At 45.3% G+C, this 143,747-nt stretch overlaps 6 protein-coding genes across 9 annotated transcripts in view; 3 read left to right on the top strand and 3 right to left on the bottom strand.

The window, feature by feature from the left end:
- Positions 1 to 25,820, top strand: part of dhx34 (DEAH (Asp-Glu-Ala-His) box polypeptide 34) — a 28,316-nt gene extending 2,496 nt beyond the window's left edge. Inside the window, exons 3-16 of one of the 2 annotated variants that reach the window (XM_036962184.1) lie at positions 1,936 to 2,130; positions 4,145 to 4,399; positions 7,089 to 7,191; positions 7,585 to 7,802; positions 9,390 to 9,564; positions 9,999 to 10,192; positions 10,367 to 10,468; positions 13,595 to 13,870; positions 14,070 to 14,243; positions 14,676 to 14,885; positions 16,043 to 16,345; positions 17,631 to 17,816; positions 22,014 to 22,161; positions 25,011 to 25,820. In XM_036962184.1, the coding sequence (XP_036818079.1) occupies positions 1,936 to 2,130; positions 4,145 to 4,399; positions 7,089 to 7,191; positions 7,585 to 7,802; positions 9,390 to 9,564; positions 9,999 to 10,192; positions 10,367 to 10,468; positions 13,595 to 13,870; positions 14,070 to 14,243; positions 14,676 to 14,885; positions 16,043 to 16,345; positions 17,631 to 17,816; positions 22,014 to 22,161; positions 25,011 to 25,159 (2,688 nt within the window). In that variant the 3' untranslated portion in view covers positions 25,160 to 25,820. The other variant, XM_036962183.1, reaches the window with a different exon arrangement.
- Positions 25,821 to 34,833: 9,013 nt separating this feature from the next.
- spred3 (sprouty related EVH1 domain containing 3) lies at positions 34,834 to 63,710 on the bottom strand. Its single transcript, XM_036962033.1, has 5 exons — positions 63,458 to 63,710; positions 54,628 to 54,793; positions 54,058 to 54,288; positions 44,868 to 45,032; positions 34,834 to 35,895 (listed from the first exon to the last, which is right to left on the bottom strand). Exons 1-5 carry the CDS (start codon positions 63,466 to 63,468, stop codon positions 34,867 to 34,869), a joined length of 1,602 nt encoding a protein of 533 aa, XP_036817928.1. The 5' UTR covers positions 63,469 to 63,710; the 3' UTR covers positions 34,834 to 34,866.
- Positions 63,711 to 83,737: 20,027 nt separating this feature from the next.
- Positions 83,738 to 85,527, top strand: LOC118944041 (proline-rich protein 2-like). Its single transcript, XM_036961566.1, has 2 exons — positions 83,738 to 84,985; positions 85,087 to 85,527. Exons 1-2 carry the CDS (start codon positions 83,738 to 83,740, stop codon positions 85,525 to 85,527), a joined length of 1,689 nt encoding a protein of 562 aa, XP_036817461.1.
- Positions 85,528 to 85,558: 31 nt separating this feature from the next.
- Positions 85,559 to 94,838, top strand: LOC110503438 (serine/arginine repetitive matrix protein 1-like). The gene is made up of 3 exons (XM_036961565.1): positions 85,559 to 85,791; positions 91,888 to 93,786; positions 94,036 to 94,838. Exons 1-3 carry the CDS (start codon positions 85,559 to 85,561, stop codon positions 94,187 to 94,189), a joined length of 2,286 nt encoding a protein of 761 aa, XP_036817460.1. The 3' UTR covers positions 94,190 to 94,838.
- psmd8 (proteasome 26S subunit, non-ATPase 8) lies at positions 94,241 to 100,903 on the bottom strand. 2 transcript variants are annotated; one of them, NM_001165187.1, is given in 7 exon segments: positions 94,241 to 95,147; positions 97,647 to 97,758; positions 97,863 to 97,963; positions 98,202 to 98,367; positions 98,498 to 98,600; positions 100,510 to 100,582; positions 100,741 to 100,860. In NM_001165187.1, coding segments are annotated over 7 exon segments (804 nt in total). In that variant the 5' UTR covers positions 100,852 to 100,860; the 3' UTR covers positions 94,241 to 95,009.
- A 5,862-nt stretch (positions 100,904 to 106,765) lies between these two features.
- On the bottom strand, positions 106,766 to 141,086 carry ehd2b (EH-domain containing 2b). Of its 2 annotated transcripts, XM_036961454.1 has the most exons (8): positions 140,262 to 141,086; positions 124,094 to 124,615; positions 120,199 to 120,375; positions 113,558 to 113,655; positions 110,507 to 110,730; positions 109,549 to 109,737; positions 108,220 to 108,381; positions 106,766 to 108,095 (listed from the first exon to the last, which is right to left on the bottom strand). In XM_036961454.1, the coding sequence occupies exons 2-8, from the start codon at positions 124,312 to 124,314 to the stop codon at positions 107,535 to 107,537; spliced, it is 1,632 nt and encodes a 543-aa protein (XP_036817349.1). In that variant the 5' UTR covers positions 124,315 to 124,615; positions 140,262 to 141,086; the 3' UTR covers positions 106,766 to 107,534. The 2 variants fall into 2 exon arrangements, with proteins under 2 accessions (XP_036817349.1, XP_036817350.1); XM_036961455.1 differs by lacking the exons at positions 124,094 to 124,615; positions 140,262 to 141,086 and adding an exon at positions 123,924 to 123,981.
- Positions 141,087 to 143,747: the final 2,661 nt, after the last annotated feature.

Genomic DNA, 143,747 nt, shown 5'->3' with positions numbered 1-143,747 from the left:
TCAGGCTGGGCCACTCGACATTCAGAGACTTGTCCCGAAGCCACTCCTGCGTTGTCTTGGCTGTGTGCTTAGGAAGGTGAACCTTCGCCCCCAGTCTGAGGTCCTGAGCGCTCTGGAGCAGGTTTTCATCAAGGATCTGTCTGTACTTTGCCCCGTTCATCTTTCCCTCGATCCTGACTAGTCTCCCAGTCCCTGCCACTGAAAAACATCCCCACAGTATGATGCTGCCATCACACTTCACCGTAGGGATGGTGCCAGGTTTCCTCCAGACGTGATGTTAGGCATTCAAGCCAAAGAATTCAATCTTGGTTTCATCAGACCAGAGAATCTTTTTTTCTCATGGTCTGAGACTCTTTAGGTGCCTTTTTACTGAGGAGTGGCTTCCGTCTGGCCACTCTACCATAAAGGCCTGATTGGTGGAGTGCTGGAGAGATGGTTGTCCTTCTGGAAGGTTCTCCCATCTCCACAGAGGAACTTTAGAGCTCTGTCAGTTACCATCGGGTTCTTGGCCCCCCACCCCCTGACCAAGGCCCTTCTCCCCAATTGCTCAGTTTGGCCTGGTGGCCAGCTCTAGGAAGAGTCTTGGTGGTTCCAAACTTCTTCCATTTAATAATGTTGGAGGCCACTGTGTTCTTGGGGACCTTCAACGCTGCAGGTGGACTCCAATCAAGTTGTAGAAACATCTCAAGGATGATCAATGGAATCAGGATACACCTGAGCTCAATTTAGAGTCTCATAGCAAAGAGTCTGAATACTTATGAAAATAAGGTATTCTTGTTTTTTTTGTTTTTTAACACATTTTCAAAAAATTCTAAAAACCTGGTTTGTCATTATGGGGTATTGTGATGTCATTATGGGGTATTGTGATGTCATTATGGGGTATTGTGATGTCATTATGAGGTATTGTGATGTCATTATGGGGTATTGTGATGTCATTATGGGGTATTGTGATGTCATTATGGGGTATTGTGATGTCATTATGGGGTATTGTGATGTCATTATGGGGTATTGTGATGTCATTATGGGGTATTGTGATGTCATTATGGGGTATTGTGATGTCATTATGGGGTATTGTGATGTCATTATGGGGTAGTGTGTGTAAATTGCTGAGGATTTGTATTTATTTAATCAATTTTAGAATAAAAAAACCCGATTTCATCCATTTTAGAATAAGGCTGTAACGTTAAAAAAAAAGTTTTTCAAGTCAAGGGGTCTGAATACTCTCTGAAGGAACTGTATATACCAGGTGGGTTACAGAACAGACAGATAACTTTACTCTCACTGTATCTAGGGGTTTTATGCCTTTCTAGGGCTGTGTCCCAATTGTTCCCATAGGGCTCTGGTCAAAAGTAGTGCACTATATAGGGAATAGGGCCCTGGTCTAAAGCAGTGCACTATATAGGGAATAGGGCTCTGGTCTAAAGTAGTGCACTATATAGGGAATAGGGTTCTGGTCTAAAGTAGTGTGCTATATAGGGCTCTGGTCTAAAGTAGTGCACTATATAGGGAATAGGACTCTGGTCTAAAGTAGTGCACTATATAGGGAATAGGGCTCTGGTCTAAAGTAGTGCACTATATAGGGAATAGGGCTCTGGACTAAAGTAGTGTGCTATATAGGGAATAGGGCTCTGGTCTAAAGTAGTGCACTATATAGAGAATAGGGCTCTGGTCTAAAGTAGTGCACTATATAGGGAATAGGGCTCTGGTCTAAAGTAGTGTACTATATAGGGAATAGGGCTCTGGTCTAAAGTAGTGCACTATATAGGGAATAGGGCTCTGGTCTAAAGTAGTGTACTATATAGGGAATAGGGTCCTGTTCTAAAGTAGTGCACTATATAGGGAATAGGGCTCTGGTCTAAAGTAGTGCACTATATAGGGAATAGGGTTCCATTTGGGATGCAATGTGGATCTTACCTACCTCCCTATTCCACCCAGGTGTTGATTGTTGACGAGGTGCATGAGCGACACCTCCACTGTGACTTCCTCCTGGGGGTCCTGCGCTCCCTCCTGGCCACCCGCCCCGACCTCCGCTTGGTCCTCATGTCCGCCACCATCAACATAAAACTCTTCTCCAGCTACTTTAATAATGCACCTGTACTGCAGGTACCGGGCAGGCTCTTCCCTATACAGGTGAGTGGACACACGGTTCCTCTGGGACCCACAGACGTTTCATATTTTGGTTGTTGCCCTGCACTAACTCACCTGTTTCTCCTGGTCAAGGTGATTTAGTTGACAAGTGGAATCAGGTGTGCTCTGGAAAAGTTGAAATAAAAAGAACGGCTGTGGGAGAGGTCTGAAAACCTCTGGACCATGCTATGTCATAAGTGTAGGAATCGACAGCACTCAGAGATATTGTATACAGTTGAAGTCAGAAGTTTACATACACTTAGGTTGGAGTCATTAAAACTTGTTTTTTCACCCACTCCACAAATGTAATTTTGGGAAGTCGTTTAGGACATCTACTTTGTGCATGACACAAGTCCAACAGTTGTTTACAGACAGATTATTTCACTTTTAATTCACTGTATCACAATTCCAGTGGGTCAGAAGTTTACATACACTAAATTGACTGCCTTTAAACAACTTGGAAAATTCCAGAAAATGATGTCATGGCTTTAGAAGCTTCTAATAGGCTAATTGACATAATTTGAGTCAATTGGAGGTGTACCTGTGAATGTATTTCAAGGCCTACCTTCAAACTCAGTGCCTCTTTGCTTGACATCATGGGAAAATCAAAAGAAATCAGCCAAGACCTCAGAAAAAAAGTTGTAGACCTCCACAAGTCTGGTTCATCCTTGGGAGCAATTTCCAAACGTCTGAAGGTACCATGGGACCACGCAGCCGTCATACCGCTCAGGAAGGAGATGCGTTCTGTCTGCTAGAGATGGACGTACTTTGGTGCGAAAAGTGCAAATTAATCCCAGAACAACAGCAAAGGACCTTGTGAAGATGCTGGAGGAAACCGGTAGAAAAGTATCTATATCCACAGAACACCATCCCAACCATGAAGCACGGGGGTGGCAGCATCATGTTGTGGGGGTGCTTTGCTGCAGGAGGGACTGGTGCACTTCACAAAATAGATGGCATCATGAGGTAGGAAAGTTATGTGGATATATTGAAGCAACATCTCAAGACATCAGTCAGGAAGTTAAAGCTTGGTCGCAAATGAGTCTTCCAAATGGACAATGACCCCAAGCATACTTCCAAAGTTGTGGCAAAATGGCTTAAGGACAACAAAGTCGAGGTATTGGAGTGGCCATCACAAAGCCCTGACCTCAATCCCATAGAAAATTTGTTGGCAGAACTGGAAAAGCATGTGGGAGCAAGGAGGCCTACAGACCTGACTCAGTTACACCAGCTCTGTCAGGAGGAATGGGCCAAGTTCTGGCTACCAGAAAAGTTTGTCCCAAGTTAAACAATTTAAAGGCAATGCTACCAAATACTAATTGAGTGTATATAAACTTCTGACCCACTGGGAATGTGATGAAAGAAATAAAAGCTGAAATAAATCATTCTCTCTACTATTATTCTGACATTTCACATTCTTAAAATAAAATGGTGATCATAACTGACCTAAGACGGGGCATTTTTACTAGAATTAAATGTCAGGAATTGTGAAAAACTTGAGTTTAAATGTATTAGGTTTATGTAAACTTCCGACGTCAACTCTAAGTCTAGCAAACTGGAGATCCTATCTGTGGTTTCAATGCCATAGCTTTAGTGACAGTCAAGCAAAGCCTGCATCCTTGTATAGCTCCGTCTGTGGTTAGGCCTAAAATGTCCTGTTTTTCATTCTGTCAAACAGTGGCAGGGTCAGGCTGTTGAAATTAATGATTGGGCCGTTCAGTGACTGCTGTTATTTAATATATAGTAATGATTGGGCCGTTCAGTGACTGCTGTTAGTTCATTTCTAGATAATGCCTCTTCCTGTCTCTCCCTGTGACTTCCAGGAACTCACTTTTCTTCTATGTCTGAGTCCCACCCTATTCCTTATATAGTGCACGACTATTGACCTGAAGGATGATGGTGTTATTCAGGATGAAGACTCTCTCTCTGTCTGTCTGTCTGTCTGTCTGTCTGTCTGTCTGTCTGTCTGTCTGTCTGTCTGTCTGTCTGTCTGTCTGTCTGTCTGTCTGTCTGGTAGGTGATCTACCAGCCCATCCCACAAGAGGAGCAGCCGTCCCGCTCGGAGAAGCTGGACCCCCGCCCATACCTCCGTGTGCTGCAGGGCATCGACCAACGCTACCCGCCCGAGGAGAGGGGCGACCTGCTTCTGTTCCTCAGCGGCGTGGCAGAGATATCTACCATCTTAGAGGCATGCCAGGCCTACGCCACACACACCAAGCGCTGGATCGTTCTGCCCCTCCACAGCACCCTGTCCCTGGTACAGCAGGATAAGGTACAGTACAGCAGGATGAGGTACAGTACAGCAGGATGAGGTACAGTACAGCAGGATGAGGTACAGTACAGTAGGATGAGGTACAGTACAGTAGGATGAGGTACAGTACAGCAGGATGAGGTACAGTACAGCAGGATGAGGTACTGTACAGCAGGATGAGGTATAGTATAGCAGGATGAGGTACAGTACAGCAGGATGAGGTACAGTACAGCAGGATGAGGTACAGTACAGTAGGATAAGGTACAGCAGGATGAGGTATAGTACAGCAGGATGAGGTACGGTAGCAGTACAGCAGGATGAGGTACGGTAGCAGTACAGTAGGATGAGGTACAGTACAGTAGGATGAGGTACAGTACAGTATGATGAGGTACATTAGGATGAGGTACGGTACAGTAGGATGAGGTACAGTACAGTAGGATGAGGTACAGTACAGTAGGATGTGGTACAGTACAGTAGGATGAGGTACAGTACAGTAGGATGAGGTACAGTACAGCAGGATGAGGTACAGTACAGTAGGATGAGGTACAGCAGGATGATGTACAGCAGGATGAGGTACAGCAGGATGAGGTACAGCAGGATGGGGTACAGTAGCAGTACAGCAGGATGAGGTACAGTACAGTAGGATGAGGTACAGTAGGATGAGGTACAGTAGCAGTACAGCAGGATGAGGTACAGTAGCAGTACAGCAGGATGAGGTACAGTACAGAAGGATGAGGTACAGTAGCAGTACAGCAGGATGAGGTACAGTACAGCAGGATGAGGTACAGTACAGCAGGATGAGGTACAGTACAGCAGGATGAGGTACAGTAGCAGTACAGTAGGATGAGGTACAGTACAGTAGGATGAGGTACAGTACAGTAGGATGAGGTACAGTACAGCAGGATGAGGTACAGTAGGATGAGGTACAGTACAGTAGGATGAGGTACAGTAGGATGAGGTACAGTAGCAGTACAGTAGGATGAGGTACAGTACAGCAGGATGAGGTACAGTACAGCAGGATGAGGTACAGTAGTAGTACAGCAGGATGAGGTACAGTACAGCAGGATGAGGTACAGTAGGATGAGGCACAGTAGGATGAGGTACAGTAGCAGTACAGTAGGATGAGGTACAGTACAGCAGGATGAGGTACAGTACAGCAGGATGAGGTACAGTACAGCAGGATGAGGTACAGTAGCAGTAGGATGAGGTACAGTACAGTAGGATGAGGTACAGTAGCAGTAGGATGAGGTACAGTACAGAATGATGAGGTACAGTAGGATGAGGTACAGTACAGTAGGATGAGGTACAGTAGCAGTACAGCAGGATGAGGTACAGTACAGTAGAATGAGGTACAGTACAGTAGGATGAGGTACAGTACAGTAGGATGAGGTACAGTAGCAGTACAGCAGGATGAGGTACAGCAGGATGATGTATGAATCTGAGACAGTCTATTGGCAGGTCTATGGGCAGGTCTAGGAGCAGGTCTAGGGGCAGGTCTAGGGGCAGGTCTAGGAGCAGGTCTAGGAGCAGGTCTATGGGCAGGTCTATGGGCAGGTCTAGGAGCAGGTCTACGGGCAGGTGTAGGGGCAGGTCTATGGGCAGGTCTAGGGGCAGATCTATGGAGCAGGTCTAGGGGCAGATCTATGGGGCAGGTCTATGGAGCTGGTCTAGGAGCAGGTCTAAGGGCAGGTCTATGGAGCTGGTCTAGGGGCAGGTCTATGGAGCAGGTCTAGGAGCAGGTCTAAGGGGCAGGTCTATGGGGCAGGTCTAGGGGCAGATCTATGGAGCAGGTCTATGGATCACGTTTAGGGGCAGATCTATGGAGCAGGTTTAGGGGCAGGTCTAGGAGCAGGTCTAGGGGCAGATCTATGGATCACGTTTAGGGGCAGATCTATGGAGCAGGTTTAGGGGCAGATCTATGGAGCAGGTCTATGGATCACGTTTAGGGGCAGATCTATGGAGCAGGTTTAGGGGCAGGTCTAGGAGCAGGTCTAGGAGCAGGTCTAGGAGCAGGTCTAGGGGCAGATCTATGGAGCAGGTCTATGGATCACGTTTAGGGGCAGATCTATGGAGCAGGTTTAGGGGCAGGTCTAGGAGCAGATCTAGGAGCAGGTCTAGGAGCAGGTCTAGGGGCAGATCTATGGAGCAGGTCTATGGATCACGTTTAGGGGCAGATCTATGGAGCAGGTTTAGGGGCAGGTCTAGGAGCAGGTCTAGGAGCAGGTCTAGGAGCAGGTCTAGGGGCAGATCTATGGAGCAGGTCTATGGATCACGTTTAGGGGCAGATCTATGGGGCAGGTCTAGGGTCAGGTCTAGGAGCAGGTCTAGGAGCAGGTCTAGGGGCAGGCCTAGGAGCAGGTCTAGGGGCAGATCTATGGAGCAGGTCTAGGAGCAGGTCTAGGGGCAGGCCTAGGAGCAGGTCTAGGAGCAGGTCTAGGAGCAGGTCTAGGAGCAGATCTATGGAACAGGTCTAGGAGCAGGTCTAGGAGCAGGTCTAGGAGCAGGTCTAGGAGCAGGTCTAGGGGCAGGTCTAGGAGCGTGTATAGTGAACTGTGTATCTCACCTGTGCAGCTTTAAAGTATTAATTAGGTCTGATGATTATAAAAGTGCTTATTTCACCCAAGTCCAAGCTGGATGGCTTACAACAAGACGTTTATCATGTTCCCATGGCATTGGGGCTAAAACATGGAACTGTGTATGTTGTCTGTAGGTGTTTGACATCTCTCCTCCGGGAGTGAGGAAATGTATCATCTCTACCAACGTGGCAGAGACATCCGTCACCATCGACGGGGTGCGCTTCGTCGTCGACTCGGGTAAGACAACCCGAAGCAGGACCCGGAACTCCCGAGTGTGCGGCAGCGCTCTAAGAAACTGCATCTCAGTGAAAGAGGCGTCACTACAGTGCCTGGTTCGAATCCAGGCTGTATTACATACGGCCCGTGATAGGGAGTCCAATAGGGCGGCGCCAGGGGGGGGGGTAGGACCGTCGTTGTGAATAAGTTATTCTTAACGGACTAGTTTAAATAAAGGTTCAATAACAAAATAACCGCTGCTCAGTGGGACAGAGAGGAGCCTGGGTAATGTCATTGTTGTGTCCGTCTGGAGGGGGGAAACAGACAAAAGCTTCTTTAAAGATCTCAAGCGTGTTGCTGTGTGCCACTTTCAGAAATAGAACACAATGTATTACCTCTGAATGTGTCCTCAAGGCAAGGTGAAGGAGATGAGTTTTGACCCGAAGGCTAAGATGCAGCGTCTGCAGGAGTTCTGGATCAGTCGAGCCAGTTCTGAGCAGAGGAAAGGCCGGGCCGGGAGGACAGGACCTGGGGTGTGTTATCGGCTCTATTCTGAGTCCGACTACGAGGCCTTCGCACCTTACCCTGTCCCAGAGATACACAGGGTGGCCCTCGACTCACTAGTACTACAGGTATCCTGACCCCTAACCTTTCACACCTTACCCTGTCCCAGAGATACACAGGGTGGCCCTCGACTCACTAGTACTACAGGTATCCTGACCCCTAACCTTTCACACCTTACCCTGTCCCAGAGATACACAGGGTGGCCCTCGACTCACTAGTACTACAGGTATCCTGACCCCTAACCTTTCACACCTTACCCTGTCCCAGAGATACACAGGGTGGCCCTCGACTCACTAGTACTACAGGTATCCTGACCCCTAACCTTTCACACCTTACCCCGTCCCAGAGATACACAGGGTGGCCCTCGACTCACTAGTACTACAGGTATCCTGACCCCTAACCTTTCACACCTTACCCCGTCCCAGAGATACACAGGGTGGCCCTCGACTCACTAGTACTACAGGTATCCTGACCCCTAACCTTTCACACCTTACCCCGTCCCAGAGATACACAGGGTGGCCCTCGACTCACTAGTACTACAGGTATCCTGACCCCTAACCTTTCACACCTTACCCTGTCCCAGAGATACACAGGGTGGCCCTCGACTCACTAGTACTACAGGTATCCTGACCCCTAACCTTTCACACCTTACCCTGTCCCAGAGATACACAGGGTGGCCCTCGACTCACTAGTACTACAGGTATCCTGACCCCTAACCTTTCACACCTTACCCTGTCCCAGAGATACACAGGGTGGCCCTCGACTCACTAGTACTACAGGTATCCTGACCCCTAACCTTTCACACCTTACCCCGTCCCAGAGATACACAGGGTGGCCCTCGACTCACTAGTACTACAGGTATCCTGACCCCTAACCTTTCACACCTTACCCCGTCCCAGAGATACACAGGGTGGCCCTCGACTCACTAGTACTACAGGTATCCTGACCCCTAACCTTTCACACCTTACCCCGTCCCAGAGATACACAGGGTGGCCCTCGACTCACTAGTACTACAGGTATCCTGACCCCTAACCTTTCACACCTTACCCTGTCCCAGAGATACACAGGGTGGCCCTCGACTCACTCGTACTACAGGTATCCTGACCCCTAACCTTTCGCACCTTACCCTGTCCCAGAGATACACAGGGTGGCCCTCGACTCACTAGTACTACAGGTATCCTGACCCCTAACCTTTCACACCTTACCCTGTCCCAGAGATACACAGGGTGGCCCTCGACTCACTCGTACTACAGGTATCCTGACCCCTAACCTTTCGCACCTTACCCTGTCCCAGAGATACACAGGGTGGCCCTCAACTCACTAGTACTACAGGTATCCTGACCCAACCTTTCACACCTTACCCTGTCCCAGAGATACACAGGGTGGCCCTCGACTCACTCGTACTACAGGTATCCTGACCCCTAACCTTTCACACCTTACCCTGTCCCAGAGATACACAGGGTGGCCCTCGACTCACTAGTACTACAGGTATCCTGACCCCTAACCTTTCACACCTTACCCTGTCCCAGAGATACACAGGGTGGTACTCATTCGTACTACAGGTACTGAACGACTGAAATCCCTCTTCGCTGTTCTGGTTTTCTGTTCCCTATAGTTACTTCTGCATGCCAAAAGATTGTTTCCTGTTCTTACAGATGAAGAGTATGAGTCTGGGAGACCCACGATCCTTTTTGTTCATCGACCCTCCTCCCGCGGCCAGTATCCAGACTGCAGTAACCTACCTCAGGGAACAGGGGGCGCTAGACGCTAGAGGAGATCTCACCTCTATCGGAAGCCTGCTGGCACAACTTCCTGTTGACGTGGTCATAGGTACGTCCCTCTGAAATAAAGAAGTATCCCTGTTGTGACTTCTGCCATCCTGTACTGTGCCCCCCTGAAAAGGGCCCTGAGGATTTCCTGATCACACGACCTGGGCAGACAAACCTCCAGGCCCTAGTTATATTATAATTATTAACCACGAGCCCTAACCCCTAAATCTGTGTTCAAATACATTTATTTAAATACTTACAGTGGGGCAAAAAAAGTATTTAGTCAGCCACCAATTGTGCAAGTTCTCCCACTTAAAAAGATGAGAGAGGCCTGTAATTTTCATCATAGGTACACTTCAACTATGACAGACAAAATTAAGGGAAAAAATCCAGAAAATCACATTGTAGGATTTTTAATGAATTTATTTGCAAATTATGGTGGAAAACTTGGTGGAGCTGGTCCTGACCCTTAACCCCTGACCTCTGTGTGTCTAGGTAAGATGCTGGTGCTGGGGTCAGTGTTTAACTTGGTGGAGCCGGTCCTGACGGTGGCTGCTGCCCTCAGTGTTCAGTCCCCATTTCTCCGCTCGGCCCAACACAACCCCGACTGTGCCACAGCACGCCAGCCCCTGCACTCCAACCAGGGAGACCCCTTCACCCTGCTCAACACCTTCAACGCCTGGGTGCAGGTCAGCCAATCAGGGCACAGAAAACATCTTTAGTCACCCTCTGTGCGAAGCCACTTACCTTACTTACGTCTTGTAATGGAGAATTTAAGATCACTAAATATTCAATTTAGAGTGATTGACATAATGTGTAGCATATTAGTGTAGACACTCCAGTCATCATACCTTCTCCTCCAGGTGAAGGGGGAGAGAGGAGGTGCCAGCAGGAAGTGGTGCAGGAGGAGAGGGCTGGAGGAACAGAGGCTTTATGAGATGGTCAACCTACGAAGACAGTTCAAGGTAGGACAGCCACGCCTGACATCAGTATGTAATAAATCTGTTCCTGTTTCTGTCTTCTCTATGGTGTAACCCCCCCACCCCATCTTCTCTATGGTGTAACCCCCCCATCTTCTCTATGGTGTAAACCCTCCCCCATCTTCTCTATGGTGTAAACCCCCCCCCCCCCATCTTCTCTATGGTGTAAACCCCCCCCATCTTCTCTATGGTGTAAACCCTCCCCCATCTTCTCTATGGTGTAAACCCCCCCCCCCCCCATCTTCTCTATGGTGTAAACCCCCCCCCCCCCCCATCTTCTCTATGGTGTAAACCCCCCCCCCCCATCTTCTCTATGGTGTAAACCCCCCCCCATCTTCTCTATGGTGTAAACCCCCCCCCCCCCATCTTCTCTATGGTGTAAACCCCCCCCCATCTTCTCTATGGTGTAAACCCCCCCATCTTCTCTATGGTGTAAACCCTCCCCCATCTTCTCTATGGTGTAAACCCTCCCCCATCTTCTCTATGGTGTAAACCCTCCCCCCCATCTTCTCTATGGTGTAAACCCCTCCCCCCATCTTCTCTATGGTGTAAACCCCTCCCCCATCTTCTCTATGGTGTAAACCCTCCCCCATCTTCTCTATGGTGTAAACCCTCCCCCATCTTCTCTATGGTGTAACCCCCCCCCATCTTCTCTATGGTGTAAACCCCCCCATCTTCTCTATGGTGTAAACCCCCCCCTCCCCCCATCTTCTCTATGGTGTAAACCCTCCCCCATCTTCTCTATGGTGTAAACCCCCCCCATCTTCTCTATGGTGTAAACCCCCCCCCCCCATCTTCTCTATGGTGTAAACCCCTCCCCCCATCTTCTCTATGGTGTAAACCCTCCCCCATCTTCTCTATGGTGTAAACCCCCCCCACATCTTCTCTATGGTGTAAACCCCCCCCCAACTTCTTCTCTATGGTGTAGCCCCCCCCATCTTCTCTATGGTGTAAACCCCCCCATCTTCTCTATGGTGTAAACCCCCCCATCTTCTCTATGGTGTAAATCCTCCCCCATCTTCTCTATGGTGTAAATCCTCCCCCATCTTCTCTATGGTGTAAACCCCCCCCCCCCCCCATATTCTCTATGGTGTAACCCCCCCCATCTTCTCTATGGTGTAACCCCCCCCCCATCTTCTCTATGGTGTAACCTCCCCCCCATCTTCTCTATGGTGTAGCCCCCCCCATCTTCTCTATGGTGTAACCCCCCCCCCCCATCTTCTCTATGGTGTAAACCCCCCCATCTTCTCCATGTTGTAAACCCTCCCCCCATCTTCTCTATGGTGTAACCCCCCCTATCTTCTCTATGGTGTAGCCCCCCCCATCTTCTCTATGGTGTACATCCAACCCCATCTTCTCTATGGTGTAACCCCCCCCCCCCCCCCCCCCATATTCTCTATAGTGTAACCCCCCCCATCTTCTCTATGGTGTAACCCCCCCCCCCCATCTTCTCTATGGTGTAAACCCTCCCCCATCTTCTCTATGGTGTAAACCCCCCCCACATCTTCTCTATGGTGTAAACCCCCCCCCAACTTCTTCTCTATGGTGTAGCCCCCCCCATCTTCTCTATGGTGTAAACCCCCCCATCTTCTCTATGGTGTAAACCCCCCCATCTTCTCTATGGTGTAAATCCTCCCCCATCTTCTCTATGGTGTAAATCCTCCCCCATCTTCTCTATGGTGTAAACCCCCCCCCCCCCCCCATATTCTCTATGGTGTAACCCCCCCCATCTTCTCTATGGTGTAACCCCCCCCCCATCTTCTCTATGGTGTAACCTCCCCCCCATCTTCTCTATGGTGTAGCCCCCCCCATCTTCTCTATGGTGTAACCCCCCCCCCCCATCTTCTCTATGGTGTAAACCCCCCCATCTTCTCCATGTTGTAAACCCTCCCCCCATCTTCTCTATGGTGTAACCCCCCCTATCTTCTCTATGGTGTAGCCCCCCCCATCTTCTCTATGGTGTACATCCTCCCCCATCTTCTCTATGGTGTAAACCCCCCCCCCCCCCCCCCATATTCTCTATGGTGTAACCCCCCCCATCTTCTCTATGGTGTAACCCCCCCCCCCATCTTCTCTATGGTGTAACCCCCCCCCCATCTTCTCTATGGTGTAACCTCCCCCCCACCTTCTCTATGGTGTAGCCCCCCCCATCTTCTCTATGGTGTAACCCCCCCCCCCCATCTTCTCTATGGTGTAAACCCCCCCATCTTCTCCATGGTGTAAACCCTCCCCCCATCTTCTCTATGGTGTAACCCCCCCTATCTTCTCTATGGTGTAGCCCCCCCCATCTTCTCAATGGTGTAACCCCCCCCCCCCCATCTTCTCTATGGTGTAAACCCCCCCATCTTCTCTATGGTGTAAACCCCCCCATCTTCTCTATGGTGTAAACCCCCCCATCTTCTCTATGGTGTAAACCCCCCCCATCTTCTCTATGGTGTAAACCCCCCCATCTTCTCCATGGTGTAACCCCCCCTATCTTCTCTATGGTGTAACCCCCCCCTCTCTTCTCTATGGTGTAACCCCCCCTATCTTCTCTATGTCAGCGAAACAGACAGCAATATTATATAAAAATCCGCTGTTAAAAACTAAATGTTATCCTAAAAGAAATGTGAGAAAATGTCTAGATGCTTTTTTGAATTTTTATAGTGGAGATCAAGTTTATAAATTGCTGGGTTAGGGAGAGGGTAAATACGAATTAGTTTTTAACTGACTTGCCTAGTTAAATAAAAGTTTTTTTTTTTTTTTAAGTAAATAAATAAATGCTTGCCTGTGATTGCTCAGATAAATAGGCGTCATAGATTTAGCCAGTCGTAACTTGTGGAAATAACACCGGCTGGAATGCGCTTTTAATAACCGAAGTATGAATTTTCTTATGAAAATGTAAACATCAACGAAACATAAGTATTTCTACCGGTACATGTGTGCTTTCAAATTGTTTTCTTTGACAACTACGGTATAAACGTGATTAGGGCGTCCATTCTGTACATTACCTTGGAAAAAATTAACTCCGCGACTCGGCTCCGGCTCGTTTCCGCTTCGTCGTTTATTATTTCTAAGGTTCACAACACCGGCATTTATCCCTGACCCGTTCCCCGCCTGGTGTGGCAACAGGAGCTGTTGCGTAGTCATGGTCTGTTGGAGGTGCTGGAGGAGAGGGCTCCCTCTGGTGGAGAGCGAGGACAGCGCAGGGAGAGGTTGACCGAGAGGAGGAAGCTACATCAGCTGAAGAGAGAACATGACCTGGCAGAGGGCGGCAGGAGGAAGGTCCTGAGACTGGAGGAGGGACAGGATGGGGAGGGGGATTCGGGGTCGGACACAGAGCAGGGCGCCACGGGACGGGACGGGAAGGACAAGGCGCAGACCGGTGGACACAACCTGGACATACAGGTGAGGATGATGTCACTGTGGACGGGAGCCATGGCAACAGACCAGTCGGTTACAACTGTCACGTGACCGTAATTAATAAGATAAAAAGGCTTAAATTATATTGTCTGTAGATTTATATGAATTGTAATCCTTACAAATTCTAATACCCCCTTTTTTTTTAGATTTTAAAACATATATGTCTTGAACCCTCCCCTTACAGGAAGTGAAGTTCAAGCTTCGCCACAACGTGTCAGAGCTCCAGGAAGCGGCGTCGGCCAGCCAGGACCTGTCGTCAAGGCAACAAGCCCTCCTGAAGCTGCTGCTTTGTCGAGGCCTTTACCCCCAGCTGGCGTTGCCAGACGAACACAATGCCAACCGCAAGGACTCAGAACAGGTGTGTGTGTGTGTGAACAGGAGTGTAGGTGTGAGCGTGTGTGAACAGGAGTGTGTGTGTGTGTGTGTAGGTGTGAGTGTGTGTGTGTGTGTGTGTGTGTGAACAGGAGTGTGTGTGTAGGTGTGAGCGTGTGTGAACAGGAGTGTGTGTGTAGGTGTGAGCGTGTGTGAACAGGAGTGTGTGTGTAGGTGTGAGCGTGTGTGAATAGGTGTGTGTGTAGGTGTGAGCGTGTGTGAACAGGAGTGTGTGTGTAGGTGTGAGCGTGTGTGAACAGGAGTGTGTGTAGGTGTGAGCGTGTGTGAACAGGAGTGTGTGTGTGTGTGTGTGTGTGTAGGTGTGAGCGTGTGTGAACAGGAGTGTGTGTAGGTGTGAGCGTGTGTGAACAGGAGTGTGTGTGTGTGTGTACGGTGATAATGTCCCTGTCTCCTATAGGTGTTCCACACCCGTAACAAGCAAGGGGTAGTGATCCACCCCACCAGTGTGTTTGCCAGCGACCCAGAGGTGCTGCACGTTCCTGAGGAGGGGAACAGAGAAGGGCCTGACAAAGGGGAGAGCAGCAAACACCAGCTCCTAGCCTTCGTTACTCTACTTGAGACAAACAAGCCTTATGTATCCAACTGTGTCAGAGTCCCAGCCTTACAGGTCAGTACCGGGTCAGAGTACCAGCCTTAACAGGTCAGTACCGGGTCAGAGTCCCAGCCCTAACAGGTCAGTACCGGGTCAGAGTCCCAGCCCTAACAGGTCAGTACCGGGTCAGAGTCCCAGCCCTAACAGGTCAGTTCCGAGTCAGAGTCCCAGCATTACAGGTCAGTACCGGGTCAGAGTCCCAGCCTTACGGGTCAGTACCGGGTCAGTCCCAGCCTTACAGGTCAGTACCGGGTCAGAGTCCCAGCCCTAACAGGTCAGTACCGGGTCAGAGTCCCAGCCCTAACAGGTCAGTACCGGGTCAGAGTCCCAGCCTTACGGGTCAGTACCGGGTCAGAGTCCCAGCCTTACGGGTCAGTACCGGGTCAGAGTCCCAGCCTTACGGGTCAGTACCGGGTCAGAGTCCCATCCTTACGGGTCAGTACCGGGTCAGAGTCCCAGCCCTTACAGGTCAGTACCGGGTCAGAGTCCCAGCCCTAACAGGTCAGTACCGGGTCAGAGTCCCAGCCTTACGGGTCAGTACCGGGTCAGAGTCCCAGCCTTACGGGTCAGTACCGGGTTAGAGTCCCAGCCTTACGGGTCAGTACCGGGTCAGAGTCCCAGCCCTAACAGGTCAGTACCGGGTCAGAGTCCCAGCCCTTACAGGTCAGTACCGGGTCAGAGTCCCAGCCTTACAGGTCAGTACCGGGTCAGAGTCCCAGCCCTTACAGGTCAGTACCGGGTCAGAGTCCCAGCCTTACAGGTCAGTACTGGGTCAGTACCGGGCCAGAGTCCCAGCCCTAACAGGTCAGTACCGGGTCAGAGTCCCAGCCTTACAGGTCAGTACCGGGTCAGAGTCCCAGCCTTACAGGTCAGTACCGGGTCAAAGTCCCAGCCTTACAGGTCAGTACCGGGTCAGTACCGGGTCAGTCCCAGCCCTAACAGGTCAGTACCGGGTCAGAGTCCCAGCCCTAAAAAGTCAGTACAGGGTCAGTACCGTGTCAGAGTCCCAGCCCTGCCGGGTCAGTACCGTGTCAGAGTCTCAGCTCGATGCCTGTCAAAGATCCACCTCAGACTGAAATGTTATCAGTGTCAGAGCTGGTTTCGGAACACAGCTTTTATGGTTCCTGTCTGCAGTGTTTCTCTCCTGACTGTTTGTTCGTGTCCCCTTCCAGGCCCTGTTGCTGGTAGCTAACTCCTTGGACAGTAACGCTGACTGTACCAGGCTGGTGGTGGATGGCTGGTTGGAGGTAGGACTGACAGGAGAGGGGGCTCTGAAGGTTCTGTCCACCTCCCTCACTCTCAGGGCTGACTGGGAGCGCCTCCTGCTAGCCCAGCTGGGACAGGGCACTCTGGGGGCCGGAGCGGGGAGCAGGGCCAAGGCTGGGAGGGGAGAGGGGCTGGGGGTACCTGGGCTCTCCCGTAAAGACCTGGAGAAACTCAGTGAAGGACTGGTCCGCTTCCTGCTATACACTGAGGTACAGGAACACCTAAACTTTAACGTTGAGACTACTTTATAATATGGTATATTTGTATTTTAACGGGGATCTTGGAACTACCCATCCCGGATCCGGGATAATTGTCATAAACTACGCTAAATGGCATAGCGCAACGGTCAAATAATCTTACTAGAAAATATTCATGAAATCACAAGTGAAATATAGAGAAACACAGCTTAGCCTTTTGTTAATCACCCTGTCGTCTCAGATTTTGAAATTATGCTTTGCGGCGAAAACAATACAAGCGTTTGTGTAAGTTTATCTATATATTCCAGCAAAACATTATGTACACCTAGCGGCAGGTAACTTGGTCACGAAAATCAGAAAAGCAATCAAATTAAATCGTTTACCTTTGATGATCTTCGGATGTTTTCACTCACGAGACTCCCAGTTAGACAGCAAATGTTCCTTTTGTTCCATAAAGATATTTTTTATATCCAAATACCTCCGTTAGTTTGGTGCGTTATGCCTAGGAATCCACCGGAAATAGTGGTCACGACAACGCAGACAAAAATTCCAAATTATATCCATAATATCGACAGAAACATGGCAAGCGTTTTTTATAATCAATCCTCAAGGTGTTTTTCAAATATCTATTCGATAATATATCAACCGGGACAGGTGGCTTTTCACTAGGACTGGGAGGAAAAATAGCTACCTCTCTGTTTAGCGCAAAAATCACACTGAGAGTCAACAACTGACCACTTACGCAATGTGGGAGTTTACGCTCATTCTTCAAAATAAAGGCCTGAAACTACGTCTAAAGGCTGTAGACACCTTAGGGAATCCACAGAAAAAAAGGAATCTGGTTGATATCCCTTTCAATGGGCAATAGGGATGCATAGAAAGACAGGGGTTTCAAAATAAGAGTCACTTCCTGATTGGATTTTTCTCAGGATTTCGCCTGCAATATCAGTTCTGTTATACTCACAGACAATATTTTTCTATCCTATGCTGTCAATTATATGCATATTCTAGCATCTGGTCCTGAGAAATAGGCAGTTTACTTTGGGAAGGTTATTTTTCCAAAAATAAAAAATAGTGCCCCCTAGCTTCAGGAGGTTCTTTTAACTGTGGGTTCTAGTTATAACATAGAAACTAGGACTTTGTTTTTCCTACCATGTGATCTGACCAGGAAAAGCTCTCATGTCTAATCATCACGCCCCTCGTTTATTGTCTAGATAACATCATGAGAACACCCCTAACTGAGGTGTCTGTCTGCCTGTCTGTCTGTCCTCTCCGCCTGTCTGTCCGTCCTCTCCAGGTGAGCTACAGTCTACGTCGTTTGACAGGCCTGCAGGTACAGAACCTCTACGTAGGTCCCCAGGCCCAGTCCGAGTTCTCTGAGCCCCATGCCCCAAACCCCCTTTTCCCTGGGGTGGAGGCGCAACCTGACACCATCAAGGGAGGCCTCCAAGTCACCAAATACTTCACCTACAACTGCCTCACTGTGAGTAGAGGTTATCATATTACCAACTACAGCTGGATAACTGACTCCACACTCCACAAGCAACCATAGACCAGTTCTAGCTTTTGATTTAACCAATCAGATGAGTCAACAACACGAGCTGACGCAGACCAAAACATGTCAGAACAGTTCTGAATATCGGAGAGTAAACTTTAGGAAAAGACAGTTAGTCAACACTATTTATGCTCCCAACTATTTACTGGGTCAACCTGGGGTCAACCTGGGGTCAACAGTGGGTCAACCTGGTAGTTCCTGCCAAGGCAGCAGCTACTCTTTCTGGGGTTTATTATGGATCCCCATTAGTTCCCGACAAGGCAGCAGCTACTCTTTCTGGGGTTTATTATGGATCCCCATTAGATCCTGTCAAGACAGCAGCTACTCTTCTTGGGGTTTATTATGGATCCCCATTAGTTCCTGCCAAGGCAGCAGCTACTCTTCCTGGAGTTTATTATGGATCCCCATTAGTTCCTGCCAAGGCAGCAGCTACTCTTCCTGGGGTTTATTATGGATCCCCGTTAGTTCCCGACAAGACAGCAGCTACTCTTCCTGGGGTTTATTATGGATCCCCATTAGTTCCTGCCAAGGCAGCAGCTGCTCTTCCTGGGGTTTATTATGGATCCCCATTAGTTCCTGCCAAGGCAGCAGCTACACTTCCTGGGGTTTATTATGGATCCCCATTAGTTCCCGACAAGACAGCAGCTACTCTTCCTGGGATTTATTATGGATCCCCATTAGTTCCTGCCAAGGCAGCAGCTACTCTTCCTGGGGTTTATTATGGATCCCCATTAGTTCCTGCCAAGGCAGCAGCTACTCTTCCTGGGGTTTATTATGGATCCCCATTAGTTCCTGCCAAGGCAGCAGCTACTCTTCCTGGGGTTTATTATGGATCCCCATTAGTTCCTGCCAAGGCAGCAGCTACTCTTCCTGGGGTTTATTAGGGATCCCCATTAGTTCCTGCCAAGGCAGCAGCTACTCTTCCTGGGCTTTATTATGGATCCCCATTAGATCCTGTCAAGGCAGCAGCTACTCTTCCAAGGGTTTATTAGGGATCCCCATTAGTTCCTGCCAAGGCAGCAGCTACTCTTCCTGGGGTTTATTATGGATCCCCATTAGTTCCTGTCAAGGCAGCAGCTACTCTTCTTGGGGTTTATCATGGATCCCCATTAGTTCCTGCCAAGGCAGCAGCTACTCTTCCTGGGGTTTATTATGGATCTCCATTAGTTCCTGTCAAGACAGCAGCTACTCTTCCTGGGGTTTATTATGGATCCCCATTAGTTCCTGCCAAGGCAGCAGCTACTCTTCCTGGGGTTTATTATGGATCCCCAGTAGTTCCTGCCAAGGCAGCAGCTACTCTTCCTGGGGTTTATTATGGATCCCTATTAGTTCCTGCCAAGGCAGCAGCTACTCTTTCTGGGGTTTATTATGGATCCCCATTAGTTCCCGACAAGGCAGCAGCTACTCTTTCTGGGGTTTATTATGGATCCCCATTAGATCCTGTCAAGACAGCAGCTACTCTTCTTGGGGTTTATTATGGATCCCCATTAGTTCCTGCCAAGGCAGCAGCTACTCTTTCTGGGGTTTATTATGGATCCCCATTAGTTCCCGACAAGGCAGCAGCTACTCTTCCTGGAGTTTATTATGGATCCCCATTAGTTCCTGCCAAGGCAGCAGCTACTCTTCCTGGGGTTTATTATGGATCCCCGTTAGTTCCCGACAAGACAGCAGCTACTCTTCCTGGGGTTTATTATGGATCCCCATTAGTTCCTGCCAAGGCAGCAGCTGCTCTTCCTGGGGTTTATTATGGATCCCCATTAGTTCCTGCCAAGGCAGCAGCTACACTTCCTGGGGTTTATTATGGATCCCCATTAGTTCCCGACAAGACAGCAGCTACTCTTCCTGGGATTTATTATGGATCCCCATTAGTTCCTGCCAAGGCAGCAGCTACTCTTCCTGGGGTTTATTATGGATCCCCATTAGTTCCTGCCAAGGCAGCAGCTACTCTTCCTGGGGTTTATTATGGATCCCCATTAGTTCCTGCCAAGGCAGCAGCTACTCTTCCTGGGGTTTATTAGGGATCCCCATTAGTTCCTGCCAAGGCAGCAGCTACTCTTCCTGGGGTTTATTATGGATCCCCATTAGTTCCTGCCAAGGCAGCAGCTACTCTTCCTGGGGTTTATTATGGATCCCCATTAGTTCCTGCCAAGGCAGCAGCTACTCTTCCTGGGGTTTATTAGGGATCCCCATTAGTTCCTGCCAAGGCAGCAGCTACTCTTCCTGGGGTTTATTATGGATCCCCATTAGTTCCTGCCAAGGCAGCAGCTACTCTTCCTGGGGTTTATTATGGATCCCCATTAGTTCCTGCCAAGGCAGCAGCTACTCTTCCTGGGGTTTATTAGGGATCCCCATTAGTTCCTGCCAAGGCAGCAGCTACTCTTCCTGGGGTTTATTATGGATCCCCATTAGTTCCTGTCAAGGCAGCAGCTACTCTTCTTGGGGTTTATCATGGATCCCCATTAGTTCCTGCCAAGGCAGCAGCTACTCTTCCTGGGGTTTATTATGGATCTCCATTAGTTCCTGTCAAGACAGCAGCTACTCTTCCTGGGGTTTATTATGGATCCCCATTAGTTCCTGCCAAGGCAGCAGCTACTCTTCCTGGGGTTTATTATGGATCCCCAGTAGTTCCTGCCAAGGCAGCAGCTACTCTTCCTGGGGTTTATTATGGATCCCCGTTAGTTCCTGCCAAGGCAGCAGCTACTCTTCCTGGGGTTTATTATGGATCCCCGTTAGTTCCTGCCAAGGCAGCAGCTACTCTTCCTGGGGTTTATTATGGATCCCCATTAGATCCTGCCAAGGCAGCAGCTACTCTTCTTGGGGTTTATCACAAAACATGAAACATAATACAGAACATCAATAGACAAGAACAGCTCAAGGACAGAACTACGTAGATTTATTAAAAAGGCACACACAGCCTTCATGTGTCTGTAATGTGTCTGTATTATAGTGTCTGTATTATAATGTGTCTGTATTGTGTCTGTATTATAATGTGTCTGTATTATGTGTCTGTATTATAATGTGTCTGTTCTGTAATGTGTCTGTTCTGTAATGTGTCTGTTCTGTAATGTGTCTGTATTATAATGTGTCTGCAACGTGTCTGTATTATAATGTGTCTGTATTATGTGTCTGTATTATAATGTGTCTGTTCTGTAATGTGTCTGTACTGTAATGTGTCTGTATTATAATGTGTCTGTATTATAATGTGTCTGTAATGTGTCTGTATTGTAATGTGTCTGTATTATGTGTCTGTATTATAATGTGTCTGTATTATGTGTCTGTATTATAATGTGTCTGTAATGTGTCTGTATTATGTGTCTGTATTATAATGTGTCTGTAATGTGTCTGTATTGTAATGTGTCTGTATTATGTGTCTGTATTATGTGTCTGTACTGCAACGTGTCTGTACTGTAATGTGTCTGTTCCCCAGGACTCTAAGGACCTCTACAGTGAGTGTCTGTACTGTAATGTGTCTGTTCCCCAGGACTCTAAGGACCTCTACAGTGAGTGTCTGTACTGTAATGTGTCTGTTCCCCAGGACTCTAAGGACCTCTACAGTGAGTGTCTGTACTGTAATGTGTCTGTTCCCCAGGACTCTAAAGACCTCTACAGTGAGTGTCTGTACTGTAATGTGTCTGTTCCCCAGGACTCTAAGGACCTCTACAGTGAGTGTCTGTACTGTAATGTGTCTGTTCCCCAGGACTCTAAGGACCTCTACAGTGAGTGTCTGTACTGTAATGTGTCTGTTCCCCAGGACTCTAAGGACCTCTACAGTGAGTGTCTGTACTGTAATGTGTCTGTTCCCCAGGACTCTAAGGACCTCTACAGTGAGTGTCTGTACTGTAATGTGTCTGTTCCCCAGGACTCTAAGGACCTCTACAGTGAGTGTCTGTACTGTAATGTGTCTGTTCCCCAGGACTCTAAGAACCTCTACAGTGAGTGTCTGTACTGTAATGTCTGTTCTCCAGGACTCTAAGGACCTCTACAGTGAGTGTCTGTACTGTAATGTGTCTGTTCCCCAGGACTCTAAGGACCTCTACAGTGAGTGTCTGTACTGTAATGTCTGTTCTCCAGGACTCTAAGGACCTCTACAGTGAGTGTCTGTACTGTAATGTGTCTGTTCCCCAGGACTCTAAGGACCTCTACAGTGAGTGTCTGCGTACGTTCTGGTCCTGTCCCCACTGTGACCTGTACAGTCCTGTCACACCGCTGGAGAGGATGAGCCACGAGGCCACCTGCAGGCCGCCTGGGGAACAGCAGGACAACCAGGACAAAGGTGAGAACCCTATTCCCTATATAGTGCACTACTTTAAACCAGAGCCCTATGGAACCCTATTCCCTATATAGTGCACTGCTTTTGACCAGAGCCCTATGGAACCCTATTCCCTATAGAGTGCACTGCTTTTGACCAGAGCCCTATGGAACCCTATTCCCTATAGAGTGCACTGCTTTTGACCAGAGCCCTATGGAACCCTATTCCCTATATAGTGCACTGCTTTTGACCAGAGCCCTATGGAACCCTATTCCCTATAGAGTGCACTGCTTTTGACCAGAGCCCTATGGAACCCTATTCCCTATAGAGTGCACTACTTTAAACCAGAGCCCTATGGAACCCTATTCCCTATATAGTGCACTACTTTAAACCAGAGCCCTATGGAACCCTATTCCCTATATAGTGCACTGCTTTTGACCAGAGCCCTATGGAACCCTATTCCCTATAGAGTGCACTGCTTTTGACCAGAGCCCTATAGCACCCTATTCCCTATATAGTGCACTACTTTAGACCAGAGCCCTATTCCCTATATAGTGCACTACTTTACACCAGAGCCCTATAGAACCCTATTCCCTATAGAGTGCACTGCTTTTGACCAGAGCCCTATAGCACCCTATTCCCTATATAGTGCACTACTTTAGACCAGAGCCCTATTCCCTATATAGTGCACTACTTTACACCAGAGCCCTATAGAACCCTATTCCCTATAGAGTGCACTGCTTTTGACCAGAGCCCTATAGCACCCTATTCCCTATATAGTGCACTACTTTAGACCAGAGCCCTATTCCCTATATAGTGCACTACTTTAGACCAGAGCCCTATTCCCTATATATTGCACTACTTTAGACCAGAACCCTATTCCCTATATAGTGCACTACTTTAGACCAGAGCCCTATTCCCTATATAGTGCACTACTTTAGACCAGAACCCTATTCCCTATATAGTGCACTACTTTACACCAGAGCCCTATAGAACCCTATTCCCTATATAGTGTACTACTTTAGACCAGAGCCCCTATGGAACCCTATTCCCTATATAGTGCACTACTTTAGACCAGAGCCCTATGGCAGAGGGTTAATTGTAGTGTACTATATAGAGGAAAGGGTACTATTTGGGATGCAGAATACAGTGCATTCAGAAAGGATTCAGACCCCTTCCCTTTTCCCACATGTTGTTACGTTACAGCCTTATTCTAAAATAGATTCAATCATTGTTTTCCCTCATCAATCTACACACAATCACCCATAATGACATCACAAGACCCCATAATGACATCACAATCACCCATAATGACATCACAATACCCCATAATGACATCACAATCACCCATAATGACATCACCATACCCCATAATGACATCACAATCACCCATAATGACAAAGCGTAAACAGTTTTAGAATTTTTTGAAAATGTATTTAAATAAGTATTCAGACCGTTTGCTATGAGACTTCCTTGATGTTTCTACATCTTGATTGGAGTCCACCTGTGGTAAATTCAATTGATTAAACATGATTTGGAAAGGCACTCACCTGTCTATATAAGGTCCCACAGTTGACAGTGCATGTCAGAGCAAAAACCAAGCCTTGAGGTTGAAGGAATTGTCCATAGAGCTCCGAGACAGGATTGAGACGAGGTACAGATCTGGGGAAGGGTACCAAAAAATGTCTGCAGCATTGAACAACACAGTGGCCTCCATCATTCTGAAATGGAAGAAGTTTGGAACCACCAAGACTCTTCCTAGAGCTGGCCACCTGGCCAGCAATCGGGGGAGAAGGGCCTTGGTCAGGGAGGTGACCAAGAACCCGATGGTCACTCTGACAGAGCTCCAGAGTTCCTCTGTGGAGATGGGAGAACCTTCCAGAAGGACAACCATCTCTGCAGCACTCCACCAATCAGGCCTTTATGGTAGAGTGGCCTGACAGAAGCCACTCCTCAGCAAAAGGCACATGACAGCCTGCTTGGAGTTTACCAGATTCTCTGGTCTGATGAAACCATGATTGAATTCTTTGGCTTGAATGCCAAGCATCACGTCTGGAGGAAACCTGGCACCATCCCTACGGTGAAGCATGGTGGTGGCAGCATCATGATGTGGGGATGTTTTTCAGTGGTAGGGACTGTGAGACTAGTCAGGATCGAGGGAAAGATGAACGGAGCAAAGTACAGAGAGATCCTTGATGAAAACCTGCTCCAGAGCGCTCAGGACCTCAGACTGGGGCGAAGGTTCACCTTCCATCAGGACAACGACCCTAAGCATACAGCCAAGACAACGCAGGAGTGGCTTGGGGACAAGTCTCAGAATGGACTTGAACCCAATCAAACATCGCTGGAAAGACCTGAAAATAGCTGTGCAGCGACACTCCCCATCCAACCTGACAGAGCTTGAGAGGATCTGCAGAGAAGAATGGGAGAAACTCCCCAAATACAGGTGTGCCAAGTTTGTAGCGTCAAACCCAAGAAGACTCCAGGCTGTAATCACTGCCAAAGGTGCTTCAACAAAGTACTGAGTAAAGGGTTTGAATATATATGTACATCTCAGTTTATTTGTAATACATTTGCAAAACTTTCTAAAATAGAGTTTTTGCTTTGTCATTATGGGGTATTGTGATGTCATTATGAGGTATTGTGATGTCATTATGGGGTATTGTGATGTCATTATGGGGTATTGTGATGTCATTATGGGGTATTGTGTGTAGATTGATGAGGGGGAAAAAACAACCTAATCCATTTTAGAATAAGGCTGTAACGTAACACAATGTGGATAAAGGGGTCTGAATACTTTCTGAATGCCCTGTATATATGTAATATGATCTCTAGGAATGAAACTAACTGACAGATGCTGTTGTCTGTTTCAGAGGGTGATGATGTGAAGGCAGCCCCCTCTTCCTTCTCTGTTTCCAGTCTGGCCAGAGTCTACCACTGTGATGTCTGTGACAATGACCTGACGCTCACTTCTACAGAGATCCTCAAACACAAGAGACAGCACATGCACTCTGGACGTTGAAACAGAGATCCTCAAACACAAGAGACAGCACATGCACTCTGGACATTGAAACAGAGATCCTTAAACACCAAGAAGACAGCACGTGCACTCTGGACGTTGAAACAGAGATCCTTAAACACCAAGAAGACAGCACGTGCACTCTGGACGTTGAAACAGAGATCCTTAAACACCAAGAAGACAGCACGTGCACTCTGGACGTTGAAACAGAGATCCTTAAACACCAAGAAGACAGCACGTGCACTCTGGACGTTGAAACAGAGATCCTTAAACACCAAGAAGACAGCACATGCACGTTGAGAGACACTAAAGTTTCCTGCCTAGATCACCTGATCAGGACAAAGTAATGGCCTTCAATTAACTGCTATGGAGAAATCAACAACCTGAAGGGTTTTTTAGTGAATACTGGGTTTATAATAAAATCAAGAGTCACGCCTCTTTTCTTCTTCCGGTCATGTTGATTTTTTTGTTTAATTTCATCTCGACTTCTTTATTGGTTGAAGCTCTGTCACGTCCCCTCAACTCCACGGTAACAGACTGAATGACATCACAGAGGGAGGAAGCGTTTTGTTTAAAATATAGAGGAGTGTTTAATGGACGATACAAACCCACGATATGGAACACCTCAAAGCAGCACATTGGCACAAAGTCAGACAGCACGGAAGATAAAAAAAAACCTGTCTCCATAAACATAAATGAACCAATCAGAATAAATACCTCATTAAATAAATAAACAGCTCATATTTCAGTAATTACTTTAAAACAAAATAAATACGTATTAAAATGCACATCTGCAGAAATAAATTAATTACAAAAAAATAAAATAAAAATAGTACTTAAATACAGAGTTACTACGAAATCAGGTTATTGATTAATCAAATCAAAAGGCACATTTATTAAGATGTAAGAATGGGGCCTTGGGTTGGGATAACATGTAGCCTGTCTCTCTCAGTAGTGGGTTGGGATACCATGTAGCCTGTCTCTCTCTCAGTAGTGGGTTGGGATACCATGTAGCCTGTCTCTCTCTCAGTAGTGGGTTGGGATACCATGTAGCCTGTCTCTCTCTCAGTAGTGGGTTGGGATACCATGTAGCCTGTCTCTCTCTCAGTAGTGGGTTGGGATACCATGTAGCCTGTCTCTCTCTCAGTAGTGGGTTGGGATACCATGTAGCCTGTCTCTCTCTCAGTAGTGGGTTGGGATACCATGTAGCCTGTCTCTCTCTCAGTAGTGGGTTGGGATACCATGTAGCCTGTCTCTCTCTCAGTAGTGGGTTGGGATACCATGTAGCCTGTCTCTCTCTCAGTAGTGGGTTGGGATACCATGTAGCCTGTCTCTCTCTCAGTAGTGTGTTGGGATACCATGTAGCCTGTCTCTCTCTCAGTAGTGTGTTGGGATACCATGTAGCCTGTCTCTCAGTAGTGGGTTGGGATACCATGTAGCCTGTCTCTCTCTCAGTAGTGTGTTGGGATACCATGTAGCCTGTCTCTCTCTCAGTAGTGTGTTGGGATACCATGTAGCCTGTCTCTCTCTCTCAGTAGTGTGTTGGGATACCATGTAGCCTGTCTCTCTCTCAGTAGTGTGTTGGGATACCATGTAGCCTGTCTCTCTCTCAGTAGTGTGTTGGGATACCATGTAGCCTGTCTCTCTCTCAGTAGTGTGTTGGGATACCATGTAGCCTGTCTCTCTCTCTCAGTAGTGTGTTGGGATACCGTGTAGCCTGTCTCTCTCTCTCTCAGTACTGTGTTGAGATACCATGTAGCCTGTCTCTCTCTCTCAGTACAGGGTTGGGATACCATGTAGCCTGTCTCTCTCTCTCTCAGTACTGGGTTGGGATACCATGTAGCCTGTCTCTCTCTCAGTAGTGTGTTGGGATACCGTGTAGCCTGTCTCTCTCTCTCTCAGTACTGTGTTGAGATACCATGTAGCCTGTCTCTCTCTCTCAGTACAGGGTTGGGATACCATGTAGCCTGTCTCTCTCTCTCTCAGTACTGGGTTGGGATACCATGTAGCCTGTCTCTCTCTCTCTCAGGCTACATGGTATCCCAACCCAGTACTGTCTCTCTCTCTCTCAGTACTGGGTTGGGATACCATGTAGCCTGTCTCTCTCTCTCTCAGTACTGGGTTGGGATACCATGTAGCCTGTCTCTCTCTCTCAGTACAGGGTTGGGATACCATGTAGCCTGTCTCTCTCAGTACTGGGTTGGGATACCATGTAGCCTGGCTCTCTCAGTACCGGGTTGGGATACCATGTAGCCTGGCTCTCCCTCTCAGTACTGGGTTGGGATACCATGTAGCCTGGCTCTTTCTCTCAGTTCAGGGTTGGGATACCATGTAGCCTGTCTCTCTCTCTCAGTACTGTGTTGAGATACCGTGTAGTCTGTCTCTCTCTCTCAGTACTGTGTTGAGATACCGTGTAGCCTGTCTCTCTCTCTCAGTACTGTGTTGAGATACCATGTAGTCTGTCTCTATCTCTCAGTACTGTGTTGAGATACCATGTAGCCTGTCTCTCTCTCTCTCTCAGGACTGGGTTGGGATACCATGTAGCCTGTCTCTCTCTCAGTACTGGGTTGGGATACCATGTAGCCTGTCTCTCTCTCTCAGTACTGTGTTGAGATACCGTGTAGCCTGTCTCTCTCTCTCAGTACTGTGTTGAGATACCATGTAGTCTGTCTCTCTCTCTCAGTACTGTGTTGAGATACCATGTAGCCTGTCTCTCTCTCTCTCTCCAGTACAGGGTTGGGATACCATGTAGCCTGTCTCTCTCTCAGTACTGTGTTGAGATACCATGTAGCCTGTCTCTCTCTCTCTCTCTCTCTCAGTACTGTGTTGAGATACCATGTAGTCTGTCTCTCTCCAGTACTGTGTTGAGATACCATGTAGTCTGTCTCTCTCTCAGTACTGTGTTGAGATACCATGTAGCCTCTCTCTCTCTCCCCAGTACAGGGTTGGGATACCATGTAGCCTGTCTCTCTCTCAGTACTATGTTGAGATACCATGTAGCCTGTCTCTCTCAGTAGTGTGTTGAGATACCATGTAGCCTGTCTCTCTCAGTAGTGTGTTGAGATACCATGTAGCCTGTCTCTCTCTCAGTACTGTGTTGAGATACCATGTAGCCTGTCTCTCTCTCTCCAGTACTGTGTTGAGATACCATATAGCCTCTCTCTCTCTCTCAATACTGTGTTGAGATACCATGTAGCCTGTCTCTCTCTCTCAGTACTGTGTTGAGATACCATGTAGCCTGTCTCTCTCTCTCTCAATACTGTGTTGAGATACCATGTAGCCTGTCTCTCTCTCTCAGTACTGTGTTGAGATACCATGTAGCCTGTCTCTCTCTCTCGCTCTCTCTCAGTACTGTGTTGAGATACCATGTAGCCTGTCTCTCTCTCCAGTACTGTGTTGAGATACCATGTAGCCTGTCTCTCGATACCATGTAGCCTGTCTCTCTCTCAGTACTGTGTTGAGATACCATGTAGCCTGTCTCTCTCTCTCAGTACTGTGTTGAGATACCATGTAGCCTGGCTCTCTCTCAGTACTGTGTTGAGATACCATGTAGCCTGGCTCCCCCTGTGTGTGTGGATCAAACATATCGGTGGTATAAATATACTGTTGTGTGTCTGTCTGAGTGTGTGTCAGACTAGTTTGTCAGATCAACAGCTAACCTGAATATTGTGTGTGTGTACAGATCAGTTGATGTGTCAGTGATTTGAAGGGAATGATAGTCATTTAAACAACACTTTGGTTGGAGTTGTACTTCTGCCATCTGGGGGCTCTGTGACTGGTCTGGGGAGGACAGGGGTCTGAGCACTACCTGGGCATAGTAACCTGTGTTACACTGATAGACGTCCCCCTCCCATACTGTAGGTACTGGTGTTACAATGATAGACGTCCCCCTCCCATGCTGTAGGTACTGGTGTTACACTGATAGACGTCTCCCTCCCATTCTGTAGGTACTGGTGTTACACTGATAGACGTCCCCCTCCCATACTGTAGGTACTGGTGTTACAATGATAGACGTCCCCCTCCCATGCTGTAGGTACTGGTGTTACACTGATAGACGTCCCCCTCCCATACTGTAGGTACTGGTGTTACACTGATAGACGTCCCCCTCCCATGCTGTAGGTACTGGTGTTACACTGATAGACGTCCCCCTCCCATATTGTAGGTACTGGTGTTACACTGATAGACGTCCCCCTCCTATACTGTAGGTACTGGTGTTACACTGATAGACGTCCCCCTCCTATACTGTAGGTACTGGTGTTACACTGATAGACGTCCCCCTCCCATACTGTAGGTACTGGTGTTACACTGATAGACGTCCCCCTCCTATACTGTACTCAAGTTTCCACTGATTTAGAGGGGTGTCATCAAGAGAAGGTAGGTTCCTCTTCAATCCTCTGTTTCCTGGTAGATTTAAACACTCCATACTCTCAAGCAGACATGTCAGCCTATACACAATCTCTCATGGACAGATGCACATAACATCCGACACGATGTTTTAGGTCTGGGATTTCCGTGTTTAGCCCAATACATGATGTCTGAACCGAGAGCTGTCTCCTGTGTTCCACCAACTCAATTTAGTTTCTCTCATTCTAATCTAAATCTACCGCATCACCAGCAGAGATGGATTTTGAGCACTAGAGTGATGGCCTAGTGGAACAGACGGGGCTAGTGGAACAGAGTGGAACAGACGGGGCTAGTGGAACAGACGGGGCTTGTGGAACAGAGTGGAACAGACGGGTCTAGTGGAACAGACGGAGCTAGTGGAACAGAAGGAGCTAGTGGAACAGACGGGTCTAGTGGAACAGACTGGGCTAGTGGAACAGACGGGGCTAGTGGAACAGACGGGGCTAGTGGAACAGACGGGGCTAGTGGAACAGACGGGGCTAGTGGAACAGAAGGGGCTAGTGGAACAGAGTGGAACAGACGGGGCTAGTGGAACAGAAGGGGCTAGTGGAACAGAGTGGAACAGACGGGGCTAGTGGAACAGAAGGGGCTAGTGGAACAGACGGGGCTAGAGGAACAGACGGGGCTAGAGGAACAGACGGGGCTAGAGGAACAGACGGGGCTAGTGGAACAGAGTGGAACAGACGGAGCTAGTGGAACAGACGGAGCTAGTGGAACAGACGGGGCTAGTGGAACAGACGGGTCTAGTGGAAAAGACGGGGCTAGTGGAACAGACGGGGCTAGTGGAACAGACGGGGCTAGTGGAACAGACGGGGCTAGTGGAACAGAAGGGGCTAGTGGAACAGACGGGGCTAGTGGAACAGACGGGGCTGTTACATGGCTGGGTGGGTGGGGGGGCCTACAGATTGGCCTTTTACATGGCTGGGTGGGTTGGGCCTACAGATTGGACTTTTACATGGCTGGGTGGGGGGGGGGCCCTACAGATTGGACTTTTACATGGCTGGGTGGGGGGGGGCCCTACAGATTGGTATTTTACATGGCTGGGTGGGGGGGGGCCCTACAGATTGGACTTTTACATGGCTGGGTGGGGGGGGGGGGGTCTACAGATGGTATTTTACATGGCTGGGTGGGGGGGGGCCCTACAGATGGTATTTTACATGGTTGGGTGGGGGGGGGGCCCTACAGATTGGACTTTTACATGGCTGGGTGGGGGGGGGCCCTACAGATTGGACTTTTACATGGCTGGGTGGGGGGGGCCTACAGATTGGACTTTTACACGGCTGGGTGGGGGGGGGGGGCCTACAGATTGGACTTTTACATGGCTGGGTGGGGGGGGGGGCCCTACAGATTGGACTTTTACATGGCTGGGTGGGGGGGGCCTACAGATTGGACTTTTACACGGCTGGGTGGGGGGGGGGGCCCTACAGATTGGACTTTTACATGACTGGGTGAGGGGGTTGGGCCTACAGATTGGACTTTTACATGAATGGGTGGGGGGGGGGCCCTACAGATTGGACTTTTACATGGCTGGGTGGGGGGGGGGCCCTACAGATTGGACTTTTACATGGCTGGGTGCGGGGGGGCCCTACAGATTGGACTTTTACATGGCTGGGTGGGGGGGGGGGCCCTACAGATTGGACTTTTACATGGCTGGGTGGGGGGGGGCCCTACAGATGGTATTTTACATGGCTGGGTGGGGGGGGGGGGGTTACGTAGACAGCCTTATTCTGAAGTTGATTTAATATTTTTCCCCCTCAATCTACATAAAATACTTCTTAATGACAAAGCAAAAACAGGATTGTATAAATTTGAGCAAATTCAGACCCTTTGCCATGAGACTCAATTAAGCTTAGGTGCATTCTGTTTCCATTGATTATCCTTGATGTTCCACAACTTGATTGGAGTCAACCTGTGGTAAATTCAATTGATTGGACATGATTTGGAAAGGAACACACCTGTCTATATAAGGTCCCACCATGTCAGAGCAAAAACCAAGCCATGAGGTCGAAGAAATTGTCCATAGAGCTCAGAGACAGGATTGAGACGAGGTACAGATCTGGGGAATGGTACTAAAAAATGTCTGCAGCATTGAAGGTCCCCAAGAACACAAACACAGTTTGGAACCACCAAGACTCTTCCCAGAGCTGGCCGCCTGGCCAAACTGAACAATCGGGGGAGGTGACCAGAGCTATAGAGTTCCTCTGTGGAGATGGTTGCCTTTCTGGAAGGTTCTCCCATCACTCCAGCAATCAGGCCTTTATGGTAGAGTGGCCAGACGGAAGTCACTCCTCAGTGAAAGGGACATAACAGCCCGCTTATAGTTTTCCAAAATGCACCTAAAGACTCTGACCACGAGAAACAAGATTCTCTGGTCTGATGAAACCAAGATTGAACTCTTTGGCCTGAATGTCAAGCGTCACGTCTGGAGGAAACCTGGCACCATCCCTACGGTGAAGCATGGTGGTGGCAGCATCATGTTGTGGGGATGTTTTTCAGCGGCAGGGACTGGGAGACTAGCCAGGATCGAGGGGTAAGATGAAAGGAAGATCCTTGATGAAAACCTGCTCCAGAGCGCTCAGGACCAGGATCACCTTCCAACAGGACAACAACCCTAAGCACACAGCCAAGACAACACAAGAGTGGCTTCGGGACAAGTCTCAGAATGTCCAGCTAGAGCCTGGACTTGAACCCAATCAAACATCCCTGGGGAGACATGAAAATAGCTGTGCAGCGACGCTCCCCATCCAACCTGACAGAGCTTGAGAGGATCTGCAGAGAAGAATGGGAGAAACTCCCCAAATACAGGTGTGCCAAGCTTGTAGTGTCATACCCAATAAGAGTCAAGGCTGTAATCGCTGACAAAGGTGCTTCGACAAAGTACTGAGTAAAGGGTCTGAATACTTATGTTTTTGCTTTGTCATTGTGGAGTGTTGTGTGTAGATTGAAGGGAAAACAATTTAATCAATTTTAGAATAAGGCTGTAACGTAACAATGTTGTTGAAGTCAAGGGGTCTGAATACTTTCTGAATGTCCTGTTTAACCTCTTCTTCCACGCAGCAATCTGCTATACACATCCTCATATACTGCTCCCTTCTACCACTAAACTCTAGAACCCTAACCCAACACTGTGCTTGTACTTAAATATTGAACTCACCCCCAAGACAACACTAGTGCTGTAATACAGTACACTATCTCACCTCACACTCATCCTCTCTCTCTCTCTCTCTCTGTCTCTCTCTCTCTCTCTCTCTCTCTCTCTCTCTGTGTCTCTGTCTGTCTCTCTCTCTCTGTCTCTGTGTCTCTGTCTCTGTCTCTCTGTCTCTCTCTCTCTCTCTGTGTCTCTGTCTCTCTCTCTCTCTCTCTCTCTCTGTCTCTCTCTGTCTCTCTCATCCTCTCTGTCTCTGTCTCTCTCTAAACCAGAGGTAAGGGGGGGGGGTAGTTCCAGAGGTAATTTCAAAACAACATTCCAGTGCCTGTGACTGATGGGGTCCTGTCGACATGTTTAATCAAATATACCGATTCAAAGTTCTAATCACATGTATATATAAACGTCCTTTTGTTTTTGCATGTTTTCTCCCTAAAATTAAAACAAAAACAAAAACTGACAGTTGAAACAGTGTACACACATCATCAGTCTCTTCTCTCCTCCCCCAGTCCAGTTTCTGACCTCTGACCCCTGACAGAACAATCAGCTGCCAGTCCTCAGTAACGACGGTAACTCCTCTATGAAAGGCTCCTGGTGATTTTCATTCAACCTGGGGTCGTTCCGTGTTCCATGTCCTGTGTTCTGTGTGCAGGGCAGCCACATAGACGTCCCCCTCCCATACTGTAGGTACTGGTGTTACACTGATAGACGTCCCCCTCCCATACTGTAGGTACTGGTGTTACACTGATAGACGTCCCCCTCCCCTACTGTAGGTACTGGTGTTACACTGATAGACGTCTCCCACCCATACTGTAGGTACTGGTGTTACACTGATAGACGTCCCCCTCCCATACTGTAGGTACTGGTGTTACACTGATAGACGTCCCCCTCCCCTACTGTAGGTACTGGTGTTACACTGATAGACGTCTCCCACCCATACTGTAGGTACTGGTGTTACACTGATAGACGTCCCCCTCCCATACTGTAGGTACTGGTGTTACACTGATAGACGTCCCCCTCCCCTACTGTAGGTACTGGTGTTACACTGATAGACGTCTCCCACCCATACTGTAGGTACTGGTGTTACACTGATAGACGTCCCCCTCCCATACTGTAGGTACTGGTGTTACACTGATAGACGTCCCCCACCACAGCAGACATGAACCAGTGAGGGAAAGAAGGGTCCAGTTTGAAATGAGAGAGTGGAAGGCTGGTGGGGGGCTAGGTTAAGAGATCTGTCTACCCCCTCAATTAGAGAGTGGAAGGCTGTTGGGGGCCGTGGGGGGCTAGGTTAAGAGATCTGTCTACCCCCTCAATGAGAGAGTGGAAGGCTGGTGGGGGGCTAGGTTAAGAGATCTGTCTACCCCCTCAAAGAGAGAGTGGAAGGCTGGTGGGGGGCTAGGTTAAGAGATCTGAGTCTACCCGCTCAAAGAGAGCGCATTTCATCGTCCCCCGTGCTCCCTCTCTTTCTATCTCCTCCATTCCATACAGTCTGTTTCTTCACCCCAAAGTCCAACACACATCCAACCCCCTGGGTCTAGCCCCCCTTCCCAAAACCCTCCTTCCCCCCTAAGTCGAGCCCAACACCCTCCCTCACACCTGGGTCGAGCCCAACACCCTCCAACCCCCCTGGGTCTAGCCCCCCTCCAACTCCCCTCCCTCCCCACTGCCCAACACCTTCCAACCCCCCTAGGTCTAGCCCTCCCAACACCCTCCAACATCCCTGGGTCTAGCCCCCAAAACACCTCCAACCCCCCTCCCTCCCCACTGCCCAACACCTTCCAACCCCCCTCGGTCTAGCCCTCCCAACACCCTCCAACATCCCTGGGTCTAGCCCCCAAAACACCTCCAACCCCCCTGGGTCTAGCCCCCCTCCAACCCCCCCTGGGTCTAGCCCCCCTCCAACTCCCCCTGGTACTAGCCCCCATCCAACCCCCCTGGATCTAGCTTCCCCCAGCCCCCCTGGGTCTAGCCCCCTCTCCCTCCCCACTGCCCAGCCCCCCCTGGATCTAGCACCCCTCCAACCCCCCCCTGGGTCTAGCCTCCCTACCCACTGCCCAACCCCCCCTGGGTCTAGCCTCACCCAGCCCCCCCTGGGTCTAGCCCCCTCTCCCTCCCCACTGCCCAACCCCCCCTGGGTCTAGCCTCCTCCAGCCTGGCCTCACCGAACGGCCTTGTGCTTGCCCCCACAGCAGCCGCACCTCTCTCCACAGCGCAGGCAAGCTCGCAGGGGCAGGTAGCAGCACATGCAGGGCACAAACAGGGACAGAGCCAGGAGGGCCAGCCAGCGGGCACAGCACAGCGGGTGGGGACGGCCCTCCCCTAAAGAGTCCTCGCAGGAACACGGCTCCCAGAACTCGCCCTCTGAGTCCGACATACAGTGATACAGCAGGCTCTCTGCGCACCACACACAGGTCCACTGGTGCAGGCAGTGTAGGGCGGGGTCAGGTGCGTCCCGGCAGCGGCCCCGCCCATTCTCTGATTGGCTGAACACGGAGCGGCAGTAGACGCAGCGCGACGAACACGACGACCCCGCCGGACACGGACTGTCCTCGTCTGGGGAGATGGCCGGGTCACCGTCATTACCATCCCCACCTCCCGCTGCCGCCCCTCCTCCACCTCCTCCTCGCTTGCGAGTCCGTGAGCGGGGAGTGGCCAGAGAGGTGTGGATGCAGCAGGGGGAGGGACTTCCCTTCCCGGTCTCTTGGGGCGAGCCGGCGCCCGACGAGCCTCCAGATACAGCATTGGGCATGGAGGCCATGCAGGTGGGTGAGGAGGAGGAGGAGAGGCGCTGGGAACCTTTACTGTCCAGAGTGACCGTCACCTCGCAGCCCGCCGTGCCCACCCCTGCCACCTCCTTCTCAAAGCGCACCACACACAGCTCTGTGGACTTGTCCTGTATGCTGCCTCCACTGCCCACCACCACCCCCCCAGTGAGACCTCCCACCATGGTCCTCTGAGCCCCGGCACGCCGGTAGTCCTCGTACCCCCGGGAACCCCATAGGTCCTTACAGGGGTCCAGGCTGCGCAGGTCTCCCTCCTCGAGTAGAGAGATGGTGGGGGAGAGGGGTGAGGAGGCTGGGGGGCCCTTTGGAGGAGTGGGGGGAGCAGGGGGAGGTGGAGGGGGAGACGGAGGGTTCAACACAGCGGGGACTTGGGAGAGTTGGTGCTGCGTAGGCCTGGTGTGGATCTGAAGAGAGGAAGATTATCAGAATAGGAGACTGAACAATTACAGCAATCTGGATCCATTACAGCACCAGTAATGCTCAACACGGTGAGGTGTGTTCTAGTCTTTACCTGGGTAGTAGTAGTAGTGGTGAGGTGTGTTCTAGTCTTTACCTGGGTAGTAGTAGTAGTAGTAGTAGTAGTGGTGAGGTGTGTTCTAGTCTTTACCTGGGTAGTAGTAGTAGTGGTCACGTGTGTTCTAGTCTTTACCTGGGTAGTAGTAGTAGTAGTAGTGGTGGTGGTGAGGTGTGTCTAGTCTTTCCTGGGCAGTAGTAGTAGTAGTAGTAGTAGTAGTAGTAGTAGTAGTAGTAGTAGTAGTAGTAGTAGTGGTGGTGGTGAGGTGTGTCTAGTCTTTCCTGGGCAGTAGTAGTAGTAGTAGTGGTGGTGGTGAGGTGTGTCTAGTCTTTCCTGGGCAGTAGTAGTAGTAGTAGTGGTGGTGGTGAGGTGTGTCTAGTCTTTCCTGGGCAGTAGTAGTAGTAGTAGTGGTGGTGGTGAGGTGTGTCTAGTCTTTCCTGGGCAGTAGTAGTAGTAGTAGTGGTGGTGGTGAGGTGTGTCTAGTCTTTCCTGGGCAGTAGTAGTAGTAGTAGTAGTAGTGGTAGTAGTAGTGGTGGTGAGGTGTGTCTAGTCTTTCCTGGGCAGTAGTAGTAGTAGTAGTAGTAGTAGTAGTAGTAGTAGTGGTGGTGGTGAGGTGTGTTCCAGTCTTTACCTGGGCAGTAGTAGTAGTAGTAGTAGTAGTAGTGGTGGTGAGGTGTGTCTAGTCTTTCCTGGGCAGTAGTAGTAGTAGTAGTAGTAGTAGTAGTAGTGGTGAGGTGTGTCCCAGTCTTTACCTGGGTAGTAGTAGTAGTAGTAGTAGTAGTAGTAGTGGTGGTGGTGAGGTGTGTTCCAGTCTTTACCTGGGCAGTAGTAGTAGTAGTAGTGGTAGTAGTAGTGGTGGTGAGGTGTGTCTAGTCTTTCCTGGGCAGTAGTAGTAGTAGTAGTGGTGGTGGTGAGGTGTGTTCCAGTCTTTACCTGGGTAGTAGTAGTAGTAGTAGTAGTAGTAGTGGTGAGGTGTGTTCCAGTCTTTACCTGGGTAGTAGTAGTAGTAGTAGTAGTAGTAGTAGTAGTAGTAGTAGTAGTAGTAGTAGTAGTAGTAGTGGTGGTGAGATGTGTTCCAGTCTTTACCTGGGTAGTAGTAGTAGTAGTAGTAGTAGTGGTGAGGTGTGTTCCAGTCTTTACCTGGGTAGTAGTAGTAGTAGTAGTAGTAGTAGTAGTAGTAGTAGTAGTAGTAGTAGTAGTAGTAGTGGTGGTGAGATGTGTTCCAGTCTTTACCTGGGTAGTAGTAGTAGTAGTAGTAGTAGTAGTAGTAGTAGTAGTAGTAGTGGTGGTGAGGTGTGTTCTAGTCTTTACCTGGGCAGTAGTAGTAGTGGTGAGGTGTGTTCTAGTCTTTACCTGGGTAGTAGTAGTGGTAGTAGTGGTGGTGAGGTGTGTTCTAGGCTTTACCTGGTGGTAGTAGTAGTAGTAGTAGTGGTGAGGTGTGTTCTAGGCTTTACCTGGGTAGTAGTAGTGGTAGTAGTGGTGGTGAGGTGTGTTCTAGGCTTTACCTGGGTAGTAGTAGTGGTAGTAGTAGTGGTGAGGTGTGTTCTAGGCTTTACCTGGGTAGTAGTAGTGGTAGTAGTGGTGGTGAGGTGTGTTCTAGTCTTTACCTGGGTAGTAGTAGTAGTGGTGAGGTGTGTTCTAGTCTTTACCTGGGTAGTAGTAGTAGTAGTAGTGGTGAGGTGTGTTCTAGTCTTTACCTGGGTAGTAGTAGTAGTAATAGTGAGGTGTGTTCTAGTCTTTACCTGGGTAGTAGTAGTAGTAGTAGTGGTGGTGGTGAAGTGTGTTCTAGTCTTTACCTGGGCAGTAGTAGTAGTAGTAGTAGTAGTAGTGGTGAGGTGTGTTCTAGTCTTTACCTGGGCAGTAGTAGTAGTAGTAGTAGTGGTGAGGTGTGTTCTAGTCTTTACCTGGGTTGTAGTAGTAGTAGTAGTAGTAGTAGTAGTAGTAGTGGTGATGAGGTGTGTTCTAGTCTTTACCTGGGCAGTAGTAGTAGTAGTAGTAGTAGTAGTGGTGAGGTGTGTTCTAGTCTTTACCTGGGTTGTAGTAGTAGTAGTAGTAGTAGTAGTAGTAGTAGTAGTAGTGGTGAAGTGTGTTTTAGTCTTTACCTGGGTAGTAGTAGTAGTAGTGGTGGTGGTGAAGTGTGTTCTAGTCTTTACCTGGGTAGTAGTAGTAGTAGTAGTAGTAGTAGTAGTAGTAGTAGTAGTAGTAGTAGTAGTGGTGAGGTGTATTCTAGTCTTTACCTGGGTAGTAGTAGTGGTAGTAGCGGTGGTGAGGTGTGTTCTAGGCTTTACCTGGGTAGTAGTAGTAGTAGTAGTGGTGGTGAGGTGTGTTCTAGGCTTTACCTGGGTAGTAGTAGTAGTAGTGGTGGTGAGGTGTGTTCTAGTCTTTACCTGGGTAGTAGTAGTAGTAGTAGTAGTAGTAGTAGTAGTAGTAGTAGTAGTGGTGGTGAGATGTGTTCCAGTCTTTACCTGGGTAGTAGTAGTAGTAGTAGTAGTAGTAGTAGTGGTGGTGAGGTGTGTTCTAGTCTTTACCTGGGCAGTAGTAGTAGTGGTGAGGTGTGTTCTAGTCTTTACCTGGGTAGTAGTAGTGGTAGTAGTGGTGGTGAGGTGTGTTCTAGGCTTTACCTGGTGGTAGTAGTAGTAGTAGTAGTGGTGAGGTGTGTTCTAGGCTTTACCTGGGTAGTAGTAGTGGTAGTAGTGGTGGTGAGGTGTGTTCTAGTCTTTACCTGGGTAGTAGTAGTAGTAGTAGTGGTGAGGTGTGTTCTAGTCTTTACCTGGGTAGTAGTAGTAGTAGTAGTGGTGAGGTGTGTTCTAGTCTTTACCTGGGTAGTAGTAGTAGTAGTAGTGGTGAGGTGTGTTCTAGTCTTTACCTGGGTAGTAGTAGTAGTAATAGTGAGGTGTGTTCTAGTCTTTACCTGGGTATTAGTAGTAGTAGTGGTGGTGGTGAAGTGTGTTCTAGTCTTTACCTGGGCAGTAGTAGTAGTAGTAGTAGTAGTAGTGGTGGTGAGGTGTGTTCTAGTCTTTACCTGGGCAGTAGTAGTAGTAGTAGTAGTAGTAGTGGTGAGGTGTGTTCTAGTCTTTACCTGGGTTGTAGTAGTAGTAGTAGTAGTGGTAGTAGTAGTAGTAGTAGTAGTAGTGGTGAAGTGTGTTTTTAGTCTTTACCTGGGTAGTAGTAGTAGTAGTGGTGGTGGTGAAGTGTGTTCTAGTCTTTACCTGGGTAGTAGTAGTAGTAGTAGTAGTAGTAGTAGTAGTAGTAGTAGTGGTGAGGTGTATTCTAGTCTTTACCTGGGTAGTAGTAGTGGTAGTAGCGGTGGTGAGGTGTGTTCTAGGCTTTACCTGGGTAGTAGTAGTAGTAGTAGTGGTGGTGAGGTGTGTTCTAGGCTTTACCTGGGTAGTAGTAGTGGTGGTGAGGTGTGTTCTAGTCTTTACCTGGGTAGTAGTAGTGGTGAGGTGTGTTCTAGTCTTTACCTGGGTAGTAGTAGTAGTAATAGTGAGGTGTGTTCTAGTCTTTACCTGGGCAGTAGTAGTAGTAGTAGTAGTAGTAGTAGTAGTGGTGAGGTGTGTTCTAGTCTTTACCTGGGTAGTAGTAGTAGTAGTAGTAGTGGTGGTGAGGTGTGTTCTAGTCTTTACCTGGGTAGTAGTAGTAGTAGTAGTGGTGAGGTGTGTTCTAGTCTTTACCTGGGTAGTAGTAGTAGTAATAGTGAGGTGTGTTCTAGTCTTTACCTGGGTAGTAGTAGTAGTAGTGGTGGTGGTGAAGTGTGTTCTAGTCTTTACCTGGGCAGTAGTAGTAGTAGTAGTAGTAGTAGTAGTGGTGGTGAGGTGTGTTCTAGTCTTTACCTGGGCAGTAGTAGTAGTAGTAGTAGTAGTAGTAGTGGTGAGGTGTGTTGTAGTCTTTACCTGGGTTGTAGTAGTAGTAGTAGTAGTAGTAGTATAGTAGTAGTAGTAGTAGTAGTAGTAGTAGTAGTAGTAGTAGTGGTGGTGAGGTGTGTTCTAGTCTTTACCTGGGCAGTAGTAGTAGTGGTGAGGTGTGTTCTAGTCTTTACCTGGGTAGTAGTAGTGGTAGTAGTGGTGGTGAGGTGTGTTCTAGGCTTTACCTGGTGGTAGTAGTAGTAGTAGTAGTAGTAGTAGTAGTAGTAGTGGTGAGGTGTGTTCTAGGCTTTACCTGGGTAGTAGTAGTGGTAGTAGTGGTGGTGAGGTGTGTTCTATGCTTTACCTGGGTAGTAGTAGTGGTAGTAGTAGTGGTGAGGTGTGTTCTAGGCTTTACCTGGGTAGTAGTAGTGGTAGTAGTGGTGGTGAGATGTGTTCTAGTCTTTACCTGGGTAGTAGTAGTAGTAGTAGTGGTGAGGTGTGTTCTAGTCTTTACCTGGGTAGTAGTAGTAGTAGTAGTAGTGGTGAGGTGTATTCTAGTCTTTACCTGTGTAGTAGTAGTGGTAGTAGCGGTGGTGAGGTGTGTTCTAGGCTTTACCTGGGTAGTAGTAGTAGTTGTAGTGGTGAGGTGTGTTCTAGTCTTTACCTGGGTAGTAGTAGTAGTAGTAGTGGTGAGGTGTGTTCTAGTCTTTACCTGGGTAGTAGTAGTAGTAGTGGTGAGGTGTGTTCTAGGCTTTACCTGGGTAGTAGTAGTAGAAGTGGTGAGGTGTGTTCTAGGCTTTACCTGGGTAGTAGTAGTAGTAGTAGTAGTGGTGAGGCGTGTTCTAGTCTTTACCTGGGTAGTAGTAGTAGTAGTAGTAGTGAGGTGTGTTCTAGGCTTTACCTAGGTAGTAGTAGTAGTAGTAGTAGTAGTAGTAGTAGTAGTAGTAGTAGTGATGAGGTGTGTTCTAGTCTTTACCTGGGTAGTAGTAGTGGTAGTAGCGGTGGTGAGGTGTGTTCTAGGCTTTACCTGGGTAAAAGTAGTGGTAGTAGTAGTGGTGAGGTGTGTTCTAGGCTTTACCTGGGTAGTAGTAGTAGTAGTAGTTGTAGTGGTGAGGTGTGTTCTAGTCTTTACCTGGGTAAAAGTAGTGGTAGTAGTAGTGGTGAGGTGTTTTCTAGGCTTTACCTGGGTAGTAGTAGTAGTAGTTGTAGTGGTGAGGTGTCTTCTAGTCTTTACCTGGGTAAAAGTAGTGGTAATAGTGGTGGTGAGGTGTGTTCTAGGCTTTACCTGGGTAGTAGTAGTAGTAGTAGTAGTGGTGAGGTGTGTTCTAGTCTTTACCTGGGCAGTAGTAGTAGTGGTGGTGGTGAAGTGTGTTCTAGTCTTTACCTGGGTAGTAGTAGTAGTAGTTGTGAGGTGTGTTCTAGTCTTTACCTGGGTAGTAGTAGTAGTAGTAGTAGTAGTAGTAGTAGTAGTGAGGTGTGTTCTAGTCTTTACCTGGGCCGTAGTAGTAGTAGTAGTAGTGGTGGTGGTGAAGTGTGTTCTAGTCTTGACCTGGGCAGTAGTAGTAGTAGTAGTAGTAGTAGTAGTAGTAGTAGTAGTAGTAGTAGTGGTGGTGAGGTGTGTTCTAGTCTTTACCAGGGTAGTAGTAGTAGTAGTAGTGAGGTGTGTTCTAGTCTTTACCTGGGTAGTAGTATTAGTAGTGAGGTGTGTTCTAGTCTTTACCTGGGCAGTAGTAGTAGTGGTGAGGTGTGTTCTAGGCTTTACCTGGGTAAAGTGTGGTGTGGTGTGGGGGCTGTGCTTTGGCAAAGTGGGTGGGGTTATATCCTTCCTGTTTGGCCCTGTCCGGGGGTGTCCTCGGAGTGGGCCACAGTGTCTCCTGACCCCTCCTGTCTCAGCCTCCAGTATTTATGCTGCAGTAGTAGTTTATGTGTCGGGGGCTAGGGTCAGTTTGTTATATCTGGAGTACTTCTCCTGTCCTATTCGGTGTCCTGTGTGAATCTAGGTGTGCGTTCTCTAATTCTCTCCTTCTCTCTTTCTCTCTCTCGGAGGACCTGAGCCCTAGGACCATGCCCCAGGACTACCTGACATGATGACTCCTTGCTGTCCCCAGTCCACCTGGTTGTGCTGCTGCTCCAGTTTCAACTGTTCTGCCTTAATATTATTCGACCATGCTGGTCATTTATGAACATTTGAACATCTTGGCCATGTTCTGTTATAATCTCCACCCGGCACAGCCAGAAGAGGACTGGCCACCCCACATAGCCTGGTTCCTCTCTAGGTTTCTTCCTAGGTTTTGGCCTTTCTAGGGAGTTTTTCCTAGCCACCATGCTTCTACACCTGCATTGATTGCTGTTTGGGGTTTTAGGCTGGGTTTCTGTACAGCACTTTGAGATATCAGCTGATGTACGAAGGGCTATATAAATACATTTGATTTGATTTGATTTTTGACCTGGGTAGTAGTAGTGGTAATAGTGGTGGTGAGGTGTGTTCTAGTCTTTACCTGGGTAAAAGTAGTAGTAGTAGTAGTAGTAGTGGTGAGGTGTGTTCTAGTCTTTACCTGGGTAGTAGTAGTAGTAGTAGTGGTGAGGTGTGTTCTAGTCTTTACCTGGGTAGTAGTAGTAGTAGTGGTGAGGTGTGTTCTAGTCTTTACCTGGGTAGTAGTAGTAGTGGTGAGGTGTGTTCTAGTCTTTACCTGGGTAGTAGTAGTAGTAGTGGTGAGGTGTGTTCTAGTCTTTACCTGGGTAGTAGTAGTAGTAGTGGTGAGGTGTGTTCTAGGCTTTACCTGGGTAGTAGTAGTAGTAGTAGTAGTGGTGAGGTGTGTTCTAGTCTTTACCTGGGTAGTAGTAGTGGTGGTGGTGAAGTGTGTTCTAGTCTTTACCTGGGTAGTAGTAGTAGTAGTAGTAGTAGTGGTGGTGAGGTGTGTTCTAGGCTTTACCTGGGTAGTAGTAGTAGTAGTAGTGGTGAGGTGTGTTCTAGGCTTTACCTGGGTAGTAGTAGTAGTAGTAGTAGTAGTAGTAGTAGTAGTAGTAGTAGTAGTAGTAGTAGTAGTGGTGGTGAGGTGTGTTCTAGTCTTTACCTGGGTGGTAGTAGTAGTAGTAGTGGTGAGGTGTGTTCTAGTCTTTACCTGGGTAGTAGTAGTAGTAGTAGTAGTAGTAGTGGTGAGGTGTGTTCTAGTCTTTACCTGGGTAGTAGTAGTAGTAGTGGTGGTGAGGTGTGTTCTAGGCTTTACCTGGGTTGTAGTAGTAGTAGTAGTGAGGTGTGTTCTAGTCTTTACCTGGGTAGTAGTAGTAGTAGTAGTAGTAGTAGTAGTAGTGAGGTGTGTTCTAGTCTGTACCTGAGTAGTAGTAGTAGTAGTAGTAGTAGTAGTAGTAGTGAGGTGTGTTCTAGTCTTTACCTGGGCAGTAGTAGTAGTAGTAGTAGTAGTAGTAGTAGTGGTGAGGTGTGTTCTAGGCTTTACCTGAGTAAAGTGTGGTGTGGTGTGGGGGCTGTGCTTTGGCAAAGTGGGTGGGGTTATATCCTTCCTGTTTGGCCCTGTCCGGGGGTGTCCTCGGAGTGGGCCACAGTGTCTCCTGACCCCTCCTGTCTCAGCCTCCAGTATTTATGCTGCAGTAGTAGTTTATGTGTCGGGGGGCTAGGGTCAGTTTGTTTTATCTGGAGTACTTCTCCTGTCCTATTCGGTGTCCTGTGTGAATCTAGGTGTGCGTTCTCTAATTCTCTCCTTCTCTCTTTCTCTCTCTCGGAGGACCTGAGCCCTAGGACCATGCCCCAGGACTACCTGACATGATGACTCCTTGCTGTCCCCAGTCCACCTGGTTGTGCTGCTGCTCCAGTTTCAACTGTTCTGCCTTAATATTATTCGACCATGCTTGTCATTTATGAACATTTGAACATCTTGACAATGTTCTGTTATAATCTCCACCCGGCACAGCCAGAAGAGGACTGGCCACCCCACATAGCCTGGTTCCTCTCTAGGTTTCTTCCTAGGTTTTGGCCTTTCTAGGGAGTTTTTCCTAGCCACCGTGCTTCAACACCTGCATTGCTTGCTGTTTGGGGTTTTAGGCTGGGTTTCTGTACAGCACTTTGAGATATCAGCTGATGTACGAAGGGCTATATAAATACATTTGATTTGATTTGATTTTTGACCTGGGTAGTAGTAGTGGTAATAGTGGTGGTGAGGTGTGTTCTAGTCTTTACCTGGGTAAAAGTAGTAGTAGTAGTGGTGAGGTGTGTTCTAGTCTTTACCTGGGTAGTAGTAGTAGTAGTAGTAGTAGTAGTAGTAGTAGTAAGGTGTGTTCTAGTCTTTACCTGGGTAGTAGTAGTGGTAGTAGCGTTGGTGAGGTGTGTTCTAGGCTTTACCTGGTAGTACACAGTAGTAGTAGTAGTAGTGGTGAGGTGTGTTCTAGTCTTTACCTGGGTAGTAGTAGTGGTAGTAGCGGTGGTGAGGTGTGTTCTAGGCTTTACCTGGGTAGTAGTAGTAGGAGTGGTGAGGTGTGTTCTAGGCTTTACCTGGGTAGTAGTAGTAGTAGTGGTAGTAGTGGTGGTGAGGTGTGTTCTAGGCTTTACCTGGGTAGTAGTAGTAGTAGTAGTAGTAGTAGTAGTGGTGAGGTGTGTTCTAGTCTTTACCTGGGTAGTAGTAGTAGTAGTAGTAGTAGTGGTGAGGTGTGTTCTAGGCTTTACCTGGGTAGTAGTAGTAGTAGTAGTAGTAGTAGTAGTAGTAGTAGTAGTAGTAGTGGTGAGGTGTGTTCTAGGCTTTACCTGGGTAGTAGTAGTAGTAGTAGTGGTGAGGTGTGTTCTAGTCTTTACCTGGGTAGTAGTAGTAGTAGTAGTGGTAGTGGTGAGGTGTGTTCTAGGCTTTACCTGGGTAGTAGTAGTAGTAGTAGTAGTAGTAGTAGTAGTGGTGAGGTGTGTTCTAGTCTTTACCTGGGCAGTAGTAGTAGTAGTAGTAGTGAGCTGTGTTCTAGCCCTTACCTGGGCAGTAGTAGTAGTAGTAGTAGTAGTGAGCTGTGTTCTAGCCCTTACCTGGGCAGGTGTGGTGGTGGTGAGCGTGTGGGACGCTCCGAAGCTAAACTCCTCGGAGGTGGAACGTACGAAGCAGGTGGAGGAGGACTCGCTGGTTACTATGGTGACGGGCTTGGGAAGCATCTCCTTCCGGCTGTTGGAAGATGACTCACTTCCTGTATGGGACTGACATCATCAAACTACAGGTCAGAGGTCATGTGGACTGACACACACAACAGGTAATCAGACTGCAGACCGACACACTACAGGTCAGAAATCATCAGTGGGTGCAAGTTGAGAGCTACAAGTTCATTGGTGCCCAAGAAACTATCATGGTCCAAACACACCAAGACAGTTGTGAAGAGGGCACGACAACACGTTTTCCTCCTCAGGAGACTGAAAAGATTTAGCATGGTTCCTCAGATCCTCCACAGCTGCACCATCGAGAGCATGGTAGTACTACTACTACCCAGGTAAAGACTAGAGCACTGGTTGCATCACTGCCTGGTATTTCAACTGCTCTGGCTCCGACTGCGAGGCACTACAGAGGGTAGTGTGTACGGTCCAGTACATCACTGAGGCCAAGCTTCCTGCCATCCAGGACCTCTATACCAGGCGGTGTCAGAAGGAGGCCCTAAAAATGTACGAAAATTCCAGCCACCCTAGTCATAGACTGTTCTCTCTGCCCCCGCATGGGAATCGGTACCGGAGCGCCAAGTCTAGGTCCAAAAGGCTTCTTAACAGCTTCTACCCCCAAGCCATAAGACTGCTGAACAGCTAATCAAATGGCTACCCATTTGCTGCTACTCGCTGTTTTTGTTTTTTATCTCTGTATAGTCACTTTATCCCTACATGTACAAATTACCTGGACTAACCGGTACCTCCAGACATTGACTCTGTACCCCCTGTATATAGTCTCATTACCAACCGGTACCCCCAGACATTGACTCTGTACCCCCTGTATATAGTCTCATTACCAACCGGTACCCCCAGACATTGACTCTGTACCCCCTGTATATAGTCTCATTACCAACCGGTACCCCCAGACATTGACTCTGTACCGCCTGTATATAGTCTCATTACTAACCTGTACCCCTGTATATAGTCTCATTACTAACCTGTACCCCCTGTATATACTCTCATTACTAACCTGTACCCCCTGTATACAGTGCCTTGCGAAAGATTTCGGCCCCCTTGAACTTTGCGACCTTTTGCCACATTTCAGGCTTCAAACATAAAGATATAAAACTGTATTTTTTTGTGAAGAATCAACAACAAGTGGGACACAATCATGAAGTGGAACAACATTTATTGGATATTTCAAACTTTTTTAACAAATCAAAAACTGAAAAATTGGGCGTGCAAAATTATTCAGCCCCTTTACTTTCAGTGCAGCAAACTCTCTCCAGAAGTTCAGTGAGGATCTCTGAATGATCCAATGTTGACCTAAATGACTAATGATGATAAATACAATCCACCTGTGTGTAATCAAGTCTCCGTACAAATGCACCTGCACTGTGATAGTCTCAGAGGTCCGTTAAAAGCGCAGAGAGCATCATGAAGAACAAGGAACACACCAGGCAGGTCCGAGATACTGTTGTGAAGAAGTTTAAAGCCGGATTTGGATACAAAAAGATTTCCCAAGCTTTAAACATCCCAAGGAGCACTGTGCAAGCGATAATATTGAAATGGAAGGAGTATCAGACCACTGCAAATCTACCAAGACCTGGCCTTCCCTCTAAACTTTCAGCTCATACAAGGAGAAGACTGATCAGAGATGCAGCCAAGAGGCCCATGATCACTCTGGATGAACTGCAGAGATCTACAGCTGAGGTGGGAGACTCTGTCCATAAGACAACAATCAGTCGTATATTGCACAAATCTGGCCTTTATAGAAGAGTGGCAAGAAGAAAGCCATTTCTTAAAGATATCCATAAAAAGTGTTGTTTAAAGTGTGCCACCAGCCACCTGGGAGACACACCAAACATGTGGAAGAAGGTGCACTGGTCAGATGAAACCAAAATTGAACTTTTTGGCAACAATGCAAAACGTTATGTTTGGCGTAAAAGCAACACAGCTGAACACACCATCCCCACTGTCAAACATGGTGGTGGCAGCATCATGGTTTGGGCCTGCTTTTCTTCAGCAGGGACAGGGAAGATGGGTGGGAAGATGGATGGAGCCAAATACAGGACCATTCTGGAAGAAAACCTGATGGAGTCTGCAAAAGACCTGAGACTGGGACGGAGATTTGTCTTCCAACAAGACAATGATCAAAACATAAAGCAAAATCTACAATGAAATGGTTCAAAAATAAACATATCCAGGTGTTAGAATGGCCAAGTCAAAGTCCAGACCTGAATCCAATCGAGAATCTGTGGAAAGAACTGAAAACTGCTGTTCACAAATGCTCTCCATCCAACCTCACTGAGCTCGAGCTGTTTTGCAAGGAGGAATGGGAAAAAAATGTCAGTCTCTCGATGTGCAAAACTGATAGAGACATACCCCAAGCGACTTACAGCTGTAATCGCAGCAAAAGGTGGCGCTACAAAGTATTAACTTAAGGGGGCTGAATAATTTTGCACGCCCAATTTTTCAGTTTTTGATTTGTTAAAAAAGTTTGAAATATCCAATAAATGTTGTTCCACTTCATGATTGTGTCCCACTTGTTGTTGATTCTTCACAAAAAAATACAGTTTTATATCTTTATGTTTGAAGCCTGAAATGTGGCAAAAGGTCGCAAAGTTCAAGGGGGCCGAATACTTTTGCAAGGCACTGTATAGTCTCATTACTAACCTGTATCCCCTGTATATAGTCTCATTACTAACCTGTACCCCCTGTATATAGTCTCATTACTAACCTGTACCCCCCCGTATATAGTCTCATTACTAACCTGTACCCCCTGTATATAGTCTTATTACGAACCGGTACCCCCAGACATTGACTCTGTACCCCCTGTATATAGTCTCATTACCAACCGGTACCCCCAGACATTGACTCTGTACCCCCTGCATATAGTCTCATTTCCAACCGGTACCCCCAGACATTGACTCTGTACCCCCTGTATATAGTCTCATTACCAACCGGTACCCCCAGACATTGACTCTGTACCCCCTGTATATAGTCTCATTACTAACCTGTACCCCTGTATATAGTCTCATTACTAACCTGTACCCCTGTATATGGTCTCATTACTAACCTGTACCCCCTGTATATAGTCTCATTACTAACCTGTACCCCCTGTATATAGTCTCATTACTAACCTGTACCCCTGTATATAGTCTCATTACTAACCTGTACCCCCGTATATAGTCTCATTACTAACCTGTACCCCTGTATATAGTCTCATTACTAACCTGTACCCCCTGTATATAGTCTCATTACTAACCTGTACCCCCTGTATATAGTCTCATTACTAACCTATACCCCCTGTATATAGTGTCATTACTAACCTATACCCCCTGTATATAGTCTCATTACTAACCTGTCCCCTGTATATAGTCTCATTACTAACTTGTACCCCTGTATAGAGTCTCATTACTAACCTGTACCCCCTGTATATAACCTCATTACTAACCTGTACCCCTGTATACGGTCTCATTACTAACCTGTACCCCCTGTATATAGTCTCATTACTAACCTGTATCCCTAAGCAGAGAGACAGACTACAGACTGACAGACTGTACAGTCGTGGCCAAAAGTTTTGAGAATGACACAAATATACATTTTCACAAAGTCTGCTGCCTCAGTTTGTATGATGGCAATTTGCATGTACTCCAGAATGTTATGAAGAGTGATCAGATGAATTGCAATTAATTGCAAAGTCCCTCTTTGCAATGCAAATGAACTGAATCCCCAAAAAACATTTCCACTGCATTTCAGCCCTGCCACAAAAGGACCAGCTGACATCATCATGTCAGTGATTTTCTCGTTAACACAGGTGTGAGTGTTGAAGAGGACAAGGATGGAGATCACTCTGTCATGCTGATTGAGTTCGAATAACAGACTGGAAGTTTCAAAAGGAAGGTGGTACTTGGAATCATTGTTCTTCCTCTGTCAACCATGGTTACCTGCAAGGAAACACGTGCCGTCATCTTTGCTTTGCACAAAAAGGGCTTCACAGGCAAGGAGAGGAGAGTGGTTCAATTGTTGTGAAGAAGGCTTCAGGGCGCCCAAGAAAGTCCAGCAAGCGCCAGGACCGTCTCCTAAAGTTAATTGAGCTGCAGGATCGGGGCACTACCAGTACAGAGCTTGCTCAGGAATGGCAGCAGGCAGGTGTGAGTGCATCTGCACGCACAGTGAGGCGAAGACTTTTGGAGGATGGCCTGGTGTCAAGAAGGGAAGCAAAGAAGCCACTTCTCTCCAGGAAAAACATCGGGGACAGACTGATATTCTGCAAAAGGTACAGGGATTGGACTGCTGAGGACTGGGGTAAAGTCATTTTCTCTGATGAAACCCCTTTTCGATTGTTTGGGGCATCCAGAAAAAAGCTTGTCCGGAGAAGACAAGGTGAGCGCTACCATCAGTCCTGTGGCATGTCAACAGTAAAGCATCCTGAGACCATTCATGTGTGGGGTTGCTTCTCAGCCAAGGGAGTGGGCTCACTCAAAATTTTGCCTAAGAACACAGCCATGAATGAAGAATGGTATCAACACATCCTCTGAGAGCAACTTCTCCAAACCATCCAGGAACAGTTTGGTGATGAACAATGCCTTTTCCAGCATGATGGAGCACCTTAACATAAGGCAAAGGTGACAACAAATTGCCTCGGGGAACAAAACATCAATATTTTGGGTCCATGGCCAGGAAACTCCCCAGACCTTAATCCCATTGAGAACTTGTGGTCAATCCTCAAGAGGCGGGTGAACAAACCACACCCCACAAATTCTGACAAACTCCAAGCATTGATTATGCAAGAATGGGCTGCCATCTGTCAGGATGTGGCCCAGAAGTTAATTGACACCATGCCAGGGCGGATTGCAGAGGTCTTGAAAAAGAAGGGTCAACACTGCAAATATTGACTCTTTGCATCAACTTCATGTAATTGTCAATAAAAGCCTTTGACACTTATGAAATGCTTGTAATTATACTTCACTATTCCACAGTAACATCTGACAAAAATATCTAAAGACACTGAAGCAGCAAACTTTGTGGAAATTTATATTTGTGTCATTCTCAAAACTTTTGGCCACGACTATAGACTGACACACTGTAGACTGACACACTGTAGACTGACAGACAGTAGACTGACAGACAGTAGACTGACAGACAGTAGACTGACAGACAGTAGACTGACACACTGTGGACTGACACACTGTGGACTGACACACTGTGGACTGAAACACTGTAGACTGTAGACTGACACACTGTGGACTGACACTGTGGACTGACAAACTGTAGACTGACACACTGTAGACTGACACACTGTAGACTGACACACTGTGGACTGACACACTGTGGACTGACACACTGTAGACTGACACACTGTAGACTGACACACTGTGGACTGACACTGTGGACTGACACACTGTAGACTGACACACTGTAGACTGACACACTGTAGACTGTAGACTGACACACTGTGGACTGACACTGTGGACTGACACACTGTAGACTGTAGACTGACACACTGTAGACTGACACTGTAGACTGACACACTGTAGACTGACACACTGTAGACTGACACACTGTGGACTGACACTGTAGACTGACACTGTAGACTGACACTGTGGACTGACACACTGTAGACTGACACACTGTGGACTGACACACTGTAGACTGACACACTGTAGACTGACACACTACAAGTCGTCAAGTCGATGGAACAGCAACTTGGTCGCCCAAAATGTTTGTTATTTGAAATGATAAAAAATGTAACATCTAGGAACATGGGACACTATACAAACATTTGGAAATAATTGTATTGAGTATATATGAACAAAAATATAAACACAACATGTAAAGTTTTGGTCCCATGTTTCATGAGCAGAAGTAAAATATCTCAGAAATGTTCAATTGGTACCAAAAAGCTTATTTCTCTCAATTTTGTGCAGAAATGTGTTTACATTCCTGTTAGTGAGCGTTTTCTCCTTTGCCAAGATAATCCATCCACCTGACAGGTGTGGCATATCAATAAGATGATTAAACAGCATGATCATTACACAGGTGATCAACAGCCCTAACGCCCCGTAGCACTCACTTCTGTCATCATGAAGTGCTTTGAGAGACTAGTCAAGGATCATATCACCTCCACCTTACCTGACACCCTAGACCCACTTTAATTTGCTTACCGCCCAAATAGGTCCACAGACGATGCAATCTCAACCACACTGCCCCAATAGTCTACCAGAGTGCCATCCGTTTTGTCACCAAAGCTCCATATACTACCCACCACTGCAACCTGTACGCTCTCGTTGGCTGGTCCTCACTTCATATTCGTCGCCAAACCCACTGGCTACGGGTCATCGATAAGTCTCTGCTAGGTAAAGCTCTGCCTTATCTCAGTTCACTGGTCGTCATAGCAGCACCCACCCGTAGCACGCGCTCCAGCAGGTATATTTCACTGGTCACCTCCAAAGCCAATTCCTCCTTTGGCCGTCTTTCCTGTCAGTTCTCTGCTGCCAATGACTGGAACGAACTGCAAAAATCGCTGAAGCTGGAGACTCACATCTCCCTCACTAGCTTTAAGCACCAGCTGTCAGAGCAGCTCACAGATCACTGCACCTGTACATAGCCCATCTGTAAATAGCCCATCCAACTACCTCATCCCCATACTGTATTTATTTTTTATCTTGCTCCTTTGCACCCCAGTATCTCTACTTGCACATTCATCTTCTGCACATCTATCATTCCAGTGTTTAATTGCTATATTGTAATTACTTTGCCACTATGGCCTATTTATTATCTTACCTAATTTGCACTCACTGTATATAGACTTTTTTTTTTCTACTGTATTATTGAAATAAATCAAATTAAAATAATTTTTACAAGCTCAGTCACACCTTGTGTGTCTTTTTAATAAAATGAACTATCTTTGGAAAAATAGACTTGAACATTTCGGCCAATCAATGGCCACCAGTCGATCACTTCCGCAGTGAAAAAGCAAACGGAGATCTACCGCTCAGAATTTTGATGACTCACTTCCTGTATGGGACTGACATCATCAAACTACAGGTCAGAGGTCATGTAGACTGACGCACTACAGGTCATCAGAGATCATGTACAGTGCCTTGCGAAAGTATTCGGCCCCCTTGAACTTTGCAACCTTTTGCCACATTTCAGGCTTCAAACATAAAGATATAAAACTGTATTTTTTTGTGAAGAATCAACAACAAGTGGGACACAATCATGAAGTGGAACGACATTTATTGGATATTTCAAACTTTTTTAACAAATCAAAAACTGAAAAATTGGGCGTGCAAAATTATTCAGCCCCCTTAAGTTAATACTTTGTAGCGCCACCTTTTGCTGCGATTACAGCTGTAAGTCGCTTGGGGTATGTCTCTATCAGTTTTGCACATCAAGAGACTGAAATTTTTTCCCATTCCTCCTTGCAAAACAGCTCGAGCTCAGTGAGGTTGGATGGAGAGCATTTGTGAACAGCAGTTTTCAGTTCTTTCCACAGATTCTCGATTGGATTCAGGTCTGGACTTTGACTTGGCCATTCTAACACCAGGATATGTTTATTTTTGAACCATTCCATTGTAGATTTTGCTTTATGTTTTGGATCATTGTCTTGTTGGAAGACAAATCTCCGTCCCAGTCTCAGGTCTTTTGCAGACTCCATCAGGTTTTCTTCCAGAATGGTCCTGTATTTGGCTCCATCCATCTTCCCATCAATTTTAACCATCTTCCCTGTCCCTGCTGAAGAAAAGCAGGCCCAAACCATGATGCTGCCACCACCATGTTTGACAGTGGGGATGGTGTGTTCAGCTGTGTTGCTTTTACGCCGAACATAACGTTTTGCATTGTTGCCAAAAAGTTCAATTTTGGTTTCATCTGACCAGAGCACCTTCTTCCACATGTTTGGTGTGTCTCCCAGGTGGCTTGTGGCAAACTTTAAACAACACTTTTTATGGATATCTTTAAGAAATGGCTTTCTTCTTGCCACTCTTCCATAAAGGCCAGATTTGTGCAATATACGACTGATTGTTGTCCTATGGACAGAGTCTCCCACCTCAGCTGTAGATCTCTGCAGTTCATCCAGAGTGATCATGGGCCTCTTGGCTGCATCTCTGATCAGTCTTCTCCTTGTATGAGCTGAAAGTTTAGAGGGACGGCCAGGTCTTGGTAGATTTGCAGTGGTCTGATACTCCTTCCATTTCAATATTATCGCTTGCACAGTGCTCCTTGGGATGTTTAAAGCGTGGGAAATCTTTTTGTATCCAAATCCGGCTTTAAACTTCTTCACAACAGTATCTCGGACCTGCCTGGTGTGTTCCTTGTTCTTCATGATGCTCTCTGCGCTTTTAACGGACCTCTGAGACTATCACAGTGCGGGTGCATTTATACGGAGACTTGATTACACACAGGTGGATTGTATTTATCATCATTAGTCATTTAGGTCAACATTGGATCATTCAGAGATCCTCACTGAACTTCTGGAGAGAGTTTGCTGCACTGAAAGTAAAGGGGCTGAATAATTTTGCACGCCCAATTTATCAGTTTTTGATTTGTTAAAAAAGTTTGAAATATCCAATAAATGTCGTTCCACTTCATGATTGTGTCCCACTTGTTGTTGATTCTTCACAAAAAAATATAGTTTTATATCTTTATGTTTGAAGCCTGAAATGTGGCAAAAGGTCGCAAAGTTCAAGGGGGGCGAATACTTTCGCAAGGCACTGTAGATCATCATGACATCATGATATGATATCATTCATCATGACACACACTACAACTCCTAGAAATATAATCTAGATATTTAGAAAATAGATTATATTTGCATGCTACAGCTCATCGCACATGTACCACAGTCTGAGACAGACTACACATCCATGTACAGTCTATTCTCAGTACATGATCCAGGACCGACACAATCATACGTCTTGATCCAAGACCGACAGAGAGTGAACAACACAATCTCTGTATGTCCCCGCCCACTGATTATTAATTGAACCAATCACATTCGTTCTGCCCTCAGAACAATCCTAGATCTGATCCTAGATCTGATCTGATCCTAGATATGTGTGTATAAAAGGATAAAGCCACTCACTGCTTGACCATCGTCCTCAGTGTCGCCCTCTTCAGGCGTGGAGGAGGAAGGAGATTCAGAGCCGCGGTCCAGCTTATCGATGACCGCTTGTAGGCCGCGCTCGAAGGAGATGGCGTCAGCAGGGCTCTGGAACGTCAGGCCAAACTTACGTTCCTCCACGCGCCAGTGATGAAAGATAGGGTTCACTTTGTTGTAGACCAGCCCCTTCTGCACAGCACATTCCAGCACCGGCTATATACACACACACACACACACATACACACACAGGTATGTAGAAGGGATCACTGCACCAACGATCCACGGTCCTCCAAAAACAAGAGCTCCCACAAAACGCTGTACCATATCGTTAGGGTTAGGGTTAGGGTCAGGGTTAGGGTTAGGGTTAGGGTTTAGGGGTTAGGGGTTAGGGTTAGGGTTTAGGGGTTAGGATTAGGGTTTAGGGGTTAGGGTTAGGGTTAGCACATTAGTCAAATACTTTATACTTTCACTGTGTTTGATTTGTTTTTCCTCAAACAAAGGAACCAATATGGACTATAGTCCTCAGGTGGCGGGCGTGACACACAGACTCACTGCTCGGTCGCGTAGCCGCTCTCCGCGTACAATGTACTCTCTCCGCCCCCTGCCTTCATGGCTCCTCCCCTTACATATTACCACGTGACTGAGGCCACCGCCCCCCAGGGGTACCCAGCCTCCACTGGAGTCATCACGTGTCATCACCACGGCTCTAACACGCACACTGAGGAGAGACAACAGGAGATTAGACAGGAGATTAGAACACACAATGATACACACACTGGGGAGAGACGACAGGAGATTAGACAGGAGATTAGACCACACAATGATACACACACTGAGGAGAGACGACAGGAGATTAGACAGGAGATTAGACCACACAATGATACACACACTGAGGAGAGAAGACAGGAGATTAGACGACACAATGATACACACACTGAGGAGAGACGACAGGAGATTAGACAGGAGATTAGACCACACAATGATACACACACTGAGGAGAGACGACAGGAGATTAGACAGGAGATTAGACCACACAATGATACACACACTGAGGAGAGACAACAGGAGATTAGACGGGAGATTAGACCACACAATGATACACACACTGAGGAGAGACGACAGGAGATTAGACAGGAGATTAGACCACACAATGATACACACACTGAGGAGAGACAACAGGAGATTAGACGGGAGATTAGACCACACAATGATACACACACTGAGGAGAGACGACAGGAGATTAGACAGGAGATTAGACCACACAATGATACACACACGCACACTGAGGAGAGACGACAGGAGATTAGACAGGAGATTAGACCACACAATGATACACACACGCACACTGAGGAGAGACGACAGGAGATTAGACAGGAGATTAGACAGGAGATTAGACCACACAATGATACACACACTGAGGACAGACGACAGGAGATTAGACCACACAATGATACACACACTGAGGACAGACGACAGGAGATTAGACAGGAGATTAGACCACACAATGATACACACACTGAGGAGAGACGACAGGAGATTAGACAGGAGATTAGACCACACAATGATACACACACTGAGGAGAGACAACAGGAGATTAGACAGGAGATTAGACCACACAATGATACACACACGCACACTGAGGAGAGACGACAGGAGATTAGACAGGAGATTAGACAGGAGATTAGACCACACAATGATACACACACGCACAGAGGAGAGACGACAGGAGATTAGACCACACAATGATACACACACGCACACTGAGGAGAGACGACAGGAGATTAGACGACACAATGATATACACACGCACACTGAGGAGAGACGACAGGAGATTAGACCACACAATGATACACACACGCACACTGAGGAGAGACGACAGGAGATTAGACCACACAATGATACACACACGCACACTGAGGAGAGACGACAGGCGATTAGACAGGAGATTAGACAGGAGATTAGACCACACAATGATACACACACGCACACTGAGGAGAGACGACAGGAGATTAGACAGGAGATTAGACCACACAATGATACGCACACTGAGGACAGACGACAGGAGATTAGACAGGAGATTAGACCACACAATGATACACACACGCACACTGAGGAGAGACGACAGGAGATTAGACAGGAGATTAGACCACACAATGATACACACACTGAGGACAGACGACAGGAGATTAGACAGGAGATTAGACCACACAATGATACACACACTGAGGAGAGACGACAGGAGATTAGATGGGAGATTAGACCACACAATGATACACACACTGAGGAGAGACGACAGGAGATTAGACAGGAGATTAGACCACACAATGATACACACACGCACACTGAGGAGAGACGACAGGAGATTAGACAGGAGATTAGACCACACAATGATATACACACACTGAGGAGAGACGACAGAAGATTAGACAGGAGATTAGACCACACAATGATACACACACTGAGGAGAGACAACAGGAGATTAGACGGGAGATTAGACCACACAATGATACACACACTGAGGAGAGACGACAGGAGATTAGACAGGAGATTAGACCACACAATGATACACACACGCACACTGAGGAGAGACGACAGGAGATTAGACAGGAGATTAGACCACACAATGATACACACACTGAGGACAGACGACAGGAGATTAGACAGGAGATTAGACCACACAATGATACACACACTGAGGAGAGACGACAGGAGATTAGACAGGAGATTAGACCACACAATGATACACACACTGAGGACAGACGACAGGAGATTAGACAGGAGATTAGACGACACAATGATACACACACGCACACTGAGGATAGACGACAGAAGATTAGACGGGAGATTAGACCACACAATGATACACACACTGAGGAGAGACGACAGGAGATTAGACAGGAGATTAGACCACACAATGATACACACACTGAGGAGAGACGACAGGAGATTAGACCACACAATGATACACACACTGAGGACAGACGACAGGAGATTAGACGACACAATGATACACACACGCACACTGAGGATAGACGACAGGAGATTAGACAGGAGATTAGACCACACAATGATACACACACTGAGGAGAGACGACAGGAGATTAGACGACACAATGATACACACGCACTGTACTGAACACACACATACAAATACCATACACAAACATTTATGCACAAATTAATTCACACACACACACACACACACACACACACACACACACACACACACACACACAGTTGGAAAGGAGAGAAACCATTAGAAACACAACCAACCCCTTATATAATACAATGTGATTGTCTTTACAAAAGGTACAACTGGTCAAACATGAAATGAACCGAGTAGGAAAGTTCTTACAAGTACATACCTATTTTAACAAATTAATAAGCATTCATATGCAGAGAGATAATGAGGCATAGAGATAGTAAGGCAGAAAGATATAGAGAAATAGACAGAGAGATAGTAAGGAAGAGAGTAAGGCAGAGAGATAGTAAGGCAGAGAGATAGTAAGGCAGAAAGATAGAGAGATAGTAAGGAAGAGAGTAAGGCAGAGAGATAGTGAGGCAGAGAGATAGTAAGGCAGAAATATATAGAGAAATAGACAGAGAGATAGTAAGGAAGAGAGTAAGGCAGAGAGATATAGAGAAATAGACAGAGAGATAGTAAGGAAGAGAGTAAGGCAGAGAGATAGTGAGGCAGAGAGATAGTAAGGCAGAAAGATATAGAGAAATAGACAGAGAGATAGTAAGGAAGAGAGTAAGGCAGAGAGATAGTGAGGCAGAAAGATAGTAAGGCAGAAATATATAGAGAAATAGACAGAGAGATAGTAAGGCAGAGATAGTGAGGCAGAGAGATAGTAAGGAAGAGAGTAAGGCAGAGAGATATAGACAGAGAGATAGTAAGGAAGAGAGTAAGGCAGAGAGATAGTGAGGCAGAGAGATATAGAGAAATAGACAGAGATAGTAAGGAAGAGAGTAAGGCAGAGAGATAGTAAGGCAGAAAGATATAGAGAAATAGACAGAGAGATAGTAAGGAAGAGAGTAAGGCAGAGAGATAGTGAGGCAGAGAGATAGTAAGGCAGAAATATATAGAGAAATAGACAGAGAGATAGTAAGGAAGAGAGTAAGGCAGAGAGAGTGAGGCAGAGAGATAGTAAGGCAGAAAGATATAGAGAAATAGACAGAGAGATAGTAAGGAAGAGAGTAAGGCAGAGAGATATAGACAGAGAGAGATAGTAAGGCAGAAAGATATAGAGAAATGGACAGAGAGATAGTAAGGAAGAGTAAGGCAGAGAGATAGTGAGGCAGAGAGATAGTAAGGCAGAAAGATATAGAGAAATAGACAGGGAGATAGTAAGGAAGAGGGTAAGGCAGAGAGATAGTAAGGCAGAAAGATATAGACAGAGAGATAGTAAGGAAGAGAGTAAGGCAGAGAGATAGTGAGGCGGAGAGATAGTAAGGCAGAAAGATATAGAGAAATAGACAGAGAGATAGTAAGGAAGAGAGTAAGACAGAGAGATAGTGAGGCAGAGAGATAGTAAGGCAGAAAGATATAGAGAGATAGTAAGGAAGAGAGTAAGGCAGAGAGATAGTAAGGCAGAGAGATAGTAAGGCAGAAAGATAGAGAAATAGACAGAGAGATAGTAAGGAAGAGAGTAAGGCAGAGAGATAGTGAGGCAGAGAGATAGTAAGGCAGAAAGATATAGAGAAATAGACAGAGAGATAGTAAGGAAGAGAGTAAGGCAGAGAGATAGTAAGGCAGAAAGATATAGAGAAATAGACAGAGAGATAGTAAGGAAGAGAGTAAGGCAGAGAGATAGTAAGGCAGAGAGATAGTAAGGCAGAAAGATAGAGAAATAGACAGAGAGATAGTAAGGAAGAGAGTAAGGCAGAGAGATGTAGACAGAGAGGGATAGTAAGGCAGAAAGATATAGAGAAATGGACAGAGAGATAGTAAGGAAGAGTAAGGCAGAGAGATAGTGAGGCAGAGAGATAGTAAGGCAGAAAGATATAGAGAAATAGACAGAGAGATAGTAAGGAAGAGAGTAAGGCAGAGAGATATAGACAGAGAGAGATAGTAAGGAAGAGAGTAAGGCAGAGAGATATAGACAGAGAGAGATAGTAAGGCAGAAAGATAGAAATACAGTGCCTTGCGAAAGATTTCGGCCCCCTTGAACTTTGTGACCTTTTGCCACATTTCAGGCTTCAAACTTAAAGATATAAAACTGTATTTTTTTGTGAAGAATCAACAACAAGTGGGACACAATCATGAAGTGGAACGACATTTATTGGATATTTCAAACTTTTTTAACAAATCAAAAACTGAAAAATTGGGCGTGCAAAATTATTCAGCCCCTTTACTTTCAGTGCAGCAAACTCTCTCCAGAAGTTCAGTGAGGATCTCTGAATGATCCAATGTTGACCTAAATGACTAATGATGGTAAATACAATCCACCTGTGTGTAATCAAGTCTCCGTATAAATGCACCTGCACTGTGATAGTCTCAGAGGTCCGTTAAAAGCGCAGAGAGCATCATGAAGAACAAGGAACACACCAGGCAGGTCCGAGATACTGTTGTGAAGAAGTTTAAAGCCGGATTTGGATACAAAAAGATTTCCCAAGCTTTAAACATCCCAAGGAGCACTGTGGAAGCAATAAAATTGAAATGGAAGGAGTATCAGACCACTGCAAATCTACCAAGACCTGGCCGTCCCTCTAAACTTTCAGCTCATACAAGGAGAAGACTGATCAGAGATGCAGCCAAGATGCCCATGATCACTCTGGATGAACTGCAGAGATCTACAGCTGAGGTGGGAGACTCTGTCCATAGGACAACAATAGTCGTATATTGCACAAATCTGGCCTTTATGGAAGAGTGGCAAGAAGAAAGCCATTTCTTAAAGATATCCATAAAAAGTGTTGTTTAAAGTTTGCCACAAGCCACCTGGGAGACACACCAAACATGTGGAAGAAGGTGCTCTGGTCAGATGAAACCAAAATGGAACTTTTTGGCAACAATGCAAAACGTTATGTTTGGCGTAAAAGCAACACAGCTGAACACACCATCCCCACTGTCAAACATGGTGGTGGTAGCATCATGGTTTGTGACTGCTTTTCTTCAGCAGGGACAGGGAAGATGGTTAAAATTGATGGGAAGATGGATGGAGCCAAATACAGGACCATTCTGGAAGAAAACCTGATGGAGTCTGCAAAAGACCTGAGACTTGGACGGAGATTTGTCTTCCACCAAGACAATGATCCAAAACATAAAGCAAAATCTACAATGGAATGGTTGAAAAATAAACATATCCAGGTGTTAGAATGGCCAAGTCAAAGTCCAGACCTGAATCCAATCGAGAATCTGTGGAAAGAACTGAAAACTGCTGTTCACAAATGCTCTCCATCCAACCTCTCTGAGCTCGAGCTGTTTTGCAAGGAGGAATGGGAAAAAAATGTCAGTCTCTCGATGTGCAAAACTGATAGAGACATACCCCAAGCGACTTACAGCTGTAATCGCAGCAAAAGATGGCGCTACAAAGTATTAACTTAAGGGGGCTGAATAATTTTGCACGCCCAATTTTTCAGTTTTTGATTTGTTAAAAAAGTTTGAAATATCCAATAAATGTTTTTCCACTTCATGATTGTGTCCCACTTGTTGTTGATTCTTCACAAAAAAATACAGTTTTATATCTTTATGTTTGAAGCCTGAAATGTGGCAAAAGGTCGCAAAGTTCAAGGGGGCCGAATACTTTCGCAAGGTACTGTATATAGACAGACAGAGAGATGGAGAGCGACAGAGAGAGAGAGCGCGGGAGACAGAGATTATAGACAGAGAGATTAGAGACAGAGAGCTGGAGAGCGACAGAAAGATGGAGAGCGACAGAGAGAGAGCGACAGAGAGAGAGCGACAGAGAGAGAGAGAGAGCAACAGACAGGCAGAGCGAGAGACAGATTATAGACAGAGAGATTATAGACAGAGAGAGAGATTATAGACAGAGAGAGAGAGATTATAAACAGAGAGAGATATTATAGACAGAGAGAGATTATAGACAGAGAGAGAAAGCGACGGGCATAAAGTTTATAGACAGACAGAGATTTTAAGGTAGAGAGAGTGACAGAGAAAGATTATAGACAGGCAGAGAGAGAGAGAAAGACAGACAGAGATATTATAGACAGGTAGAGAGATTATAAGGAAGAGAGAGAGAGCAACAGACAGAGAGATTATAAGATTATAGACAGGCGGTGAGAGAGAGAGCGACAGGCAGAGAGAGAGAGCGACAGGCAGAGAGAGAGAGAGCGACAGGCAGAGAGAGTGAGCGACAGGCAGACAGACAGAGAGAGAGAGAGAGAGAGAGTGAGCGACAGGCAGAGAGAGAGAGAGAGAGAGAGAGAGAGAGAGAGAGAGTGAGCGACAGGCAGAGAGACAGTGAGAGAGTGAGCGACAGGCAGAGAGAGAGAGAGCGAGGAAGAGACAGAAAGACAGGCAGAGAACATACAATCATGTTACAAATTACATCATAATCATGCTATGGTCTGTTGACACTGCCTATGATGTCAAGCGTCACTTAAAAATATATATATTTAACCTTTATTTAACTAGGCAAGTCAGTTCAGAACAAATTCTTATTTACAATGACGGCCTACTCCAGCCAAACCCAGACAACACTGGGCCAATTGTGCGCCGCCCTATGGGACTCCCAATCACGGCCGGTTGTGATACAGCCTGGATTCAAACCAGGGGGTCTGTAGTGAAAGCGCTGAGATGCAGTGTCTCAGACCGCTGTGTCACTCCCGGAAACCTAACTGTTTTATCAACATCCTTCTCATGTTTCAAAACGTGAAGATTTTTTTTTATTTTTTTAAAGCACTCCTCCATTTTAAATGTATTTATTTGTAGTCATGATGTTTGTCTATATTTCCTAACCTCAGTAGGTCTACTCCTAAAGAAACACAGCAGAACCACACTACAGGACTATGAGCCCCACCGTAGATATCAGTGTTAGGAAGGACGGAAGCAGACAGGTTTTTATAATGGACGGTCACGTGAACAAGGTAAATCTAATCTCGCCTAGGATGTGATGACTGCACCAATGAACACAGAACAGTTGGGACTGAATATTATATTATTATACAGTAACAAAAAATGTTAAAAAATAAACCATATCAGGGTTTGTTTTAGAACGACCACGACTCTTATTCCTGAGTAATGAAGTGTCACGGGGGAAATGGCACGGAATGAAAGACATATCGAGGCAAGGCGAGAATGACCGAATGGGAGGTGGGAGCAAGAATTGTTTCCCAGATGTATCAATGAACGCGCCCATTCGCCATCCGAGCGAGGCCCTGTACCTCGCAACACAAGCCTCTCCTTCTCTAGTCCGCCAGATGCACAATGAATGACTGTTTTAAATTCCATCACCGTGGATCGACAGAACTGCGAAGACACGGGCATCATATCGTTACATTTGTATTACATAGGATTCCCATTATTGTTGCAATAATTGTAAAAACATTGCGTTCTCCTCTCTCCCCCTACTGCCTGCTCATCACACACTGCGCTGCTATACGCACTCGCTCGCTAACACATCCTGATATTCCTTATTTTATGAATGAAATACAATAGAAAACACAGTGATTTAAACCGATGTGCAATATCTCGAAGAAAAAAAATGCAATCGTTTGGGGGGGAAAAAAAAGGAGAGATGAGTGGGTGCGAGGATAGAAAGAGGGAGCGATAGATGGGGGAGGGGGCGACGAGAAAAGGGAAGGAGAGGAGGGGTTGAGGAAGAGGACGAGAGAAAAATCACATTTCATTCATAAAGTTGTGCTTTAAAAATCATAATGAAACCCGAGACGCGTTGATAAAAAAAAAAAATCCCATCGCCAACATCCCTCCCTAGGTTTACCGGATCCTGTGTCTGTGAATGAGAGCTTGGCCAAAACTCGACATATTTTGTCAATTTCTTCCAACACATTTTACACATTGACTGATTTATTTAACGGCTAAATAGAAGTCCTCGCCACTGCGTGACTATTACCTGGTATTTCTCACAGTGGGTTTTTATCATTCGATTAGAAGCCGTGTTGTCTTTGATAAGGTATTGAATCCTGTCTTTACACCGTTTAATATCGTAGCCCCCGTGTAAACCCTAATCATATATACATATTTATCACACGTTTGCTTGAATATATCGGGAATGTGATGTATACTGTTGATTCAAGACTACGTAATGGTGTTTATCCTCAACTATATCAATAGACTGTACCTTTGTCTATCCCTGAGGTTGCCTTCTTGTGTAACATCGGTGTTTATCAGAGATTAATGTGATGACCAAGCTAAATTGATTTCGTGTAATATTGTAGGAAATAAAAAGATAAGGACTTACTCGCCCTCCATGTCTCGGTGTAGCCGCTGCTTCGAGCTCCCTGCCCCGGTATCCCTGTCCTTTAGATCCCCCTTCGCCAGAACACACACGCGGACACTCACACCCTCACTCTGTCACTCTCTCGTTCTATCTCACTCTCTGCTTTCATTTTCTAATCCTTCTCTCGCTCTCTCTCCACCTTTACGTCGTTTCTGTGTATCAGGATGGACTTGGGTTGCAGCAGCCATTTTCCGCTGGCAGCAGCGGTAGCATCCTCCCTCCCTCTTTCTCTAAATCACTCCCTCCCTCACCCGTTCTCTAAATCACTCCCTCTCCCTCCCTCACCCGTTCTCTAAATCACTCCCTCTCCCTTCCTCACCCGTTCTCTAAATCACTCCCTCTCCCTCCCTCACCAGTTCTCTAAATCACTCCCTCTCCCTCCCTCACCAGTTCTCTAAATCACTCCCTCTTGCACCCCTTCTCTAAATCACTCCCCTCCCTCTTTCTCTAAATCACTCCCTCCCTCACCGTTCTCTAAATCACTCCCTCTCCCTCCCTCTTTCTCTAAATCACTCCCTCTCGCACACCTTCTCTAAATCACTCCCCTCCCTCCCTCTTTCTCTAAATCACTCCCTCACCCGTTCTCTAAATCACTCCGTCCCCCTTTCTCTAAATCACTCCCTCCCTCACCCGTTCTCTAAATCACTCCCCCTCTCTACCTTTCTCTAAATCAATCTCTCTCCCTTTCTCTAAATCACTCACAACCCTCACCCGTTCTCTAAATCACTCCCTCTCCCTCTCTCAACCTTTCTCTAAATCACTCCCTCTCCCTCTCTCACCCTTTCCCTAAATCACTCCCTCCCTCTACCTTACTCTAAATCACTCCCTATCCCTCCCTTCCTCTAAATCACTCCCTCCCTCACCCTTTCTCTAAAACACTCCCTCCCTCAACCTCTCTCTAAATCACACCCTCTCCCTCCCTTAACCTTTCTCTAAATCATCCCCTCCCTCACCCGTTCTCTAAATCACTCCCTCCCTCACCCGTTCTCTAAATCACTCCCTCACTTACTCGTTCCCTAAATCACTCCCTCCCTCACCCGTTCTCTAAATCACTCCCTCCATCACCAGTTCTCTAAATCACTCCCTCCCCCTCCCTTTCTCTAAATTACTCCCTCCCTCATCCTTTCTCTAAATCACTCTCTCCCTCACCAGGTCTCTAAATCACGCCCTCTCCCTCTCTCAACCTTTCTCTAAATCACTCCCTTCCCCTCCCTTTCTCTAAATCAGTCCTTCCCTCACCCTTCTCTAAATCACTCCCTCCCTCACCCTTTCTCTAAATCACTCCCTCCCTCACCCTTTCTCTAAATCATTCCCTCTCTCACCTTTTCTCTAAATCACTCCCTCCCTCCCTCACCCTTTCTCTAAATCACTCTCTCACTCAACCTCCCTCCCCTTCTCTAAATCACTCCCTCCCTCATCCATTCTCGAAATCACGCCTTCCCTTAACCTTTCTCTAAATCCCTCCCTCCCTCAACCTCTCTAAATTACTCCCTCCCTCCCCCTTTCTCTAAATCACTCCCTCCCTATTTATTCCCTTCTCTAACACTCTACCTGCCATGTGCCCTTCAAACTACTGTTATGCCTGAACATCCTTACTGCCTTGTCTCCAGACCATAGTCGAGACGGCTCAGGGGAGGCTTTCACTTGCTATCTCCGGGGCCAGAGCAATTTAAGGATGCTTTGGGGTAATTCCCACATTTGGGGATCTTATCATCTGTTCTACTTCAAGAATGTTACTTTCTGTTTACCAAAATACCTGGCTTTCTTCCCATACAAAATAACACAGTTCCCAAAACATAAATGGCTCACGTCTGCAACGTGGTAGAGTTGAACCCATTAGCAGAGAATGAACCAGACCAGGAATCAGCGACTTGGGAAAAACGTAAATACTTTACTTGAATAATGGAGAAAGTAACGATACAGAAAACGTAAAAACAACAAACACTAGCACTCGAAACTCACACTGGGGAAAACATACAGGAAACTGAATTCAATAACTAACAAAGGGAAACAGAAAACACACCTCTCTTAAAGGGGAAACAATCATGAAATAATGAAGACACACCTGAGTTCAATAAAAGTATCTAGGGCGGTCTCTGCCGCCCTCTGGTGACAGGAGGAACCATGACAACGTCTCAATGCGTAGAATATAAAACTGTCACAATTTGTTTTGTTCTTTTAATTTTCAAAGCTCAACAACAATACATTTTAAAAAATTACGTCCCAGAACAGTTTGTATGTTACAGTTCAGTTCAAAATCAGAAGAGTCACCCAATCACCTAGTCTTTTAGGTGGTCTTTAGTTCCTCTGAGGCCTCCATGTGGGTGTTTGACCCAAGACAGGGTGAGTGACAGTCCATGTTTGGACTTGTTGCATTCTGCTACATTCACTAGACTGAACTCCAAACTGTGCCGCAGACCCACTCACAAAATAAGTGGTATCAGAAGGAGAGCTCGGCGTCCTTCTCACTACCATCGGTCACCCGTTTTGTTCGTCCATGAACAGGTTGGGGTAGATGCAGATCAGAGTCGTGGAGGCCTGCATCCAGATCAGGAGACAAGACCTCTGCAGGTTGCCACGCTTCGGCAAGTGTAAACACCCAGCTGTTTTCTAGAGTCGTGCGGGAGTCGTGCGGGAGTCGTACAGGAGTCGTGCGGGAGTCGTGCGGGAGTCGTACGGCTGGAGTTTGTCGTGATGAACAACCTTCACCTTTGTTCTCTGACTTTTTTTGGAATCCGGAAAACCAAATCGTCCAGCCGGGTCATTATGAAGTATGGATCCTCATAGGATGGTAGGAACTTCCTAACTTTGTCCCGCACCCGCTTTGTTCCTTTATTTAAGTACTATACTTGTGTCACCAACGTTGTCGCGTGTCCTCGCAACATTTTTGTCATACTGCTTTTTTGGCACGCTCCATAGACTGACCCAGCGCTTCCTTTGCAATCTGGTGAGCAAGTTCCAAACTGTCTCGTAGCTGCGCAACATACTGTGGAGGGGTTCTTGGCGTGCTCATGATCGGGTGGCAAGCCAGCCGCTCGGTCGATGGGCTCTGTTACTTCTCTTCCAAGGAGCATCGTGTTCGGAATGAACCAAGTTGAGCTGTCCATTGTTGCTCTATAGACCATCACGGAGAATGGAATCATGAGGTCCCGGTCCCAATGACAACGTTCTGTGGTGGTGGCTAAGATCTTTAGTAGAGTGGAATTAAATCTTTCGACTTGGCCGTCAGACTGCAGTTCCCCAAACAGCACAATCCTCTGGCTGCGCTACGACATGCATCTTCAGTCTGATGTAGGGTACCTGCTCCCCAAACAGCACAATCCTCTGGCTGCACATGCTATTCTTACGACATGCATCTTCGGTCTGAAGTAGGGAAACTGTTCCCCAAACAGCACAATCCTCTGGCTGCGCTACGACATGCATCTTCGGTCTGAAGTAGGGAACCTGTTCCCCAAACAGCACAATCCTCTGGCTGCGCTACGACATGCATCTTCGGTCTGAAGTAGGGAACCTGTTCCCCAAACAGCACAATCCTCTGGCTGCGCTACGACATGCATCTTCGGTCTGAAGTAGGGAACCTGTTCCCCAAACAGCACAATGCTCTGGCTGCTGAAATCAAGGCGTGAATGGATGACCCCAAGGACGTCGCCACGTCTGCAGCAATGAAGTCAAGTTAACACTCACTGTGCGGGTACCAACCTGAATGGGCAGGTGAACTTCTCCAAGACGACGTTGACATTTACAGGACCAAACGCCCTGCAGAGACGGTCGATAGCTGGAATGGATGTTTAAACATCTGGGTGAATGGTGTCGTAACGGCGCCAAGGAAGCACATTTCTCCGTGCCACGCAAAAGAGCACATATGTCGTACATTAGTAGGTGGATACACATTATGGGACCTGTGCCCTTGACACTGAGAACAGCAGGTGTGTTTTGGCTTTTGGTGGAATTTGGCGATTCGGGGACTGCCAGTGGCTTAGCTGGCTTCCTTGATGATGGACAGCTCAGTTTCAATGCCTTGGCAGTTGTGGTATCTGATTTTGTTCCAATTTGTATTTTTGCGCTCGCCATTCTTTGGTTTGTGTGGCTTGAAGCTGGACGTTTGGAGGTTTCTGACTCCGCTCTACAGGTGGTGTCGTCCAACTCTCGCCTTCATCTTCGCTGTGGTCCATAACATTCCCGTGAGGTAGCTGCTCTGGCTCTCCGCTTTGTAGTCTGCACACCAGACTGCATTAGTTGAGTTAACACTGTTCGCTGCTCGCTTGGTGGTTTCGTACCTCGTAGGATTGTGCCAATGTGCGTGAACTCTTCTCCGGTAACTTCTGCACAATGCCGGCGTCTCCCATGGCATTAGTGAAGACCACGCTGATGGAGTCCTGTTCTCCCTCAAAGCAATCTGCATACACAATGGGACACTTTCTCATAAATGTCATCTCATGCAGTGATTCACCTGGTTTGCACACTCTCTGCCTCAACTCAATGACAGCTGCTTCCCCCGATGCTGGCCCGTCTGCCGAGTCCACCTCCCCCCCACTATGCGTGAGTAGTCCAAAAGGGGAAGACCTAGGTTTCTTGTGGACCACAGCCCCTGCAGCGTCCACTAAACAGAAACTCAGCTGGACTGACGTTGTCCTTTCTGACCAGTGATTAGCTCTAGCACAGCTCTCAAAGCGATGTAAGACCTCTTTCCATGAGCCCGAACCATCAAACTGACCTGGTTGTAGTGTGGGGATCCTCTCCTTCTGAGTAGCGTATTCGTCCTCACTGTCAGATGAGATATCATAATGTACACGCCGGGGCTGCCTGCCATGTGAACTGGATCTTGGTCGCCTGGTGCGAGACTGTTAGTCTTCATATCATTACATTTCATTACCTTCATTGGGCAGAGCGTTGGATACATCCATGGCTGTCCTGCGACTGTAAGCGGGGGTTTTCCACAGGAGGCATGGCTGGAGTGGAGAGCAGAGCTGCTAGCATCCTGTGTGGGTAATGGGAGTAAACAGCATCTACAGGGGTACTCGCTGCATAGAGACTATGGTTGGCAGAGTTGAAAGGGTTAGTGCATGGAGTATACAGCCTTTCAGTAGTTGGTTGAAACACATTTCCAGAGGTAGCATTTTCAGGTGAGCATCTAGCATGCCAACTGGCAAATTGGTTGGTTGTGACTTAGCTGTGATTTGATTCCACTGTCACCCACATTTCCGTTTTTCCACAAGAGACTTGAATGGATTTGTTTCTCTCCTTGGCCATTGGGGAGACGTCTTTAAACTCACGGCACGAGTCAGCCATATTAGCTACATCTGAACTTTGGCATAGAAATGGATTACAGTTACTGTTAGCATTTGCATCAAATTCGTTCATCCAGTTAGCAAATTAGATTTGTGATTGCATGTCTTCATTCACTGTAGTTAGCGACATGAATGGCTTTGAGTAGCACGTCGAAATCCTCAGGCAAATTATTTCTCGTAACAACAGATTTATAGTGTGTAGCCGCCATTCCCCAACTTTAGCTAGAACGTCAGCCACTACTCGGACAACGATGATTAACTTCGTTAGCCGTTAACTTTGTGAAAGTCCAATTTCTCTTTGATATTCCGGTAGAATGTGAATAACTCACCGATGCAGCAGGCAGGATAAATCCCAGACGAAACCACAATGTTACCTTTCCCTGCCTCGCCTCCAGACCGTAGTTGAGAAGGTTCAGTTGCAGCCTTCGCTTGCTAGCTCCAAGGCCCAGAGCAATTTACGGACGCTCTGGGGTAATTCCCACATTTTAGGGATCTTATCCGTTGCTAATGACGAGTTCGTCTGGAGTTCCACGGAAGTATTTGACATTTATTAAACTTGTACACACCATTCTGAAGGTTCTTCTGAATTACAAAATAAAAGAATGGGCTAATGGAACAAAAAATAGAGTGTCACAGTTTGGCTACATCTCCTCACCCGTCCTCTAAATCACTCCTTCCCTCACCCGTCCTCTAAATCACTCCTTCCCTCACCCGTTCTCTAAATCACTCCCTCCCTCACCCGTTCTCTAAATCACTCCTTCCCTCACCCGTTCTCTAAATCACTCCTTCCCTCACCCGTTCTCTAAATCACTCCTTCCCTCACCCGTTCTCTAAATCACTCCTTCCCTCACCCGTCCTCTAAATCACTCCTTCCCTCACCCGTTCTCTAAATCACTCCTTCCCTCACCCGTTCTCTAAATAACTCCTTCCCTCACCCGTTCTCTAAATCACTCCTTCCCTCACCCGTTCTCTAAATCACTCCCTCCCTCACCCGTTCTCTAAATCACTCCCTCCCTCACCCGTTCTCTAAATCACTCCTTCCCTCACCCGTTCTCTAAATCACTCCTTCCCTCACCCGTTCTCTAAATCACTCCTTCCCTCACCCGTCCTCTAAATCACTCCTTCCCTCACCCGTCCTCTAAATCACTCCTTACCTCACCCGTCCTCTAAATCACTCCTTCCCTCACCCGTTCTCTAAATAACTCCTTCCCTCACCCGTTCTCTAAATCACTCCTTCCCTCACCCGTTCTCTAAATTACTCCTTCCCTCACCCGTTCTCTAAATCACTCCTTCCCTCACCGTCCTCTAAATCACTCCTTCCCTCACCCGTCCTCTAAATCACTCCTTCCCTCACCCATCCTCTAAATCACTCCTTACCTCACCCGTTCTCTAAATCACTCCTTCCCTCACCCGTTCTCTAAATCACTCCTTCCCTCACCCGTTCTCTAAATCACTCCTTCCCTCACCCGTTCTCTAAATCACTCCCTCCCTCACCCGTTCTCTAAATCACTCCTTCCCTCACCCGTTCTCTAAATCACTCCTTCCCTCACCCGTTCTCTAAATCACTCCTTCCCTCACCCGTTCTCTAAATCACTCCTTCCCTCACCCGTCCTCTAAATCACTCCTTCCCTCACCCGTTCTCTAAATCACTCCTTCCCTCACCCGTTCTCTAAATAACTCCTTCCCTCACCCGTTCTCTAAATCACTCCTTCCCTCACCCGTTCTCTAAATCACTCCCTCCCTCACCCGTTCTCTAAATCACTCCCTCCCTCACCCGTTCTCTAAATCACTCCTTCCCTCACCCGTTCTCTAAATCACTCCTTCCCTCACCCGTTCTCTAAATCACTCCTTCCCTCACCCGTCCTCTAAATCACTCCTTCCCTCACCCGTCCTCTAAATCACTCCTTACCTCACCCGTCCTCTAAATCACTCCTTCCCTCACCCGTTCTCTAAATAACTCCTTCCCTCACCCGTTCTCTAAATCACTCCTTCCCTCACCCGTTCTCTAAATTACTCCTTCCCTCACCCGTTCTCTAAATCACTCCTTCCCTCACCCGTCCTCTAAATCACTCCTTCCCTCACCCGTCCTCTAAATCACTCCTTCCCTCACCCATCCTCTAAATCACTCCTTACCTCACCCGTTCTCTAAATCACTCCTTCCCTCACCCGTTCTCTAAATCACTCCTTCCCTCACCCGTTCTCTAAATCACTCCTTCCCTCTCCCGTTCTCTAAATCACTCCTTCCCTCACCCGTTCTCTAAATCACTCCTTCCCTCACCCGTTCTCTAAATCACTCCCTCCCTCACCCGTTCTCTAAATCACTCCTTCCCTCACCCGTTCTCTAAATCACTCCTTCCCTCACCCGTTCTCTAAATCACTCCCTCCCTCACCCGTTCTCTAAATCACTCCTTCCCTCACCCCGTTCTCTAAATCACTCCTTCCCTCACCCGTTCTCTAAATCACTCCTTCCCTCACCCGTTCTCTAAATCACTCCTTCCCTCACCCATTCTCTAAATCATTCCTTCCCTCACCCGTTCTCTAAATCACTCCCTCTCCCTCTACCACCCGTTCTCTAAATCAATCAATCCCTCTCCCTCTACCACCTCTTCAGTAAATTAATCCCTCTCCCTCTACCACCCGTTCTCTAAATCACTCCCTATTTATTCCCTTCTCTAACACTACCTGCCATGTGCCCTTCAAACCCTTAATTCCGCACCAGCCTGGTCTCAGAGCAAAACGTATTATATGTTACTAAAATTTAGGCTTAGGCATATACAGTCAGGTCCATAAATATTTGGACATTGACCAAGTTATTATTATTTTAGCAGTTTACCACAGCATATTGGAGTTAAAATAATGAAATTAAATAATGAATAGGAGCTGAAAGTGTAGACTTTCAGCTTTAATTTGAGGGTATTTACATTCAAATCGGGTGAACGGTGTTGGAATTACAGCACTTTTTATATGTGCCTCCCCCTTTACCAAAAGTAATTGGACTGCTCAGCGGTTACATGGCCAGGTGTGTGTTATTGCCTCATTAGTTAATTTACAAGTAAGCAGATAAAAGGTCTAGAGTTGATTTCAAGTGTGGCATTTGCATTTGGAATCTGTTGCTGTTAATTCTCAATATGAAGTCCAAAGAGCTGTCACTGCCAGTGAAGCAAGCCATCATTCGGCTGAACAATCTAAACAAACACATCAGAGTGATAGCTAAAACATTAGGTGTGGCCAAATCAACTACAGTGGGGCAAAAAAGTATTTAGTCAGCCACCAATTGTGCAAGTTCTCCCACTTAAAAATATGTAATTTTCATCATAGGTACACTTCAACTATGACAGACAAAATGAGAGAAAAAAATGCAGAAAATCACATTGTAGGATTTTTAAATAATTTATTTGCAAATTATGGTGGAAAATAAGTATTTGGTCAATAACAAAAGTTTATCTCAATACTTTGTTATATACCCTTTGTTGGCAATGACAGAGGCCAAACGTTTTCTGTAAGTCTTCACAAGGTTTTCACACACCGTTACTGGTATTTTGGCCCATTCCTCCATGCAGATCTCCTCTAGAGCAGTGATGTTTTGGGGCTGTTGCTGGGCAACACGGACTTTCAACTCCCTCCAAAGATTTTCTATGGGGTTGAGATCTGGAGACTGGCTAGGCCACTCCAGGACCTTGAAATGCTTCTTACGAAGCCACTCCTTCGTTGCCCGGGCGGTGTGTTTGGGATCATTGTCATGCTGAAAGACCCAGCCACGTTTCATCTTCAATGCCCTTGCTGATGGAAGGAGGTTTTCACTCAAAATCTCATGATACATGGCCCCATTCATTCTTTCCTTTACACGGATCAGTCGTCCTGGTCCCTTTGCAGAAAAACAGCCACAAAGCATGATGTTTCCAACACCATGCTTCACAGTAGGTATGGTGTTCTTTGGATGCAACTCAGCATTCTTTGTCCTCCAAACACGACGAGTTGAGTTTTTACCAAAAAGTTATATTTTGGTTTCATCTGACCATATGACATTCTCCCAATCTTCTGGATCATACAAATGCTCTCTAGCAAACTTCAGACGGGCCTGGACATGTATTGGCTTAAGCAGGGGGACACGTCTGGCACTGCAGGATTTGAGTCCCTGGCGGCGTAGTGTGTTACTGATGGTAGGCTTTGTTACTTTGGTCCCAGCTCTCTGCAGGTAATTCACTAGGTCCCCCTGTGTGGTTCTGGAATTTTTGCTCACCGTTCTTGTGATCGTTTTGACCACACGGGGTGAGATCTTGCGTGGAGCCCCAGATCGAGGGAGATTATCAGTGGTCTTGTATGTCTTCCATTTCCTAATAATTGCTCCCACAGTTGATTTCTTCAAACCAAGCTGCTTACCTATTGCAGATTCAGTCTTCCCAGCCTGATGCAGGTCTACAATTTTGTTTCTGGTGTCCTTTGACAGCTCTTTGGTCTTGGCCATAGTGGAGTTTGGAGTGTGACTGTTTGAGGTTGTGGACAGGTGTCTTCTATACTGATAACAAGTTCAAACAGGTGCCATTAATACAGGTAACGAGTGGAGGACAGAGGAGTTACAGGTCTGTGAGAGCCAGAAATCTTGCTTGTTTGTAAGTGACCAAATACTTATTTTCCACCATAATTTGCAAATAAATTCATTAAAAATCCTACAATGTGATTTTCTGGATTTTTAAAATAATTTTGTCTGTCATAGTTGAAGTGTACCTATGATGAAAATTACAGGCCTCTATCATCTTTTTAAGTGGGAGAACTTGCACAATTGGTGGCTGACTAAATACTTTTTTGCCCCACTGTATTTGGTACATCCTTAAAAAGAAAGAACACACTGGTGAGCTCAGGAACACCAAAAGGCCCGGAAGACCACGGAATAATTATTTCCCTGGTGAAGAAAAACCCCTTCACAACAGTCGGCCAGATCAATAACACCCTCCAGGAGGCAGCTGTATCTGTGTCAAAGTCAACAACCAAGAGAAGACTTCACCACAGTAAATACAGAGGGTTTACCACAAGACTGTAAACCATTGGTAAAAAAAAAAAAAAACAGGAAGACCAGATTATAGTTTGCCAAACAACATCTAAAAAAGCCTGTATCGTTCTGGAACAACATCCTATAGACAGATGAGACAAAGATCAACCTGTACCAGAATGATGGGGAGAGAAGAGTATGTAGAAGGGAAGGAACTGTTCATGATACCACCTCATACCACCTCATCTGTGAAGCATGGAGGAGGTGGTGTTATGAGGTGGGCATGTATGGCTGCCAGTGGAACTGGTTCCCTTGTATTTATTGAGGATGTGACTGCTGACAAAAGCAGCAGGATGAATTCTGAAGTGTTTAGGGCTACAGTGCCTTGCAAAAGTATCCATCCCCCTTGGTGTTTTTCCTATTTTGTTGCATTCCAACCTGTAATTTAAATTGATTTTTATTTGGATTTCATGTAATGGACATACACACAATAGTCCAAATTGGTGAAGTGAAATTAACAAAAATAAAAAAAAAATAAAAAAGGAAAACTGGTGAGTGCATTTGTTTTCACCCCCTTTGCTACGAAGCCCCTAAATAAGATATGGTGCAACCAATTACCTTCAGAAGTCACAGAATTAGTTAAATAAAGTCCACCTGTGTGCAATCTAAGTGTTACATGATCCGTCACACGAGCTCAGTATATATACACCTGTTTTGAAAGGCCCCAGAGTCTGCAACACCACTAAGCAAGGGGCACCACCAAGCAAGTGGCAGCATGAAGACCAAGGAGCTCTCCAAACAGGTCAAGAACAAAGTTGTGGAGAAGTACAGATCAGGGTTGGGTTATAAAAAATATATATCTGAAACTTTGAACATCCCACGGAGCACCATTAAATCTATTATTAAAAATGGAAAGAATATGGCACCACAACAAAAAGAGAGGGCTGCCCACCAAAACTCACAGACCAGGCAAGGAGGGCATTAATCAGAGAGGGAACAAAGAGACCAAAGATAACCCTGAAGGAGCTGCAAAGCTCCACGGCGGAGATTGGAGTATCTGCCCATAGGATCACTTTAAGTCGTGCACTCCACAGAGCTGGGCTTTACCGAAGAGTGTTGAGAAAAAAATAAGCAAACACGTTTGGTGTTCGCCAAAAGGCATGTGGGAGACTCCCCAAACATATGGAAGAAGGTACTCTGGTCAGATGAGACTAAATTTGTCATTTTTGGCCATCAAGGAAAACGCTATGTCTGGCACAAACCCAACACCTCTCATCACCCCGAGAACTCCATCCCCAGTGAAGCATGGTGATGGCAGCATCATGCTGTGGGGATGTTTGTCCATCGGCAGGGACTGGGAAACTGGTCAGAATTGAAAGAATGATGGATGGTGCTAAATATAGGGAAATTCTTGAGGGAAACCTGTTTCAGTCATCCAGAGATTTGAGACCACGATGGAGGTTCACCTTCCAGCAGGACAATGACCCTAAACATACTGCTAAAGTAACACTCGAGTGGTTTAAGCGGAAACATTTAAATGTCTTGGTATGGCCTAGTCAAAGCCCAGACCTCAATCCAATTGAGAATCTGTGGTATGACATAAAGATTGCTGTTCACCAGAGAAACCCATCCAACTTGAAGCAGCTGGAGCAGTTTTACCTTGAAGATTGGGCAAAAATCCCAGTGGCTAGATGTGCCAAGCTCATAGAGACATACCCCAAGAGACTTGTAGCTATAATTGCTGCAAAAGGTGGCTCTACAAAGTATTGACTTTGGGGGGGGGGGGGGGGGGGGGGGGGGGGTTGAATAGGTATGCACACTCAATTTTTCAGTTTTTTTTCCCTTATTCCTTGTTTGTTTCACAATAAAAAATATTTTGCATCTTCAAAGTGGTAGGCATGTTGTGTAAATCAAATGATACAAAACACCAAAAAATCTATTTTAATTCCAGGTTGTAAGGCAACAAAATAGGACAATTTACAAGGGGGGTGAATACTCTCGCAAGCCACTGTATATTATCTGCTCAGATTCAGCCGTTGGCTTCAAAACTCATTGGACGACACCTCACAGTGCAGATGGCCAATGACCCGAAGCGAAAGCAACCCAATACTTTTGTTAAGTAAAAGAAGTGGAATGTTGTGCAATGCCAAGTCAATCACCTGACCTGAATCCAATTGAGCTTGCATTTCACTTGCTAGAGGCAAAACACCCCCAAAAACAAGCAGGAACTGACACAGCTGCAGTAAAAGCCTGGCAGGGCATCACCAGGGAACAAACCCAGCATCTGGTGATGTCTATGACTTCAGTCAGTCAATGACTGCAAAGGATTTTGACTGATTTTAAAACTCACAATTTAATGCATGATTATGTTAGTTTGTTCAATTACGTTTGAGCGCCTAAAATTGGGGGGCTGTGTATACAAATGATTGTAATTCCTACACGTTCATACAATAAGTTTGACAAAACCCTTAAATTAAAGATGAAAGTCTACACTTAAAGCATATGTTGATTGTTTCCTTTCAAATCCATTGTGTTAGGGTACAGAGCCAAAATTATGCAAATTGTGTCACTGTACAAATACTTATGGATCTGACCGTCCGTCTCGTGTCTGAGCTGTTGCCACGGATGCTTTTTCCAATACCGTCAATACCATTGAAACTACATTATTTCTTCAAAGTTTAATTATTTATTTTTTTAAAATATTTGTAGTTACTTTTTAGGTCAATACCTGCAATCAACTTGTGCGATACGTTAGGAGATAAAGAATATCATATGTCCTTAATTTCACCTGTCACATAATGTTTCATTATCAAGCTTACTGGTAGTCCCCAGTCAAGTGGTGTTTGTTTACAAGCAGACAACGATGGAGAGACCGGAGCCTTGTGAGTCACTCACTGTTGTGCAGCATGCGCCTGGTGATCTAATTACAGTATGGAATTCACAACTAGATGTTTGCCAGCTAGATATATTATAACTATTAAGTTAACTGTCTAAAATGTGCTAAATGCTCTGCAGTTGTGCATTTAGTTTGCTAATTTAGTAGCTAGTTAGCTATCTAGCTAAGCGGTTAGCATCTTGAAAATCAAGCTTTTGCTTTGTAACAGCAGAGAATCCCCTTGTGGAACAAGAACCTTGCTGTCTAATATTTGTTATGTGTGTGCAGCAAATTGTGAGTAGCATTTTTTTGTTACTTGTATAAGTTTATGAGCTGGGATGTCTGTCTTGCAAATAGTTTATTTCATAGACAGTATAACATTTCACAATGCGCTCATTAGCATTTAGTTAGCATTCTCTATTAGATTTTACATGTACTTGTTAGCATTGCTAACCTTCGGAGTTAGTAGCGTTAGAAAATAGCACCCGTTGTGTTCAGTGCCGGTATTACCAAATATCCCGTTATGGCACAAGGTCAGCATGAAGGTATGACAATCTGGATACCGTCCAAGCCTACTAAAATTCATGACACTCCATTTAGTAGGTTTATGCTACATTACGTTAGGTTACTGTAGGTTACTAAAGGCAAAAACAAAAGTACAGTGCTGCCAGCGGAAATTGGCTGCTGCAACCCAAGTCCATCCTGATACACAGAAACGGCGTAAAGGTGGAGAGAGAGCGAGAGAAGGATTAGAAAATGAAAGCAGAGAGTGAGATAGAACGAGAGAGTGAGCGAGTGAGGATGTGAGTGCGCGCGTGTGTGTTCTGGACATCATTAGCATTTTAGCTAATTTTGCACCTACTTAGCATGTGAGCTAACCCTAAACTTAACCCTTTAACCTAACCCTAACCTTAACCCTAGCCTAGCTAACATTACCGACCTAGCTAACTTTAGCATTAGCCACCTAGCTAACATTCGAAACAACGAATTGGAGTTCGTATTATATTATACATATTGCAAATTCGTAATATATTGTATGAACTGCAATCCGTAACATATCATACGAATTGTAATTCATAACATACTACATGTCCTACAATTTCTATTATATAACATATTACATTGTTAATATAACATCATACTACATTGAACAAAAATATTAAAGTGACATGCAACAATTTAAAAGATTTTACTGAGTTACAGTTCAATTGAAATAAATAAATGATGGCCTAATCTATGTATTTCATATGACTGGGAATACAGATATGCATCTGTTGATCACAGATACCTTACAAAAAAGGTAGGGGCGTGGATCAGAAAACCAGTCAGTATCTGGTGTGACCACCATTTGCCTCATGACACATCTCCTTTGCATAGAGTTGATCAGACGGTTGATTGAGGCTTGTGGAATGTTGTCCCACTCCTCTTCAATGGCTGCGCGAAGTTGCTGAATATTGGTGTGAACTGGAACACGCTGTCATACACGTTGATCCAGAGCATCCCAAACATGCTCAATGGGTGACATGTCTGGTGAGTATGCAGGCCATGGAAGAACTGGGACATTTTCAGCTTCCAGGAATTGAGTACAGATCCTTGTGACAAAGGGCCATGCAATATCATGCGGAAATATGAGGTGATGCGGCAGATGAATGGCAAGACAATGGGCCTCAGGATCTCGTCATGGTATCTTTGTGCATTCAAATTGCCATCGATAAAATGCAATTGTGTTTGTTGTCCGTAGCTTATGCCTGCCCATACCATAACCCCACCGCCACCATGGGGCACTCTGTTCCCAACGTTGACATCAGCAAACCACTCGCTCACATGACGACATACACGTGATCTGCGGTTGTGAGGCCGCTGGGAAAAATTCTCTACAACGACTTTAGAGGCGGCTTATGGTAGAGAAATTAACATGGCATTTGCATGTCAATTGTACACTCCCTCAAAACTTGAGACATCTGTGGCATTGTGTTGTGTGACAAAACTGAACATTTTAGAGTGTCCTTCTATTGTCCTCAGCACAAGGTGTACCTGTGTAATTTTTTTATATATATATATATATATCTTTATTTAACTAGGCAAGTCAGTTAAGATCAACATTTTATTTTCAATGACAGCCTAGGAATAGCGGTTTAACTGCCTTGTTCAGGAGCAGAACAGCAGATTTTTACCTTGTCAGGTTGGGGATTTGAATCTTGCAACCTTTTGGTTACTAGTTCAACGCTCTAACCACTACGCTACCTGCCACCCCTATGATAATGCCGTTTAATCTGCTTCTTGATATGCCACACATGTCAGGGGGATGAATTATCTTGGCAAAGGAGAAATACTTACCAACAGAGATGTAAACAAAATTGTGCATAAAATTTGAGAAAAAAAAAAAGCTATTTGTGAATATGAAACATATCTGGGATTGTTTATTTCAGCATTCTACATGTTCCGTCTATATGTTTGTTCAGTGTAGAACTAGAGCTGTGACTTAAATTAGCTATATATTAAAAAAATATATAAAAAAATCAAAAGTGACCCTATTGTCAAGTTATTGGGAAAATGAATAAAGTTTGGCTTGCTGGTATATGAGGTCATTGGAGGCCAGTAGTAGTTTCATGAGGCAGCTCACGCTCAAAAAAAGAATGCCCTCGAGCTTCCTATTTTGGTTCAAAAGCTACAGAAGCTAACTAGCTAACTTTGTAGCCGATATTTTTCACACATTTTTCCAGAGTATTTGTGTGTGTGTAACTCACTCCATACCAGTGGTGGGGAGAATCCGCAACGAGTGATTTATTAGAAAGTCGCTATGATATGTCTGAGGTCCATAGCAAGGTACTTTTCATATAAACTAGTTAACTAACGTTAATTTTTAGCTAGCGTCGGTGTCGTTATAACGGTAACGTTAGCTAACCGTCAGTAACGTTAATGTTAGCCAAATGTAAATTCGCTAGTATTTGTAAACTACTAAAATGGTAGATAACTTAACTTTTTTTGTTGCTAAAAAAAATTCTCTCTACTTTTTAAAATGTACGATTATTAAACATTTAATTTTTACATTTATTATTAAACAGGTTCCGGATATTTTAATTTCTTAAAAATATGATTACGTTACTAACGTTAAACGCCGAACCAGAATATGAGTTTAGAGGAGACGTTGAATATGGCGATTATCCTTTAAACTGACTGTCAATTTACCATTTTTTCAATCTTAATTATGTCAAAATACTTTCGATATTTACCAAAAGAAGGGCGTTTCGCTGAACAACTATGATCTTTATTGCCGGTGTGTAACTTCACCTCCAAAAAAATTCTAAATAGAAAGTTACATGCAACTTTTGTTTGGAAAGAATCTCTCTAAACAGGGGGTGGACTGGACATCTGTTATCTCGGATAAATGCCAGATGGGCTGGTCCATTTTTTATATATATGTTTTGCATGGTATTTTGTTATTATTTTTGTTGCCAGAACTGGCTAATAATGGTGGCCTGAAGGGGGGAAAATGGGCCTGTGTGGGCGCCTTAATGAGGGATTTTATTGGCGCATGTAGATTTAGTCAAAAACAATACATCGGCTAGATTCTTAACAGACAAGGCATTTTTTTGGTTGTATGTAACTTTTCATTTAGACTTTTTTTTAAAAAGTACATACCGGCTGATACCAGTAATGATGATCACTGCTCAGCGAAACTCATTCTTTGGTAAGTACCAAATATTATTACTCTTGAAAAACTGGTGAATGGCAAGTTGTATGGCTGCTTCATGGACTTATAGGAGAATCGCCATATTCAACATCTGTATACCCAGATTCTGGTTCACATTAGGCCTATGGCTCAACATGAACTGTTGTGAAACACCTCTTTTCAGGCTCAAATTGAAGATTTGACACAACTCATTTATTTTATTTATTCATTTATACAGATGATCTCAATGAAATTGAGGCCTGTCCAGTAACAGATAGGCATACAGTGCCTTCAGAAAGTATTCACAACCCCTTGAGTTTATCCACATTGTGTTACAGCCTGAATACATGAAAAAAAAAAAAATTGTGTCACTGACCATAATGTCAAAGTGGAATTATATTTTTACAAATGAATAAAAAGTGAAAATCTGAAATGTCTTGAGAGAATAAGTATTTAATCCCTTTGTTATGCCAAGCCTAAATACTTTCAGGAGTAAAAATGTGCTTAACACATTAAATAATAAGTTGCATGGACTCACTCTGTGTACAAAATAGTGTTTAACATGATTTTTGAATGACTACCTCATCACTGTACCCCACACCTACAGTTATCTGTAAGGTCCCTCAGTCAGGCAGTGAATTACAAGCACAGATTCAACGACAAAGACCTCGCAAAGGCATTGGTAGATGGGTAAAAAAAAAAAAGCAGACGCTGAATATCCCTTTGGGCATGGTAAAGTTATTAATTACACTTGGTGTATCAATACACCCAGTCACTACAAAGATACAGACGACCTTCCTAACTCAGTTGACGGAGTGGAAGGAAACCGCACAGGGATTTCACCATGAGGCCAATGGTGATTTTAAACCAGTTACAGAGTTAAATGGCTGTAATAGGAGAACTGAGGATGGATCAACAACATGGTAGTTAACTCCACAATACTAACCTAAATGACAGAGTGTAAAGAAGGAAGCCTGTACAGAATACAAATATTCCAAAACATGCATCTTGTTTGCAACAAGGCACTAAAGTAATACTGCAACAAATTTGGCTAAGAAATTAACGTTTTGCCCTGAATACCATGCAGTGGTGTAAAAAGTACCCATCTATCATACTTTTATAGAAAATTACTCAAGTAAAAGTGAAAGTCACACGGGAAAATACTACTTGAGTAAAAGTTAAAAAGTATTTGGTTTTAAATATACTTAAGATCAAAAGTAAATGTTATTGCTAAAATATACTTAAGTATAAAAAGTAAAAATATAAATCATTTAACATTCCTTATATTAAGCAAACCAGACAGCACAATTTTCTTGTTTTTTAAATTTACGGATAGCTAGGTGCACACTCCAACACTCAGACATCATTTATGTATGGAATAAAAAGTACATTATTTTATTTCGAAATGTAGTGGAGTAAAAGTGTCACAAGTATAAATAGTAAAGTACAGATACACCAAAAAATATTTTTACTTAAGTACTTTTCACCACTGATACAAAGCATTATGTTTGGGGCAAATCCAACACAACACATCACTGAGTACCAGTCTTCATATTTTCAAGCATGGTGGTGGCTGCATCATGTTATGGGTATGCTTGTTATTGGCAAGGACTAGGATAAAAATAAAATGAATAGTGCTATGTACAGGCGAAGTCCTAGAGCAAAACCTGGTTCAGTCTGCTTTCCAACAGACACTGGGAGATTAATTCACATTTCAGCAGGACAATAAACTAAAACGCAAGGCCAATTACTTGCCAATATGAAATTGAATGTTCATGGTGGGCCTAGTTACAGTTTTGACTTAAATCATCTTGAACATCTATGGCAAGACTTGAAAATTGCTGTCTAGCAATGATCAACAACCAACTTGACAGAGCTTGAAGAATTAAAAAAAGAACAATGGGCAAATATTGTACAATCGAGGTTTGCAAAGCTCTTACAGACATACTCAGAAAGACTCACAGCTGTAATATATTGACTCAAGGGGTTGAATACTTATCTAATCAAAATATATATTTTTGTTTTATTTTGCATTAATAAAAAAAAATGTTAAGAGTTTTTCTTCCACTTTCACATTATAGACTATTTTGCGTAGATCGTTGAAACAAATGACAATAAAATCAATTTTAATCCCACTTTGTAACACAACAAAATGTGGAAAAAGTCAGGGGTGTGAATACTCTCTGAAGACACTGTAGGCCTATTAGAGAGAGATGATAGGCTGGGTATCTGGCCTATTAGAGAGAGATGATAGGCTGGGTATCTGGCCTATTAGAGAGAGATGATAGGCTGGGTATCTAGCCTATTAGAGAGAGATGTTAGGCTGGGTATCTGGCCTATTAGAGAGAGAGATTATAGGCTGGGTATCTGGCCTATTAGAGAGAGAGAGATGTTAGGCTGGGTATCTGGCCTATTAGAGAGAGAGATGATAGGCTGGGTATCTGGCCTATTAGAGAGAGAGATGTTAGGCTGGGTATCTGGCCTATTAGAGAGAGAGATGATAGGCTGGGTATCTGGCCTATTAGAGAGAGAGATGATAGGCTGGGTATCTGGCCTATTAGAGAGCGATGTTAGGCTGGGTATCTGGCCTATTAGAGAGAGATGAGAGGCTGGGTATCTGGCCCATTAGAGAGAGAGATGATAGGTTGGGTATCTGGCCTATTAGAGAGAGCGATGTTAGGCTGGGTATCTGGCCTATTAGAAAGAGAGATGATAGGCTGGGTCTATTAGAGAGAGATGATAGGCTGGGTCTATTAGAGAGAGATGATAGGCTGGGTATCTGGCCTATTAGAGAGAGAGACGATAGGCTGGGTCTATTAGAGAGAGATGATAGGCTGGGTATCTGGCCTATTAGAGAGAGAGATGATAGGCTGGGTCTATTAGAGAGACATGATAGGCTGGGTCTATTAGCGAGAGATGATAGGCTGGGTATCTGGCATATTAGAGAGAGAGATGATAGGCTGGGTCTATTAGAGAGAGATGATAGGCTGGGTATCTGGCCTATTAGAGAGAGAGATGATAGGCTGGGTCTATTAGCGAGAGATGATAGGCTGGGTCTATTAGCGAGAGATGATAGGCTGGGTATCTGGCATATTAGAGAGAGATGATAGGTTGGGTATCTGGCATATTAGAGAGAGATGATAGGTTGGGTATCTGGCCTATTAGAGAGAGATTATAGGTTGGGTATCTGGCCTATTAGAGAGAGGATGATAGGTTGGGTATCTGGCCTATTAGAGAGAGATTATAGGCTGGGTATCTGGCCTATTAGAGAGAGGATGATAGGCTGGGTTTCTGTAAAGCACTTTGTGACAACTGTTAATGTATTTAGGGCTTTATCAAATACATTTGATTGATTGGTTAATTATATTAGAGAGACATAATAGTTATTTTCATTTTCACAGGAAGTTAGTGAGAGAGGATGGGCAACAGCCACTCAGAGCAGGAGCAACAGCCCGAGAAAAGCCTTGTGAGGGGCGACACTGAGAAGGGAAAAGCGAAAGAGGCAGAAAAGACCACCACTAAGGTTTCCACCCCTCTCGCTCCCACCCCCAAGCTCTTAAGCCCTGTGCCACCCAGTCAGTTCAAGGGCATCCCAGACTTCACTGTAAACATGGGGCAAGCTTCCCTGTGCTCACTGCAGGCAACCCCATCTCTATCAAGTCTCTCCACAGAGAGCCCAATGAGCATGCAGGCTGTTCCTACGTCCTCTGCTACCCCTTCCTCTCCTTTCTGGCATACCCCTATAATCCCCCCCCACCCATCCCAGACAACGTCTTTACCAAAACCTCAGCCACAGGGCCCATCATCGCAGGAGGCAGCCCTGGCCCCCAACCCTCAGCCAACACAGCAGAGACCAGCACCAGTGGCCCCCAACCCTCAGCCAACACAGCAGAGACCAGCACCAGTGGCCCCCAACCCTCAGCCAACACAGCAGAGACCAGCACCAGTGGCCCCCAACCCTCAGCCAACACAACAGAGACTAGCGGCAGTGGCCCCCAACCCTCAGCCAACACAGCAGAGACTAGCGGTAGTGGCCCCCAACCCTCAGCTCACACAGCAGAGCCTAGCACCAGTGGCCCCCAACCCTCAGCCAACACAGCAGAGACTAGCGGCAGTGGCCCCCAACCCTCAGCCAACACAGCAGAGCCTAGCACCAGTGGCCCCCAACCCTCAGCCAAAACAGCAGAGACTAGCGGCAGTGGCCCCCAACCCTCAGCCAAAACAGCAGAGACTAGCGGCAGTGGCCCCCAACCCTCAGCCAACACAGCAGAGACTAGCGGCAGTGGCCCCCAACCCTCAGCCAACACAGCAGAGACTAGCGGCAGTGAAAGCAATGAGAAAGGCTTCACTTAGGTCTCCTCAGAACCCTGTCACCCCCACTGCCCCAGCCAAGACCCAGCCCACCCCCACTGCCCCAGCCAAGACCCAGCCAACCCCCACTGCCCCAGCCAAGACCCAGCCAACCCCCACTGCCCCAGCCAAGACCCAGCCAACCCCCACTGCCCCAGCCAAGTTCCAGCCCACCCCCACTGCCCCAGTCAAGACCCAGCCCACACCTACCATCCCAGGTAAGACCCAGCCCACACCTACCATCCCAGGTAAGACCCAGCCCACACCTACCATCCCAGCCAAGACCCAACAAGATCCTCCTCCTCAAAATATCACTGCAAGGTCAGCACTGATTAAGATTAGTCAACCCGATGGAACACGTATTACCCTTGATGAACTGAAGTCTAAACTTAGAACCCTTTGTGGTGACACTCACAGCAGCACGGGCACAAGCGGCAGCACGGGCACAAGCGGGAGCACGGGCACAAGGGGGAGCACGGGCCCAAGCGGCAGCACGGGCACAAGGGGGAGCACGGGCACAAGCGGCATCACGGGCACAAGGGGCATCACGGGCACAAGCGGCAGCACGGGCACAAGGGGGAGCACGGGCCCAAGCGGCAGCACGGGCACAAGGGGGAGCACGGGCACAAGCGGCATCACGGGCACAAGCGGCATCAAGGGCACAAGCGGCAGCACGGGCACAAGTGGGAGCACGGGCACAAGCGGCAGCACGGGCACAAGCGGGAGCACGGGCACAAGCGGGAGCACGGGCACAAGTGGGAGCACGGGCACAAGCGGGAGCACGGGCACAAGCGGGAGCACGGGCACAAGCGGGAGCACGGGCACAAGCGGGAGCACGGGCACAAGTGGCAGCCTTGAGGATAGAAAGTCTTTGCCTATATCACCACCAATGGTTGTTACTAAACCCCAGAGGAGATCCAGGAGACCAGATGGAACATCTATTACTCTTCATGAACGGAAGGATGGACTTCCAGAGAACAAGAAAACCAGCACCCCTAGTGGTGACACTGGCAACAAGGGCACAATCAGCAGCACTGAGAATAAACCCACACCCACTGGTTCTCTCAAAGTGCCTCCAAACTTTGTGCTCTCTAAAAAGATTCTGAAAAAGATTGAGCATAGGTGAGTCCCTGGTCTGTCTGTCCCTCTACCTGTCTGTCTGTCCCTCTACCTGCCCCTCTACCTGTCTGTCTGTCTGTCTGTCTGTCTGTCAAATCAATTTTATTTGTCACATGCACCAAATACAGCAGGTATGAAATGCTTACTTATTAACCAACAATGCAGTTAAGAAAATAGAGTTAAGAAAATGTTTACTAAATATACTAAAGTTAAAAAAAATGTCAAAGTAACAAGAAAATAACAATAATATTACAATAATGCTATATACAGGGGTACCAGTACCAAGTCAATGTGGAGGCTATATACAGGGGGTACTGGTACAGAGTCAATGTGGAGGCTATATACAGGGGGTACCGGTACAGAGTCAATGTGGAGGCTATATACAGGGGGTACTGGTACAGAGTCAATGTGGAGGCTATATACAGGGGGTACCAGTACCGAGTCAATGTGGAGGCTATATACAGGGGGTACCGGTACAGAGTCAATGTGGAGGCTATATACAGGGTGTTACGGTACAGAGTCAATGTGGAGGCTATATACAGGGGGTACCAGTACCAAGTCAATGTGGAGGCTATATACAGGGGGTACCAGTACCGAGTCAATGTGGAGGCTATATACAGGGGGTACCAGTACCGAGTCAATGTGGAGGCTATATACAGGGGGTACCAGTACAATGTGCGGGGGTAAAGGTTAGTTGAGGTAATTTGTACAGTAGATAGGGGTGAAGTGACTATACATAGATAATAAACAGTGAGTAGCAGCAGTGTAAAAACAAAGGGGGTCAATGTAAAGATTAGCTGATTAGCTGTTCAGGAGTCTTATGGCTTGGGGGTAGAAGCTGTTAAGGAGCCCTTTGGACCTAGACTTGGCATTCCGGTACCGCTTGCCGTGCGATAGCAGAGAGAACAATCTATGACTAGGGTGGCTGGAGTCTTTGACAATCTTTAGGGCCTTCATCTGACACCGCCTGGTATAGAGGTCCTGGATGACAGGAAGCTTGGCCCCAGTGATGTACTGGGCTGTACGCACTACCCTCTGTAGCGCCTTACGGTCGGATCACGTTGAGGGAGGTTGTTGTCCTGGCACCACACTGCCAGGTCTCTGACCTCCTCCCTATTGGCCGTCTCATCGTTGTCAGTGATCAGGCTGTTATGTCGTCAGCAAACTTCAAATCAAATCAAATTTTATTGGTCACATACACAGGGTTAGCAGATGTTAATGCGAGTGTAGCGAAATGCTTGTGCTTCTAGTTCCGACCATGCAGTAATAACCAACAAGTAATCTAACAATTTCACAACAACTACCTTATACACATTTATTACATCCAATTTTAAATTATTAAAGTGGCTAAAGATGAGTCAGTGTGTTGGCAGCAGCCACTCAATGTTAGTGATGGCTGTTCAACAGTCTGATGGCCTTGAGATAGAAGCTGTTTTTTAGTCTCTCGGTCCCCACTTTGATGCACCTGTACTAGAGGTTGACCGATTATGATTTTTCAACGCTGATACCGATACCGATTATTGGAGAACCAAAAAAAGCCGATACCGATTAATCGGCCAATTTAAAAAAACTAATATTTGTAATAATGACAATTACAGCCATACTGAATGAACACTTATTTTAACTTAATATAATACATCAATAAAATAAATTTAGCCTCAAATAAAATGAAACGTTCAATTTGGTTTAAATAATGCAAAAACAAAGTGTTGGAGAAGAAAGTAAAAGTGCAATATGTGCCATGTAAAAAAGCTAACGTTTAAGTTCCTTGCTCAGAACATGAGAACATATGAAAGCTGTTGGTTCCTTTTAACAGGAGTAGGAATTTTTGGACAATTTATTTCTATACGATTTGTATTTCATATACCTTTGACTATTGGATGATCTTATAGGCACTTTAGTATTGCCAGTGTAACAGTATAGCTTCCGTCCCTCTCCTCGCCCCTACCTGGGCTCGAACCAGGAACACATCGACAACAGCCACCCTCGAAGCAGCATTACCCATGCAGAGCAAGGGGAACAACCACTCCAAGTCTCAGAGCGTTTGAAACGCTATTAGCGCGCACCCCGCTAACTAGCTAGCCATTTCACATCAGTTACACCAGCCTCATCTCTGGAGTTGATAGGCTTGAAGTCATAAATAGCTGCTGGCAAACGCAGTAAAGTGCTGTTTAAATGAATGCTTACGAGCCTGCTGGTGACTACCATCGCTCAGTCAGACTGCTCTATCAAATCATAGACTTAGTTATAACATAATAACACACAGAAATACGAGCCTTTGGTCATTAATATGGTCGAATCCGGAAACTATCATCTCGAAAACAAGACGTTTATTCTTTCAGTGAAATACGGAACCGTTCCGTATTTTATCTAACGGGTGGCATCCATCAGTCTAAATATTGCTGTTACATTGTACAACCTTCAATGTTATGTCATAATTACGTAAAATTCTGGCAAATTAGGCGGCCCAAATTGTTGCATATACACTGAAATGACACAATTTCACCTGGTTAATATTGCCTGCTAACCTCGATTTCTTTTAGCTAAATATGCAGGTTTAAAAATATATACTTCTGTGCATTGATTTTAAGGCATTGGTGTTTATGGTTGGGTACACGTTGGAGCAAGACAGTCCTTTTTCACGAATACGCACCGCATCGATGATATGCATCGCAGGACACGCTAGATAAGCTAGTAATATCATCAACCATGTGTAGTTAACTAGTGATTATGATCAATTGTTTTTTATAAGATAAGTTTAATGCTAGCTAGCAACTTACCTTGGCTTACTGCATTCGCGTAACAGGCAGGCTCCTCGTGGAGTGTAATGAGAGGCAGGTGGTTAGAGCGTTGGACTAGTTAACTGTAAGGTTGCAAGATTGAATCCCCGAGCTGACAAGGTAAAAATCTGTCGTTCTGCCCCTGAACAAGGCAGTTAACCCACTGTTCCTAGGCCGTCATTGATAATAAGAATGTATTCCTAATTAACTGACTTGCCCTAGATACATAAAGATAAAATAAAGGTGTTAAAAAAAAAGCGGACAAATCGTTGTCCAAAAATACAGATTTTTTTATGAAAACTTGAAATCGGCCCTAATTAAATCGCCCATTCCAATTAATCGGTCGACCTCGCCTTCTGGATGATAGCGGGGTGAACAGGCCGTGGATCGGGTGGTTGTTGTCCTTGATGATCTTTTTGGCCTTCCTGTGACATCGGGTGGTGTAGGTGTCCTGGAGGGCAGGTAGTTTGCCCCCGGTGATGCGTTGTGCAGACCTCACTACCCTCTGGAGAGCCTTACGGTTGTGGGCGGAGCAGTTGCCGTATCAGGCGATGCTCTCGATTATGCATCTGTAAAAGTTTGAGTGTTTTTTGGTGACATGGCAAATTTCTTCAGCATCCTGAGGTTGAAGAGGCGCCACACTGTCTGTGTGGGTGGACCATTTCAGTTTGTCCGTGATGTGTACGCCGAGGAATTTAAAACTTTCCACCCTCTCCACTACTGTCCCGTCAATGTGGATAGGGGGGTATTCCCTCTGCTGTTTCCTGAAGTCCACGATCATCTCCTTTTTTTTTTTACGTTGAGTGTGAGGTTATTTTCCTGACACCACACTCCGGGGGCCCTCACCTCCTCCCTGTAGGCTGTCTCGTTATTGTTGGTAATCAAGCCAACCACTGTAGTGTCGTTTGCAAAGTTAATGATGGTGTTGGAGTTGTGTTTGGCCACGCATTCGTGGGTCTACAAGGAGTACAGGAGGGGACTGAGTACGCACCCCTGGGGCCTCCCTGTTCAGGATCAGCGTGGCAGACGTGTTGTTGCCTACCCTTACCACCTGGGGGCGGCCCGTCAGGAAGTCCAGGATCCAGTCGCAGAGGGAGGTATTAAGTCCCAGGGTCCTTAGCTTAGTGATGTGCTTTGTGGGCACTATGGTGTTGAACGCTGAGCTGTAGTCAATGAATAGCATTCTCACATAGGTGTCCCTCCGTCTGTCTGTCTTTCTGAATATACGTCTGTCTGTCCCTCTGTCTATCTGAATATCTGTCTGTCCGTCCCTCCGTCTGTCTGACCCTCCGCCCGTCTTTCTGAATATATCTCTGTCTGTCTGTCGGTCCCACTGTGTGTCCCTCTGTCTATCTGAATATCTGTCTGTCTGACCCTCCGTCTGTCTCTCTGAATATCTGTCTGTCCGTCTGTCTGAATATATGTCTGTCGGTCCCTCTGTCCGACTGTCTGTCCCTCTGTCTGTCTTTTTGGTTGTGTTTTAGATTCCTCGTACATTATGTGATTTGACCACGAGACCGAAGATAAAAAAAATCAGGTGTAAAAAAAAACCATCTGTCAAAAGTAAAGATACCTTCATAGAAAATGACTCAAGTAAAAGACACCCAGTAAAACACTACCTGAATGAAAGTCTTAAAGTAATTGTTTTTAAATATACTTACGTTTCAAAAGTAAAAGTAGAAATCATTTCATATTCCTTATATTAAGCAAACCACAGCACAATCTGGTTTCTTTTTACATTTACAGATAGCCAGGGGCACACTCAGACATAATTGACAAATTAAGCATTTGTGTTTAGTGAGTCCTCCAGATCAGAGACAGTAGGGATGTTCTCTGTTTAGTGAGTCCTCCAGATCAGAGGCAGTAGGGATGTTCTCTGTTTAGTGAGTCCTCCAGATCAGAGACAGTAGGGATGTTCTCTGTTTAGTGAGTCCTCCAGATCAGAGGCAGTAGGGATGACCAGGGATGTTCTCTGTTTAGTGAGTCCTCCAGATCAGAGGCAGTAGGGATGACCAGGGATGTTCTCTGTTTAGTGAGTCCTCCAGATCAGAGGCAGTAGGGAGGACCAGGGATGTTCTCTGTTTAGTGAGTCCTCCAGATCAGAGGCGGTAGGGATGACCAGGGATGTTCTCTGTTTAGTGAGTCCTCCAGATCAGAGACAGCAGGGATGTTCTCTGTTTAGTGAGTCCTCCAGATCAGAGGCAGTAGGGATGACCAGGGATGTTCTCTTGATAAGTGAGTCCTCCAGATCAGAGGCAGTAGGGATGACCAGGGATGTTCTCTGTTTAGTGAGTCCTCCAGATCAGAGACAGTAGGGATGACCAGGGATGTTCTCTGTTTAGTGAGTCCTCCAGATCAGAGGCAGTAGGGAGGACCAGGGATGTTCTCTGTTTAGTGAGTCCTCCAGATCAGAGGCAGTAGGGAGGACCAGGGATGTTCTCTGTTTAGTGAGTCCACCAGATCAGAGGCAGTAGGGATGACCAGGGATGTTCTCTGTTTAGTGAGTCCTCCAGATCAGAGGCAGTAGATGACCAGGGATGTTCTCTGTTTAGTGAGTCCACCAGATCAGAGGCAGTAGGGATGACCAGGGATGTTCTCTTGATAAGTGAGTCCTCCAGATCAGAGGCAGTAGGGATGACCAGGGATGTTCTCTGTTTAGTGAGTCCTCCAGATCAGAGGCGGTAGGGATGACCAGGGATGTTCTCTGTTTAGTGAGTCCTCCAGATCAGAGGCAGTAGGGATGACCAGGGATGTTCTCTGTTTAGTGAGTCCTCCAGATCAGAGGCAGTAGGGACGACCAGGGATGTTCTCTGTTTAGTGAGTCCTCCAGATCAGAGGCAGTAGGGATGACCAGTGATGTTCTCTGTTTAATGAGTCCTCCAGATCAGAGGCAGTAGGGAGGACCAGGGATGTTCTCTGTTTAGTGAGTCCACCAGATCAGAGGCAGTAGGGATGACCAGGGATGTTCTCTGTTTAGTGAGTCCTCCAGATCAGACACAGTAGGGATGACCAGGGATGTTCTCTTGATAAGTGCGGGAATTTCACAATTTTCCCATCCTGCTAAGAATTAAAAATGAACACTTTTGGGTGTGAAGGAAAATGTATGGAGTAAAAAGTACATCATTTTCTTTAGGAATGTAGTGAAGTAAAAGTAGTCAAAAAATATAAATAGTAAATTACAGATACCCACAAAAACTACTTAAGTAGTACTTTTAAAGTATTTTTTACGTAAGTACTTTAGACCACTGTGCATTTTTGGTGTGGTTTGTTTATAGGCGTCAGTCAGGTTGTCATGTTCCCCGATCCTCTCCCTCCTCAGGATGGAGTATGTGAAGAAGCAGGAGAGTCTGCCTCCCCCTCCCAGCCCACTGAGGAAGGCGTCAGTCAGGGCAGCTCTGAACGGAGTCCCCTTCATCGAGGCTGTCAAAACTTCCACGCCTAAAGTCAAGCCTGCTCACAGAGAGGCCAAGGCCCAGAAAGCCAAGACCTCCAAATCAGACTATAACTTCAACACTACTGCCCAGACAATACAGCCAGCATGCCAGCCACAGAACAACCCAGAGCCTGCTAGCAAACCAGACAAACCACCTGGAACTTTAGCAACACCCGTCCCAAATGCTGCCTCATCTGTCCCAAACAACTTGTCCTTTTCTCTTGGGACAACCACACCTTCAGCACAAACCCAGAAAGAGAAACGGTCTAAAACCCAACCTCAGACTAAAGCAGCCCCTGAGGCTCAGGGCGCTGGTAGCACCTCGACCAGTTGCACCACGAGCATCACCGGTAAACCAGCGGGGACAGGAAGCAGCAGCCAGCTCACCTTCACTCCCAACTCTGTGAGCGGACGTGCCCAGGCTGCCAGACTGAGGCTGAAGCAGATGAGAGAGGACAAGTCCAGGGCTCAGCCAGCAGAGGACAGGTCCAGGGCTCAGCCAGCAGAGGACAGCAGAGAGGACAGGTCCAGGGCCCAGCCAGCAGAGGACAGCAGAGAGGACAGGTCCAGGGCTCAGCCAGCAGAGGACAGCAGAGAGGACAGGTCCAGGGCTCAGCCAGCAGAGGACAGGTACAGGGCTCAGCCAGCAGAGGACAGCAGAGAGGACATGTCCAGGGCCCAGCCAGCAGAGGGCAGCAGAGAGGACAGGTCCAGGGCCCAGCCAGCAGAGGGCAGCAGAGAGGACAGGTCCAGGGCTCAGCCAGCAGAGGACAGCAGAGAGGACAGGTCCAGGGCTCAGCCAGCAGAGGACAGCAGAGAGGACAGATACAGGGCTCAGCCAGCAGAGGGCAGCAGAGAGAACCACCTCTCGACAGAGCCACCCAGAGCTTCACATCGAGCTCCAGTTCAACCCCCACCACGACCCCTCACACCAGGACCAAGCCAATATCGAGGCCCTATCACCATCAAGCAGGGACAGAAGCCCTCAAGAGGACAGCCAGAAGCCAGACCCACTACAGAGGGCAAGAAACAGCCAGAGGTCAAACCCTCAGAGGGCAAGAAACAGCCAGAGGTCAAACCCTCAACAGAGGGCAAGAAACAGCCAGAGGTCACACCCTCAACAGAGGGCAAAAGTCCACAGCTGCTGCAGGAGGGCATCATGGAAGCATCAGGATTCACCAGGACACACTACACTAACTGGTACGCATCTAATGCCCAGTTGCCCTCCTTTACAGAGCCCATGGTTGCCGAGGCAACACAGCTGATGGACAGGTATCAGAAGTATTGTAATGAGTTCCATTATCCTGATGGCAAAGGTGTGGTAGACTTCTCCAAGTTCAGCATGTCTACAACACTTGGCGGTAAGGTGAGGGAGGTGGATGATCCTACAGAGGTAAACGCAGCCTTTGAGGAGTGGTACAGTGGCATCAACCCTTTCACACCTAAAACTCCTACTGCTGCTGACATACCCACTACCCAGCTACCCCAAGCCTCAGACTCAAAACCCACGCCAGACACCCCAGCCAAGGCTCCTCCCGCCCAGTCCAGGAAGAAACGGACACAAGCGATGGCTCAGTCCAGGAGGGCAGAAAAGGTGAAGACAAAGGATACCAAGAAAGTGGAACAAATTGAGGATATCCCACCAGCCTCTCCCCCGTCTCCCAAGTGCCCTCCCTACCCGTCAGGCTCCTGGCACCCGTTCACGGTGGATAAGTCCTGCTCGCGCCAGGCCCGCTGCCAGCACCGTGCCACTAACGCAGCGCTGCCACCCAACGTCACCAAGTGGTGAGTCACACTAACACACTTCAACCTTAGCCTCGCTACCTATCAAACTACACAGCGTTGGCTCCGTCATTTGATATCTCATTCCCCTTGTGAGTGTAGTGTGTGATATAACACTATTGATATGTGTCAAGCTATGGCACCAAGTCACAGAGGAAAGAAAATATCCTATTTCATTCCTATACTAGCTTGATCCTTTCTAGTCGCCCCCCCCGTTGGAGAAAGACAACCTGTCTCTTCTCCCCCCATCAGGTTGAACGTGAGGAGGAACTACCTGTGTGAGCCCCCCTGGGTCACCACGGCAACCCTAGCCACCTCCCTAGCGCTGAGAGAGAGAGAGGAGAGACTCGCTAGTGACAACACACATTCATTCACAAATACTGGAGGAAATATTTATACCAAGTAGTACAGTAGTCATGTTAAGTCACCTATTAAAATTACACTGTAGACCATAAGTCAGGAACAAAAAGATTTTATTATTTTAAAAATGTCAAAAATGTTGATAATCTTTCAGAAACAAACATTCGTATTTTCCAGATGAATTAGATTACAAACCATTGAGGAGGTGGAGCAAGACATTAAACAAATACTTTTACAGCAATTCTCTTTGTCAGTTGCCAGGAGACGAGGCCAGGAGGGCATTGAAAACCCTAGAGTTTGAAGATGATACCTCAGACGACAAGGAGAAGCCAAATAAGCAGGTGTAATAACGCAGGACGTCAACCATTTAGAGACATATGGAAGACCACCACTGTATTGGCCACTATGCTACAGCACACTATGAATTAGTAAATGGACTGAGAGGAAAATGGCAAATTACACCCTATTCCCTAGACATAAACTCTCCAAAAACGTTCCTCAAAGCAGTCAGGGTAAATAGAAACTTGGACATTAGAATGTGCCAACACGTCAATCTTTAAACTCGGGGGAACTCCTAGAAAAGGTGGACAAGGAGCCACTGAACAGACTGACCTTAGATGTGAAGTGATGACTTTATTTCAGTTCATTTTACTGCGATGCGTAAAACACACTGTCAGACTAGGATGTAAAAAAAATAATAAACTTGCCTCGTCTCTTATCAGCGCCGTGAGAAGCAGGTTGAGTGGTACAGAATGACAAAGTGTTGGAAAATCTACCAGTCTGACAATCTGTCAGCATTTGAGGACTGTATGTTTGCATGTGTCTGTGTCATGAATATATCTAGCTTCTGTAGTACGGCGCTCTCTCTACACAATCATCTCCAGCTGACGTGCATATTCGATGACCTGCGTAGCCAGCTCGGTGGAGGGGATGTTGACTTCCTCTGTCCTCTGCTGTTGGCTACTGAACGAGTAGTAGCCATCTGGGCTCTGGGTCCAGCCCCGCTGTAAACACAGACAACTTTAATATGACGAGAGGCTCTGGGTCCAGCCCCGCTGTAAACACAGACAACTTTAATATGACGAGAGGCTCTGGGTCCAGCCCCGCTGTAAACACAGACAACTTTAATATGACGAGAGGCTCTGGGTCCAGCCCTGCTGTAACACAGACAACTTTAATATGACGAGAGGCTCTGGGTCCAGCCCCGCTGTAAACACAGACAACTTTAATATGACGAGAGGCTCTGGGTCCAGCCCTGCTGTAAACACAGACAACTTTAATATGACGAGAGGCTCTGGGTCCAGCCCCGCTGTAAACACAGACAACTTTAATATGACGAGAGGCTCTGGGTCCAGCCCTGCTGTAAACACAGACAACTTTAATATGACGAGAGGCTCTGGGTCCAGCCCCGCTGTAAACACAGACAACTTTAATATGACGAGAGGCTCTGGGTCCAGCCCCGCTGTAAACACAGACAACTTTAATATGACGAGAGGCTCTGGGTCCAGCCCCGCTGTAAACACAGACAACTTTAATATGACGAGAGGCTCTGGGTCCAGCCCCGCTGTAAACACAGACAACTTTAATATGACGAGAGGCTCTGGGTCCAGCCCCGCTGTAAACACAGACAACTTTAATATGACGAGAGGCTCTGGGTCCAGCCCCGCTGTAAACACAGACAACTTTAATATGACGAGAGGCTCTGGGTCCAGCCCCGCTGTAAACACAGACAACTTTAATATGACGAGAGGCTCTGGGTCCAGCCCCGCTGTAAACACAGACAACTTTAATATGACGAGAGGCTCTGGGTCCAGCCCCGCTGTAAACACAGACAACTTTAATATGACGAGAGGCTCTGGGTCCAGCCCCGCTGTAAACACAGACAACTTTAATATGACGAGAGGCTCTGGGTCCAGCCCCGCTGTAAACACAGACAACTTTAATATGACGAGAGGCTCTGGGTCCAGCCCCGCTGTAAACACAGACAACTTTAATATGACGAGAGGCTCTGGGTCCAGCCCTGCTGTAAACACAGACAACTTTAATATGACGAGAGGCTCTGGGTCCAGCCCCGCTGTAAACACAGACAACTTTAATATGACGAGAGGCTCTGGGTCCAGCCCCGCTGTAAACACAGACAACTTTAATATGACGAGAGGCTCTGGGTCCAGCCCCGCTGTAAACACAGACAACTTTAATATGACGAGAGGCTCTGGGTCCAGCCCCGCTGTAAACACAGACAACTTTAATATGACGAGAGGCTCTGGGTCCAGCCCCGCTGTAAACACAGACAACTTTAATATGACGAGAGGCTCTGGGTCCAGCCCCGCTGTAAACACAGACAACTTTAATATGACGAGAGGCTCTGGGTCCAGCCCCGCTGTAAACACAGACAACTTTAATATGACGAGAGGCTCTGGGTCCAGCCCCGCTGTAAACACAGACAACTTTAATATGACGAGAGGCTCTGGGTCCAGCCCCGCTGTAAACACAGACAACTTTAATATGACGAGAGGCTCTGGGTCCAGCCCCGCTGTAAACACAGACAACTTTAATATGACGAGAGGCTCTGGGTCCAGCCCCGCTGTAAACACAGACAACTTTAATATGACGAGAGGCTCTGGGTCCAGCCCCGCTGTAAACACAGACAACTTTAATATGACGAGAGGCTCTGGGTCCAGCCCCGCTGTAAACACAGACAACTTTAATATGACGAGAGGCTCTGGGTCCAGCCCCGCTGTAAACACAGACAACATTAATATGACGAGAGGCTCTGGGTCCAGCCCCGCTGTAAACACAGACAACATTAATATGACGAGAGGCTCTGGGTCCAGCCCCGCTGTAAACACAGACAACTTTAATATGACGAGAGGCTCTGGGTCCAGCCCCGCTGTAAACACAGACAACTTTAATATGACGAGAGGCTCTGGGTCCAGCCCTGCTGTAACACAGACAACTTTAATATGACGAGAGGCTCTGGGTCCAGCCCTGCTGTAACACAGACAACTTTAATATGACGAGAGGCTCTGGGTCCAGCCCTGCTGTAACACAGAAAACTTTAATATGACGAGAGGCTCTGGGTCCAGCCCTGCTGTAACACAGACAACTTTAATATGACGAGAGGCTCTGGGTCCAGCCCTGCTGTAACACAGACAACTTTAATATGACGAGAGGCTCTGGGTCCAGCCCCGCTGTAAACACAGACAACTTTAATATGACGAGAGGCTCTGGGTCCAGCCCCGCTGTAAACACAGACAACTTTAATATGACGAGAGGCTCTGGGTCCAGCCCTGCTGTAACACAGACAACTTTAATATGAGATGGGACTAAACTCAAGTTCTAAGGATAGCCCATACTGTCAAATCCAGGAGCATGTTCAGTTAGCCTGGTCCCAGATCTGTTTGTGCTGTAAAGCCAACTCCTATGGTCCTTCGTCAAACAGATCTTGGACCAGGCTAGTGTTCAGTAGGGCACAGAACAGAGTAAAACAGACATGAACTAACCTTGTTGGCATACTCTGTCATGTTGTTTGGGGAGGAGAAGAAAAGGACTCTGGTAGCTTCGTTGAACTGAATCTGTTTATAAGCCTTCTCTATGCACCCAGCAATCTCATCGCTGAAACAGAGAAGGAACACACAGTGTCATTGACCGGACCACCAGGATGACGCATCCAATCCAGGCAAAAATATTCATTCATCCAATGTCATGCTGTCTCTTACCGGATGGTGTCTAGCAGAATGTCTATGAAGAAGGTGTAGCTCTCAGCAGGGATGTTACCTTTGGCCAGAAACACCTTGTTGTAACTTCCCTCCATCAGGTACTGACAGGAAGTTAAACAAACAATTCAAAAGAGACATTCTACAAGTCAGTTCTACACATGGAAGTTAAATGGCTCCACAAAGATAAACAAAGATAGAAATGAGAAAAGAACAAATGAAGAAGACATCTGTAAGGTGAAAATTTGAATTCCTGCTGAAGACATTTAACTAGGTCAACGAAGGCCAGAATATGACTCTTCTCGGGGGAGATGACGAGGGCCTGAAAGCAGTAGCAGTTACCTGCTCTAAGGAGACCGGGTGGCGGATGTAGACGTTGGTCTGGATGTCTTTAGCAGTCAACCTCTCCAGCTCTGTGTGGAACTCTGACACGCGGTTCTGGGACAGCAGAAAGAGGAGATTCAGGCCCAGTAGCTGGTGCATGTAGGCCGACTCTGGCAACTCATCCCTGGACGGAGGGAGAAAGTGAGACACTGATCTAGTTGTTTGAACAAGCATAGGTTGAGGTGCTCTGGGAATATATCGAGAAAGATTTAAGCTATTATTTTTGAACATGAAAACAAAATAAGTGACATTACTTGTAATCAAAGTAGTAACATTTGAGCTGGGCCATGTATCTCTCAAAGGAAGGGATGTCCTTCTTTAGGATAGCCCACAGAGCCCCGATCTCCAGAACATCACCTGAGAAACAACGTAGACATATCTGTTAGCCACTGTTGTCATCCAGTTGATATATGATCAAACCCTGATATCTTAATAAGTTATCACACACCGAAATTATTCTGCTGATTCTGAGCAATGACTCTGGAAAGTCCTTAATAATTGACAAGCGTGTAGGAAGACATAACAACAAAAATATGAGGTAGTTAGCCTCGTCGCCCCCGGGAGACCTGTACAGTTCCCGTCGCTGAAGACCACATCCTGTACCCAGAAAACATATTTACCAGCTCTCTGGTTGACCTGTTTCAGGCTATAGAATGTGTGAACACTGGTCAAAATAAAAAAATGTTTACATCAATTTTCTGATGCTCACTCCCTAGTCCCTATACTCTGTTGTGGTTGCCATGAGAGATTAGTGCCTGATCCAAGATGGCAATGCACCTTTAGGGAAATATGTGAATTCGGTCAACTCTGGAAAAGTTGGATATAAATACATTTTCACACGTTGTATAGCCCGAAACGACTGGTAAGGCATTCCAGATTTATAGATTTGCCTTTGTGATGAGAAAAGTTTCTGGGAAATAGATCAACCAGGAGGGCTGGTAAATATGTTTTCGGGGTACGGGATGTCACCGTCGGCGACGAGAGGTCAATATGTAACTTTAGTGCATTTCCAAGTAACATGATAATTCAGATGGCCACTCCAACTTCACTCTCATGTGGGTGCTAGCAAGCAGGCTAGGTAATGCTAGGTATTAAACAGCCAATCCGGTAGGGTCTGGAAGCTCCATTGAGCTTCGATTGGTCAATAACCTTGTGATATCACAGAATATTTACATACGGTTAATCTTTCCCAGAGAAGAAGAGGCCCAACTCAGCAGAAAAACTGTCTCCATCCAGCAGGTGGTGTATTTTCATTGTTTCACCCACCAAGCAAGGCATTTTTGTATAAGGTCAATGTGTCAAATTTGGTTAACAAAAAAAGATTGCTTACTTGCTGCGTGGGGTTCATTTGTTCTAATAGATGTTTCATAATATTTAAGTTATGAGTGTTCTGATAGGACATGACATCCCAGCCACTTAAAAAAAAACACTATATCAAGAGTAGCTATGCATATTCAGAGCATAAGGTTAGTATTATCTCTCCTTTCAATACAGGCGGTTGACGTCAACAACCCACAGCGAATATTCAAAAAAGGATTACAATAATAAGATGTTTCCACCAATCCAAAGAATGGATAGACGAGAGCTAGACAGCCCAACTGTGCCGCTTTGTGGACAACGACTCCCACTCCTAGGTCCAAGAGACATGCATCTTGTTAGTGTATCCATAATCTTCTGCTTTCCCTCCCTCGCATTACCCAAAGGTCCCTCCAATTCCCTCAATTGAAAATGAACGGGGCTCCGTTGTTTCTTCGCCCCCATCGTGTTGTAAGTAAATGCACTGTTACAGGTCTCACTGAGAGAAGAGGCTATGAGTTAGCTGGGTCATTCCAACTGTAAGGTGCTATTCGGACCTCAACTTTTGAATGAATATATATAAAATCAGAAAAAGTACATGTTTGACTTCCACATCAGCATATTGGTCAAGCTCAGGCACTTAAAACATTTGGGGTCCAATTTTCCAATTTGTTACGTGCATAAACATAGCAGGGTTGTAAATGTTGAGCCTAAATTGACCATAGCTCTGAGTGAACAAGACCTGAGCTAGCATATTGGTGAACAGGATTTTAACTATCAAACATATTTTAACATTTACAGACTAACATGAAGGTAAAAAGCTACTGACATTATATTTAAAATATTTAAAAATAATTTTAAAACCACATTTGACACTAAATAATAAGTTATATTTCCTGGGGCCAGAAAAGGCAGCGCATTGTAGGAACGTTTGCCAGTTAGCATTTTGATGTGATAACTAGTAACTTACGAGCTAAAATAAGCTGCTGTTTGGTGAGCTTAGTTCCAGTCGTTGGTAAGAAGTTTAACTCCAATAACGAGATCTGTAGAAAGAAATAGCAACGGACGGTTGATATCTTTGTAAAAACAATTGGTTACGTTAGCTTAGCTAACGTTAGCTTAGCAATACTAGCTAATTGACAAAATACAGTATAATTTAGGTTCGAGGGTGAAGAAACTAAATATTGTAATAGTTTTTTACCTTGAGCTTGCTCAAAATTTCTCCACATTTGTTCAGATTTGGATTTTTCTTGTTCCATTCCGTTTTCAATGTTTCATATAGCCCCGCGGTCTCTTTCAGTACAGACGCCATGGTGATTCTGCAAAATGTACGACACCGGACGCTTTGAATACGGTACGCGACTGTCGTAAAACAGCTCTGTTGATAAAGAGTATAGATTATATTGACAAGATAGTCAAGTGACCACTCGAACAATGGAAATACTTTGCCCGAACATTTTTATTTTCTTGTCTGAATATTGTCAAGATCGACACATTCTCACATAGCCGTTGCTAAGTCATAAATTGACACTTCAAGTCTTGTGCTGTTTATTTCGGATTGTTTAAAAAAAAAAAAACGATGAAGATGTTCAGATGAAAGTATAAATGCAATTTGTTGACCCCCGAAACACCTTGGACTTGGATACACATTATCCCGAATAAAAACATCTGTTAAATTCGCTGCTCTGTTTTGCTAGTTTTTAAGTCTTCATTTCATAGGGAATTCTCGGATATACATCGCCAAAATGTTGATAATAAAGGTGCTAACATGGCAGCCGTTCTAAAACATGGCCAAACCAGATATTGCTCTGGGTGGGACCATTTAAGCCAACGAAAGAGCAGATTTTGTATGTGTGTAAACTTTATTTAGCTAGGCAAGTCAGTTAATGACAAATTCTTATTTACAATGACGGCCAAACCCCGACGACACTGGGCCAACTGTGCACCGCCCTACGGGACTCCCAATCACGGCCGGATGGGATGCAGGCTGGATTCAAACCAAGGACTGTAGTGACGCCTCTGTAGTAGGACTGTAGTGACGCCTCTTGCACTGAGATGCAGTGCCTCGGGAGCCCAAAATAGTCTAGCTACTATTTAATCCACAGATTGACTTGGATCTCTTTCCTTTCTCTAAACACTGATGAATTCAACTTCATCTCCTCTTCATTCTGAACAAGAGGTCATCGGAACACAGTTCATACCGTTTATTAGGCAGTGATAATAATACACATGGTTAGCAGTTGGTGAAGCTAGCTGTGTACAGTAGTCAGTAAAATAGATCAACAAACCACATTTTATTTGTCACATACACATGGTTAGCAGATGTTAATGCGAGTGTAGCGAAATGCTTGTGCTTCTAGTTCCGACAATGCAGTAATAACCAACAAGTAATCTAACCTAACAATTCCACAACTACTACCTTACACACACAAGTGTAAAGGGATAAAGAATATGTACATAAAGATATATGAATGAGTGATGGTACAGAGCGGCATAGGCAAGATACAGTAGATGGTATAGAGTACAGTATATACATATAAGATGGGTAATGTAGGGTATGTAAACATTATATTAAGTGTCATTGTTTAAAGTGGCTAGTGATACACGTATTACATAAAGATGCAGTAGATGGAATCGAGTACAGTATATACATATGAGATGAATAATGTAGGGTATGTAAACATTATATTAAGTGGCATTGTTTAAAGTGGTGAGTTATACATGTATTACATGTATGGCAGCAGCCGCTCAATGTTAGTGGTGGCTGTTTAACAGTCTGATGGCCTTGAGATAGAAGCTGTTTTTCAGTCTCTCGGTCCCCGCTTTGATGCACCTGTACTGACCAAAGATAAACAAACCAAACTGTTTTAGGGAACAACACTGTTCTCATAGCATGTGACATTCATTTCAATCAAAAGCACTTCTTTGTCTAGCACATACAAAATCAACAAAAAAGGTGAATCAACAAATACATGTATATTTGTGTGTCAACAACAGCTACAACTCCGATATAAATTATTTTTTTCATAGATGGCGAAATACCACGTGCGTCCACTTCAATCAGTGCATTTGTAACAACCTAACAATTACGAAATTTATATTCGATTAAATAAGCCTCGCGTAGCAAATTAGCAATTACAGTTGTTGAACAAATTCGACACTCGTTGACCTCTATTCAAAAATTCCTCACTTCGTGATCTTATTTTCCTGGGCAGATTTTGGGCCGTGTAAACCCTCTTGCTTCGCCTCTTCCTCTCTGCTATTGCAAAAAATAACTTATTCTTCTTCTACGTTCGAATTCTAGTGCAAATGGTGCGTTCATACCTCCTACAGGCCGACGTAACATCGTCGTGCTTCTGAAAAATAGAAAACATCTTTACAAAAAATATTTATGTCCAGTAGATGGCGCTCATTCAAAGTTAAATATATCCAAAGTCGACTTTCCATGCTTTTAATCCTTCACGGGGCGTCTTGGTGAGGAATTCCCCATGTATCCGCCCAATGACGTAGTTGGAGACCCCTGTTTAGTGGGCTGTTCTTTGGGGGTGTTCCATACTCTGTATGGTTCTCATATGCTGTAGTCTTGGCGCCATGTGAATGCCACGTAGAATGTTTTTGTGTGTGTGTGTGTGTGTGTGTGTGTGGAAAATGTTTTTGAGCAACTAAATCGTTTTGAAACAGCTCATGAGGAAATGTCAAGACATTTGCTCCACATTATTGTTGTGTTGGAAAGGCAACACTGTTCTGTCAGCAGAATTGCCCGTTGATCTGATTAGGAAATCTGGGAAAAGGTTAGTGTGTTATTCAAAGAAGAGATTTCCTACAGGGCTTGGACATATCTTGTCTATTTGAAACTGTCTGGTGGAAATTAGTAGCAGCAGACCAGAACCCATCCAAGACACACACACACACACACACACAGCAAGTCATGGGTACGGCCTAAACATCTTGTTCCTAGGGAAAAGTCCAAATAGGGGGATGTTGTTAATGCCTATAATAAAGGTAGTGTCTAGAGGCTGAGCTGCAGCCCAAGGAAACTTAGCGGACCCCAGGAAAGCTGATATTAATAGTTCTAGGGCCAGCCCACCACATTCCTAGCATGTGAGTCACACTGTACACTAGGAGAGAGAGAGAGAGAGAGAGAGAGAACGAGATGGGGGAGAGAGAGGGAAAGATAACGAGAGGGGGGGAGAGAGGGGGAGACAGGGAAAGAGAGCGGGGGAAGAAATGACTGTTTCTTATTTGTATTTCTTTCCATGGAGGAGTGAAAGAGGCAGGGAGACCAGACCACCCCTCCCTCCCTCCCCCCCTGCCTCCCTCCCTCCGCAAACCTTAAAAGACTACACACACGCACACGAACACACATTTTAGAGACACTTACGCCAGAAAGAATTCAACAGAGTATAAACAGAGAGTATGATACCTCATGATCTACTGTGCTGTATGTTGGTTGGTTAAACCTGGAACTGCTTGAACTAGAAGGCTGGAGAGAGATTTGGATACGTTTTTTTTTGGCGTGTTTGTGTTTAAGGGAGAACGGGAGAGAATGAGTGAGTGTACCACTGGAAAATGGTGGTATGGGGTTTTGGCCTGGAGCACTGTGACTCACTGTTTATCTGACTGTCATTGAGGAACCAAGTGAACATTATACTGTTGCTATAAAGGAGAATCAGCCTGCATCCACTGCTATGTCTTGTTTGAAATATAAAATATAGTTTTTACTGTGTTGCCTAAATATGGTATGTTCTGTATGTGGCTAGATACATATTCTGTTTTGTGTCCAGAACACTTAACATTCTACTGTTCCACACATGGCAGATATTGAAAAAAAAATTATTTGCCTCGTGCTACACACTTAGTCAAAGTGTTGTCTAATCTACTATTTAATCCACAGATTGACTTGGATCTCTTTTTCCTGTCTCTAAACACTGATGAATTCAACTTCATCTCCTCTTCATTCTGAACAAGAGGTCATCGGAGGTCATCAGAACACAGTTCATACCGTTTATTAGGCAGTTATAATAATACACATGGTTAGCAGTTGGTGAAGCTAGCTGTGTACAGTAGTCAGTAAAAATAGATCAACAAACCAAACTGTTTTAGGGAACAACACTGTTCTCATAGCATGTGACATTCATTTCAAACAAAGGCAGGTCTTTGTCCAGTACATACAAAAATCAACAGCAAAAAAATATATATAATGAATCAAAAAATACATGTATTCTTTTTTTGCCATGAGAGAAAGAAAAAAGTATGCGAGGAAAAATGGCAAGTTACTGTAAAACTGTGGTACGTTACTGTAAAACTATGGCACGTTACTGTAAAACGATGGCACGTTACTATTAAACAATGGCATGTTACTGTAAAACGATGGCATGTTACTGTAAAACAATGGCACGTTACTGTAAAACAATGGCACGTTACTGTAAAACAATGGCACGTTACAGTAAAACTATGGCACTTTACTGTAAAACGATGGCACGTTACTGTAAAACTATGGCACGTTACTGTAAAACGATGGCACGTTACTGTAAAACGATGACACGTTACTGTAAAACTATACTATAGAAATGCTGTATTGTCCCTGGTTAGACCAGTCCCCTACAGACAGACAGAGAGATGACTAAACAAGCTTCACACTGTTGCTAATAGCACCAGCTGTCTATCAAATACATGTGTAGATTAGTGTACTCATATTAGTGTGTATATGAGTAGTCTGTTTATATTTGTTTAAACACTCCCTGCTAAATAGCTCCATGTAAAAGCAAGTCAAATATAGTACGGAGTAAGTCAGATACATGTATACCGGTAATCGTATCAGTGTGTAATTAACAGTAGACTTGTCAGTCAGTGATGCCACTGTGGACCCAGTCATCCAAAGAATGTTGAGTTAAACAGTAGATGTGAAATAGTGAGGATTTATAATAATGTAATGTCGTTTCTGACATAACAACATCTGTGTGAGAATATAACATATACACATGCAAGACTTCTAGAAAGAGAATGTGTGGTTAAGGAGTTCTGCTAGTTTGGAGAAAGTAGTGTTCAGAGTAGAGTGGAGTAGAGTAGAATTTAGTAGAGTGGAGTAGAGTGTAGTAGAGTAGAATGTATTAGAGTAGAATTTAGTAGTGGAGTGTAGTAGAGTAGAATGTAGTGGAGTGTAGTAGAGTGGAGTAGAGTAGAGTAGAATGTAGTGGAGTGTAGTAGAGTAGAATGTAGTAGAGTGGAGTAGAGTAGAGTAGAATGTAGTGGAGTGTAGTAGAGTAGAATGTAGTAGAGTAGAATTCAGTAGAGTGGAGTGTAGTAGAGTAGAATGTATTAGAGTAGAATTTAGTAGTGGAGTGTAGTAGAGTAGAATGTAGTGGAGTGTAGTAGAGTGGAGTAGAGTAGAGTAGAATGTAGTGGAGTGTAGTAGAGTAGAATGTAGTGGAGTAGAATGTAGTAGAGTGGAGTGTAGTAGAGTATAATTTAGTAGAGTGGAGTGTAGTAGAGTAGAATGTAGTAGAGTATAATTTAGTAGAGTGGAGTAGAGTAGAGTAGAATGTAGTAGAATGGAGTAGAGTAGAGTAGAATGTAGTAGAGTGGAGTGTAGTAGAGTAGAATATAGTGGAATTTAGTAGAGTGGAGTATAGTATAATTTAGTAGAGTGGAGTATAGTAGAATTTAGTAGAGTGTAGTATAGTATAATGTAGCAGAGTAGAATGTGGCAGAGTAGAATGGAGTAGAGTGTAGTAGAGTAGAGTAGAATGTAGTAGAGTAGAATGGAGTGTAGTAGAGTAGAATGTAGTAGAGTAGGATGTGGCAGAGTAGAATGGAGTAGAGTGTAGTAGAGTAGAATGTAGTAGAGTAGAATGTAGTAGAGTAGAGTGTAGTAGAGTATAGTGTAATAGTGTAGTAGAGTAGAGTGTAGTAGTGTGGTAGAGTGTAGTGTAGTAGAGTGGGGTAAAGTGTAGTGTAGTGTAGTAGAGTGTAGTAGGATAGTAGAGTGTAGTAGAGTGGAGTAGTGGAGTAGAGTGGAGTGGAGTAGTGTAGTAGAGTAGAGTGTAGTAGAGTGGGGTATAGTGTAGTGTAGTGTAGTAGAGTGTAGTAGGATAGTAGAGTGTAGTAGAGTGGAGTAGTGGAGTAGAGTGGAGTGTAGTAGAGTAGAGTGTAGGAGAGTGCAGTGGAGTGGAGTAGAGTGGAGTGAAGGAGAGGAGTGTAGTAGAGTAGAGTGTAGTGGAGTAGAGTGTAGGAGAGTGTAGTGGAGTAGAGTGGAGTGAAGGAGAGTGGAGTATAGTAGAGTAGAGTGTAGGACAGTGTAGTGGAGTAGAGTAGAGTGGAGTGAAGGAGAGTAGAGTAGATCGGCATAGTACAGTAGCATACAATATAGTATAATAGATTAGAGAAGTAGAGTATAATAGAGTATAATAGAGTAGAGAAGTAGAGTATAATCTAGTATAATAGAGTAGAGAAGTAGAGTATAATATAGTAGAGCAGTAGAGTATAATATAGTATAATAGAGTAGAGCAGTAGAGTATAATATAGTATAATAGAGTAGAGCAGTGTGGGCCACTAGCCTTTATTTGACCTCAGCTCAGCTAAACACATGATCCAGTAAGACTAAATTGGGGTGCATTTCAATAGCATAAAGTATCTCCCCTTCCTCCTTTCCTTTCCTTTCATCTGCACTACGGAAAAGGAACCAGACTGGAGACACACAGGACTCCAGACCACAAATGACAACGGGAGGGAGGTTCGAGTCTCATCTCCGCGCCTCTGTCAAGCCTTTTCTTCCTGTCTCCCTCTCGAAGACCAGAGATGAAAAGACCAGAGGAAGCTACCTTAGACTATCGAGATGCACCCAGGGGCTTAACTTAGACTATCGAGATACACCCAGGGGCTGACAGACATAAAGACAAGGAGACAAGAGGACAACGTGGGGGGGGCAGTAGCGTGTGTGTCAGCCGTCAGAGGGCTATACTGTCAGCTCCACAGGGTGGGTTGATGTAATAGTCTCTATATATCCGATCCTTTCATTCTGCGCTTGGAAGGGGGCACCAGACGGGCGGGCAGTTCAGGGGGCAGACCATGCCCCTCTAACTTCACCTCGATCAGGTGGCTGGCCAGGGCAAACTCCTCGTCATCCAGCATGCCATCCCGGTCCACATCCGACAGCTTCCAGATCCTCCCCAGGACGGAGTTTGGCAGCCGGGTGCTCACCATCCAGTCCTTGGCCTTGGTGCCACTCAGCTTGCCCTCGTTGGGCGCCAGGTTGTAGAAGATCTCGTCGTATTTGGGCTTGTCCTTGGTCACGACCCAGGCCATCTCGCCCTCTTCCTCGCCTTCCTCCCCCCCATTCTCCACCTCTCCGAATGGGTCGTTCTCCACGAAGGGCCCGGCGCGGGTTCCCAGGAAGGCCCCCCCCTGCACCCCTGGTTGCACCCCCGCGTCAATCTCCTCCTGGCGTAGCAGGGGCATGAGCTTGGCGATGTCGGACGCCAGCAGCTCGTCCAGAGCGGCCATCAGGGACGGCTTCAGGGGCTTGAACTTAGTGAAGTCATGGATCAACAGTTGCTCCTGGATGGGAAACAGAGACCACAGCACACTAGTTAGCCGATCATCTGGCAAATATTACAGAAGGATGAACTACCAGACTTCAGCGTCGGACATTCAAACCGGAATAGAAACAAGCTAAACAGACCTGCATCTTGGCGCAGTCAGGGAAGTCCCCAGCAGAGATATGGTGCTGCAGCTGGATCTTGGAGAAGATGACAGGAAGCTGGTAGATCAGGTTCTTCTTCATTTTGTCCTTCCTGAAGGTTGGCATTTCCTTCTTTAGATAGCTGATGATGTGGGCATGCACCTGGAGGGAGAGAGATGAGGGGGGGAGAGAGAGAGAGATGTGGGGGGAAGGAGAGAGAGGGTTGGGGCAGGGAGAGAGAGAGCGGGTTGAGGGGGGAGAGGGATGTGGGGGAGGGAGAGAGAGGGTTGAGGGATGTGGGGGGAGAGGGATGTGGGGGAGGGAGAGAGGGGGGGGGTGGGAGAGAGAGGGGGGGGAGAGAAAGAAAGAGAGCGAAGGGTAGAGTGAGAGAATTAGAGGGGAGGGTGGGGGAGGGAGAAAGAAAGAGAGCGAAGGGTAGAGCGAGAGAATTAGGGGGGAGGGTGAGAGGGAGAGAGGGTTGAGGGGGGAGAGGGATGTGGGGGAGGGAGAGAGAGAAAGCGAGAGAATTAGAGGGGAGGGTGGGGGAGGGAGAAAGAAAGAGAGCGAAGGGTAGAGCGAGAGAATTAGGGGGGAGGGTGAGAGGGAGAGAGAGGGTTGAGGGAAGGGGGAGAGATGTGGGGGAGGGAGAGAGAGGGGGAGAGAGAAAGAAAGAGAGCGAAGGGTAGAGCGAGAGAATTAGAGGGGAGGGTGGGGGAGGGAGAAAGAAAGAGAGCGAAGGGTAGAGCGAGAGAATTAGGGGGAGGGTGAGAGGGAGAGAGAGGGTTGAGGGGGGGAGAGGGATGTGGGGGAGGGAGAGAGAGAGGGGGAGAGAGAAAGAAAGAGAGCGAAGGGTAGAGCGAGAGAATTAGGGGGGAGGGTGAGAGGGAGAGAGAGGGTTGAGGGGGGGAGATGTGGGGGAGGGAGAGAGGGGGAGAGAGAAAGAAAGAGAGCGAAGGGTAGAGCGAGAGAATTAGAGGGGAGGGTGGGGGAGGGAGAAAGAAAGAGAGCGAAGGGTAGAGCGAGAGAATTAGGGGGGAGGATGAGAGGGAGAGAGAGGGTTGAGGGGGGGAGAGATGTGGGGGAGGGAGAGAGAGAGGGGGAGAGAGAAAGAAAGAGAGCGAAGGGTAGAGCGAGAGAATTAGGGGGGAGGGTGAGAGGGAGAGAGAGGGTTGAGGGGGGGGAGAGATGTGGGGGAGGGAGAGAGGGGGAGAGAGAAAGAAAGAGAGCGAAGGGTAGAGCGAGAGAATTAGAGGGGAGGGTGGAAAAACTTCAGCAATCTCTCTCTCTCTCTCTCTAAAACAATTCTAGAGAGAGAGCGAGATAACCTACCCTGACCAGTCGTGCCCTCTTCACCAGGTCGTTGAGTTTCCTGAGGGCTGCGTTATGAGGAAGGTTCTGGATGTCACTAAACAGATCTTCCTCTTCCAGCTCAAACAGACGACGGTTATCAGGCACCAGCAGCGGCTCGGACCAGAACGACCCGATATACACCCTCAAGACCTCTGGAGTGTTGAACACCTGTTAATCATATCAATAATATCAATCAATTGGATCACAAAGTGTTATACACACGCCTAACTGCTTTACATGCTAACGTTAGTTAGCTAACATTACGGGCTAACGCTAGTTAGCTAACATTACGGGCTAACGCTAGTTATCTAACATTACGGGCTAACGTTAGTTAGCTAACATTACGGGCTAACGCTAGTTATCTAACATTACGTGCTAACGCTAGTTGTTTGTGATGATTCACACCCAAGTGTCAAGGCCAACAGTTTATCTTCCGGTGACTTCAGCCATGTGAAAAACCTTCCATAGCAAAATATAGCTAGTTTCTTTTGCTTGTAGCTTGCCTCTAATCTGACTGGTGTTAGCTAGCTTCTAGCGCTGTTTTTTATGGACGCTGTAGTAACGGTTCTTATCGAACCGCCAAGACATTGAGCTAGGCTGGGGCAAGACATTATATGTTTTTCCTCATGCTAAAGACCCTGATAAAAATCTGTGTGGTTCTCGTTAACTACGGCTCATGACGAGAGGCGAGGAGTGTGTTGTGTATCTCCAATCAAGTTGATTTGGAACTTTTCATCTACATTGGTGGCATATTATATATGATGGTAGGGAGATTTGAATTTACCAATGAGCTTCAACCAATGAGCTTCAACCAATGGGCTTCAACCAATGCATATCACCCCCCACAATAATATTTATTTTCTAGTAATTGTTTATTGTTTCACTAGCTGTAGAATGACAACATTTCCCTTGGCGATGAGTAAAGGTCTCCTCTCACCTTGCCCAGAGACCACATTAGAGCTCCGTAGATCCTCATCAGCTGTTGTGTTCCCACCATGTCAGCCTTGTTCAGGACGACACGCAGTTTGTCCTCGTTACCACGCAGCGCTCCGATGGCCTCGGAGAACTCATCACTGATCTCCAACTTGTGGGCGTCGAACAGGAGGATGATGCGGTCAACGCGCTCCGCAAACCAACGTAGCACCGCTGGGAAGTCATAGCCTGAAGAGAGGGTTAGGGGTCAGAGGTCAGGGGAGAGACGGGACACGAGGAGTCTGTCAGAGTATTAATAGTGAAACAGTGAAAAGGAGATGAGGGTGTTACATTTCTAGATTTGCAACACGCTGAGCACAAAACACATGAGCACAAAACACATGCTTGACAGGTCTCTCTTGGAAAAGAGATGTTATCTCAATGAGAAAAAACAGGATAAATAAAAGTCCATAAAGACATGTTGAAGCACTCCCATATAGTTGGTTTTAGAGCACACACACACACACACAGAGGAGAGGGGAATAGGGCTACACAGACCCTTCACATCTCTGTCCTCTCTCTTCTGTCTCTTTCTCTGATGAGTCCTCTTCTCTCTGATCAGTCCTCTCTTTTCTGTCTCTGATGAGTCCTCTCTCTCTTCTCTCTCTGATGAGTCCTCTCTCTCTCTTTCTCTGATGAGTACTTCGTTCCTCACATTCCTCTAACTGATACAGTTTCCTCTCCAGTATCTGCCGTACATGCGTTACGATGTGACTCCAACAGGACCTTGAGCAGAAAGCTCTCCTAACTGATAGGTTGGAATGTAGTAAGGTCATAACACTGGAGGCATTGACCTGCCCTCATATTTTCCACAAGGCTTCGTCTCTTCTGTTGTTCCACCGTCATCATACTTAATGTTGTTATAGTTACTCATGCCCCATGAACGGTGACACGGTATTAGGATGGAAAGGGAGGGAATTTAAGGAGTGAGAGACAGATTCACGAGGCTTCACGCTCAAAACCTCTTTCCTGTATTTATCTAGTCTATCGGTAAATAGCCCACCCAATTTTACCTACCTCATCCCCATACTGTTTATATTTATTTACTTTTCTGCTCTTTTGCACACCAATATCTCTACCTGGACATGACCATCTGATCATTTATCACTCCAGTGTTAATCTGCATAATTGTAATTATTCGCCTACCTCCTCATGCCTTTTGCACACAATGTATATAGACTCTCTTTTTTTTCTACTGTGTTATTGACTTGTTAATTGTTTACTCCATGTGTAACTCTGTGTTGTCTGTTCACACTGCTATGCTTTATCGTGGCCAGGTCGCAGTTGCAAATGAGAACTTGTTCTCAACTAGCCTACCTGGTTAAATAAAATAAACATCTTTGTGTGTGTTCCTTCCAAGACGTGGTGGAGGAATCTGAAGAACTCGCCAGGGTCCCTCTGTATCCTCGTCCCCCTGTATCCTCGTCCCTCTGTATCCTCGCCCCCCTGTATCCTCGTCCCCCTGTATCCTCGTTCCCCTGTATCCTCGTTCCCCTGTATCCTCGTTCACCTATATCCTCGTTCCCACTGTATCCTCGTCTCCTTGTATCCTCGTCACCCTGTATCCTTGTCTACTTGTATCCTTGGGGTGTCCAATCAAAAACGCATCTTTTGACAATTTGGGTTGTGTAGATACCCCTCTAAGAAAACCAATTCTCCAACCCTCATGTCTCAGTCATTATCTGTTCAAAACTTATTGTAGTTTTTACCCTTGTAGGATGGCCAAATCAATGGAGGCCAAACTGGTTGAATCGCTTCATTTCAACCAAAAACATTAATATAATAACGTTGAATCAAAGTGGAAAACTGATTAGATTTGCAAAAAGTCATAATTGTAAAAGGCATTTAGTCTTTTATTTACCCAAATTCAACCTAAATCCATTGATATGGTGACATTTGTTGTTGATTTCACGTTAGTTGGTTAGTTGACAACTCAACCAAATGTAAATGAAAACCAGACGTTGAACTGATGTCTGTGCCCAGTGGGTTGTGTCAGCGAGGTTGGATGCTGTGAGAGAATGAAGGCTAACTGACAGACTCACTGTCCAACTCTCATCTTTCTTCTTATATCCAGAGGACAAAAAAAACAATATAGAGGTGAGATCGATTTTCAGACACGACGTAGTATTTTCATATTTTAGTATCTTTTAGTTTAAGTTCTTTAATATTTTCAAATTCCTGTTATTTTTCAAAGATTTCTCAGAAAAACAAGCGTATCTGTGAAACTTCAATGGAGCTTTTAACATTTAATTGGGCTTGTGTCATGTTCATTTTGTTTTTCACAACCCGCGGAAACAGCTTTGCAGAAGACCACCCCAACATGTAAAATCCTCAAAAGTTACGGCAAGAAGTGGCACAGCTATGTCAACAGAGATCGCTGCTTATTGTTGAATGTAATGAGGTTACGAAATCCGACTTCCCAGATAGAATGTTAATGATATGGTAGAGAAAGAACGATTCAGAACATAAGTAATCATATTTGTCTTGGTAAAATCTCTTCTATAACATAAGGCAGCTCAATTTCATCACCAAAGCATGTTTTCACCCACACACTACCCTATATCCTTGTCACCTATGTCCTTGTCTCCTTTTCACCGTATATCCTTGTCACCCTATATCCTTGTCACCCTATATCCTTGTCTCCTTGCCTCAGTGCATGGAGGTCGGTCACATCGGTTAGCCAGGTCAGGAGGGAGGAAGTAGTTGTTTTAGCTGACCATGACAGATGAGGGACCAGACCAGGTGTGTCTGTAACCCCCTACCTCCACCTCACATTGTCCTGTCTGGTCCCCCCAACCTCCTCCTCTCCTTGTCCTGTCCACTACCCCCTACCTCCTCCTCTCCTTGTCCTGTCCACTCCCCCTTACCTCCTCCTCTCCTTGTCCTGTCCACTCCCCCCTACCTCCTCCTCTCCTTGTCCTGTCCACTACCTCCTCCTCTCCTTGTCCTGTCCACTCCCCCCTACCTCCTCCTCTCCTTGTCCTGTCCACTCCCCCCAACCTCCACCTCTTCTTACCTCGGCTCACCCTCTGCTTCGCTCCTGACAGGATCCCCGGTGTGTCGATGATGCTGATGCTCTCCAAGACCTGATTGGGCAGCTGGGCACACTGGAACCTATCACGCAACAGCAGAGAAGGGGGAGGGACATGACACAACAGTCATACAGTGCCTTGCAAAAGTCAACTCATCCCCCTCAGCGATTTTCCTATTTCGTTGCTTTACAACCTGTCATTTAAATGGATGTTTATTTTGGATTGCATGTAATGGACAAACACAATAGTCCAAATTGTTGAAGTGAAATGAAAAAAAGTACTTGTTTAAAAAAAATTAATTAAATGTAAAACTGAAAAGTGGTGCGGTCATTTGTTTTAACCCCCTCTGCTATGAAGCCCCTAAATAAGATCTGGTGCAACCAATTACCTTCAGAAGTCACATAATTAGTTACATTTATTTTATTTGACCTTTATTTAACCAGGCAAGTCAGTTAAGAACAAATTCTTATTTTCAATGACGGCCTAGGAACAGTGGGTTAACTACCTTGTTCAGGGGCAGAACGACAGATTTGTACCTTGTCAGCTCGGGGGTTTGAACTTGCAACCTTCCGGTTACAAGTCGAACCACTAGGCTACCCTGCCGCCCCAAATAAAGTCCACCTGTGTGCATCTAAGTGTCACATGATCTGTCACATGATCTCTGTATATATACACCTGTTCTGAAAGGCCCCAGAGTCTGCAACACCACTAAGCAATGGGAACCACCAAGCAAGCGGCACCATGAAGACCAAGGAGCTCTCCAAACAGGTCAGGGACGAAGTTGTGGAGAAGTACAGATCAGGGTTGGGTTATGGCACCACAACAAACCTGCCAAGAGAGGGCTGCCCACCAAAACTCATGGACCAGGCAAGGAGGGCATTAATCAAAGAGGCAACTTAGAGACCAAAGATAACCCTGAAGGAGCTGCAAAGCTCCACAGCGGAGATTGGAGTATCTGTCCATAGGACCACTTTAAGCCGTACACTCCACAGAGTTTTATGGCCAGAAAAAAGCCATTGCTTAAAGAAAAAATAAGCAAACACATGTTGGAGACTCCCCAAACATATGGAAGAAGTTACTCTGGTCATATGAGACTAAAATGTAGCTTTTTGTCCATCAAGAAAAACAAACCCAACACCCCTCCTCACCCCGAGAATCCCATCCCCACAGTGAATTATGGTGGTGGAAGCATCATGCCCTGGGGATGTTTTTCATCTGCAGGGACTGATCAAAATTGAAGAAATTATGGATGGTGCTAAATACAGGGAAATTCTTGAGGGAAACCTGTTTCACTCATCCAGAGATTTGAGACTGGGACAGAGGTTCACCTTCCAGCAGGACAATGGCCCTAAGCATACTGCTATAGCAACCCTAGAGTGGTTTAAGGGGAAACATTGAAATGTCTTGGTATGGCCTAGTCAAAGCCCAGACCTCCAATCCAATTGAGAATCTGTGGTATGACTTAAAGATTGATGTACACCAGCAGAACCCATCCAACTTGAAGGAGCTGGAACAGTTTTGCTTGAAGAATGGGCAAAAATCCCAGTGGCTAGATGTGCCAAGCTTATGGAGACATACCCCAAGAGACTTAAAGCTGTAATTGCTGCAAAAGCTGGCTCTACAAAGTGTTGAGGGAGGTGAATAGTTATGCACACTCAAGTTCTGTTTTTTTTGTCTTATTTCTTGTTTGTTACACAATAAAACATTTTGCATCTTCAAAGTGGTAGGCATGTTGTGTAAATCAAATTATAGATTTTGTGGGGTTTATATTTTAATTCCAGGTTGTAAGGCAACAATTAATACTTTGGGTGAATACTTTGGGTGAATACTTTGACCAGCCACTGCAAAACAATAACATAACACCATAAAACAATAACATAACACAATAACATAACACCATAACACAATAACATAACACCATAAAACAATAACATAACACCATAACACAATAACATAAAACAATAACATAACACCATAACACAATAACATAAAACAATAACATAACACCATAACACAATAACATAACATGGAACAGTTAGAGGAGCATCTAGCATCTATAATTTACCTACAGGTTCTCCTCAGGTTCTCCTCAGGTCAGGGCAGCTTTCCAAACATTCCACTAAATACCGCTCCATCAGTTAACAGCAATGGAATGAATGTGGATAATGGAGGATGCTGAGCGATTAACCTCCCCCCCACCCCCCAAAAAAATGTTTGAGCTTAATGCACAGCTTCTCTAAAGATACACCAGATCAAGGCTGAACTGTGTGATGTAGTAGGGAGTTGTAGTTTCCAACAGGTCAATAATCTACATAGTTTAGCGTAGAAAACGTGGTAATTAACTACAATGACCATAATCCATTGTGCGCCTGCCTATATGTCCGGTCTGTGTGGGGGCGCGGAGACGAGAGAGAAAAATGAAGAAGGTGCGATGGAGAGGGATACAGAGCAGTTATCTTCACTAGGTATCTCTACCTGAAAATACGTGATCTAAGTGATTGATAGTTGGTATTCAGCAGTTATAAAGCCTTATTTACTTTGAACAAATAGTCAAATGGTGATGTTGTCAGACAGAAGACAGCAGCTCTATAGAGATGAGATGATGACTTGGAATTAAATAATAAAGTCATAAAATAAAACTATATATATATATAGTATATAACTAATGTAATATATTATATATAAAACTAAAACTAATGTAATATATTATATATATATATATAACACTTATGTAATATATTATATATATATTATATATATATAAAACTAATGTAATATATTATATATATATATAACTAATGTAATATATTATATATATATATATAACACTTATGTAATATATTATATATATATTATATATATATAAAACTAATGTAATATATTATATATATATATAACTAATGTAATATATTATATATATATATAACTAATGTAATATATTATATATATATTATATATATATAAAACTAATGTAATATATTATATATATATATAACTAATGTAATATATTATATATAAAACTAAAACTAATGTAATATATTATATATATATATATAACACTTATGTAATATATTATATATATATTATATATATATAAAACTAATGTAATATATTATATATATATATAACTAATGTAATATATTATATATATATATAACACTTATGTAATATATTATATATATATTATATATATATAAAACTAATGTAATATATTATATATATATTATATATATATATAACTAATGTAATATATTATATATATATTATATATATATAAAACTAATGTAATATATTATATATATATATAACTAATGTAATATATTATATATATATTATATATATATAAAACTAATGTAATATATTATATATATATATATAACTAATGTAATATATTATATATATATATATAACTAATGTAATATATTATATATATAACTAATGTAATATGTTATATATATATAACTTTTATAATATATATTTTTATTTCACCTTTATTTAACCAGGTGGCTAGTTGAGAACAAGTTCTCATTTACAACTGCGACCTGGCCAAGATAAAGCATAGCAGTATGAGCAGACAACACAGAGTTACACATGGAGTAAACAATTAACAAGTCAATAACACAGTAGAAAACAAAGGGGGAGTCTATATACAATGTGTGCAAAAGGCATGAGGAGGTAGGCGAATAATTACAATTTAGCAGATTAACACTGGAGTGATAAATGATCAGATGGTCATGTCCAGGTAGAGGTAGAGATACTGGTGTGCAAAAGAGCAGAAAAGTAAATAAATATAAACAGTATGGGGATGAGGTAGGTAAAATTGGGTGGGCTATTTACCGATAGACTATGTACAGCTGCAGCGATCGGTTAGCTGCTCAGATAGCAGATGTTTAAAGTTGGTGAGGGACATAAAAGTCTCCAACTAATGTAATATATTATATATAAAACTAATGTAATATATTATATATAAAACTAATGTAATATATTATATATAAAACGAATGTAATATATATATATATATAAAAAACTAATGTAATATATTATATATAAAACTAATGTAATATATATTATATATAGTAGTATAGATTGTAATATATATACAGTAGTATATATATACACTGCTCAAAAAAATAAAGGGAACACTTAAACAACACAATGTAACTCCAAGTCAATCACACTTCTGTGAAATCAAACTGTCCACTTAGGAAGCAACACTGATTGACAATAAATGTCACATGCTGTTGTGCAAATGGAATAGACAACAGGTGGAAATTATAGGCAATTAGCAAGACACCCCCAATAAAGGAGTGGTTCTGCAGGTGGTGACCACAAACCACTTCTCAGTTCCTTTGCTTCCTGGCTGATGTTTTGGTCACTTTTGAATGCTGGCGGTGCTTTCACTCTAGTGGTAGCATGAGACGGAGTCTACAACCCACACAAGTGGGTTGTAGAGTAGTGCAGCTCATCCAGGATGGCACATCAATGCGAGCTGTGGCAAGAAGGTTTGCTGTGTCTGTCAGCGTAGTGTCCAGAGCATGGAGGTGCTACCAGGAGACAGGCCAGTACATCAGGAGACGTGGAGGAGGCCGTAGGAGGGCAACAACCCAGCAGCAGGACCGCTCCCTCCGCCTTTGTGCAAGGAGGAGCACTGCCAGAGCCCTGCAAAATGACCTCCAGCAGGCCACAAATGTGCATGTGTCTGCTCAAACGGTCAGAAACAGACTCCATGAGGGTGGTATGAGGGCCCGACGTCCACAGGTGGGGGTTGTGCTTACAGCCCAACACTGTGCAGGACGTTTGGCATTTGCCAGAGAACACCAAGATTGGCAAATTCGCCACTGGCGCCCTGTGCTCTTCACAGATGAAAGCAGGTTACACTGAGCACGTGACAGATGTGACAGTCTGGAGAGGCCGTGGAGAACGTTCTGCTGCCTGCAACATCCTCCAGCCTGACCGGTTTGGCGGTGGGTCAGTCATGGTGTGGGGTGGCATTTCTTTGGGGGGCCGCACAGCCCTCCATGTGCTCGCCAGAGGTAGCCTGACTGCCATTAGGTACCGAGATGAGATCCTCAGACCCCTTGTGAGACCATATGCTGGTGCGGTTGGCCCTGGGTTTTCATTCATTCAGATCTAGGATGTGTTCCCTTTATTTTTTTGAGCAGTGTATATATATATATATTACACAAAACTTGTGTAATATACACAACAACTGAAATGTGTTATTAAAGTAGAGTGAATAAATGACGGTTGATAAATGATAAACAGTAATGGACAGTTACTGCCATCATGGGACTTATTGTGTTATTATGTGTTACAACATTTAACCCACAATGCAATTCATGTTTTTTTAATGATTTATTTATTATTACTCAATAAAAATGGACTAATCGCTCAGCAGACTCCTCACCTGTGTTACCGGCTCCAGGAGGGTCTGGGGAGCTTTATTATGTGTCTAAAAACATAATCAAAACCGAAATCTTTAACCATGATAATAATAATTTAGAAAGCACTAATCTCTCTGCACAGTCAAGGTAACAGCTAAAGGCGATCTAGGAACCAGATCCTGAGTTGAGAGCGGGACTCATTGTGCTACTGTGTCGGACTACTCCCTTCCCAGAACCCATTGTGTTGAAGCAGGACTCTCAATGCTCTGGGCTTCCTGAAGGAAAACGGTCTCCAGTGTCATAGCCTCAACAATATGACCTGCTAATGATCGTTAACAACAACACCGCTACTTCCTGATTCAGATGGCTTTAACCAGGGCTTCACCAGACAGGAAGGACCGACGCAAACACACCCCGCCAAGGGGGGGGGGGGGGGGGGAGCGAGAGAGAGAGAGTGAGAGAGAGAGAGAGAGAGAGCGCGAGAGAGAGCGAGAGAGAGAGTGCGGGAGAGAGAGAGAGCGAGAGAGAGAGAGAGCGAGAGAGAACGCGAGATCTTTGTAATTTGTGCGTCAGAACGTTGTGGTAGCTAGATCTAGCCTGATGGTTGTGCTTAGGATTTTTGGAGTGTAGGCTGGTCCCAGATCTGTGCCTAAAGGTTACATCTACTGTATCTTTTCTACCCATAATTGTAGTGTTCAACTCCTACAGTTGATGTGGCTTCAGTATTACAGCAAACCATGTTCCATAAACAGTAAGGCCAGCTCGCCTCAATAGAAGGAAATCCCGTGAACAAGGGTATCCCAGACAACAGGATAAACACACCAGAGCAGTGGAAAATACCTCAGGGTGATTCAGCCCAGCCAGTCTGCTCTGCTTTACCCTGGTCCTGCCATGTCTGTGACATCATCTGTTAGTTAGTCCTGCATGGCTGTGGCTCTTTGGGGCCCTCTAACCATGCCTTTGAACTGGAGCACATAGCAGCTCATATCTGAGTACACTACCTCTCCCCCACCCTCTCCCTCTCTACAGAGATATCACTCCCTTTCTCCATTTTTCCACAAATAAGGCAAGTCCCTCCCAGCTCTGAAATTTGGCACGGACACTTGAAATTCCACAGAGCAAAAAAAAAAACTAACACACTTCTTTCTCTCCCCTCCTCAAACCCCCTCCCTTCAGACAGGCCATTCTAGAACATTCTAAAACACGACGTTGTGCATTCTGGATTCCGCCTCTGTACTCACCTGTTGAGGAAGGTGTTTCCGAAGGGGTTGAGCTTGCGAAAAGGTTTGTTGGGGTCGACGATGAGAGCGTTGCCCGGGATCACCCCCTCTACCTCACCGTGCATGATGGCTGTGAAACAGTCGGTGGTAGGCTCTGGCCCTATCCTGCTTCCTGGGATATCCTGCTCCAACAGATACCTGTTACACACAACAACGGGTCACCAGGTCAGATACCTGATATACACACACAACAACAGGTCACCAGGTCAGATACCTGTTACACACAACAACAGGTCACCAGGTCAGATACCTGTTACACACAACAACAGGTCACCAGGTCAGATACCTGATATACACACACAACAACAGGTCACCAGGTCAGATACCTGTTACACACAACAAAGGGTCACCAGGTCAGAATGAATATGAGCAGTATATCAGGACGACATACGATATGATGTGCAGTACTACATCTGCAGTACTACATCTGCAGTACTACGTCAGTAGGGCCCAGGTAGCTAGAGTCAGTCATAGGAGACTGAGGCCCTTCCTATCGTTTATAAAAGCTGGTTTAGAGTAGTTCAGGAGCAACTCCTGTCCCTACCTACAGTATAATCTGGAAAAAGTCTTACTTGCTAATGGTAGTCTTGCCAGTTGACTACTGCCCCACCACCAGCACCATGGACTACAGGTTAATCTGTCTGTACTGGGCCTTCACAAAGTATTCATACCCCTTTCACTTATTCCACATTTTGTTGTGTTACAGCCCTGAATTCAAAACGGATCAAATTGATTTTCTTTCTCACCCATCTACACACAATACCCCATAATGAATGATAAAGTGAAAAACATGTTTTTATACCTTTTTGCAAATGTATTGAAGATACAGCAATATTTTATTTACATAATTAAATACATGTTAGAATCTCCTTTGGCAGCGACTGCAGCTAAGAGTCTTTCTGGGTAAGTCTCTAAGAGCTAAGAGTCTTTCTGGGTAAGTCTCTAAGAGCTGAGAGTCTTTCTGGGTAAGTCTAAGAGCTGTGAGTCTTTCTGGGTAAGTCTCTAAGAGCGATTACAGCTGTGAGTCTTTCTGGGTAAGTCTATAAGAGTGATTCCAGCTGTGAGTCTTTCTGGGTAAGTCTCTAAGAGTGATTCCAGCTGTGAGTCTTTCTGGGTAAGTCTCTAAGAGTGATTCCAGCTGTGAGTCTTTCTGGGTAAGTCTCTAAGAGTTGAGAGTCTTTCTGGGTAAGTCTCTAAGAGCTGAGAGTCTTTCTGGGTAAGTCTAAGAGCTGTGAGTCTTTCTGGGTAAGTCTCTAAGAGCGATTACAGCTGTGAGTCTTTCTGGGTAAGTCTATAAGAGTGATTCCAGCTGTGAGTCTTTCTGGGTAAGTCTCTAAGAGTGATTCCAGCTGTGAGTCTTTCTGGGTAAGTCTCTAAGAGTGATTCCAGCTGTGAGTCTTTCTGGGTAAGTCTCTAAGAGTTGAGAGTCTTTCTGGGTAAGTCTCTAAGAGCTGAGAGTCTTTCTGGGTAAGTCTAAGAGCTGTGAGTCTTTCTGGGTAAGTCTCTAAGAGCGATTACAGCTGTGAGTCTTTCTGGGTAAGTCTATAAGAGTGATTCCAGCTGTGAGTCTTTCTGGGTAAGTCTCTAAGAGTGATTCCAGCTGTGAGTCTTTCTGGGTAAGTCTCTAAGAGTGATTCCAGCTGTGAGTCTTTCTGGGTAAGTCTCTAAGAGTGATTCCAGCTGTGAGTCTTTCTGGGTAAGTCTCTAAGAGTGATTCCAGCTGTGAGTCTTTCTGGGTAAGTCTCTAAGAGCGATTACAGCTGTGAGTCTTTCTGGGTAAGTCTCTAAGAGTGATTACAGCTGAGAGTCTTTCTGGGTAAGTCTCTAAGAGCGATTACAGCTGTGAGTCTTTCTGGGTAAGTCTCTAAGAGTGATTCCAGCTGAGAGTCTTTCTGGGTAAGTCTCTAAGAGCGATTACAGCTGTGAGTCTTTCTGGGTAAGTCTCTAAGAGTGATTACAGCTGAGAGTCTTTCTGGGTAAGTCTCTAAGAGCGATTACAGCTGTGAGTCTTTCTGGTTAAGTCTCTAAGAGTGATTCCAGCTGAGAGTCTTTCTGGGTAGGTCTCTAAGAGCGATTACAGCTGTGAGTCTTTCTGGGTAAGTCTCTAAGAGTGATTACAGCTGAGAGTCTTTCTGGGTAAGTCTCTAAGAGTGATTACAGCTGAGAGTCTTTCTGGGTAAGTCTCTAAGAGTGATTACAGCTGAGAGTCTTTCTGGGTAAGTCTCTAAGAGTGATTACAGCTGAGAGTCTTTCTGGGTAAGTCTAAGAGCGATTACAGCTGTGAGTCTTTCTGGGTAAGTCTCTAAGAGCGATTACAGCTGTGAGTCTTTCTGGGTGAGTCTCTAAGAGCGATTACAGCTGAGAGTCTTTCTGGGTGAGTCTCTAAGAGCTGTGAGTCTTTCTGGGTAAGTCTCTAAGAGTGATTACATCTGTGTGTCTTTCTGGGTGAGTCTCTAAGAGCTTTGCACACCTGGACTGTACAATATTTGCACATTTTTCTTAAAAATAATTATTTCAGCTCTGTCAAGTTGGTTGTTGATCATTGCTAGACAGCCATTTTCATGCTGATTGAAGTCAAAACTGTAACTAGGCCCGTCAGAACATTCACTGCCGTCTTGGTAATCAACTCCAGTGTAATTTGGCCTTGTGTTTTAGGTTATTGTCCTGCTGAAAGGTGAATTCGTCTCCCAGTGTCTGTTGGAAAGCAGACTGAACCAGGTTTTGCTCTAGGACTTTGCCTGTGCTTAGCGCTATTCATTTTCTTTTTATCCTAGTCCTTGCCACTGACAAGCATACCCATAACATGATGCAGCCGCCACCATGCTTGAAAATATAAAGACTGGTACTCAGTGATGTGTTGTGTTGGATTTGCCCCAAACATAACACTTTGTATTCAGGACATAAATTGCCACATTTTTTGCAGTTTTAGGTTAGTGCCTTGTTGCCAACAGGATGATTGTTTTGGAATATTTGTATTCTGTACAGGCTTCCTTCTTTTCACTCTGTCATTTAGGTTAGTATTGTGGAGTAACTACAATGTTGTTGATCCATCCTCAGTTCTCCTATTACAGCCATTTAACTATGTAACTGGTTTAAAATCACCATTGGCCTCATGGTGAAATCCCTGAGCGATTTCCATCCTCTCAGGCAACTGAGTTAGGAAGGACGCGTGGCTTCTGCTTTTCATTTTTTTATTATTAATAAACAAAACAATTCTACAAAACATAATTTCACTTCAACATTATAGGGTATTGTGTGTAGGCCAATAGCAAAATAAATCTCAATGTAATCAGGCTGTAACACAACAAAATGTGGATAAAGTCAATGGGTGTGAATACTCTCTGAAGGCACTGTATATAAACATTAGTGTATGATATCTTACCGCGTATAATATCTTACCGCGTATAATATCTTACCGCGTATAATATCTTACTGTGTATATCTTACTGTGTATATCTTACTGTGTATATCTTACTGCGTATATCTTACTGCGTATATCTTACTGTGTATAATATCTTACTGAATATAAGCCTTACTGTGTATAATATCTTACTGCATGTAAACGTTACTGTGTATAATATCTTACTGTGTATAATATCTTACTGTTATAATATCTTACTGAATATAAGCCTTACTGTGTATAATATCTTACTGTGTATAATATCTTACTGTGTATAATATCTTACTTGATGAACGTAGTCTTGCCAGTGGAGTACTGCCCCACCACCAGCACCATGGGTTTATAATATCTTACTGTGTATAATATCTTACTGTGTATAATATCTTACTGTGTATAATATCTTACTGTGTATAATATCTTACTGTGTATAATATCTTACTGTGTATAATATCTTACTTGATGAACGTAGTCTTGCCAGTGGAGTACTGCCCCACCACCAACACCATGGGTTTGTTGTCAAAGTCTGCGTCCTCCAGAGAGGGGGAGTGGAAGTCATGGAAACCGTAGTACTGCTCCAGGGGGAGGAGCTTCTGACGGTACAGAGACTTCAGCCCCTCTGTTACCGTCCTGATCACCTCAGGAGTCTTCTTCACATCCTTACGGCCCCAACGAGACATCCTGATTGGCTGATTGGTTGATTGTTGTCCTTCAAGAGGAAATGATCTACCTTTGAGGAATGTGAGGGAGCTTGGGAGTTCCGTAAACTACCTGTGAGTGTGTGTGTGGGAGCCTGGGAGCGTTTTCAGGTGTTTCCTGTGTTTTAATGGGAACTCTTCTCCTCCGAGACCTCTTCTTCAGCCGGGTCTCTTCGAGGATGGTACTGGATGTTACTGTACGGTCTGTTTTATGTCGTTAAAGCTCTGGTCTGAGGTCTTCCCTCTCCTACGCAGTCACCCCTCTGACTCCTTTAAAAGACTTCTGTGGAAAAAAAGAAAACCAGCAATGAAACGTAAATTCTAAACATGTCTCTAGAAAGACACGAACACACTGCTGCAGAAGAAAACCGTCAATGAATTGTCAACATGTTCTAGTGCCATTTTGTAGTGACAGGAGACTCAGAACACTCTACATACACAGAACACACAGCTAGATGTATAGGGACCTAGCATAGAACAGCTGTGATACTCAACAATAGGTCAGTGGGATTTCAGGTCTATGCATACAATTCTGTCTGCAACATTATGCATATTACACCCTACTGAACACTGCCTGCCTGCGTGCCTGTCTGCCTGCGTGCCTGCCTGTCTGCGTGCCTGTCTGTCTGCGTGCCTGTCTGTCTGCGTGCCTGTCTGTCTGTCTGTCTGTCTGTCTGCGTGCCTGTCTGCCTGCGTGCCTGTCTGTCTGTCCCGACGAACGTGGAGTCAGATTTAGCCCACGACAGTATATTATCTGGAAACTACAGTATATTGTCTGGAAACTACAGTATGTTGTCTGGAAACTACAGTATATTATCTGGAAACTACAGTATATTGTCTGGAAACTACAGTATATTGTCTGGAAACTACAGTATATTATCTGGAAACTACAGTATATTGTCTGGAAACTACAGTATATTGTCTGGAAACTACAGTATATTATCTGGAAACTACAGTATATTATCTAGAAACTATAGTATATTATCTAGAAACTACAGTATATTGTCTGGAAACTACAGTATATTATCTAGAAACTACAGTATATTGTCTGGAAACTACAGTATATTGTCTGGAAACTACAGACAATTACAGACAACTACAGTCTATTATTTTATATATATTTTTTTTCCGGTAGGGACACATATAGGACGCTAACCTCCACAGCATAACCTTCACTCCAGATTCAAAACTCCAAATCTACAACCTAATTTTGGACAAAATTACCTGGAAGGATTACTACTTGCAAGTATTCCATGTTTCAAGCTGTACAGAGGGTGCTTTGGCAAACAAACAGTAGAGACCTGAGGACACCATCCAACCTGGAACTGAGACAGACCAGATACAACTTCAATTAGCCCTGAGGTGTGAAGTGAGAGGTGTCATAGCCTTTGAGCCCAACAAACGGCGGGAGTCTGTTCAAAGACCATCCATTTTCTACAAGAAATCTGACTCCAGAAATAAAGGTTTCTCCCAAGTGGGTGTGACACCTAGTCCCGTTGCCTGCTGCTTGGATTCCACCTGGCGATCTGTTCACCATCTGCCCTGGTCTGTCTCCCCCTGTCTGGTACAGGTACCCCCACCACACTCCCCCTGTCTGGTACAGGTACCCCCACCACACTCCCCCTGTCTGGTACAGGTACCCCCACCACACTCCCCCTGTCTGGTACAGGTACCCCCACCACACTCCCCTCTCTCCCTGGCCTGTCTCCCCCTGTCTGGTACAGATACCCCCACCACACTCCCCCCTCTCTGTTCCCAGTCTGCCCTGGCCTGTCTCCCCCTGTCTGGTACAGGTACCCCCACCACATTATCCCCTCTCTCCCGAGCTTTCGCCTGCCTCCAGCACACAGGCACTTTTGGGGCGAGTGACGCTGAACTTACAATGGCCCCAAGTCCTTATATATTTTTTCTTGTGCTATTTGCCTCATGACTCCTGCATGCTTTGTTGACTATGCACTTTCTTGTTTACCCAATCGTGGGATTAACTATGCTTGTTTCCACACTCGGGACTCTCTATTGGTCACACGTACTCTTTGCCCTCCCATCCTATTCTAACCACCTCTCGCCGGCTTTGTATTCATGTCACCTGATGAAATTGCTGTACAATATGATCTTGTTGCCGTCTGATGCACATTCAAATGTTATAAATCAACACTGCAGAGCTCTCCCTGTCCTCTGCCGTGCCTTGATTCTATTACTGTTGATGATATCTGGAAATGTGCATGTACTCCCTGGCCCATCTACTGTTGCTAGCCCCAACTCTCACTTGTGCTCTGATATCTGCTTCACTGATTTCTGCTCTCGTAAAAGCCTGGGTTTTCTGCACGTTAACACTAGAAGCGTATTACCTAAACTGGATCAATTGAAAGTGTGGGTTCACAGCTCCAATCCAAATGTGTTGGTCATTACTGAGACGTGGTTAAGGAAGAGTGTTTTGAATACTGATGTTAACCTTTCTGGTTACAACCTTTTTGGAGAAGACTGATCTTCCAAAGGTTGGTGGAGTGGCAATCTTTACCAAGGATCACCTCCGGTGCTCGGTTGTCTCCACCAAGTCTGTCCCCAAACAATTTGATTTGCTGGTTTTAAGCACTAAACTTTCAAATAGCTCTTTGTTGACTGTTGCTGGGTGTTATCGTCCTCCATCAGCACCGGCCTGTACCCTACCTGCCCTAAGCTCTCTCCTGGCCCCTTACACAAAGTCTGAATTTGTCTTGCCAGGTGACCTAAACTGGGACATGCTTAAACCACCTGACCAAGTCCTAAAGTAATGGGACTCCCTAAATCTTTCTCAGATAATTACCAATCCCACAAGGTATGACTCCAAAAACCCAAACATCCTCGATGTTATCCTCACAAATAAAAATCTGGTGTTTTCTGTAATGACCTTAGTAATCACAGTTTTACAGCTGTGCTTGTAATGGCTGCTCAGTGAAATGACCTGTCCTGATTTGTCATAGACACTTGCTAAAAGAAAATGAATTAGCATGACCTGGCTTCTGTAAAATGGTATAGAATCAGCGTGATCCCCTCCGTCGAAGACACTTGGCCCTTATTTTTTTGATATTTTCAGTGGTTTTACTAACAAACACGCCCCATAAAGAAAATTAGAATTAAAAACAGGTTCAGTCCCTGGTTCGACCGTGATCTGGCAGAGTTACTCCACCTCAAGAATTGCATTTGGTGAAAGGCTTGGCACACACATACTCAGGATGACTGGCTCTCATTCAGGCAAATGAGAAATACGTGCACTCAGGCTATCCGGAAGGCCAAAGTTAGTTACTTTTAGGAGCAGTTGTCTCTCTGTGGGTCTAACCCCAAGAAGTTCTGGAAAACGGTTAAAGACCTGGAGAATAAACCCTCCTCCTCATAGCTGCCCATGTCCCTTAATGTTGATGATGCGGTTGTTACTGAAAAGAAGCACATGGCTGAGCTCTTTAATCACCACTTCATTAAGTCATGCCTCCTTGCCTGTCCAACATTTCCTCATCTCCCACCCCTTCTAATGTGACTATCCCCGATGCTCCTCCCTCTTTTCCCCTTCTAATGTGACAATCCCCGATGCTCCTCCCTCTTTTCCCCTTCTAATGTGACAATCCCCGATGCTCTTCCCTCTTTTCCCCGTCTAATGTGACTATCCCCGATGCTCCTCCCTCTTTTCCCCTTCTAATGTGACAATCCCCGATGCTCCTCCCTCTTTTCCCCTTCTAATGTGACAATCCCCGATGCTCCTCCCTCTTTTCCCCCTGCCCTGCTACAAAGTTTCTCCCTGCAGGCAGTCACTGATTCCAAGGTGCTGAAGGAGCTCCTTATTAAACTTGACCCCCAAAAACACATCTGGGTCAGATGGTTTAGACTGTTTCGTCTTTAAGGTTGCTGCTCCTGTCATCGCCAAGTCTTTCTCTGACCTTTTTAACCTGTCTCTCCTCTCTGCGGAGGTTCCCATTGCTTGGAAGGCAGCCACGGTTCATCCTGTATATAAAGGGGAAGATCAAGCTGATCCTAACTGTTATAGGCCTATTTCTATGTTACCCTGTTTATCAAAAGTGTTGGAAAAACTTCAATAATCAACTAACTTCAATAATCAACTGACAGGCTTGCTTGATGTCTGTAGTATTCTCTCTGGTATGCAATCTGGTTTCTGCTCAGGTTATGGATGTGTCACTGCAACCTGAAAGGTCCTCAATGATGCCACCATTGCCCTTGATTCTAAGCAATGTTGTGCTTCTATTTTTACTGACTTGGCAAAAGCTTTTGATACAGTAGACCATTCCATTCTTGTTGGCTGGCCAAGGAGTATTGGTGTCTCTGAGGGGTCTTTGGCCTGGTTTGCTAACTACCTCTCTCAAAGACTGCAGTGTATAAAGTCAGAACATCTGCTGTCTCAGCCACTGCCTGTCACCAAGGGAGTACCCTAAGGCTCGATCCTAGGCCCCACGCTCTTCTTAATTTCCATCAACAACATAGCTCAGGCAGGAGGAAGCTCTCTCATCCATTTACATGCAAATGATACAGTCTTATACTCAGCTGGCCCTTCCCTGGAATTTGTGTTAAATGCTCTACAACAAAGCTTTCTTAGTGTCCAACAAGCTTTCTCTGCCCTTAACGTTGTTCTGATCACCTCCACAACATGTGGTTTGGTAAGAAGAATGCCCCTCTCCCCACCGGTGTGATTACTACCTCTGAGGGTTTAGAGCTTGAGGTAGTCACCTCATACAAGTACTTGGGAGTATGGCTAGACGGTACACTGTCCTTCTCTCAGCACATATCCAAGCTGCAGGCTAAAGTTAAATCTAGACTTGGTTAAATCTAGACTTTATAGTTTCCTCTATCGTAATCACTCCTGTTTCACCCCAGCTGCAAAACTACCCCTGATTCAGATGACCATCCTACCCATGCTAGATTATAGAGACATAATTTATAGATTGGCAGGTCAGGGTGCTCTCTCGCGGCTAGATGTTCTTTACCATTTGGCCATCAGATTTACCACCAATGCTCCTTATAGGACACATCACTGCACTCTATACTCCTCTGTAAACTGGTCATTTATGTTTACCCGTCGCAAGACCCACTGGTTGATGCTTATTTATAAAACCCTCTTAGGCCTCACTCCTCCCTATCTGAGATATCTACTGCAGCCCTCATCCTCCACATACAGCACCCGTTCTGCCAGTCCCATTCTGTCAAAGGTCCCCAAAGCACACACATCTCTGGGTCGCTCCTCTTTTCAGTTCGCTGCAGCTAGCGACTGGAACGAGCTGCAACAATCACTCAAACTGGACAGTTTTATCTCAATCTCTCCATTCAAAGACTCAATCATGGACACTCTTACTCACAGTTGCAGCTGCTTTGTGTGATGTATTGTCGTCTCTACCTTCTTGCCCTTTGTGCTGTTGTCTGTGACCAATAATGTTTGTACCAAATTGTGCTTCTACCATGTTGTGCTGCTTCCATGTTGTTGTCATGCTGTGTTGCGACCATGCTGTGTTGCGACCATGCTGTGTTGCGACCATGCTGTGCTGCGACCATGCTGTGTTGCGACCATGCTGTGTTGCGACCATGCAGTGTTGCGACCATGCAGTGTTGCGACCATGCTGTGCTGCGACCATGCTGTGTTGCGACCATGCTGTGTTGCGACCATGCTGTGCTGCGACCATGCTGTGTTGCGACCATGCTGTGTTGCGACCATGCTGTGTTGCGACCATGCTGTGCTGCGACCATGCTGTGTTGCGACCATGCTGTTTTGCGACCATGCTGTGTTGCGACCATGCTGTGTTGCGACCATGCTGTGTTGCGACCATGCTGTGTTGCGACCATGCTGTGCTGCGACCATGCTGTGTTGCGACCATGCTGTGTTGCGACCATGCTGTGCTGCGACCATGTTGTGTTGCGACCATGTTGTGTTGCGACCATGCTGTGTTGCGACCATGCTGTGTTGCGACCATGCTGTGTTGCGACCATGCTGTGTTGCTACCATGCTGTGTTGCGACCATGCTGTGTTGCGACCATGCTGTGTTGCGACCATGCTGTGTTGCGACCATGCTGTGTTGCGACCATGCTGTGTTGCGACCATGCCTTATTGTCATGTGTTAATGCCATGCTATGTTGTCGTCTTAGGTCTCTCTTGTCGTGATGTGTGTTTTTTTTTATTTTTATCCCAGCCCCTGTAGGCCATCATGGTAAATAAGAATTTGTTCTTAACTGTTTTGCCTAGTTAAATAAAGGTTAAATAAAAAATTCAATTGTAAGAGCATGTCTGGAAAAACATGGTGTTCCCTTGCAGTGGAAACACTAACACACACACACACACACACACACACACACACACACACACACACACACACAGCCGTGTGTCCACTCACACCCAGCTCTACTACATTAGTAGCCTACCTCATTTCCTTACATTGAAATGAGTAAGACATCAGTTTTTCCGAGAGGATGTGTTTGTTCTCAAGGGAACGTTAAATGAGTGAATGATTATCAATTGTTCGCACAATGGAACGCTGTTGGAGAACGTTGGAGCGACCACACACACACACACACACACACACACACACACACACACACAGATCCTCTCTACATGCACAGACACAGTCTGCCTTGTTAATCACCAGTCTGCTCTGAGCAAGTTATTACAGGAGTCACCTACCAAATGGTGCTGTAGGCTCCTAGAGAAGCACTACATCTGATAGGTATGAATGGTTCTGTAGGCTCATAGAGAAGCACTACATCTGATAGGTATGAATGGTGCTGTAGGCTCCTAGAGAAGCACTACCACTACATCTGATAGGTATGAATGGTTCTGTAGGCTCCTAGAGAAGCACTACATCTGATAGGTATGAATGGTTCTGTAGGCTCATAGAGAAGCACTACATCTGATAGGTATGAATGGTGCTGTAGGCTCCTAGAGAAGGACTACATCTGATAGATATGAATGGTGCTGTAGGCTCCTAGAGAAGCACCACATCTGATAGGTTTGAATGGTTCTGTAGGCTCCTAGAGAAGCACCACATCTGATAGGTATGAATGGTGCTGTAATGTAACTGTATGTGGTCAGATCAGATATCACCTCCTGTCCATCTCTCTCTTTCATTCTCTCCCCCTCTGCTGGTAAGAGCTACAGTGAGAGAATAAAGATCCGATCCGTCACACATCGATAGATGTGAACTCATCTGTGGACGAGAGACAGAACTTCCTGGCCAAAATGTTTCCCTGCAATAGCGATGGTGTAAACTTAGCAGTAGAAAGCCTGAAAAGTATATTTAACATAGCACTTTTTAAATTTATTTAATTTAATTTTAAATAAGAAAATTAGTAGCAATGAGAAATGGTTTGATGAAGAGCGATAAAATATAAGAAAAACATTGAGAAATATATCCAACCAAAAACACAGACCCAGAAAACCAGAACGCAGGCCTTTACTATGGGGAATCAGTGCAGAAAAACACACTGCGACAAATGGAAGGAAAACAGCTCAATAACCACGTTTCCATTCACAGAGTTTATGTGAGTAAAGTCATACCCATTAAAATAAATAAATCACGACAGCTGTGATGGAGACAGGAAGTTTCGGGTACAATTTTATACATGCCATACAGATAATTTTTTCGTTCGACATGGTAAGGATCTTATTGAGTCTGAAATGGCTGTGGAAATACCTTTATGCACAGATATTGATATAAAAACCATCATATTGAAGTAAACTTGAAATCACGCGATAATATGCTGTGTGGTCCTCCCACTACCACTCCGGAAACCAGTTAGTTTATTAGGCTACAGATGATTTATAATTTATCGTGAACTTCACAGGGTGGTGAAAGGTGATGAGCTGGATGCTCCTTTTATAAATATCTAGGGTCTTATTCTGGTGACACGATGATCGATGCTTGGCTGCTGTTTGACTAATACAAATATTCTCTCTTTTACCCATAATAATGTCATTATCATGTAGACTAAGACAACCTGTACTGTATCTGTTGGAAAGAGCGCACGGGCCAAGACCAGAGGAGGCACATTTCATATTTAGCGCAACAGTTTGTGTGTCTAAACTACCGGCAAGGTTTCAAAATGAGATGGAAACACATCGAATTTTCGATTTTTATTCGGTAAATGAAAACTTAAACGGAAAAGTAAAATTTTGTGCACTTCTTCCATCACGCAACAAGTCCGTTTGGTGGGAACAGCCGGAAACACCAGCGGTGGGGAAATGCACATAGTCTTTATCCAGATTTTAGAATATTTGCATGGAAATCTGTTGCCGTGGAAACCTAGCTAGAGCGATGGAAGATTCCAGAATATCAAGTCACTTCTGTGAAACACTAAATAAACAACACAAAGCGTTATCTAATACAAAATGGAGATGTGTGTATGGGATAAACCACTTCTCCAACCTTTTCGGCCCTATAACGAAGAACCTAGAGCTAAAATATATTATACATGATCATTTACTAAACTTAGAATCAACTATTAAAGACTACCAGAACGCAATGGATTCTCCAATTCCGTTGAATGAACTGTGGAGTCTGTGTCAACAACAACCTCAGGGATAGCCTCTGCAGTATCATCAACAGCAGACTCCAACATTTCTTCTGTGAAAACAAAATGTCAAATTGGCTTCTTACCAGAATACCGTATCACAGACCATGTATTCACCTGGCAAACCTTAATTTAAAAAACAACAATCCTAAACAAACCAAAGTATTCTCATGCTTTGTTGATTTAAAAAAAGCTATTGACTCAATTAGGCATGAGGGTCTGCTGTATAAACTGATGGGGGGGGGGGGGGGGGGGGGGATCAATGTCCACAAACAACAAGTGTTAAAATTGGCAATAAACACAGATGTATTCCCTCAGGGCTGGGGGATGTGTCAGGGATGCAGTTTAAGCCCCACCCTCTTCAACATATATGTCAACTAATTGACGCGGGCACTAGAACAATCTGCAGCACCCGGCCTCACCCTACTAGAATCTGAATGAAGTCAAATGTCTACTGTTTGCTGATGATCTGGTGTTTCTGTCCCCAACTAAGGAGGGCCTACAGCAGCACCTAGATCTTCTGTATAGATTCCATCAGACCTGGGCTCTGACAGTAAGGTCCAGATACCAGGACCACAAACATACATTCCATCTAGACACTGTTGCCCTAGAGCAACACAAATAATTACACCTACCTCGGCCTAAACATCAACACCACAGGTAACTTCCACAAGGCTGTGAACAATCTGAGAGTCAAGAGGAGCCTTCTACGCCATCAAAAGGAACATCAAATTAGAAATCCCAGTTAGGATCTGGCTGATACACTATATATACAAAAGTATGTGGACACGCTTTCAAATTAGTGGATTCGGCTATTTCAGCCACACCCGTTGATAACAGGTGTATAAAATCAAGCACACAGCCATGCAATCTCCATAGAGAAAACATTGGCAGTAGAATGGCCTTGCTGAAGAGATCAGTGACTTTCAACTTGGCACCGTCATAGGATTTCCAACAAGTCAGTACTTCAAATTTCTGGCCTGCTAGAGCTGCCCCGGTCAGCGGTAAGTGCTGTTATTGTGAAGTAGAAACGTCTGTCGTAAAAATCGTCTGGCCTCGGTTGCAACACTCACCACCGAGTTCCAAACTGCTTCTGGAAGCAACGTCAGCACAAGAACTGCTCATCATGAGCTTCATGAAATGAGTTTCCATGGCCAAGTCATGACGCAATGCTTAGCATCGGCTGGAGTGGTGTAAATATCACCACCATTGGACTCTGGATCAGTGGAAATGCATTCTCTGGAGTGATGAATCACGCTTCACCATCTGGCAGCCTGATGGACAAATCTGGGTTTGGAGGATGCCAGGAGAAGACTACCTGCCCTGATACATAGTGACAAATATAAAGTTTGGTGGAGGAGGAATAATGTTCTGGGCCTGTTTTTTATGGTTCGGGCTCCTTAGTACCAGTGAAGGGAAATCTAAATGCTCCAGCATACAATTACATTCTAGACTATTCTGTGCTTCCAACTCTGTGGCAACAGTTTGGGGAAGGCCCTTTCCTGTTTCAGCACGACAATGCCCCACGTGCACAAAGCGAGGTCCATACAGACATGTTTTGTTGAGATCGTTGTGGAAGAACTTGACTGGCCTGCACAGAGACTTGACCTCAACCCCATTAAACACCGTTGGGATGAATTGAAACATCTAGTGGAAAGTCATCCCAGAAGAGTGGAGGCTGTTATAGCAGCAAGGGGGGGAAACAACTCCATATTAATGCCCATGATTTTGGAATGAGAGGAATGAGATGATTAACGAGCATCTAGTGTCTATGTCCACATACTTTTGGTCATGTAGTGTACACACACACACAAACATATACAGTTGAAGTCAGAAGTTTACATACACCTTAACCAAATACATTTAAACTCAGTTTTTCACAATTCCTGACATTTAAAAAATTAAAAATTCCTTGTCGTAGGTCAGTTAGGATCACCACTTTATTTTAAGAATGTGAAATGTCAGAATAATATTAGAGAGAATTATTTATTTCAGCTTTTATTTCTTTCATCACATTCCCAGTGGGTCAGACGTTTACATACACTCAATTAGTATTTGGTAGCATTGCTTTTAAATTGTTTAACTTGGGTCAAACGTTTCGGGTAGTCTTCCACAAGCTTCCCACAATAAGTTGGGTGAATTTTGGCCCATTCCTCCTGACAGATCTGGTGTAACTGAGTCAGGTTTGTAGGCCTCCTTGCTCCCACACGCTTTTTCAGTTCTGCCCACAAATTATCTATAGGTCTGAGGTCAGGGCTTTGTGATGGCCACTCCAATACCTCGACTTTGTTGTCCTTAAGCCATTTTGCCACAACTTTGGAAGTATGCTTGGGGTCATTGTCCATTTGGAAGACCCATTTGCGACCAAGCTTTAACTTTCTGACTGATGTCTTGAGATGTTGCTTCAATATATCCACATAATTTTCATGCCTCATGATGCCATCTATTTTGTGAAGTGCAACAGTCCCTCCTGCAGCAAAGCTCCTCCACAACATGATGCTGCCACCCCCGTGCTTCACGGTTGGGATGGTGTTCTTCAGCTTGCAAGCCTCCCCCTTTTTCCTCCAAACATAATGATGGTCATTATGGCCAAATAGTTCTATTTTTGTTTCATCCAACTAAAGGACATTTCTCCAAAAAGTACAATCTTTGTCCCCATGTGCAGTTGCAAATCGTAGTCTAGCTTTTTTAAGGAGGTTTTGGAGCAGTGGCTTCTTCGTTGCTGAGCGGCCTTTCAGGTTATGTCGATATAGGACTGGTTTTACTGTGGATATGGATACTTTTGTACCCGTTTCCTCCAGCATCTTCACAAGGTCCTTTGCTGTTGTTCTGGGATTGATTTGCACTTTTCCCACCAAAGTACGTTAATCTCTAAGAGACAGAACGAGTCTCCTTGAGTGGTATGATGGCCATGGTGTTTATACTTGCGTACTATTGTTTGTACAGATGAACGTGGTACCTTCAGGCGTTTGGGAATTGCTCCCAAGCATGATCCAGACTTGTGGAGGTCTACAATTATTTTTTTCTGAGGTCTTGGCTGATTTATTTTGATTTTCCCATGATGTCAAGCAAAGTGGCACTGAGTTTGAAGGTAGGCCTTGAAATACATCCACAGATAAACCTCCAATTGATTTAAATTATGTAAATTAGCCTATCAGAAGCTTCTAAAGCCATGACATAATTTTCTGGAATTTTCCAAGCTGTTTAAATACACAGTCAACTTAGTGTATGTAAACTTCTGACCCACTGGAATTGTGATACATTGAGCTAAGTGAAATAATCTGTCTGTCAACAATTGTTGGAAAAATTACTTGTGTCATGCACCACCGACTTGCCAAAACTATAGTTTGTTAACAATAAATTTGTGGAGTGGTTGAAAAACGAGTTTCAATGACTCCAACCTAAGTGTATGTAAACTTCCAACTTCAACTGTATATATACACACACAACACAACAGTTTGGGGTCACTTAGAAATGTCCTTGTTTTTGACAGAAAAGCAAAAAATTTTTGTCCATTAAAATAACATCAAATTGATCATAAATACAGTGTAGACATTGTTGATGTTGTAAATGACCCATTGTAGCTGGAAACGGCTGATTTTGTTATGGAATATCTACATAGGCGTACAGAGGCCCATTATCAGCAACCGTCACTCCTGTGTTCCAATGACACGTTGTGTTAGCTAATCCAAGTTTATCATTTTAAAAGGCTCATTGATCATTAGAAACCCCTTTTGCAATTATGTTATCACAGCTGAAAACTGTTGTGCTCATTAAAGAAACAATAACACTGGCCTTTAGACTAGTTGAGTATCTGGAGAATCAGCATTTGTGGGTTTGATTACAGGCTCAAAATGTCTAGTAACAAAGAACTTTCTTCTGAAACTCGTCAGTCTATTCATGTTCTGAGAAATGAAGGCTATTCAATGCAAAGAAATTGCAGAGAAACTGAAGATCTCGTACAACGCTGTGTACTACTCTGTTCACAGAACAGCGCAAACTGGCTCTAACCAGAATAGAAAGAGGAGTGGGAGGCCCCGGTGCACAACTGAGCAAGAGGACAAGTACATTAGACTGAGTGTCTAGTTTGAGAAACAGTCGCTCCGACAGCATTAATCTGCATCTTTGGAGCTCCACCCACCCCAAGGTATTCGATTTGTTTGACGTGTTGCGAGGCGTCAATTTTACACCGGGTTTCCGACCCCTTTTTAAATGATTTCTGCCATGGAATTTCCCAGGGAAGCCATGCCGCGACGAGGTCACATTGTGGCAGAATACCTGACCACTGTGACTAACCCAAAACTAAGAAAAGCCTCGGCTATGGACAGACTCAGTGAGCATCAAATCAAAGTTTATTTGTCACGTGCGCTGAATACAACAGGTGTAGTAGACCTTACACTGAAATGCTTACTTACAGGCTCTAATCAATAGTGCAAAAAAGGTAAGTAAAGAAATAAAACAACAGTAAAAAGACAGGCTATATACAGTAGAGAGGCTATATACAGTAGAGAGGCTATATACAGTAGAGAGGCTATATACAGTAGAGGCTATATACAGTAGAGAGGCTATATACAGTAGAGAGGCTATATACAGTAGAGAGGCTATATACAGTAGAGAGGCTACATACAGTAGAGGGGCTATATACAGTAGAGAGGCTATATACAGTAGAGGCTATATACAGTAGAGAGGCTCTATACAGTAGAGAGGTTATATACAGTAGAGAGGCTATATACAATAGAGGGGCTATATACAGTAGAGAGGCTATATACAGTAGAGAGGCTATATACAGTAGAGGCTATATACAGTAGAGAGGCTATATACAGTAGAGAGGCTATATACAGTAGAGAGACTATAAAAGAGCAGCAGTGTAAAAGAGGGGTTGGTGGGTGGTGGGACACAATGCAGATAGCCCGGTTAGCCAATGTGCAGGGGCACTGGTTGGTCGGGCCAATTGAGGTAGTATGTACATGAATGTATAGTTACAGAGCATAGCCTTGCTGTTGAGAAAGGCCGCCATAGGCAGACATGGCTCTCAAGAGAAGACAGGCTATGTGCACACACTGCCCACAAAACGAGGTGGAAACTGAGCTGCACTTCCTAACCTCCTGCTAAATGTAGGGCCATATTAGAGAGACATATTTCACCTCAGATTACACAGATCCACAAAGAAATCAAACAACATTTTCACAAACTAGATGTATTTTACTGCTAATAATATATGTTAAATGTTATTCTCTTGAAACTTGTTGTGTGTAATGTTTACTGTTAATGTCCGATTCTTTTATGTCTTTAATTCACTTTGTGGGTTTTATTGGTTGTTTTAGTTTTTCACTACAGCGGAGGGGAAAGAGAGAGGGAGATTATTTTCATGTCAGGAGACTAAATGGGGCAGAGGGGTAGAATCAAAATGGTGACAGAGGAGAGAGGAGTTGGTATCATCACAGTATAATCCAAACAGCAGTATTAGACATAGGATATGGAGAAAATGGTTCCTATGGGTTAACTACTATCTAGCTCAGGGTTTTGGGTTAGGCTCCTTTATGAAAGCATAGCACACTGTTGAAGATCATGGAAAATGCCTTGTGGGTTTGTACACATTGCAACACAGTCAGTCAGTCCTTGGACTGGAAACAAACAAGTTACCATTCTATCTAGATCACTGGCAGAGCCAAATATAATCTATAGTGAACATTCTAGAGTACTGGCAGAGTCAAACAGAATCTATAGTGAACATTCTAGAGTACTGGCAGAGCCAAACAGAATCTATAGTGAACATTCTAGAGTACTGGCAGAGCCAAACATAATCTATAGTGAACATTCCAGAGTACTGGCAGAGCCAAACAGAATCTATAGTGAACATTCTAGAGTACTGGCAGAGCCAAACAGAATCTATAGTGAACATTCTAGAGTACTGGCAGAGCCAAACATAATCTATAGTGAACATTCCAGAGTACTGGCAGAGCCAAACAGAATCTATAGTGAACATTCTAGAGTACTGGCAGAGCCAAACAGAATCTATAGTGAACATTCCAGAGTACTGGCAGAGCCAAATATAATCTATAGTGAACATTCCAGAGTACTGGCAGAGCCAAACATAATCTATAGTGAACATTCTAGAGTACTGGCAGAGCCAAACAGAATCTATAGTGAACATTCCAGAGTACTGGCAGAGCCAAACAGAATCTATAGTGAACATTCTAGAGTACTGGCAGAGCCAAACAGAATCTATAGTGAACATTCTAGAGTACTGGCAGAGCCAAACATAATCTATAGTGAACATTCCAGAGTACTGGCAGAGCCAAACAGAATCTATAGTGAACATTCTAGAGTACTGGCAGAGCCAAACATAATCTATAGTTAACATTCCAGAGTACTGGCAGAGCCAAATATAATCTATAGTGAACATTCCAGAGTACTGGCAGAGCCAAACAGAATCTATAGTGAACATTCTAGAGTACTGGCAGAGCCAAACAGAATCTATAGTGAACATTCCAGAGTACTGGCAGAGCCAAATATAATTTATAGTGAACATTCTAGAGTACTGGCAGAGCCAAATATAATTTATAGTGAACATTCTAGAGTACTGGCAGAGCCAAACAGAATCTATAGTGAACATTCTAGAGTACTGGCAGAGCCAGACAGAATCTATAGTGAACATTCCAGAGTATTGGCAGAGCCAAATATAATTTATAGTGAACATTCTAGAGTACTGGCAGAGCCAAATATAATTTATAGTGAACATTCTAGAGTACTGGCAGAGCCAAACATAATCTATAGTGAACATTCTAGAGTACTGGCAGAGCCAAACAGAATCTATAGTGAACAAACCAGAGTACTGTCAGATAGAATATTCTAGAGCAGTGGTCCACAAACTGGGGGGTGCATCTGGGGGAGGGGGGGGCAAAATGTGTAGAATTGCAGGAAATGCACTTTAAAACAGAAAGTTTTTCTCTCCACCCCTTATCAAAATGTGCAGAATTGCAGGAAATTAGCTTTAAACCTGTGAAATGTTCTCTGCCAAACAAATAGGGGTGTGAACAGTTTGTATCATTAATTAACAGAGGCCATAGAGATAGACGTGGCGTACGGGGGGGGGGGGGGGCTTAAGTCAGAGATGGCGCAGTGGGGAACTGTACAGAGACAGCGTTTGGTAGTTTTAACAGACAGGGCGATGTATCTTGGAGTTCACTATAACAGTGGGAACAGGGTGACTCTAGCTAAATGCATCAGAGCAGACCGTCACCAAGACTTTCCATTTCACTGATTCAAATACTAAACTTCCAACTTGTTCCATTCAGCGCATCACAATTACCATAAAAGTTCTTTATATACGGGAACTTGTTAACACAGTTTAGGAAACATGAGTTTTAAAAGTCAGAGAACAAAACCCTTACCTGGCGAAGATGGGAGCAACGTCTCCTCCCTTCAGGAGGTTGTAGAATGCTGCTGCATGTATGCTGTCAGTAAATACCAGCTACTCAGGAGGGTGCTCTCTCTCTCTACTGTCAGTAAATACCAGCTACTCAGGAGGGTGCTCTCTTTCTCTCTATTGTCAGTAAATACCAGCTACTCAGGAGGGTGCTCTCTCTCTCTACTGTCAGTAAATAGCAGCTACTCAGGAGGGTGCTCTCTCTCTCTACTGTCAGTAAATACCAGCTACTCAGGAGGGTGCTCTCTCTCTCTACTGTCAGTAAATACCAGCTACTCAGGAGGGTGCTCTCTTTCTCTCTACTGTCAGTAAATACCAGCTACTCAGGAGGGTGCTCTCTCTCTCTACTGTCAGTAAATACCAGCTACTCAGGAGGGTGCTCTCTTTCTCTCTACTGTCAGTAAATACCAGCTACTCAGGAGGGTGCTCTCTCTCTCTACTGTCAGTAAATACCAGCTACTCAGGAGGGTGCTCTCTCTCTCTACTGTCAGTAAATACCAGCTACTCAGGAGGGTGCTCTCTCTCTCTACTGTCAGTAAATACCAGCTACTCAGTGTGCTCCTGTGAGGTAAGGGCAACCAGAAGCCTGTCAGTCCGTGGGATGGTTTCTCTCCAGAGTTGAATATGTTTCAGATGAAGGGGTCCTCTCTCTGCTAGCTGGAGGAAGACAGGGACACACTGACTACACCCTTCTCTCTCTCTCTCTCCTCTCTCAATGCACCTCCTCTCCCAGCGATGCCAAGCAAAACTATGGGACTAACCCTGAATCTCTAGTGTTTAGAGCTGGGAAAAAGGTTGGGTGGGGTACTGGCAGGGAAGGTTGAGGAGGGTGGAGAGCACGGGGTGTACGTGCGATGGGGGAGTTGGATAAATCATTTGGGTGGAGTCCTTCTTTGATGGCAACCCCAATACAGAGATCTTCAACAGATCTCAAAGAGTCGATACAATGGAGATTACACATCCTGCCAATGGTTGCATTATTCAGTTATAGTTTTCCCCCAGTTCTTTTTTTATTTTTTATGTAATAAACATTCTCAGAGACCACCCCATGACTTAGTTTAAGTTCCCAGCATTTAGACATTTTCCACTGTCTACCTTCTCTCCTCCTCTTTCCATTGCCCCTCCTCCTTTCCAGCAACTCTCGAAACCCCGCAGGCAAACCACCCAGCGCAACGTTTCCACTACCACTGGCGCCTCCTGCTGGCTCTCAGCTACATTGCATCCTTCTGCCCCTTCAAATCGACACCTCTTCTGACATCGTTACTCATCCAATGGTATGTAGGCTGCCCTGAATGTCCCACAATAAGTAGAAATAAGTAAAAGGCCCAGAGTTTTTCCTGGTCAAATCACATTACATCTACAAATATAAGGCACTGTAATGGAAGCACGAGAAGCATCACAAAACCATCCTGTGGTGTTCTGCATTAGCATCGAATAGCCCCAGCGATATGCAACTTTTCAGGGAAGTTAGGAACCAATATACACAGGCAGTTAAGGCTAGCTTTTTCTAACAGAAATTGACATCCTGCAGCACAAACTACCAAAAAACATCTGGGACACTAAAGTCCATGGAGAATAAGAGCACCTCCTTCTGGGACACTAAAGTCCATGGAGAATAAGAGCACCTCCTTCTGGGACACTGTAAAGTCCATGGAGAATAAGAAGACCTCCTTCTGGGACACTGTAAAGTCCATGGAGAATAAGAGCACCTCCTTCTGGGACACTGTAAAGTCCATGGAGAATAAGAGCACCTCCTTCTGGGACACTAAAGTCCATGGAGAATAAGAGCACCTCCTTCTGGGACACTGTAAAGTCCATGGAGAATAAGAGCACCTCCTTCTGGGACACTAAAGTCCATGGAGAATAAGAACACCTCCTTCTGGGACACTAAAGTCCATGGAGAATAAGAACACCTCCTTCTGAGACACTAAAGTCCATGGCGAATAAGAACACCTCCTTCTGGGACACTGTAAAGTCCATGGAGAATAAGAGCACCTCCTTCTGGGACACTAAAGTCCATGGAGAATAAGAACACCTCCTTCTGGGACACTAAAGTCCATGGAGAATAAGAACACCTCCTTCTGGGACACTGTAAAGTCCATGGAGAATAAGAGCACCTCCTTCTGGGACACTAAAGTCCATGGAGAATAAGAGCACCTCCTTCTGGGACACAGTAAAGTCCATGGAGAATAAGAGCACCTCCTTCTGGGACACTAAAGTCCATGGAGAATAAGAGCACCTCCTTCTGGGACACTGTAAAGTCCATGGAGAATAAGAGCACCTCCTTCTGGGACACTAAAGTCCATGGAGAATAAGAGCACCTCCTTCTGGGACACTGTAAAGTCCATGGAGAATAAGAGCACCTCCTTCTGGGACACTAAAGTCCATGGAGAATAAGAGCACCTCCTTCTGGGACACTAAAGTCCATGGAGAATAAGAGCACCTCCTTCTGGGACACTAAAGTCCATGGAGAATAAGAGCACCTCCTTCTGGGACACTAAAGTCCATGGAGAATAAGAACACCTCCTTCTGGGACACTAAAGTCCATGGAGAATAAGAACACCTCCTTCTGGGACACTGTAAAGTCCATGGAGAATAAGAGCACCTCCTTCTGGGACACTAAAGTCCATGGAGAATAAGAGCACCTCCTTCTGGGACACTAAAGTCCATGGAGAATAAGAGCACCTCCTTCTGGGACACTAAAGTCCATGGAGAATAAGAGCACCTCCTTCTGGGACACTAAAGTCCATGGAGAATAAGAGCACCTCCTTCTGGGACACTAAAGTCCATGGAGAATAAGAACACCTCCTTCTGGGACACTAAAGTCCATGGAGAATAAGAACACCTCCTTCTGGGACACTGTAAAGTCCATGGAGAATAAGAGCACCTCCTTCTGGGACACTAAAGTCCATGGAGAATAAGAGCACCTCCTTCTGGGACACTAAAGTCCATGGAGAATAAGAGCACCTCCTTCTGGGACACTAAAGTCCATGGAGAATAAGAGCACCTCCTTCTGGGACACTGTAAAGTCCATGGAGAATAAGAGCACCTCCTTCTGGGACACTGTAAAGTCCATGGAGAATAAGAACACCTCCTTCTGGGACACTAAAGTCCATGGAGAATAAGAACACCTCCTTCTGGGACACTGTAAAGTCCATGGAGAATAAGAGCACCTCCTTCTGGGACACTGTAAAGTCCATGGAGAATAAGAACACCTCCTTCTGGGACACTAAAGTCCATGGAGAATAAGAACACCTCCTTCTGGGACACTAAAGTCCATGGAGAATAAGAACACCTCCTTCTGGGACACTAAAGTCCATGGAGAATAAGAACACCTCCTTCTGGGACACTGTAAAGTCAATGGAGAATAAGAACACCTCCTTCTGGGACACTAAAGTCCATGGAGAATAAGAACACCTCCTTCTGGGACACTAAAGTCCATGGAGAATAA

This window comes from Oncorhynchus mykiss, chromosome 24 (assembly GCF_013265735.2).
Source record: "Oncorhynchus mykiss isolate Arlee chromosome 24, USDA_OmykA_1.1, whole genome shotgun sequence".
NCBI lineage: Eukaryota > Metazoa > Chordata > Actinopteri > Salmoniformes > Salmonidae > Oncorhynchus > Oncorhynchus mykiss.
The sequence above is the reverse complement of the archived record's forward strand: the minus strand, read 5'-3'. Positions and strand labels throughout refer to the sequence as shown.

Coding starts and splice junctions, on each gene's coding strand:
- spred3 (XM_036962033.1), bottom strand. Junction 54,289..54,627: donor AGCGGCTACGCGACCGAGCA/GTGAGTCTGTGT, acceptor GTGTGTATATAG/CCGGTGCTGGAATGTGCTGT. Junction 35,896..44,867: donor CCACCACCACACCTGCCCAG/GTAAGGGCTAGA, acceptor TCCTCTCTTCAG/ATCCACACCAGGCCTACGCA.
- LOC118944041 (XM_036961566.1), top strand. CDS start 83,738: ATGGGCAACAGCCACTCAGAGCAGGAGCAACAGCCCGAGAAAAGCCTT. Junction 84,986..85,086: donor CTCCTCCTCAAAATATCACT/GCAAGGTCAGCA, acceptor TGACACTCACAG/CAGCACGGGCACAAGCGGCA.
- LOC110503438 (XM_036961565.1), top strand. CDS start 85,559: ATGGTTGTTACTAAACCCCAGAGGAGATCCAGGAGACCAGATGGAACA. Junction 85,792..91,887: donor CTGAAAAAGATTGAGCATAG/GTGAGTCCCTGG, acceptor CTCCCTCCTCAG/GATGGAGTATGTGAAGAAGC. Junction 93,787..94,035: donor CCACCCAACGTCACCAAGTG/GTGAGTCACACT, acceptor TCCCCCCATCAG/GTTGAACGTGAGGAGGAACT.
- psmd8 (XM_036961043.1), bottom strand. CDS start 100,851: ATGGCGTCTGTACTGAAAGAGACCGCGGGGCTATATGAAACATTGAAA. Junction 100,583..100,740: donor AAATTTTGAGCAAGCTCAAG/GTAAAAAACTAT, acceptor TTCTTTCTACAG/ATCTCGTTATTGGAGTTAAA. Junction 98,368..98,497: donor TGTTACTACTTTGATTACAA/GTAATGTCACTT, acceptor CCCTCCGTCCAG/GGATGAGTTGCCAGAGTCGG.
- ehd2b (XM_036961454.1), bottom strand. CDS start 124,314: ATGTCTCGTTGGGGCCGTAAGGATGTGAAGAAGACTCCTGAGGTGATC. Junction 120,376..124,093: donor GGCAAGACTACGTTCATCAA/GTAAGATATTAT, acceptor TGTGTGTAACAG/GTATCTGTTGGAGCAGGATA. Junction 113,656..120,198: donor GGAAACACCTTCCTCAACAG/GTGAGTACAGAG, acceptor GTTGCGTGATAG/GTTCCAGTGTGCCCAGCTGC.